The sequence below is a fragment of the Raphanus sativus genome, chromosome 1 (genome assembly GCF_000801105.2).
Source record: "Raphanus sativus cultivar WK10039 chromosome 1, ASM80110v3, whole genome shotgun sequence".
In the NCBI taxonomy this organism is placed as follows: domain Eukaryota; kingdom Viridiplantae; phylum Streptophyta; class Magnoliopsida; order Brassicales; family Brassicaceae; genus Raphanus; species Raphanus sativus.
Genome location: NC_079511.1, coordinates 8,904,626 through 9,020,852, shown reverse-complemented (window position 1 = coordinate 9,020,852; position 116,227 = coordinate 8,904,626). Strand labels below are relative to the sequence as shown.

General features: G+C 35.6%; 19 protein-coding genes, 2 long non-coding RNA genes, 1 other non-coding gene and 1 pseudogene across 28 annotated transcripts; 14 read left to right on the top strand and 9 right to left on the bottom strand.

Annotated features, from left to right (window-relative positions):
• Window positions 1-5,082: 5,082 nt before the first annotated feature.
• Window positions 5,083-7,382, bottom strand: LOC130511857 (catalase-1-like). Its single transcript, XM_057009621.1, has 5 exons — window positions 7,300-7,382; window positions 7,054-7,150; window positions 5,742-6,796; window positions 5,534-5,623; window positions 5,083-5,451 (listed from the first exon to the last, which is right to left on the bottom strand). The coding sequence occupies exons 1-5, from the start codon at window positions 7,312-7,314 to the stop codon at window positions 5,230-5,232; spliced, it is 1,479 nt and encodes a 492-aa protein (XP_056865601.1). The 5' UTR covers window positions 7,315-7,382; the 3' UTR covers window positions 5,083-5,229.
• Window positions 7,383-7,581: 199 nt separating this feature from the next.
• On the bottom strand, window positions 7,582-9,158 carry LOC130511861 (catalase-3-like; annotated as a pseudogene).
• Window positions 9,159-10,207: 1,049 nt separating this feature from the next.
• On the bottom strand, window positions 10,208-12,811 carry LOC108806920 (catalase-1). Of its 2 annotated transcripts, none has more exons than XM_018579137.2 (6): window positions 12,673-12,811; window positions 12,459-12,573; window positions 12,213-12,309; window positions 10,867-11,921; window positions 10,659-10,748; window positions 10,208-10,576 (listed from the first exon to the last, which is right to left on the bottom strand). In XM_018579137.2, the coding sequence occupies exons 2-6, from the start codon at window positions 12,471-12,473 to the stop codon at window positions 10,355-10,357; spliced, it is 1,479 nt and encodes a 492-aa protein (XP_018434639.1). In that variant the 5' UTR covers window positions 12,474-12,573; window positions 12,673-12,811; the 3' UTR covers window positions 10,208-10,354. The 2 variants fall into 2 exon arrangements, with proteins under 2 accessions (XP_018434639.1, XP_056865595.1); XM_057009615.1 differs by having other exon boundaries at window positions 12,666-12,803.
• An 18-nt stretch (window positions 12,812-12,829) lies between these two features.
• Window positions 12,830-16,462, bottom strand: LOC108806911 (catalase-3). Its single transcript, XM_018579126.2, is given in 9 exon segments — window positions 12,830-13,103; window positions 13,195-13,288; window positions 13,430-13,497; window positions 13,602-13,691; window positions 13,787-14,563; window positions 14,682-14,959; window positions 15,092-15,188; window positions 16,281-16,372; window positions 16,375-16,462. Coding segments are annotated over 9 exon segments (1,629 nt in total). The 5' UTR covers window positions 16,448-16,462; the 3' UTR covers window positions 12,830-13,043.
• Window positions 16,463-23,772: 7,310 nt separating this feature from the next.
• On the top strand, window positions 23,773-24,425 carry LOC130511851 (uncharacterized). Its single transcript, XR_008945364.1, has 3 exons — window positions 23,773-23,958; window positions 24,122-24,203; window positions 24,316-24,425. It is a non-coding gene; the product is annotated as an uncharacterized LOC130511851 (long non-coding RNA).
• A 911-nt stretch (window positions 24,426-25,336) lies between these two features.
• LOC108863124 (cyclin-B2-3) lies at window positions 25,337-27,807 on the top strand. Of its 3 annotated transcripts, XM_018637454.2 has the most exons (9): window positions 25,342-25,743; window positions 25,854-25,907; window positions 26,013-26,094; window positions 26,183-26,317; window positions 26,407-26,496; window positions 26,580-26,801; window positions 26,889-26,987; window positions 27,065-27,243; window positions 27,345-27,807. In XM_018637454.2, the coding sequence occupies exons 1-9, from the start codon at window positions 25,580-25,582 to the stop codon at window positions 27,475-27,477; spliced, it is 1,158 nt and encodes a 385-aa protein (XP_018492956.1). In that variant the 5' UTR covers window positions 25,342-25,579; the 3' UTR covers window positions 27,478-27,807. The 3 variants fall into 3 exon arrangements, with proteins under 3 accessions (XP_018492948.1, XP_018492956.1, XP_056865566.1); XM_018637446.2 differs by having other exon boundaries at window positions 25,337-25,743; window positions 26,580-26,987; XM_057009586.1 differs by having other exon boundaries at window positions 25,608-25,743; window positions 25,816-25,907; window positions 26,580-26,987.
• Window positions 27,808-27,898: 91 nt separating this feature from the next.
• Window positions 27,899-29,546, bottom strand: LOC108863147 (small nuclear ribonucleoprotein SmD3b). Its single transcript, XM_018637476.2, has 5 exons — window positions 29,286-29,546; window positions 28,626-28,678; window positions 28,446-28,512; window positions 28,297-28,350; window positions 27,899-28,165 (listed from the first exon to the last, which is right to left on the bottom strand). The coding sequence occupies exons 1-5, from the start codon at window positions 29,442-29,444 to the stop codon at window positions 28,106-28,108; spliced, it is 393 nt and encodes a 130-aa protein (XP_018492978.1). The 5' UTR covers window positions 29,445-29,546; the 3' UTR covers window positions 27,899-28,105.
• Window positions 29,547-29,676: 130 nt separating this feature from the next.
• Window positions 29,677-31,524, top strand: LOC108863138 (dolichol-phosphate mannosyltransferase subunit 1). Its single transcript, XM_018637464.2, has 8 exons — window positions 29,677-29,881; window positions 30,132-30,231; window positions 30,341-30,374; window positions 30,473-30,549; window positions 30,628-30,653; window positions 30,740-30,904; window positions 30,999-31,113; window positions 31,207-31,524. Exons 1-8 carry the CDS (start codon window positions 29,778-29,780, stop codon window positions 31,309-31,311), a joined length of 726 nt encoding a protein of 241 aa, XP_018492966.1. The 5' UTR covers window positions 29,677-29,777; the 3' UTR covers window positions 31,312-31,524.
• Window positions 31,525-31,666: 142 nt separating this feature from the next.
• LOC108863115 (butanoate--CoA ligase AAE1) lies at window positions 31,667-33,867 on the top strand. The gene is given in 3 exon segments (XM_018637433.2): window positions 31,667-31,936; window positions 31,939-32,096; window positions 32,210-33,867. Coding segments are annotated over 3 exon segments (1,665 nt in total). The 5' UTR covers window positions 31,667-31,899; the 3' UTR covers window positions 33,680-33,867.
• Window positions 33,868-34,022: 155 nt separating this feature from the next.
• On the top strand, window positions 34,023-38,149 carry LOC108812608 (O-fucosyltransferase 6). The gene is made up of 9 exons (XM_018584909.2): window positions 34,023-35,659; window positions 35,745-35,807; window positions 35,938-36,028; window positions 36,159-36,235; window positions 36,311-36,399; window positions 36,479-36,662; window positions 36,779-37,063; window positions 37,145-37,476; window positions 37,568-38,149. Exons 1-9 carry the CDS (start codon window positions 35,510-35,512, stop codon window positions 38,001-38,003), a joined length of 1,707 nt encoding a protein of 568 aa, XP_018440411.1. The 5' UTR covers window positions 34,023-35,509; the 3' UTR covers window positions 38,004-38,149.
• Window positions 38,150-38,200: 51 nt separating this feature from the next.
• Window positions 38,201-40,836, bottom strand: LOC108812615 (WD repeat-containing protein DWA2). Of its 2 annotated transcripts, XM_018584922.2 has the most exons (12): window positions 40,685-40,835; window positions 40,511-40,594; window positions 40,301-40,433; window positions 40,105-40,216; window positions 39,755-39,982; window positions 39,457-39,526; window positions 39,265-39,353; window positions 39,141-39,186; window positions 38,836-38,909; window positions 38,663-38,736; window positions 38,514-38,572; window positions 38,201-38,383 (listed from the first exon to the last, which is right to left on the bottom strand). In XM_018584922.2, exons 1-12 carry the CDS (start codon window positions 40,727-40,729, stop codon window positions 38,342-38,344), a joined length of 1,056 nt encoding a protein of 351 aa, XP_018440424.1. In that variant the 5' UTR covers window positions 40,730-40,835; the 3' UTR covers window positions 38,201-38,341. The 2 variants fall into 2 exon arrangements, with proteins under 2 accessions (XP_018440424.1, XP_018440432.1); XM_018584930.2 differs by lacking the exons at window positions 38,201-38,383; window positions 38,514-38,572; window positions 38,663-38,736; window positions 38,836-38,909 and adding an exon at window positions 38,946-39,002 and having other exon boundaries at window positions 40,685-40,836.
• A 2,988-nt stretch (window positions 40,837-43,824) lies between these two features.
• LOC108840492 (protein ALTERED PHOSPHATE STARVATION RESPONSE 1) lies at window positions 43,825-46,111 on the top strand. Its single transcript, XM_018613321.2, has 4 exons — window positions 43,825-44,740; window positions 44,824-44,951; window positions 45,032-45,255; window positions 45,334-46,111. The coding sequence occupies exons 1-4, from the start codon at window positions 43,930-43,932 to the stop codon at window positions 45,974-45,976; spliced, it is 1,806 nt and encodes a 601-aa protein (XP_018468823.1). The 5' UTR covers window positions 43,825-43,929; the 3' UTR covers window positions 45,977-46,111.
• A 5,018-nt stretch (window positions 46,112-51,129) lies between these two features.
• LOC108844650 (uncharacterized) lies at window positions 51,130-51,440 on the top strand. Its single transcript, XR_008945355.1, has 3 exons — window positions 51,130-51,179; window positions 51,256-51,323; window positions 51,418-51,440. It is a non-coding gene; the product is annotated as an uncharacterized LOC108844650 (transcript).
• Window positions 51,441-57,064: 5,624 nt separating this feature from the next.
• LOC108834902 (4-coumarate--CoA ligase-like 2) lies at window positions 57,065-59,223 on the top strand. Its single transcript, XM_018608216.2, has 5 exons — window positions 57,065-58,304; window positions 58,378-58,523; window positions 58,612-58,679; window positions 58,777-58,879; window positions 58,958-59,223. Exons 1-5 carry the CDS (start codon window positions 57,101-57,103, stop codon window positions 59,069-59,071), a joined length of 1,635 nt encoding a protein of 544 aa, XP_018463718.2. The 5' UTR covers window positions 57,065-57,100; the 3' UTR covers window positions 59,072-59,223.
• On the bottom strand, window positions 59,158-59,904 carry LOC108834903 (auxin-responsive protein SAUR62). Its single transcript, XM_018608217.2, has one exon. The coding sequence runs from the start codon at window positions 59,723-59,725 to the stop codon at window positions 59,285-59,287; it is 441 nt and encodes a 146-aa protein (XP_018463719.1). The 5' UTR covers window positions 59,726-59,904; the 3' UTR covers window positions 59,158-59,284.
• Window positions 59,905-60,904: 1,000 nt separating this feature from the next.
• LOC108854016 (uncharacterized) lies at window positions 60,905-62,292 on the bottom strand. Of its 2 annotated transcripts, XM_057009558.1 has the most exons (3): window positions 62,195-62,292; window positions 62,010-62,162; window positions 60,905-61,447 (listed from the first exon to the last, which is right to left on the bottom strand). In XM_057009558.1, exons 2-3 carry the CDS (start codon window positions 62,120-62,122, stop codon window positions 61,240-61,242), a joined length of 321 nt encoding a protein of 106 aa, XP_056865538.1. In that variant the 5' UTR covers window positions 62,123-62,162; window positions 62,195-62,292; the 3' UTR covers window positions 60,905-61,239. The 2 variants fall into 2 exon arrangements, with proteins under 2 accessions (XP_056865538.1, XP_018483004.1); XM_018627502.2 differs by having other exon boundaries at window positions 62,010-62,278.
• A 1,209-nt stretch (window positions 62,293-63,501) lies between these two features.
• Window positions 63,502-64,962, top strand: LOC130501932 (uncharacterized). Of its 2 annotated transcripts, XR_008939971.1 has the most exons (6): window positions 63,502-63,736; window positions 63,860-63,909; window positions 64,031-64,165; window positions 64,245-64,309; window positions 64,398-64,717; window positions 64,797-64,962. It is a non-coding gene; the product is annotated as an uncharacterized LOC130501932 (long non-coding RNA). The 2 variants fall into 2 exon arrangements; XR_008939956.1 differs by having other exon boundaries at window positions 64,398-64,962.
• A 1,911-nt stretch (window positions 64,963-66,873) lies between these two features.
• Window positions 66,874-68,057, top strand: LOC108839669 (dehydrin ERD10). The gene is made up of 2 exons (XM_018612430.2): window positions 66,874-67,354; window positions 67,433-68,057. The coding sequence occupies exons 1-2, from the start codon at window positions 66,983-66,985 to the stop codon at window positions 67,871-67,873; spliced, it is 813 nt and encodes a 270-aa protein (XP_018467932.2). The 5' UTR covers window positions 66,874-66,982; the 3' UTR covers window positions 67,874-68,057.
• A 3,966-nt stretch (window positions 68,058-72,023) lies between these two features.
• LOC108852724 (uncharacterized) lies at window positions 72,024-72,626 on the top strand. The gene has a single exon (XM_057002751.1). It carries the CDS (start codon window positions 72,060-72,062, stop codon window positions 72,411-72,413), a length of 354 nt encoding a protein of 117 aa, XP_056858731.1. The 5' UTR covers window positions 72,024-72,059; the 3' UTR covers window positions 72,414-72,626.
• A 2,309-nt stretch (window positions 72,627-74,935) lies between these two features.
• LOC108834901 (L-ascorbate oxidase homolog) lies at window positions 74,936-78,181 on the top strand. Its single transcript, XM_018608215.2, has 8 exons — window positions 74,936-75,099; window positions 75,182-75,291; window positions 75,582-75,852; window positions 76,419-76,518; window positions 76,617-76,959; window positions 77,126-77,491; window positions 77,647-77,725; window positions 77,825-78,181. Exons 1-8 carry the CDS (start codon window positions 74,944-74,946, stop codon window positions 78,044-78,046), a joined length of 1,647 nt encoding a protein of 548 aa, XP_018463717.2. The 5' UTR covers window positions 74,936-74,943; the 3' UTR covers window positions 78,047-78,181.
• A 1,000-nt stretch (window positions 78,182-79,181) lies between these two features.
• Window positions 79,182-82,869, top strand: LOC108808475 (uncharacterized). The gene is made up of 15 exons (XM_018580613.2): window positions 79,182-79,409; window positions 79,505-79,842; window positions 79,960-80,068; window positions 80,240-80,351; window positions 80,825-80,871; window positions 80,979-81,050; window positions 81,216-81,284; window positions 81,375-81,455; window positions 81,536-81,655; window positions 81,742-81,816; window positions 81,936-82,016; window positions 82,165-82,238; window positions 82,335-82,395; window positions 82,481-82,536; window positions 82,634-82,869. Exons 1-15 carry the CDS (start codon window positions 79,272-79,274, stop codon window positions 82,707-82,709), a joined length of 1,509 nt encoding a protein of 502 aa, XP_018436115.2. The 5' UTR covers window positions 79,182-79,271; the 3' UTR covers window positions 82,710-82,869.
• On the bottom strand, window positions 82,850-91,368 carry LOC108808468 (uncharacterized). The gene is made up of 11 exons (XM_018580608.2): window positions 91,020-91,368; window positions 90,419-90,638; window positions 85,343-85,543; window positions 85,202-85,272; window positions 84,953-85,115; window positions 84,285-84,878; window positions 83,826-84,206; window positions 83,606-83,745; window positions 83,379-83,514; window positions 83,190-83,303; window positions 82,850-83,104 (listed from the first exon to the last, which is right to left on the bottom strand). Exons 1-11 carry the CDS (start codon window positions 91,127-91,129, stop codon window positions 83,039-83,041), a joined length of 2,196 nt encoding a protein of 731 aa, XP_018436110.1. The 5' UTR covers window positions 91,130-91,368; the 3' UTR covers window positions 82,850-83,038.
• A 16,495-nt stretch (window positions 91,369-107,863) lies between these two features.
• LOC108813000 (uncharacterized) lies at window positions 107,864-109,712 on the top strand. The gene is made up of 2 exons (XM_018585420.2): window positions 107,864-109,015; window positions 109,099-109,712. The coding sequence occupies exons 1-2, from the start codon at window positions 107,931-107,933 to the stop codon at window positions 109,535-109,537; spliced, it is 1,524 nt and encodes a 507-aa protein (XP_018440922.2). The 5' UTR covers window positions 107,864-107,930; the 3' UTR covers window positions 109,538-109,712.
• The last annotated feature ends 6,515 nt before the right edge of the window (window positions 109,713-116,227 follow it).

Sequence of the window (116,227 nt, the reverse complement as noted above, 5' to 3'; positions counted from 1 at the left end):
TAAGATTCTACAATTTTTTATTTTTGAAATTTTCAATATAATGGCTGCACGTATCTTTAAAATATACCATATATGATCTCGCCAATTTTTTCAAAAGGTTATATATGTGGAGAATGATTCCTGTTCAACATTTATGGTTGATGACCAAAGCGCATTAATTCCCATTTTTAGACCCTTGTTGCTAAATGAAGACATGTTAACAATTGTTATTGTTTGTGTCGGTCCATCGAAATAGATCATTTTGTTACATGTTGCTATAACTTATTTGTTTTATAACTATCAGAAAATAAAAGAATTTAAAAGGCCACTATTATACATTTTTAGCAGTGTTTTATAACTCGAACTAGTAAATCTGATGATCTGGTATGTAATAAGTTTAAGTTTTAGAAAAAAATATTATTCTAAAATCTAGTAAGTAAAATCTAAAATCCGGCTACCGACTGAAACATTGGATAAACCAAGATATAATTTTTAATTGTTATTTTCGGATTTTTTCAATTATATTATTAGAATCTGTTTTATATTCTAATTAATGAATTAGTTTTTTTTTAAATAAAAGATTATATTATCATGTGGATTATGAATCTATTAATAAAACTAGTTGATGTGAATTGATATTAGTTTATTATTTTTGTTATTGATAATCTATTGTAATTTTATGATTTATTTTTTGTTTATTTTGGATTTAAAGTTTAATTTTATTATTCACATTAAATATTTAAATACTTAAAATTTTAAGTCTGGAATTTTATAATATGTCATTACTCTTAACTTGTTACAAAAATGGTTAAATAGTTTAAATTATTTTTTGATATTTTTGTAGGAGAAATGAAAATAAAAAGATAAAATAAAAATTAAAGTTACATATTTTTCCAAATGTTATTTAATAGATAATATATTATTATATAACAAAATTAATTAATTTATTAATATGTGACTTGTCTACGATCGGTCTAATAATCTAGTGATCCGATAAATTGTCCATTGTTTGGTTTGGGTTCACAACACTGTTTTTAGGCGTCTAAGCAGAAATATAATAAATCAAGTAAATTAAGAAAAACAAGTGAGGGAGTAGGTTCTTCCTTCCACTTGGTTATATGATATTATTTTCTTATCAAATTGACGATATAAAATAGTTTAGTAAAACAAAAGTTTCTCATATAGTGCAGAGTATTATTGTGTAACCAACACCGTTTTCGCCTCGTGAATCTATAGATTCCACGCTGAAATATATTAGAAAAACTACTTAACTTTTTTGTTAGGCAACATTACTCTTGACTAATAATACTAAAGATCTTTTGATTGGTTGAGCCAAATCTATGCCTCTATTCATTAATCCTTATCACCGTCTTTTGTATAATGTTGGTGTTACGTTATGTGGAAGTATAGTTCTTTTTTTTAGAAGTAAAGTATAGTTTTCTCGGAAAAGAAAGTGTAGTTTCTGCTATTCGATATATACAATACTTGTTATAGAAGTAATACGCATACGCACACAATTATATAGAATTTTCTTTTGAGCAAAATTATATAGAATTATATACGTATATATACACGTAAGAATCTGTACTTTCTAAATAGCACAAAGAGATAGCGTAAGCTAAAAAGGCGAAACAAGTGGTGCATGACTTAGCTTTCCTCCACTTGGGGGGCTTTGCTCACGTACTCCCAATTAGGTGCACTCCACACATATTACCTAGCTCTTGTAATTTCTATCAAATTATTTTCTCCCTTCTTTGTCAATATATATTACATATTACCAAGTGTTTCACACTGCACATACTTTTTTTTGCTGGATTATCAAAAGTAATTTGGCGACACTATTTAACTTTTGTATATTTAATCTATTATTTTATTTTTTATGTCAGATACCTTTCACTAAAAAAATAAAATTCTTACTTGATCTAATGGTAAAGCTAATGAGTCATGGCCAACATTTCATATATTTCGAAGCCTATTCTCGAAAAATAAAACATTTTGCATATTTCGAATTATGAAAAAATTCAAGTAGGGCATGTGGCTTTAAGATATAAATATCATCTTCTCTCTTTTTCTCTATGGAGTAATGCTCTTTTATTTTATATCTTATATATCATATTACTTTGTGATGTCTAAATTTAAATATGGTAAAATATATGTATATATGAACTGTTTTGGAAGAAGTAAAACAGATACCATAATGACTAATTTTTAATAATGACCACATTGGCTGAAACAAATTATGACTACATCCACAATTCCACATGATTCTTTGATTAATTCCTTTAAGCTGTTGAGATTCGGTTTCCAACTATCAAATTGGAATCTGGCATTACTTAATAGTTTAAATTGTATACAATGCATAAAACAGCCAATAACCAGTCTCTAACAAAGACAGTCAAATGAACCAGGAATAAAATAATAGTACATAAATAACTAGCGGATTTTCAAGGAAATAAACATGATTGGGGATAATCAAAAGGAAATAAAACTTAGCAAATACAAAATAAAGATTCTGATAACGGAGATTAAAATTATTATCCGGGCGAATAGAATCTCCTCTCATATAGTAGTGAAACGTATAAAAAATATTAAAACTTTTGACATTGATTAGTACAAAAGAAAAGAGTCCATCAAGTGCAAGGAAAAATGTAGACAGGAATGATTATAAGTGCCGAATCATTCACTCACACCTCAAATAATTGTGATAATTTGTTGCACGTTAGATAGGTATAAAAACCTTTATACTTCTTTTCTGGTACGGAGAACGATTTTATATTGGCTAGTACATTGGTTGGTACTTAGACCTAGTAGACCAAGGCCCACGAAATTATACTCTGCATTATACACCTCGAGACTTATTAGATATTTTACAGCAGTTCCGTCACATGCAATCAAAGTAATGTCTCCTTGATTTCGTCATCAAGATATTGACTTTTTCTAAAATGGATCCGAGATCTTGTTAACGACAAACCAAAACACGTTAGTTTATTCTGGTTTCTTCCCTTTGAACTGTTCTAAGTTTTAAACACATACAAGTTTTGGACCACTCGCTAACACAATTCACAATACCAACTCATTGGACGATTGTATTAACAATTACTTAAGATGCGTAACTTCGATCTATAATTTGGTACACTACGTCTACAACTTAATAAGTTGTTTTTTTTCTTTTGTGAAATTGAAAACTGTATTTTAGAACACCAATGGTATAGACCTAAATAAAGATGGATATACACTCTAACCGGCTAACTAGTACTCCTAGCATGATTATTTGGTATTGTCAGGCCATGTTGTACTAGTTGGTTATCCAAAGAAACGTTATTCACCTGCCACAGCAGAGAAGGTACTAATGTAACCTGGTATCAAACATAAAGATATTATCGATTCAGATATTACAAAAAAAAAAATCCTTACAACTTAAAACCATAAGAAAAATGGATGATTCAAATTCATAATTAAAATTTAAAACTAAAATCTGTAGCTAGTTTATTTTAATCCGCAAAATGGTAGTGTCTAACCTCTACGCATATGTTCATACGTATGGAGGATATATATTCTTAAAAAAAAAAACTGAGACACTGCAGTTATAATTAATTCTCAATACTTAAAGGCATACATGAAAATGATAATAATTGGTGATTAAGTTTTTCTATACAGGTTTTCTGTGGAACCATGTGCTGATACCTGATTTGAGCTGAGCTTCTTTTTAAGACAAAAAGTAGTGGCCGAGACATCAGATTAGTCAGACTGTATTAGCTAATTAAAGTTTGGACCAAGTTGTTAAAGAATATAAAATACAATTAAAATGGGCTGATGTCATTTTTCTTTTTCATTCCCACTACCAGCGGAATCATTTTAAACCCCACCTCCCACTTACATAAAAATTATAATATGGACAGACTTGAGAAAAAAATTATTTTTAATCTTGATCGTGCGTCTGACTTTAGACCACAATAAAATTCCAATTACAAGCTCACGTCATAGATGCAAATCTGTAATAATTAATAAGCACACTAAATCTAGAGCAAAATATAAAACAAATAAATCCATTTAGGTCCGATGGGTTTAAACGCAGGAGTTGCGAATGCGGAAATTTGCGGATGCAGGTAGTAGAGGTTTCAAGCGTTATTAAACATTTTATATGACTGGCACAATATTTTAAAAATTGTTGCGTTTACGGGATATTTGTGACTGGTTGATTATAAGATATTGCAGTGATTTAATAATTAACTATCAATATTAACATACTATAATATTATAAAAATATAAAAACATACTATTGTAATAAAATATAATAATTATTAATATAATATGATCAATAAAAATATTGTGTTTATTTATTTATTTTTAATTAGTTGAAATTTTTAATTTTAATAAAATTTATTTTGAAGATTTATATTAAAACTTTTAAAAGAATATTTTATTTCCTTTTATATATGTGTATATCTTTATATATGTATCTATATTAATTTTTTAAATTTCAATGAATAGTTAGTTATTTTAAAGTTTCTATAGAAAAAATTATGATACTGTTTTTTAATTTAAGTTAATATTTGTATATTTTTATTTATAACATTTCTATTTTTAATTCTTAATTTTACGTCCGCAACCGCAAATGCTAGCTAAAACCAATTTTTGATTTTAAGAAGTTCAGAATAGTTTGAAACGATTTGTAGTGGTTTGCATGATTGTTTTGAAATGCTATCAACCATTATCAACCGCAAAAACTGCGTTTACAGGTGGTGCAGGAAAACCAGTCAGCCACTTAAAATAGCCCAAAGGATTAACCCAACAACTTCTTGTTATCTGCCATACAAAATACTCACTGATATTGTGAAAAGATGATTACAAAATAGAATTTCTTTACCAAAAAAAAAAGATTACAAAATAGAAACTAGAGCCTCTTCAAAATAGAAGTTCTCGTGAATTCATAATAACAAAAAAAAAATTAAAATGATGAGTTGGAAAACTAAAAATGTCACAAACCATTTGTCAGCTTACAAATGGCTTTAATTATTTAATAAAACATATCAAAATAATAATAAAAATAATAATAATATTTTATCGGTGCGAAACTCATTTTGAATATCTCAGCGTTGGAAGTGATCTTACCCTACTATAAGAGTTTAATTGTCACTGTTTTATTTTAATGTATATCTATTACCAAAGAGATTACTTGGAGACCAAAGCGTAAGAGGAGCATGTTTAGGGTTTACTGGGGCTTTACTTAGTCTTTAGCCATGATACAAATCAGAAGTTTGGGCTCACTTTAAGACGAGTGGCTAGTTTCTGTCCAAGAGATTCGTCTGCCTTAGTCCAGTTAGAGATCCAAATGCTGCGGATTTCGTGGGTCACACGAGGCTCAGCAAGTGCATCAACAAAACGCTTCAGGAACCGCTCTTGCCTGTCTGCATCCCAGGATCTGTATCTTTCCCCTGGCTGCTTGAAGTTATTCTCCTTCTCAATCATGCACTGTCATATAAATAAAAACATTTGAGTTTCACAATGTTGAAGATTTGTTATACAACTTCCTTATCATGGAGATGAATATGACCTTCTCACGGTTCCCAGCGCATGCAATAGGATTCTGAGGATATTTTTCAGCATGGCGAACCGGGTTCAACCTTGAAGGGAAGTAATTGACCTAGAAAGCAACTCAAACAGTTAATATCAAACTGAAAGTTTATACAAAATCATTTAAGAAAATAAAAACAAACTGAAAAAATGATTTGTGAAATAAGCATTTGAAAGAAGGGATTCACCTCCTCATCTCTGTGCATGAAGTTCATGAGACCCTCATGGTGATTGTTGTGGTGAGCACATTTTGGAGCATTGACAGGTAGTTGCAGATAGTTTGGTCCTAGACGGTGTCTCTGACTATCAGCATAGGAGAAGATCCTGCTCTGGAGTAACTTGTCATCTGAATAATGGAAACCAGGGACCACAATAGCAGGGCAGAAAGCAAGCTGCTCATTCTCATTAAAGAAGTTGTCTATGTTTTTGTTCAAAACCAAGCGGCCAACAGGCTGCAAGGGCAATATATCTTCAGGCCAGATCTTTGTAACATCAAGCGGATCAAAATCAAATTTGTCTTCATGGGCAGGATCTATGACTTGAATGAACATATGCCACTCTGGAAAGCTCCCGGCTGCAATGGAGTCATAGAGATCCTTAGTTGCATGGCTGTGATTGGTTCCTCCAACTCTGATAGCTTCCTCATCTGACAGGCACTTAACCGGACAAGTAGGTTTCCAGTGAAACTTCACGTAGTGAACTTTTCCGGCTTTGTTGATTAGGACATAAGTATTGACACCAAAGCCCTCCATGTGCCTGTAGTCCTGTGGGATACCGACATCGTCAAAGAGGAATGAAAACATGTGGAGACTCTCAGGGTGGTGTGAGAAGAAGTCCAGTATCCTCCAGTTCTCCTGAATGTGAGTCTTGGGGTTTGGTTTCAGCGCATGGACCATGTCAGGGAACTTCATTCCATCACGGACAAAGAAGACAGGGAAGTTGTTTCCAACAAGATCCAAGTTCCCTTCTCTGGTGTAAAACTTGACGGCGAAACCACGAGGGTCTCTGAGAGTCTCGGGGCTGCCACGCTCATGGATGACAGTCGAGAAACGAGCAATGACAGGAGTCTGAACACCGGTGCCTCGAAGGAAATCAGCGCAAGAAAGGTTTGAAATGTCATGAGTGACTTCAAAGAAACCTTTAGCACTGGCACCTCTGGCATGAACAACCCTCTCAGGAATCCTTTCCCTGTCAAAGTTGGCCAGTTTCTCGATCAGATGATAGTCTTCCAGAAGGACTGGACCTGATCACAAGATATAAAAACCATAGCTTCACATATCTAACCAAACGAGCTAGGAGAATAAACATTTAAGAGTAACATAAAAACTTTGCATATTATAGTTTCTATATAGATATATATATATACTAGTTGGTTTCTTGTTCAGAAATAAATCTTTCAAAATAATTATATATAAATATAATTTCATTTTATTAATTTGAAATATAACATAAAATTTGGCACAGAAACCATAGTTTCTATAAATAAGCTAAAATAGGCACCTCTGGGTCCAACAGTCAAAGAGGCGTTGTTGTTCCAGACTGGAGCACCAGAGTTTGTAGTGAAGAAGGGAGAATCATGAGCGCTTGAAGGACGTACCTGCACCCAACAATTAATCCTCCATCATTAGAAGACAAATGTAATTGGAGAAACATCTAAATGATGATGCTTCTTGATACATGAAAATACTACCACAAAGTATATGATAAATCAACAGGCAAGAGTATATTTATTCAGCATGAACATACCCTTTCAGGATCCATGATGCAATATAAGACTGATTTGATCCGAACTTAGCTTCCTTGTGGTGTAATGTATTGTTGTATCTACGTTATCGGCGTGTTTCCCTCCTTCACTGTTTCCTACAAGTTTTTATAGCGATCAAAGGCTATTTTAGGAGACAATTCAACTAAAATGAGATAGGGTTTTGAAAGATTTAATTGAGACATGGCGTGGTATCACAAACCTTTGTTCGGATTCCAGTGTAAGACTTGTTAGGGATAGGAACTTTCTCTGCGCAGCGGACAGGATCAAACTTTGAGGGGTAGTAGTTGATCTGCAAAAAAAAGAAAATAACTAATAAATATTTCGATTTCAAGTAAAAAAAGACCAACAAGTTACGGTCAAGTGTTGGTACTAACTACTAAGACTTACCTCCTCATCTCTATGCATGAAATTCATAAAACCTTCATGGTGATTGTTATGGTGAGCACATTTAGGAGCATTAACCGGTAACTGCAAATAATTAGGTCCAAGACGATGTCTCTGAGTGTCACCATAAGCAAAGATCCTACACTGGAGAAGCTTATCATCAGAGTAGTAGATCCAGGAACCACAAGACCAGGGTTGAAAGCAAGCTGCTCAGTTTCATTGAAGAAGTTATCAATGGTCCTGTTCAAAACCAAGCGACCAACTGGCTGCAAAGGCAAGATATCCTCAGGCCAGATCTTGGTCACATCAAGCGGGTCGAAATCAAACTTATCCTCATCCGCAGGATCCATTGTCTGGATGAAAAGCTTCCACTCAGGATAGTTACCAGATGCAATAGCATCATGGAGATCCTTAGTTGCGTGGCTGTGATTGGCTCCTCCAACCACTTTGGCCTCTTCATCAGTTAGATTCTTGATCCCACAAGTAGGTTTCCAGTGGAACTTCACAAAGAGAACTTTTCCAGATTTGGAAACTAGAGTGTATGTGTGGACACCGAAACCTTCCATGTGCCTGTAGTCTTGTGGGATACCAACATCATCAAACATCCAGCACCATGTGAGCAAGCTCTCTGGTAAGTGGGACATGTAGTCCAGTATCCTCCAGTACTCTTGGATGTTTGTCTTGGGGTTCGGTTTCAGCGCGTGGACAACATCCGGGAACTGAATCCCGTCTCTGATGAAGAACACCGGAGTGTTGTTCCCACAAGATCAAAGTTTCCCTGAATAGAAGTAACATGATAAGAGAAGTCAGTTTTTTATTTGTCGTTTTCATATTAATTTTTATAAAGGTCAAATACTTAGATACATTTAATAAAAAGGTAAAACAAGAATCTGTACCTCTCTGGTGTAAAACTTGACGGCGAACCCGCGAATATCCCTCATGGTCTCAGGGCTGGCACGTTCGTGAACCACTGTGGAGAAACGGACAATGACCGGAGTTTGAACACCGGGGGCTCTGAGGAAGTCAGCACAAGTGAGGTTTGAAATGTCATGCGTGACCTCAAAGAAACCCTTAGCACTGATTCCTCTAGCATGAACCACTCTCTCAGGAATCCTCTCCCTGGTGAAGTTGGCAACCTTCTCGATCAGATGGTAGTCCTCGAGAAGAACCGGACCTGCCCACAACAAAAGTAAGAAAATTTTAGAAAACCCATTGAAAAGATCCTAGCTTTAAACTCTCTTTCGATCAGTTTTTAAATATCTTTCGTAGCTCGTAAAGTGTATAGGGCTATACAGTTTCGATATACCTCTTTCTCCGATGGTGAGGGAAGAAATGTTGTTCGAGACTGGAGCACCACCGTTTGTGGTGTAGAAGGGAGAGTTGTACGCGCTCGATGGACGATACTGCAAGCACCATAATTCGAATGTTTATCAGAAAAATAGAATAGATTACAACAACAACAACACTCACATACGGAAATTTGCGGATGCAGGAAATTTGCGGATGCAGGTAGTAGAGGTTTCAAGCGTTATTAAACATTTTATATGACTGGCACAATATTTAAAAATTGTTGCGTTTACGGGATATTTGTGACTGGTTGATTATAAGATATTGCAGTGATTTAATAATTAACTATCAATATTAACATACTATAATATTATAAAAATATAAAAACATACTATTGTAATAAAATATAATAATTATTAATATAATATGATCAATAAAAATATTGTGTTTATTTATTTATTTTTAATTAGTTGAAATTTTTAATTTTAATAAAATTTATTTTGAAGATTTATATTAAAACTTTTAAAAGAATATTTTATTTCCTTTTATATATGTGTATATCTTTATATATGTATCTATATTAATTTTTTAAATTTCAATGAATAGTTAGTTATTTTAAAGTTTCTATAGAAAAAATTATGATACTGTTTTTTAATTTAAGTTAATATTTGTATATTTTTATTTATAACATTTCTATTTTTAATTCTTAATTTTACGTCCGCAACCGCAAATGCTAGCTAAAACCAATTTTTGATTTTAAGAAGTTCAGAATAATTTGAAACGATTTGTAGTGGTTTGCATGATTGTTTTGAAATGCTATCAACCATTATCAACCGCAAAAACTGTGTTTACAGGTGGTGCAGGAAAACCAGTCAGCCACTTAAAATAGCCCAAAGGATTAACCCAACAACTTCTTGTTATCTGCCATACAAAATACTCACTGATATTGTGAAAAGAAGATTACAAAATAGAATTTCTTTACCAAAAAAAAAAGATTACAAAATAGAAACTAGAGCCTCTTCAAAATAGAAGTTCTCGTGAATTCATAATAACAAAAAAAAAATTAAAATGATGAGTTGGAAAACTAAAAATGTCACAAACCATTTGTCAGCTTACAAATGGCTTTAATTATTTAATAAAACATATCAAAATAATAATAAAAATAATAATAATATTTTATCGGTGCGAAACTCATTTTGAATATCTCAGCGTTGGAAGTGATCTTACCCTACTATAAGAGTTTAATTGTCACTGTTTTATTTTAATGTATATCTATTACCAAAGAGATTACTTGGAGACCAAAGCGTAAGAGGAGCATGTTTAGGGTTTACTGGGGCTTTACTTAGTCTTTAGCCATGATACAAATCAGAAGTTTGGGCTCACTTTAAGACGAGTGGCTAGTTTCTGTCCAAGAGATTCGTCTGCCTTAGTCCAGTTAGAGATCCAAATGCTGCGGATTTCGTGGGTCACACGAGGCTCAGCAAGTGCATCAACAAAACGCTTCAGGAACCGCTCTTGCCTGTCTGCATCCCAGGATCTGTATCTTTCCCCTGGCTGCTTGAAGTTATTCTCCTTCTCAATCATGCACTGTCATATAAATAAAAACATTTGAGTTTCACAATGTTGAAGATTTGTTATACAACTTCCTTATCATGGAGATGAATATGACCTTCTCACGGTTCCCAGCGCATGCAATAGGATTCTGAGGATATTTTTCAGCATGGCGAACCGGGTTCAACCTTGAAGGGAAGTAATTGACCTAGAAAGCAACTCAAACAGTTAATATCAAACTGAAAGTTTATACAAAATCATTTAAGAAAATAAAAACAAACTGAAAAAATGATTTGTGAAATAAGCATTTGAAAGAAGGGATTCACCTCCTCATCTCTGTGCATGAAGTTCATGAGACCCTCATGGTGATTGTTGTGGTGAGCACATTTTGGAGCATTGACAGGTAGTTGCAGATAGTTTGGTCCTAGACGGTGTCTCTGACTATCAGCATAGGAGAAGATCCTGCTCTGGAGTAACTTGTCATCTGAATAATGGAAACCAGGGACCACAATAGCAGGGCAGAAAGCAAGCTGCTCATTCTCATTAAAGAAGTTGTCTATGTTTTTGTTCAAAACCAAGCGGCCAACAGGCTGCAAGGGCAATATATCTTCAGGCCAGATCTTTGTAACATCAAGCGGATCAAAATCAAATTTGTCTTCATGGGCAGGATCTATGACTTGAATGAACATATGCCACTCTGGAAAGCTCCCAGCTGCGATGGAGTCATAGAGATCCTTAGTTGCATGGCTGTGATTGGTTCCTCCAACTCTGATAGCTTCCTCATCCGACAGGCACTTAACCGGACAAGTAGGTTTCCAGTGAAACTTCACGTAGTGAGCTTTTCCGGCTTTGTTGATTAGGACATAAGTATTGACACCAAAGCCCTCCATGTGCCTGTAGTCTTGTGGGATACCGACATCGTCAAAGAGGAATGAAAACATGTGGAGACTCTCAGGGTGGTGTGAGAAGAAGTCCAGTATCCTCCAGTTCTCTTGAATGTGAGTCTTGGGGTTTGGTTTCAGCGCATGGACCATGTCAGGGAACTTCATTCCATCACGGACAAAGAAGACAGGGAAGTTGTTTCCAACAAGATCCAAGTTCCCTTCTCTGGTGTAAAACTTGACGGCGAAACCACGAGGATCTCTGAGAGTCTCGGGGCTGCCACGCTCATGGATGACGGTCGAGAAACGAGCAATGACAGGAGTCTGAACGCCAGTGCCTCGAAGGAAATCAGCGCAAGAAAGGTTTGAAATGTCATGAGTGACTTCAAAGAAACCTTTAGCACTGGCACCTCTGGCATGAACAACCCTCTCAGGAATCCTTTCCCTGTCAAAGTTGGCCAGTTTCTCGATCAGATGATAGTCTTCCAGAAGGACTGGACCTGATCACAAGATATAAAAACCATAGCTTCACATATCTAACCAAACGAGCTAGGAGAATAAACATTTAAGAGTAACATAAAAACTTTTAGTTACAAAAAAAAAAAACATAAAAACTTTGCATATTATAGTTTCTATATAGATATATATATATATATACTAGTTGGTTTCTTGTTCAGAAATAAATCTTTCAAAATAATTATATATAAATATAATTTCATTTTATTAATTAAATTTAACATAAAAATTTGGCATAGAAACCATAATTTCTATATATAAGTTAAAAGAGGCACCTCTGGGTCCAACAGTCAAAGAGGCGTTGTTGTTCCAGACTGGAGCACCAGAGTTTGTAGTGAAGAAGGGAGAATCATGAGCGCTTGAAGGACGTACCTGCACCCAACAATTGATCCTCCATCATTAGAAGACAAATGTAATTGGAGAAACATCTAAATGATGATGCTTCTTGATGGATGAAAATACTACCACAAAGTATATGATAAATCAACCAGGCAAAAGTATATTATTCAGCATGAACATACCCTTTCAGGATCCATGATGCAATATAAGACTGATTTGATCCGAACTTAGCTTCCTTGTGGTGTAATGTATTGTTGTATCCACGTTATCGGCGTGTATTCCCTCCTTCACTGTTTCCTACAAGTTTTTATAGCGATCAAACATATCTTATTTTTAGCCCACCGCGAGAAAAAATGAGACAATATCTCTAGAAATGGTCGTGTGGGTACCACGTACAATGACTGTTTTCTCGAATTAGTAGCCCAGCCTCTAAAGACGTGTGGATTATATAGTCTTTGCTTTTAGCTATAATTAGACAAAAGCCTTTGCTTTAGTTATAATATGTCAAACTAAAATGAACATGTTTATATACTCCACTTTAATAAGCTATATATACTGCTTCAAGAAACATTGATTTATTCTTAAGAAATCACAAAGAGAGTGACAGTAAAACATGAAGGAAACATCGTTTTAGAGGATTACATGCATCACTATTATACATAGACGATATAAACAACCCAAGAAAATCATATTTTTGAGGAATATAACGACCAACAGATGATAAGAGATCACGATTGTACTTTCCGGGCAATAAGCAAATATGAAGATTACATGCTTGGCCTAACGTTGAGACGGCTTGCAAGCTTCTGTCCCAAAGATCGATCAGCCTGAGATAGTAAAGAGATTAAAAATGTTAGTTTAGCTAAAATTCAACAAAAATATATATAACCGGAGATTTAATGTTTCTCTTGTCCTGACCTGAGACCAGTAAGAGATCCAGATGCTACGGATCTCATGCGTGAGACGTGGCTCTGACAGAATCTCTACCCATCTCTTAACAAACCGGTCTTGCCTGTGGCCATAAATATAACATTTGAAGTTTAATTAGTAAGTTAAGCTTTGTCAAGTGAATTTACGTGAGAGTTAAGTAAGAGAGTTTTTTTTTTTGTTTAATGTTTAGAGGTATGTTAGAGAGTTGAGACTTCTTCTTTACCTGTCTGGTGCCCATGATCTGTATCTATCTCCAGGTTGCTTGAAGTTGTTCTCCTTCTTGATGATGCACTACAAACACATAAGCAATGCAAAGGCTATTTTAGGAGACAAATCAACTAAAATGAGATAAGGTTTTGAAAGATTTAAAGGAGACATGGAGTGGTATCACAAACCTTTGTTCGGATTCCAGTGTAAGACTTGGTAGGGATAGGAACTTTCTCAGCACAGCGGACAGGATCAAACTTTGAGGGGTAGTAGTTGATCTACAAAAAGCAAACAACCAATAAGTAATTCGATTTCAAGTAAAAAAAGACCAACAAGTTACCGTCAAGCGTTGGTACTAACTACTAAGACTAACCTCCTCATCTCTATGCATGAAGTTCATAAAACCTTCATGGTGATTGTTGTGGTGAGCACATTTTGGAGCATTAACCGGTAGCTGCAGATAATTAGGCCCAAGACGATGCCTCTGAGTGTCACCATAAGCAAAGATCCTACACTGGAGAAGCTTATCATCAGAGTAGTAGATCCCAGGAACCACAAGACCAGGGTTGAAAGCAAGCTGCTCAGTTTCATTGAAGAAGTTATCAATGGTCCTGTTCAAAACCAAGCGACCAACTGGTTGCAAAGGCAAGATATCCTCAGGCCAGATCTTGGTCACATCAAGCGGGTCGAAATCAAACTTATCCTCATCCGCAGGATCCATTGTCTGGATGAAAAGCTTCCACTCAGGATAGTTACCAGATGCAATAGCATCATGGAGATCCTTAGTTGCGTGGCTGTGATTGGCTCCTCCAACCACTTTGGCCTCTTCATCAGTTAGATTCTTGATCCCACAAGTAGGTTTCCAGTGGAACTTCACAAAGAGAACTTTTCCAGATTTGGAAACTAGAGTGTATGTGTGGACACCGAAACCTTCCATGTGCCTGTAGTCTTGTGGGATACCAACATCATCAAACATCCAGCACCATGTGAGCAAGCTCTCTGGTAAGTGGGACATGTAGTCCAGTATCCTCCAGTACTCTTGGATGTTTGTCTTGGGGTTCGGTTTCAGCGCGTGGACAACATCCGGGAACTGAATCCCGTCTCTGATGAAGAACACCGGAGTGTTGTTCCCAACAAGATCAAAGTTTCCCTGAATAGAAGTAACATGATAAGAGAAGTCAGTTTTTTATTTGTCGTTTTCATATTAATTTTTATAAAGGTCAAATACTTAGATACATTTAATAAAAAGGTAAAACAAGAATCTGTACCTCTCTGGTGTAAAACTTGACGGCGAACCCGCGAATATCCCTCATGGTCTCAGGGCTGGCACGTTCGTGAACCACTGTGGAGAAACGGACAATGACCGGAGTTTGAACACCGGGGGCTCTGAGGAAGTCAGCACAAGTGAGGTTTGAAATGTCATGCGTGACCTCAAAGAAACCCTTAGCACTGATTCCTCTAGCATGAACCACTCTCTCAGGAATCCTCTCCCTGGTGAAGTTGGCAACCTTCTCGATCAGATGGTAGTCCTCGAGAAGAACCGGACCTGCCCACAACAAAAGTAAGAAAATTTTAGAAAACCCATTGAAAAGATCCTAGCTTTAAACTCTCTTTCGATCAGTTTTTAAATATCTTTCGTAGCTCGTAAAGTGTATAGGGCTATACAGTTTCGATATACCTCTTTCTCCGATGGTGAGGGAAGAAATGTTGTTCGAGACTGGAGCACCACCGTTTGTGGTGTAGAAGGGAGAGTTGTACGCGCTCGATGGACGATACTGCAAGCACCATAATTCGATTGTTCATCCAAAAAATAGAATAGATTACAACAACACTCACATACGGTGAAACCCTAACTTCAGTTGGAAGATATCACTTTCTATTAACCGCGTCTTTTTCTATTCACAATCCCAAATTATATTTATGACGCAACCCGAACAAAAACAGAACCCGGTTCACCGGGTGGATCCGGACCGTCAGTTGACAAAGAAGCTTTTAATTTTGGGTGGTAAAAACATTAACATGTCGAAGATAATAGGCTTTTTTTTGTAACACGAAGATAATAGGGTTACTAAATCAAAATTTTCTTTAAACTAAAAAAGTATTCCATTATTGCTTTGCTTTGCTTATAAAGACTTCCGTATATTCAAGTCTTTGTTTGATGGATATATCAACAATTTTTATTGTATGAATAACTACGACAATCCTCATATACATGTATCATATATGTATGTTGTGGCAAAAAGAAAAGAAGTATTATGTATGTTTATATCATATACATGCTGATCGGATGATCAGAGGTATGCTTTTTTTCTTTAAGACTAAAGATACATATGTTTACAATCATTCATCATATGAATAGATCTAACTTTTAGTCAGATTTATTAATAATTTTATTAAACTATCGTCGTCTAGACTTGATTACTCAGGTGTGTAGATCTGATTAATCAGATAAATAGTATACGGTCGGACGTATAAACAATCGATTAAACACCCCTTTTCGAACACATGCAATTTCTAAAAACAAACAACAAAATAACTTCTAATATAAAGAAAGAAAAAGCCAAACCACATGTGGCATTTCTTTCGCAAGCAGTGGTTTGTTTATAGATCAAACATTTTAAAGATAGCCAGACAAGAAAATCAACGTCACCACCTTATAGCTGCTCAAGCAACCATAGTAGCTAACCAACTTTTTTTTGGTTCCAATAGCTTAGCAACTTTTGGGAAAAAGCATGTTAAGGGTAAGATCTAATGCAGATTAACTTTCATTTTTATCATTAAAACCAGTGAAAAACAACCATAATGAAACATGATTCATTTAATACACACACACACACACAGAAGTAAGAAGAACATGAAGAAGATACCTTGTAAGGATCCATGGTGATGAAGAAGCTTTGATGATTCCCAAAGCTAGCTTTTGAGGTTTTGGTAGTGAGAGTGATGAGATCCTGTGTCGATATATATAGTGGATAGCGTGTACCACGCTCGGTAATGGCGGTCCCGAGTGGAGGGCTACAATTGTCCTTCCCATATCAATTTATCGATACAGTAAAAATGGGCCACTGTGTTCCAACCCGTGAAAAGAAAATCGGTGATGACTAATAGTCTATGATCCTGACAAGTCAGTATTGCTCGAGAGGAAAAGTAGTATTTCGATAACAATTATTGTGACAAAACAAAGCACCAATTAACACAATAACTAACTTGAATAAAAATAGTTGTATTATCTGAATCAAAATTTACCTTTATATATGACCTGGTACATAACCTTTCTTTAAAGAGAAGGCAACGATAATCACTCATTATAGTATAAAATATACATATACCTGCGTTATTTATATAGAGTGAAGTATCATGTAAATATTTTTATTTTGGATCGTACCATCTCAGTTTATCTAAATAGAGTGAAGTATCATGATACATTTCATCACATATGTTTGGTACCCATATTATAAAAGAGGAAGCTCGTGTAAGAGACATGTTCGATAATGTAGACTGCGAGGTTTCTACGTGATAATTTGCACTTTTCCATTTTTAGACAAAATCTAAATGATTTTATCTTCAATTATATTGAAGGATCATGAATGTACAAAAAAATGGTTTATACAAATATGATAGCCATTCCAATATTTATGATATTTTGATTGGTCGAAGAAAGGTAATATTTTCAAATTTAGCAACATTATCCTCCAACAGTGTTTAATGAAATTTAGATGTTCATTCGTAAAAGGTTAGTTTAGCATTATCCCATTGATACGGGTTTCGTACTTGAATAAATAATTGGTATTTATAACTCTATAGTATGCATTACTATTGTTGATCGTGATTCTAATAATCGAGGAGTTGGAAATTAAAAAAATTCGTATATATAAAAACAAAAGAAAAAAGCTAAACTAATGGCAGTGTTAGTGGGTATGGTGGGGAGTCTATGTTTGGGAGCATGTGGCGATTATTAACACAACAACACGTTACTTTGATGCTGAATCGATCAATGTTTTGATTGGCCAGCTTTCGCTTGGGTCCTTTTAGAGTGAACAAGTTGCTCTTTGTCATTTCTTTTGATATTATTAGAACTAGGTGAAACATTGAAACTACTTCAACATACTTTTTTCTCTCAGAAATTGCAATCATTGGAAGACAATCAACATATATGCAGTCTAACCAATTAAATTCACAGGATTGTTTTTCTGAAACAAGAATGTACTCATAGCCTGATATAGTTTGCCCGGTATAAATATTAAAGTTGTAACTGGAAGACAATGTTAGACTATGTTAGAGGAGAAAAGAGCAGATTATTTTTATAATTCTAAGAATTTTAATGTATATGCCGGCTTGTGTTCAAAAATAAAATAGAATAAAATGTATATGCCGGCTTCTGTATTTTTCATCATGTATTTCATTTTTAGTATGAATATTATCATTAGACCAGATGACAAAAAGACAATTAGTATGCTTATATGATATAGTGCTATACTTTGATTAGTTCCCACAATTTTGGATTTTCACTTTGATCAAAAAAGAAATTAGGATTTTCACTGATTGTTTAAACATATTGTTTCATCGTTGTTGGATTCAGATTCAATATTAATTGGTTGTGTTTGATTAGATACAAATTATATTATGAACATAATTAGTAGACATATTGATCTAAAGTTACAAATCCAGAATACATACTTTTACCAAATTTTAATCTTAATCATAAGCCTAAAAGATCATGAACCCCTACAACCTAAACGTTTATAATATATAGCAAAAACAGTTACAATTTACAAAATGAACGCTTGTCGCTACCTAATAAAATAATATCATAGTCCCTCCCTTATCAGATAAAGTTGTAGTAAAGAAAAAAAAAGATGTAACGCTCGTGTTATTAAGAAAAGGGGACCATGAGAAGCCGTTGTAGGACAAGGGGACTTCAGGAAGCTCGTGTTATTAAGAAAAGGGGACCAAACCCGCGACCCGCCCCCTTAGAGTTTGAAACGCCGCCAGCACGAACGGATGTAACGCTCTGCAACTCGGATGCTGCTTGGTCTTCGGTGACCCACCGAGCGGGCTTAGGATGGTGCTTCACTGATCGGCAAGGCTCTACTATCCAGGAACACTCCCGCGCACTGGCACACGTCTCCTCCCCCCTCGTAGCTGAAGCGCTGGCTATGAGGGATGCAATGCTTGAAGCTAAGCGCCTATCTCTTTCTAAAGTCTGGTTCCGAACCGACTCACGGGAGCTCGCTAGAGCTACATTCTCGAAGTCATATCCGGTGGAGCTTTTTGGAGTTCTCATGGATATCGAGATCCTATCTTCTTCTTTCATCTTTTGTTTTATTTCCTTTGTTGGGCGAGAGAATAATGTTGCAGCTGATTCCCTAGCGAAAGCGGCGCTTCTCTGTTCTTCTCCCGATTTGTATTGAACTCTTTCGGTTTAGATTTATGAAGCATTTACGTTGACAAAAAAAAAAAAAAAAAAAAAAGAAAAAAAAGATAAAGTTGTAGAAATCAATCTTACCAAAGAAAAGTCTTCGTTTGGTGCGACACAAAAAAAAATCACGAACATAGAATAAGTAGTTGCCTAGCTAAAACTGAACTTTACATACGAAATCTTTTACTTGTCAATTATTTGTAGCGAAGAATTTCCAAGTTTCTCAGCCTTATTATATAACAAAATCTATAACAATAATTATTAAATATTCGAATGTTGATCTACGTAAGTTCTTGACTGTATACACGAAGAGACTTTAATAACAACTCTGACGAATTCACAACACTAAACTCCACAGAAGATAAATGAAATGAAACGGAAGAACATATTTCTTAGTTCATATGATCACTATCACACAGATGGATCTATTCAAAGCAAATAAAAGTCATTTTTTCAAAATACATGAAGCATATTTTTTGGAAACTAAACAAGGAAGCATGAAGCATATTATTTTTATCGATGCCCTTTTAAAAAAAAAAAGCATATTGTTTTAATCAAAATAATAGAAACGAAAGAAACTTGGTTACTTTTATTACAACAGAACATATATTAATATATCCAGTTCAAAAACATATTAATATATATATATATATATATATTGAAAATATAAATCTTATTTTTATCAAAGTATATATAGAACACAACATTCTAAATTATATTTATTCTGGTAGCCTATTGGTATATGATCATAATAAAACAGTCCAAAAGTAAATTTCATTTGTAAACTTGAAAAGTAAATAGAAAATGTAGGCAATTGAGGCTAATACAAATGCTTCGATCCACTTGTAAATCGCCACGTAGCAATCTTACCTTATCAAATTGTTGGTACCAACGAATGAAAATGCGTTTTCGAGGATCAACACGACGAAAAACAGGATTACACCTTATCCTTTCTTTCTTTTGTTTTTGTTTTCTTAATTTCTTGATTTTTTCATATTTGTCAATGGAGTTGAAAAATCAATAACAAAGCGTACGAATTTGGGCATTTCGAATCTTTTGATACCCCCGTTTCTATTCAGGTGGGGACAAGCTTTCAACTTTTCGTTCTTGTTTTTTTTTTTGAACTTAGTTTAACTTTTCTTTCTTTTTTTGCTAAATTGTAAATATCAAGGTTTGGTTACAACATGGTTGAACCAGAATCTGCTTATAAAGCTAGTCTGTTCTTAAGTGCCGCAAAAAAATTAAAAAACCCATAAGAACACAAGATTAAGCTAAGGTCAAACCAATAATGGTGAGCTATAACTTAATAGAATACAAGACCAAATGACAACTGATTACTCCCAATACAAACCCCTTTTTGATCACCAAGGGAGATCAAAAGAAAAGCTGAAGAGGGTCGTTCGGACGAACACTCACCAGAAGGTGGCTCAAGTGCTTCAACGGAGGCGGCTGGCAACGGCTTCGGAGCACCACAGGAGGAGGACGCCGAACAAACATACCCACAGCTTACGCGGTAGAGAAGCTCATGAGTAAATCCGGTGGACCACCGCTGGAGATGAAGAACAAACACCGGTCAAGCGCAGGCGGTACAAATTGGCTCCTCAACCGGCCACGCGACCATAAAATACAGCAGAGTCACATCAGAAAATTCAGAGCTTTCACCAGAGGGATGCAGAAGGGAAATGAAGTACATAGAGAGTTGGAATACTCTACAGCAGCAGGCGTGAGAAATGGAGAATCGATGGTTCAACCTTCGTGCAAGGACACCGTCGCAGCGGGTCGTCCTCAAGACCCTAGGTTCCATCAACAAACGAGAAGGGAAAGACGCACCGAACCGCCGTACACACCATGACAGTTATCAAACAGACTAAGAACAGAGGTCCACAGTAGCGAGCCTCAACACCACTTTTCACTCAGAACAAACTGAGAGGAGAAGCTCTAAATTACCTTGAAACAAGCAGAGGAGGAGAGCAGCCGGAGCGAAACAAGAAGCAGGGACAGCAACGGCAGCGACGCGTCACACGATCCCCTGCTAGTTTCGAATCTCAGATCTGACCAGATCCAAACGCAGTCGACGCCTCCCAGGCCGATTTCAAAGCCCTAGAGAGACCCTCGTTCCGTCTCACCTCGCCAGAGCTCCAGAGAAGCCATAGACCCCATGGTTTCCGTTAGATCTTGAAAAGAAATCCAGAGCAATTGAGCAAAGAAGAGAGACAGGACGAAGACCGCAAAGGGTTGAGACGAATCACGAACTCGAACTTGATGTCCCACGGTGACCGGAGACAGAGGCTCCACGGCCACCGCAAGAAAGAGAAAATCACTGGCGGCAGTTTTAGGTTAAGTGATGTCGAGGGGGAGAGACTCTAGAGAGAATATTTTCTCTCTCTCTCTTGTTTCTTTAGTCACCAGTAACTTTTCTTTCTTGTTTTGGTGTACAAATCTTTCAGTTTACTTGTAACCTAGTATATTATTTATCAGTATTTTATTCATAAAATGTATGATATTAATTAATCATCGATTTTGATAGATAAAAATTAGCCATCGCTTGATATAGATAACATGGAAAGTAAGACGAATAATGGGGTTTTCTTTGATTCATCCCTATAACGAACTTGTAAATTCAGTAACCAATAGTATAATAGTATGTAACCAATAGCATTTTGTTATTTTATATTCCATATTTTTAAAAAGAAATAAAATAATAAAAATTTATTGAGTTATATTATGTTTTTAAAATAAAAAATAGAAATAAACTAAAAATAGTAATAGTCGCCAAAAAAAAATTTGTAAAAAGAATTTTTTAACAGCGTCGACCAAACACTAAATCATAAAATTATTAGGTAAACCCTAAACCATTGGAAAAATTTTAAACTTTAGATCATAAACTCTAAACACTAAATCTTTATCAAAGGATTTAGAGTTTATCTAAGGATTTATGTTTAGTGTTTAGGATTTACAGCTTAATGTTTTGCTCACGGTGTTAAAAATATTAATTTTTTGTCAACTATTTTTTTTTTTTTGGAAAACATAATATAACTTTGGCAAATTCTTACTATTTTGTTTCTTTATTTTAAATATATTGTATATAAAATAACAAAATATTATTGATTTTTGAACATATATGTTCAATCTATGGATGAACCCAAGAAAAACTCAGAAATAAATAAGAGTTATTCTTGAGTTCATTCGCTCATTAGGTTGAAAATATAGGTTCACCAACCAATTATATTTTTATATTTTATATTCAGTATTTAAAAAGAAAAAAAACAAAATAATAAGAATTTTCCAAGTTATATAATATTTATACAATAAAAAAATAAAAGTCAATAAAATATAGTAGTAGTTGCCAGAAATAGATTTTTTAAAAAAATATTTTTAACCCCGTCAGTAAAACACTAAACCAAATACTAAACCGTAAACCATAAACCCTAAATTTTAAATATTAAACTCTAAATTCTTGAGTAAACCATAAACCACATGTTTTAGAATTTATACAATGGTTTAGGATTTAAGATAAATGGTTTAATTTTTTAAATATGTAGTGTTTAATATTTATAATTTAAATTTTAGGATTTATCCAAGGTTTAGATTTAATATTTAGGATTTAATTTTTAATGCTTTGATGACAATGAAATTAAAAATATTTTTAATTTTTTTTTGACAACTACTACTATTCTTCTGTTTATTTATTATTCATTTATTTATTTAAAAATATAATATAAGTTGACAAAATTTTATTAATTTATTTATCTTTTTAAAAGACATTAAATATGAAATAACAAAATATTATTGATTGTTGACGACATACCGGATGAATTCAAGAAAAACTCAATAAATAAATATAGAAATCAAGATCTGAAAGTTTAGCAAGTCCCAACTGGCTAAACAAATGACTTCGCTCGGTGGTAAGCAAATAGAGCCTTGTGGTGCATAAAAAAAGTTCTGAATCTTTATGCACACATACCTCGACTCGGTAGTCGGTTACATTTGTAAATATAACCGACTACTGAGTCGATATACAAATGAATCTTTATGCTTATCAATATTAAGTTCCATATCGATATACAAATGTCTCGATTCGGTTATAAGGGTTAATAAATGAGAAAATACTTGTTTGTGGTTGCATGATTCTAGCCCAAAATACAATACAAATGCCAGACTGGATTTGGTTATATAAATCGTTTAGATATGGTGTTCGGTGCATGACTGAGTTTTGAATTACCATAAAAAAAACTATTGGCTTGGTTATAAGGTTAGAAATAGATAAGAGAGGTTCTGGTGGTGCATGATACTAGTCTTAGAACACTATACAAATGTCACAGGCTCGCAGCTCTATAAAGGTTTACAATGGGAAAATAATGGCTGGTGGTTGGTGCCTGATACTAGTCTCGAATCACTATACAAAGACACTGGCTACTTGGTTGTAAGCTGGATGGGAAAAGAGTGTCCGGTTGTGCATGATGTCTAGTCTAGAAAGAAAAAAAGTAGTCTAAGCTGATTAGAAATTTTATATTGTGAGATAAGGGTGAATGGTAATTATAAATAGTCAGTTAAGTTCCTTGACATATAATGGATGAGAAAGGGGTGAATGGTTTGTGCATGACATGTGGAGAAAGATGTTGTCTAAGTAGTGATCTATACAAATGGCTTAGATTCTTATTAGGCTCTTCGGATGTTACTTTGGAAAATATGTCCAATGCTGTCAGAGCACTATTATCGGCGTCCTTAAGAACATATCTTAGAGTTAAATTGATTTAATTTAAATCAAAACTAGGCAAAATAAGCTGGGACGTCCTTAGTTAAGAACTTTTCGGTGTCGTCCTAAGGAGACACGTGTTGTGTTGTGAATGGCCGAAAAATTTGTCCTGTGTGCAAAATCGATTGGAACGAAGAAGAGAGATCGGTTGAGGTTGGTGATGGAGATAAGGAGATAGTGGTGAGCAATAGAAGCTGATCATTGCTTCTCGCCGATTTGATTCTCCCGTTGTGTCTTATTTTCGGAATCAATCGAAGCAATCTTCAATTTCCCTTTCGATTTTGTAGGAGGAAGAGCTCGGCCATGGGAGATCACGAGGCGAAAAGTTTTTCTCCCTCCTCCGTTCAACGACGCGACTCAGCCGTGAACTGTAAGCTTTCTGATAATGTGACTGTGTTGGTTGTTTGATTGCATTGAGTTCTTCTATTAACAGTACTTTTTGGCAGTTAATCCAAACTATTTAGGATATCTTGATTCTGTGAAGCTTGTTGCTGGATTCTTATGCTGACGTTTGTTTGTGTTTGACCTGTCAGGTTTGTCTGGGTGGACGAGCAGTTGAAAGAACAGTTGTTAAAAAACAGTGATCAGACATACTGGGTACCTGATCATGTGAAGGTCAGTGGAAGAATGATCAATACTCTATATAATATACATTACAAGTGTAGTAGCAGTTTTTGAGTTAATGACATTATTCTAATACCTTCTTCTTGATTGACCTGCAACTCAGTGATGATGGTGAGGAAGTTGTTGTCATGGATTCTGTCGACAAGCTTGAAAAGCTCTCTGGTGTCAAGGTTTGTTTGTCTATCTTTCTGCTGCAACTATTTGTCAAGAAGGAAGAACTAACTAGTTGTGCAATAGAAAACATTGATGAACAACTCTTTTCTACTCATTATATTGAGTAACTATCTGGTTTGCTAACGTCCAAAGTAAATGAATAGGTTAAGGACGTTTGATTTCAAATTCTGAGTTTCCATATACAAGATAGAATTTTTGCTCTGTAGATCAAAGACTAGTTATTGCCTGTAACGTCATGTCATCTTCTCTTTCTAGATTTTTAACAGAAGATCCTCACCTGAGACTTGGAGCTAGAGGGGCTGCTGAGGTTAAAATGGATCTCTTTTTTTTTCTGTGTTGATTTTGTTCCAGTTTGCTGTAAACTTTTATTGAAAATATTTTCATTGACGCACAAGCAGCACATCTTCTTTAAAGACATCAATTGGGGTACACTAGCGAGGTAAAAGGTGCTTTTTCTTTTGAAGATATATGTTCTGCAGAAGCAAATCCTCATTTTGTATACAATGAATGTCTAACGCTATTTTTCTTTTAGGCTGCATTTGTTCCAGCTTCAGAGAGTGCAATCGACACTAGTTACTTCAGAAGTCGCTACTCGTGGAACACATCGGATGAGCAATTTTTCCCATCAGGTGAGGTTCAAGATTATAGTGATGCTGATAGCTTGAGTGGGTACCTGATCATGTGGTTGTTTTAAGCCAAGGTACAAAATGTTTCTATGAATTGAATTTGTAAAATATGCTAAGGACTTTTTTTGTCCTACCAATAATCTACAACATTAGAAAAATCTTTAAACTTTGTCCCTAACTTAAAAATATTACTAAAATATGCTAAGGACATTTTATTTGTCCCACTGATAATGTTGCTCTCAATACAATAGATGCCTCGACTCAGCTAAAACTCTATATATGATACATGCTATATTTACATGGCAATAAAAAAAAAGTTACAGCACTATTTCAAGAGTAGCATGTTATTTTTCTTTCTTGGGTTTCGTGTCATATGGGGTATTTGGGATTAGGGGCTTGTTCTTGACCGGGTGTTTCTCAGATTAGTAAAACCGGGGTTTGATGGTCAAACTCAAAAGTCAAGCTTTTTCCATTTTCTGAATTTTTTCTTTTTTTTTTCAAAAAAACTCTGCTTTTTTTTTACGTTAGGTATGCTTTGATACTGAGTTTGATTTTAATAATTCTCCAATGAAAAGCCTCCCCGCAGATAACGAAGGAAATGGTACATCAGATAATGCAGGAGGAGGAGGAGGAGGAAAGATGATGTGGACACGGAGAGCACTCAGCGCCATTAACAAGAACATCACTGAACCACCTCCTTATGCTGTCAACAACAAGAGATCACTTTCTGAGTAAGTATGAATCATCTTCAGATTCAAAGATTAGTTTTTTTTTTTTAATTCTCTCTCTCTTCCTTTGATTAGATTATTAAAAATCCAAATATTTGATCTGATTCCTACAGAAGGTATGTTATCTGTAACAAACCACCACTGCGTCGACCAGCTACAACAACAAGGTACATTAAAGATCTTTCACTCTTGTCTGTTTTTTCAGTGTGTCTCACATTGTCTCGTTAATTAACCAGTTCTTACTAGTTACTACTACTCTCTGTTTGTTTTAGGAAGTTTGCTGCTCAATTATCTGATAATAAGCCAATGTTTGTACAACACACTGAAGCAATGATGGAGGAGATTCACCAGATGGTAACCTTAAGTTTCTTCTAAACTCTTTTGTTTTATAGAAAGCAAGTTAGTAGTAGTTGTTACTCACATTATCTTTTTCTTCCAAAAGGAGGAGGTGACTGAAATGGAAGATCCAGATAAAGAAGAAGAGCTAGTGATTGATATCGACTCTTGTGACGAGAAGAATTCTCTAGCTGTAGTTGAATACATCGATGATATATACCACTTTCACAAGAAATCTGAGGTGAGTTTGATTCTTTTTACTACAAAAAAAACTGTGCTATTCTTTGACATCAATGGGCTTATGATTGATTTGTTCTTATGATTCTGCAGGAACTTTGTTGTGTTCCTTCTAACTACATGGACAATCAGCAAGATCTTAATGAGATGATGAGAGGAATCCTCATTGACTGGTTGATTGAGGTTTAGATAGATCCAGACAATAAAAGCATTGTTATTATTCAATGTGCATGATAATTAATTTACTTGAATTTTTTTCTGTGCAGGTGCATTACAAGTTTGAACTGATGCAGGAAACCCTTTATCTCACAATCAATATCATCGATAGATTCCTTGCGGTTCATCAAATAGTGAGGCAAAATCTTCAGCTTGTTGGTGTAACCGCTTTGTTGCTAGCTTGTAAATACGAGGAAGTCTCAGTTCCACTAGTAGATGATCTCATCTTGATCTCTGATAATGCTTACACTAGAAGACAAGTACTAGATATGGTGCATATCATTCTCCTCTTGATCATTAATCTAACTACGGTGAACTTTCAGTTTCGGTTTACCTTTTTTTCTGCCTTCTATTTGCAGGAGAAGCTAATAGCCAACACCTTGCAGTTCAATTTCTCATTGCCTACTCCATATGTGTTCATGAAAAGGTTTCTCAAAGCTTCCCAATCTGACAAAAAGGTTTGAATCTTTTCACAGAAAAGCTTGAATTGTGGCATTTATAGCTAAAGCTGTTTGATATGAAACTGTGGTTTCAGCTTGAGGTTTTATCGTTTTTTATCATCGAGCTTTGTCTCGTGGAGTACGAGATGCTCAAGTATACACCATCTAAGCTAGCAGCCTCGGCAATCTACACTGCTAGGTGTACACTTGATGGATTTGAGAAATGGAGCAAAACATGTGAGTTTCACACAGGATACAAGGAAGAACAGCTTCTGTAAGGGTTTACAAGTCACGAACATTCATTTGGAATGTCGTTTCAAAACCGATAAGAGATCATTGTGATTATGAAAATCTGCTTTTTGGTTTCTTTTCCAGGGCATGTGCAAGAAAGATGGTTGATTTTCATCACAAGGCAGGGACAGGGAAGCTAGCAGGAGTTCACAGAAAGTACAACACATCAAAGTTCTGTTATGCTGCAAGAACCAAACCAGCTGGATTTCTACTTTAATGGAGGAAAAAACTATAGCAATAAGATCGAATGACTAATGACTTAAACTTTTTTTTGGAAAAAAAGAGTTCAAAAGAGCAGCGATCTTTCTTTACTCAAGAGAGAATATGTTCTTTTTATATGATGCTTTATAGACATTCTACTTGTGAAGCAATCACCTTTAAACTTACGTGTGCATAATTGTTGTAAAACTCATTGGTGTGGTAGATGACACTCATCAGACGTTCAGTAACTCATTGTTTGGGAGTCATATGTTACTTGATAGCCATCTAATGTAAAATGGTGTAGTCCTCCTATTTTAAATGCATATTTCACAGATTATGTTCGTTATCTTGTTTGATGTCTTTTACAAGCTACAGCCAATTGGGTACGTTGTTTATTTCATCTACTGCCAGAAAGTGGAGAATGCAAAAACACAGCATAAGGAAAACTTGTCAATGTTTTAACGTCTTCGCATCTCAAAATACCGAACTAATAGTGCATCTAGACTTCTTTCTTTCTCTCTTGTTTGCCTCCTTAGAGAAGTGACATTTGGTTTTACAAGTGAAATTTAAAGCAATACACAACAAACGTAAGAGAAGCTGGCGTTGTTTGCAGATAGAAGCTTACATGTTAAGCATAGATTAAATCATCTCCTAACAGGTGGTGGTGCTCCCCTTCCTCCAGTTCCACGCCCAGTAGCCGGAGCCTTTACAACAAGATCACAGAGATCAAAGAACCAACAATTAGTAGTGACAAAGAAGAAGCAAACAAGAACTTCATCAAATTTCCTAATAGTGAGAGCTAAAGGATGAGCTAAGTAGCTTGGAGAGAGCTTACTTTTCCTCGCATTGCAGCTCTACCTCTGCCAACACCAAGTGATCCGCTCTTTCCCTGCATCAGTTGAGCAAGGAAGGTATTATGTATATTCAATATCTAGATAGAGACTCAGAACATCATTCTTCATCAAGAATTCAGAAAGAACATACCTTGATTCTTGCATCTAAGCGCTTGAACATTGGAGCATGCTTAAGAATGTCCGGTATGACCATAAACCTGTCAAGATTTTTCCGAAAGTTAAATACCAACCATCTACTAAGAGAGTACGATCCAATGAATTACATGAAATAGGAAACAAGCACAAGTCAAAAGATATGTGATTACGGCACCTGACTTTGCTGCCTCTAATGAAAACATGCTCAAGCTGCGATACCTTACCATCCTGTGACACAACATTCAAAAACCCACAACAGAAGTTCAGTCAGTGCCCATTATACATATGTCGAAAGATTATAATTCTAAGAAACAACAGTTTAAATGTGAGTATATGATTCAAAAAAATTCATAACTGGGAAACTCCAAGGACTTGCTTTTATTTTCCAAAGAAGCACAAACAAGTTTTAATCAAAGGGAACATGAAAGCCCTCAGTTCTGCATACTTTAGACAATTCACCACTGACCACTATGATCCAAGATAGCAACTTAGACACTACGAATGTAACAACATTACAGGTTTAAAAAAAAGGGTTGAAAACTATGTTTAGACATGCCAAATACACCAACACTGTCTGTTTAGCCAATCCCATTACTTCCTTAATCTTTACAAGAAGTCGCTACTGTGATCACTCTCCTAGGGTTTCTATACAGCCAAAGTTGTCTCAATTCCACAAGGGAGGAGGAAAGTAACAAACTTTAAGAAACCCTAGATAGCAAATAGCACTCCAAACTTGCCAAATCTAGGGTTTTTTTTTCACATCAATTAACAAACGAAAGCAATATAAAATTCGATGAAACGTTTTAAGGTAAAAAGAAGAGGTGAGAATTGAGACCTGAGCGGTAAAGGTAATGTCCTCGAGCTGGCAGTTCCAGTTATCCTCACACTCGATCATGCTTCCTCTGTAGAGCTCTCCGCTCTTTAGCTCCACCGTCACTATATGACCCGACGCCTCGTGGAGAAGCTTCACCGGTATTCCCAGACTTCGGCTCATCTCTGCTAAACCCTAACTAACTACGACCCTTCCGATCTATAAACCCCAAATAATGGCGGAAGGAAGGAGAGAGAGCGATTCAGATGTTAACGGAGAGAGACATTAGCTTTAGAAATTTTTCTAAAGCTCTATTATGATAATTGGGCCTTAGATTAAGCCCATCAATCATTTTAGGCCCAATGTTAATAATTTGCTTTTGGCTCCCTATATTTTAATATTAATTTGCTTTCTAGTCCTTTGTTCGAGTTACAGACGACGGTGGATTTTTCACAGGCGGATAAAGGAAGCTCTCTCCGTTTGTAAAAGTTAGGTTTTTTTTGGGGATCGGGTGATATGGCGGAGGAGAAGGAGAAGAACAAGTATAGCATAATCATTCCCACGTACAACGAGCGCCTCAATATCGCTCTTATTGTCTACCTCATTTTCAAGCATCTCCGGTAAAACAAAAATTATTATTTGTTTTTTTTCACTGAATCCGAATCCGATCGCCTATAAGTGAATTCAGTATTTAAGGATCATGGTTTTACATTAAAGATCCAAACTTTATGATTGTTGTCTGTGCAAATTGGTTTCGTATTGTTCATAGAAACTCTGGTTTAGTGACTCGGAGATTGATCCTGTTTGTGGTTGAGAATCTATTATACTAATACTAAGGAAAAGTTGGCACTTGTTGAATGATGTGTTTAGGGATGTTGATTTTGAGATAATTGTTGTGGATGATGGGAGTCCTGACGGCACTCAAGAAATTGTCAAGCAACTGCAGGACTTGTATGGTGAAGACCGCATTGTGAGTAACAATAACAAGAGTTAGTTAATCTGAATTTATTGTACGTTTATTCCAGTTTGTATTCTTCGGTTTTGGTGAACTCGTGTTTTTTGTTGTTGTTGTGATGCAGCTTTTAAGAGCTAGAGCCAAGAAGCTTGGTTTGGGTATGTATCTGTCACTTGATCATCATCTTCTAACTTTGCTTGCTTTACAAGAAGAAAGTGGATTAGTTATTTAGTCTTCTTGTCATGATCCATCGCAGGAACTGCATATATCCATGGTTTGAAGCATGCTACAGGTGATTTCGTTGTTATCATGGATGCTGATCTTTCACATCATGTAATAGTCTCCACCTACTTTTTTTTTTTTTTTAATCGAGTTGTTTTGTTGAGCTAACTCGCTTTTTCTCTTGTGCAGCCAAAGTATTTGCCAAGTTTCATCAAGTAAGTAGAGTTTCTTGATCTACAAATTTCAGAAGCTTATAATGACATTTTAATTTGACTCTATTTCTGTTGTATATATCATGAAGGAAACAACTAGAGACGAATGCAAGCATAGTGACAGGTACACGATATGTAAAAGGAGGTGGTGTACACGGGTGGAACCTTATGCGGAAACTCACAAGCAGAGGAGCAAATGTGCTAGCTCACACACTTTTATGGCCTGGTGTATCTGATTTAACCGGATCATTTAGGTATAAGAAAAAATTTAACTAAGTTAGTTAAACTAACTTGTGTTCTGCTGAATCATTCGATAGTTTTCAAGACTGACCTCCTTTTATTTGAAAGGCTATACAAGAAATCGGTGCTTGAAGACGTGATATGCTCATGCGTGAGCAAAGGTTATGTCTTTCAGATGGAAATGATCGTCCGTGCTACCAGAAAAGGATACCATATTGAAGAGGTCTCTCCTGTCTCTTCATATACCATATATACATATATAAATCATTATTTCATGATTCATATGATGATACTCCTCTGTCTTCTTCATCTGCAGGTACCGATCACATTTGTGGATAGAGTCTTTGGAACTTCGAAGCTGGGAGGATCTGAAATAGTGGAATATCTAAAAGGACTCGTCTATCTTCTTCTCACGACTTAAGACCAAGCACAGCTCAACAACACATGAATCTCTCTTTATACTCTCGTTCGTCTCTTAAACACTTGAACTCTGATCATTTCCTGTTAGAAACTTCACTTTACCTTTTGACTAGAGAAAGAGACAGAGTTGTGCATCCTTCAAAGACTCAAAAAAAGTTCATACCATCATAAACGTTGTTTTTTTTTTTAAAGATGTTGAGTTTGAGATGTCTTACATTTGAGTGTTGAGCTTGAGAACGTTGGTAGTATCTCATATGAAGGACAAGTGCACAAAGCTATCAAGCAAAGCCCAAGAGAATAGTTGGGCTTGCTTTCACTAAAGGACAAATTACACAAAAGCAACGATGGAACCAAGTGGCTGATTATGTGGCCGGCCATAGATGCTGCTCTCTCATGTCTCTCCACACTTTTGATATCTCCAATCATTTACCAATTTTATGTCAAATTGGATACAGCTGCTCCTGTTCCTGTAGGATAGCTGATAAGAACCCTTTACCTCATTGATGATAGATAACCACCACTGCTCACTAGACTCCACTTTCCGGCATACAAAAATAGATAACAACAGAAGAAAAAGAAAAAACAGAAAATGGAGGGAACAATCAAGTCTCCGGCCAACTACGTTCCCTCACTCCCATCAGCTTCCTCGATCGATCCGCCGTCGTCTACGCCGACAGAACATCCATAGTCTACGGTCCTGTCACCTACACGTGGCGCCAGACCCGTGACCGCTGCGTCAGAATCGCCTCCGCTCTCTCCCAGCTCGGCATCTCCTCCGGCGATGTGGTCAGAAACCTTTGTTATTTTAAAAAGATCTCAACTTTCCTCAAGCTTTGAAAATAAAGTTTTCGACTTTCTAATAATAATCAAACTTTTGTCGTTAATTTTGATTGAATCAGGTTTCGGTGTTGGCTCCAAACGTCCCAGCTATGGTGGAGTTGCACTTCGCTGTTCCCATGGCCGGAGCTCTCCTCTGCACACTCAACATCCGCCACGACTCCTCCCTCGTCGCCGTTCTGCTCAGACACTCGGAGACCAAAGTCCTTTTCGCTGATCATCAGTTCCTCCCAATAGCTCAAGGAGCTTGCGAGATTCTCTCCAAGAAAGGCGACAAGGTCCCGCTTCTCGTCTTGATCCAAGAGCCTAGCGTCCGACCAGCTGTTCTCTCGGGGAGGAACACGAGATCGATCATGGAGTACGAAGACGTTGTGTCCATGGGGAGATCCGATTTCCAAGTCATAAGACCAAAGGACGAGTGTGATGCGATCTCTCTGAACTACACTTCGGGAACCACTTCGAGTCCCAAGGGCGTTGTCTACAGTCACAGAGGCGCTTATTTGAACTCTCTAGCGACAGTTATACTCAACGAGATGCAATCCTCGCCTACTTACCTCTGGACTAATCCCATGTTTCATTGCAACGGGTGGTGTTTAATCTGGGGCGTTACCTCGATTGGTGGGAGTCATATATGTCTGAGGAACGTAACCGCAAAGGGTGTGTTTGATAGTATTTGTAAGCATAATGTGACTCACACGGGAGGTGCACCGACCATACTGAACATGATCATCAACGCTAGCGACTCCGAGAAAAGGCCGCTTCCAGGGAAGGTGTCTTTTATAACCGGCGCTGCACCACCGCCTCCTCACGTGATTTACAAGATGGAGGAGTTAGGGTTCTCTGTGTTTCACTCGTATGGGTTGACGGAGACTTACGGACCGGGAACGGTATGCACGTGGAAGCCTGAGTGGGACTCTCTGCCTAGGGAAGAGCAGGCGAAAATGAAGGCGAGGCAAGGAGTGAATCATGTAGGGATCGAGGAAGTCGCTGTGAAAGATCCTGTGACCATGAGGACTCTCCCGGCTGATGGGGTGAGTATGGGTGAGGTTGTCTTCAGGGGGAACACGGTGATGAATGGTTACTTGAAGAACCCTGAAGCGACCAAGGAGTGTTTTAAAGGAGGTTGGTTTTGGAGCGGGGACTTGGGTGTGAAGCATCCTGATGGGTACGTAGAGCTGAAAGATAGGTCCAAAGACATTATAATCTCGGGAGGAGAGAACATAAGCTCGATCGAAGTCGAGTCTGTTCTGTTTACTCATCCTTGTGTTCTCGAAGCGGCTGTTGTTGCGAGGCCTGATGAGTATTGGGGTGAGACTGCTTGTGCGTTTGTGAAGCTTAAAGACGGGTATAAGGCCACGGCCGAGGAGATTATAAGCTACTGCAGGGGGAAGCTCCCGCATTACATGGCTCCGAGGAGTATTGTGTTCGAGGATCTTCCGAAAACATCGACTGGGAAAGTTCAAAAGTTTGTCCTGAGGAGTAAGGCTCAGGCTATGGGAAGCTTATCGAAGAAAGGAACAAGCAAGCTATGAACCGGTAAGTTTTTTTTTTGTGTGTGTGTCGTGTTGGTTAAGGTAAATCGGAAACATTGTACTACCACGGACAAGCCAAGTTGTGTCGTTATGAAATAAAGCATCATGTTGATTAAGCTTAAACAGGAATGATTATTGTTTTAATATAAACCAAGTTGAAATAAATAAAAACAGGTATGAGGGTTGTATGGTTGTGGAAGGTTAGATAGGTACGAAGTTGTATGGTTGTGGAAGATTAGATCTCTAGCATTTTCTGACTAGGACTTGAATCTAATGGCAAGTGGTTATATATATATATATATATATATATATATATTATCTTAGTTACCTTACTAAATTTGTAATGGTTACGTTAAAACGTCCTCCATGTGGACCATGTCCCTAAGTTTCACAAGAAGTGTAATTTCAAGTAAATTAAAAATCATTTAAATTTTATATTTATATACTATTTACACACTATTTTTCTCCTCTAATAATACTTTAAAATATTAGGATTAAAATTAGATTTTTATTTAATTTTTTGCATTGGAAAATTTAAAACACACTTTGTGAAACAAATAAAATCTTAAGAAAATGACACATTTTATGTAAAGGAGAAAGTAAAAGATAAACCGGCTCACACCAATTTTGTTCATAGATGATCTCAAACCGTTGGTTTATTTTCCGGTTTTGGTTAACTATATGGATCGAAGAACTACTAAACCGGCTCACACCAATTTAGTTCAAAGATGGTGACAACACCAAGGAAACAGAAAGACAGACAAAAAGAGCAATGATACTTTCATTGGCGGTTCACGCAATTGTCCACTTACACTCTTTAGCAAAAGTTAAAAATCTGAAACAGTGATTCCAAATATTCTTCTTTCTACAAATAGATACGAAAAGGGAAAAACAAGGAAGATAATAAATGTAAAGCAAAAGAGTGATACTTACACTAAAACTACATTTCAGAGACAGTAATGTTTTTTTTTAAGAAAAAGATGTAAAGTGATTTAAAGAGACAAAAGCTTGTTTAAGAAAACAAAACATGGAAAAGAACACAAAGCTTGTGTCTGGCTCTACTATCAAAAAGATGGTCATATTAGTTTCCAATTGGTAAAACTTATCTCCTAATTATTGGACAATTTAAATCAATTGTGAATGATTAGTAACCAAATAATTTACTTATGATTATGCAAAAAAAAAAACACAAGAAGATTAATGGTCAAAACAAACTATAAAACAACAAAGAGAATAACTTGCAAGAGCCAATAAATCCAGCTCATGATAATAAATTATCAAAATTAATCAGATAAGGCCATAAGGGTGAGCTTAAGTTTACTCTCTGCCTCTTTGATTGATAGGCGGGCGGTTCTGGCCGGGCTTTCCTGAGGTAATCAATTGATTAAAATAAAATACTTATATAAAAAAAAAAGCTGTTAGAACGAAGTGCAGGAGGCGGTGCCTTTCAGAGCTCAGAAATCTATAAGAACTGTCCCCAAAACAAAAGGATTAAAAAAAAACATATTTAATCTGTTCTTCTCTCTCACTGATATATTAAAAAAAAATCGGAACGAGAGAGAGAGAGAGAGAGAGAGAGAGAGAGAGAGAGAATCTCTAATGATCGTTGCGGTGGTGATGGAGATGATGTGATTACAATTTTTTTAAAAAAATCACACAACAAAACATGTTGTCATTTTGATTTCGATCTTATTAGAAATAAATCTCCAAACCAGAGTTCTAATCTCATCAAAAGGAGAGAAGACTTTTGTTTTGTTTTTTTTTTTGCAAATCTCCTCTCTGGCGAAAGAAGTAAACAGCGCCGCACGCACGTAAAATAGAGCCATTCCAATGGCATTCCAGCGGCGGCGAAACAGTTACTACAACCGTCTCCGTCGACTCCTCCCTCTGATATGCGCCTTCTCCGGAGCTCTTCTGATCCTCTTCGCTCTCCTCTCCGTTTTCTCCCCTCCTCCTGATGTCTCTGATCGCCGCATTTCCGTACTCTCTCTGTCTCTCCCTCTCTCTGTTAATGATTGTTTATTACACTCACTGTTTTAAACGTCATTGGTTTTTGAAACCGCAGAAGCAGATTAACTATGGAGGCAATGATCAGAAGAAGAGCATACCAGTTGTTTTTAGAGTTCCGGTTAGGTTTTTTTTTTTAATTCATCTTTCTGATGTTAAAAGTTTTGATTTTAATTTTTTTTTGTTTTTGTTGTTGCGTGTCGTACTTAATGGGCTGCTCTGTTTGGGTTTTTGTGTGTGACCGAAAACAGACAAGTGGAGGGAGATCAGATCGTGATATCTGGCGTTCATGGAATGCTGACCTCTTTTACGGTTGCTGTAATGCTAGCACCAAGTTCCCAAGTGCGTTTAAAGCTTTTCTTTTTTTTTTTTTTACTTTTTGTCACATTTCTGCAATTAGGACGAGTTTAGCTTAGAATCAGTAGTTTCTGTATTCATGAGGTTAAAATAGTCAGTTACACTCTCACTGCAGATGCTAAATCAATTACTAGAAGTGATCGATACTTGGCAATCGCCACTAGTGGTGGTTTAAACCAACAACGAACTGGTGTAAGTCTTCCTTTTCTTTTTTGTCTTTTAATTTCTATGGTAATCTTGTTTTTGAGTGCAATTTGCTTCTTTCAGATCGTAGATGCTGTTGTTGCTGCTCGAATACTAAACGCTACCCTTGTTATTCCTAAGTTAGACCAGAAATCCTACTGGAAAGATGCCAGGTTCTTGCTCCTCACATTCTCTTTCGGTTTCTTAAAAATCAAAACATTATCTTATTTTTTTGTGCTTTTATATACACAGTGACTTCTCCCACATCTTCCAAGTTGATTGGTTTATATCATTTCTCTCAAAAGACGTCAAAATCATTGAGCAGCTTCCACCTAAAGGAGGACAAACCTGGACTCCCAGCAGAATGCGTGTGCCTAGAAAATGCAACGAGAAATGTTACATCAATCGAGTACTACCTGTTCTTCAGAAAAGGCATGTAAGTTGCCCTGCTTCTCTCCCTTACCATTTGAATGTTTGCATCTTTTTTTTTTTCTTTTTGGGATGATGCTTAAGTATATGATTTTGATCTTGTGAAAATGTTTTTTGTTTCAGGCGGTTCAGCTGAATAAATTTGACTACAGACTTTCAAACAAGCTGAGAGATGATTTGCAGAAGCTGAGGTGTAGAGTAAACTACCACGCGCTCAAGTTCACCGACCCCATCCTCAAAATGGGCAACGAACTGGTCAGAAGAATGCGGTTAAGGAGCAAACACTACATTGCTTTGCACCTTAGGTTTGAGCCAGACATGCTCGCCTTCTCCGGATGTTACTACGGTGGTGGTGACAAGGAGAAGAAAGAGTTGGGATCAATCAGAAGGAGATGGAAAACTTTACATGTATGTAGTAGTTGTTGGTGTCTTAACACTTTTCTATTTTCTTTTGTTTGGTTTTTAACGAGTACTTATCTCTATCTCAAGGTGAATAACCCGGAAAAGCAGAGGAGACAAGGAAGGTGTCCGTTGACACCAGAAGAAGTCGGTTTAATGCTCAGAGCTTTGGGGTATGGAAGTGATGTTCATATATATGTTGCGTCAGGTGAAGTCTACGGAGGAGAAGAGTCGTTAGCTCCGTTGAAAGCGCTCTTCCCACATTTCTATTCTAAAGACACTATAGCTACCAAAGAGGAGTTAGAACCGTTTGCTTCCTACTCTTCACGGATGGCTGCGTTGGACTTCCTCGTGTGCGATGAAAGCGATGTTTTCGTTACAAACAATAACGGAAACATGGCGAGAATATTAGCTGGTCGAAGGTAAGGTAGTTAGTTTAAAACCAAAAAGCAGCTTTTCTTTCTTTCTTGATTGATTGATGAAAGTGTTGTTTGGTTTTTTGTGAGATTACAGGAGATATTTTGGACATAAACCGACGATAAGACCGAATGCGAAGAAGCTGTACAAGTTGTTTCTAAGCAAAGAGAACACAACTTGGGAGGAGTTTGGTTCGAGAGTCAGAACGTTTCAGAAAGGATTCATGGGAGAGCCCAAGGAAGTAAGAGCCGGTAGAGGCGAGTTTCATGAGAATCCTTCCACTTGTATATGCGAAGATACCATTACCGATGGTAAGTCAAAAGAGGGAGGAGGTATGGATTCAAGAAAACTCGGTAAGAAAAACAAAGTGAGTAATGGTGAGCAGAAGGAAGATGAAGATGCAGAGTGGTCGTCTGATTATGAGGAAGACCAAACTGATTTGCATGACAGAGGGTTGTTTAATGGTACGAGGTTAGATTATGAGGATATCTCTTCTGATGACCCTGAGCTCGAAGAAATGCTGTCAGATTGATTCTTTTTTTCAAAAGACTTCCAATTTTACAACCTTTTTGTTGTGGTCATATTTGCTTCTTCATCAATTTCTTTATGTACATAGGAATCCAATCCGAGGAAGAATGACCTTTTCTTTTTTTGTTTTCATTTCTTTTCTTTTACTTTTTCCGACAAGAATCAGTAGTTGAGTCTGTTTTAGTTCAGAACAACAGAATATTGGGTACTGAAAGGAATCTGTGTGAATGATAGATAGATACATAAAGATTCAAAACAAATTGTGTCAAAAGTACATTGTTGCAAGTGCCAACTTTTCTTCCGACAAAGATTTCGATGGGTCGTGTGTGGGTCAGATTTTTATTACAGTCTTGGAAGGAAAGGCTTCACTGATTCGATGACGACCTAACATATACAGTTTACATACAAAGCAAGAAAAATTAATCAGATGAGTCTCCAAAGCTTTTTTTAGATAAGAATCTTTTTTTTTTTTTCTGATCTTGTGATTCTTCAGGTTAGATAGCAATTTACTTACCCTTCCGTCATATGATAATGATGCAAAAACCCAAGGCTCACGTGAGCTCCAAGCAAGGCCTGTTTTGTGATTAAAACACTAATGTCAGAGTTTGGTTTTGTTTCACAAGATGATGGTACCATTATATAACGTTGTAAAAGAGAACTTACCATAGACGCTGTCTTCATAATCAGTGTATGAGTTTAGCAACAGGTTTACACGCTGACGTGTTGATTCCACAGGGCTGAGATAGATGGAAACAACAATACGACTCTCTCAAAACAATGCAAAATCATAATCATAGTGACTGAGAGCGAGCGAGAATAAGAGATTTGTAACAAACCTTTCTGGAGCTTTGTCATTAGTGGATGATGCTGAAGCATACCACAAGTTAACAGCTGAGTCTGTTCCTGCACTCTGTTTAACTTCAGTTGATAAATAACCACGCTTTTAAAACTATATCGCGAGTTAAATCATACGCTCTGCTTTCCAAGCTAAAACGTAGCATGTCTCCAGGAAAAAAAAAACATCATTTATCACCTTGCTCAACCTATCTCAGCTAAAAAAAACGAGACAGCAACATGCATAGCTACTATGTCGGATGATCTAATTCTGTTTAAGAAACATGAAGAAGATGAAAGAGTGTACCAGAATCAGCCCATCATACTCGGGGTTACACTTGACAGCCCATGTCCTACAAACAGAAACATACAACACAAATTCAGGTCTCACGCTATTGGTTTCTGAGAGAAGAAATGCAAACAAAACCTACCAATGTGTATGACCAGGAAGCTCTTGGACGGGAGTCTTGGCCTTCCGGAGATCCCAGACGTGTATACCAGATTCATCCTCTGCTGTTATCTACATAACCGAATGTTTAATTCATCATACTGAACCCAAAGAGAGAGTATTTTTCAGTTCAGAGCTACGGTAGTACTATAGAACACGAGAAAGAACTTCTCACAAGTATATGCTCTCTCTTGGGATTGTAATCAACACCTCGTACATGAGCACGTTCAATTGAATTAACCTTCCTGTGTTATGCAAACAACAAGTCCCTCAATATATAAAGATAGATAGGTTCATGCGAAGAGGAACAAACAAAGCAATTAACAGTGATCTAACATCGAAATCCCCTGAGTGTCAGAGTATTGTATTCATGAGTGTGAATACAATCGACATGCAAAACCTTCTAAGTGCATGCAGGAAAAACCTTATGTTAATGTTCATGATAACAGAGAAGATCAACAGTGATACCATACTTCATGGTACGCAGGTCCCAGAACTGGACAGATGATTCACCAGTTGCAGCAACAGCATTTACATCATGTGGATCCCACGCACCACCAGATAAAGAATGCAACATCCCGGCCGAATCCTTAGATATTACCTCAGCAGACTTGTTGGAAGAGTCCAAGCTCCACAAGAAAATGTTTTGTTCATCCATGCTGATTAACTTGTCACATCTTCCAGAAGGCCACCAAAGAACACTTTTTTTATTAAAACCACAAGAGAGAGAAAGAAACAAAAGAGTCAGCCTCCCTTAAGAATGTGCATAAGAAGAAGTGAAACAAAGTTGTAAAACCTTTTCTGCCATCATCAATCAACTCACCAATTAATCTTACCAACATGTGCATCAAGAGAAGCAACACGCTCAAGCTGTGGAGAATTCAGTTGACCATACAACTCAGGAATCTGCCAAATCGCTGCTCCAAATGATTCACCTTAAACCGGATAAAAAAAAAAGCATTTCAAGCTTTCAACTTATGATTTAACCAAAGACTAAACCGAAACTGATAAAAACGTACCGGTGGAAAAGACAGTGGAGAAAATGCGTTGATCGAAAGGGCAAGAAGAAAGGTCCCAAATCTCATTAGGATGAGAGAACAAGCCCTCGCATATCAGCTCTGATCCACCAGATGTCAGACGTAGCAGATGAACCTTAGCTCACAAAAAAATGTTAGAAATTAACAAACTCTCACTCAGTATCAAATAGAAGAAGCCATGGTGGGATTCACCTCGTTTTCTTCTTTCAAACTTAGGGTTCCAGTGAGGAAGCTGGTGTAATCCGTATCTGCTTTCACATCCGATATACATCTCGCCTGCAAACCAAAACAAAAAAAGATTCGTCTTCGTAATGAAATTCACGAAGAAGATCGGGGAACATGAAGAAGAAGATGATGGAGAGTGACCTGATACTTCAAGCCGTATCCAATTCCCGACGATCCTCCTTGCATTGTTGTCGCCTGAGCACTGATTCAGTAGATGCCGATCAATTTTGATCGCTGGTTTCGTTCTGATGATGATTCTAATGAGCCATAATTTCATACCTTAAGGCCCAATTTATAAATATGATAATATAGAAGCCCAATTTTTCGTCCTTCCAGTTTTACAACTACCGTAACAGTGTGTCTCACCCTGGCATACACAACACAAGCCAATCAAAACAAGACAACAACTTAGTTTGTGAATGGGAGAAAAACATTAAAGAACCCATAAGAGAGTTCTCAAACAAAAATATATTGGTATTTTACTCCAAATTAGTAAATAATTAAGGTTTTTGTTAAATAAATATGTTCCATTTAATTTTTAGGTGTCCCATAAATTTTTCATGAATATCTAAGAAATTCTGATTTGAGAACCTATCTCCTTTTTTCTCTTCACTTTCGTTATGATCTTTGTCTAGGTTGAATAGTATGAAAATTTTCCAATTGAGGTGTCCTTATATAAAGACAAAGTATTAGAATAATTAAATTGTTCATAAGCATTCCTTGAAATAAAATGAGGAAAAAATATCACAAGTGTGGTCACTTAGAGCATGATTATTACAAAGTTTCTTAACAAAAGTCCTTAATATACATATATGTATATATATGTATATGTATATAATTATATATACGTCTGTAATTGTTTGCTAAGGACTTTACGGAAATCGAAACCAAAAGTTTCTTTATTAAGGAACTTTCAGTTTCGATTTCCGTAAAATCCTTAGCAAATAATTATATACGCATATATAATATATATGACTTTTATTAAGAAACTTTGCAATAATCATGATTGTAACGTTGTATGATCACCGAAAAGAACATCAAATCATGAATGTTATCATTACGTTGTTTTTGTGTTTTTTTTTTTTGTAAATGGTAAAATTATGAAGTATCATTACGTTTGTTACAACGTCTTCGCAAAGTCACGGAGACAAGGCACGTGATGCTTTCATGATCTTATGAACGTTAATTAATTTGTTTGCCTCATAAAGAGAAAAATGATGTTTGTTTTTATGTGATATCTTTAGATTAAAAAAAATTAACTGCATAATTTAGATTGCTAAATGTATGTAAAAGAAGAACAGTAAGATGAGCAAGAATATTTGCAACCAAAAGAAAAGAATGGATTATATAAGTTGATAAAAATATTATCAGGTGTTTTTTTTGTATTCAGTTGTTGAGTATAATACGCATGCGAATTTCGTAATAAAAAGTAGTGAGAAGATGACAAAATTCGAGGAGGTGGAACTCCACCATCATCCCCAAAAAAGAAACATTCCTTTGCTTCACTATAAAGATGTATAAAGAAAACTTTCTTATTTCATGATTATGGGCTCGTTTAGGAAGAAGATCCTCTCTCGTGCAATCTATATTTTAGTTTCAGCTTTCTTATTTCGTCTTTATCATCTCAAAAGCTTCAAAACCACTACATCTAAGTTGAAGACTTTCAAGCTAAGACGTGTCACGTGCGTAGACGCTCGTTCGTGCATTTCTTTTATACATAACTTTAGTGGAATTGATTAGGTTAGTGTATTTGAAAATAATTTCATGGTATAAGGGCTCAGTTCTATTTAGATGCACAGTATATTTTGGACTATATATTATATCGTTTAGTTTGATTCCAGTCATCTATATATATTATAGAAGAAGAAACTTCCGAACAACAACATTGTCAAACAAATTGTTTTTTTTTATCAAAAAAAAAAACAATTTGTTTGACAATATTGTAATGCTGGTCAGTAAATTGCGACAACAGCTAGATATATACACGATATACATTTAACGGAGAAAAATAGACACATAAAACGAACTAAAAAGGAAAAGATGTCAGTCCCTCTACTTTCAGTCGAGGTCCACCATGTTCTAACTTATGGAGGAAGAGTAATCACAGCATATGGTAAACACTTTTTGTGTATTTTTTGGTTAAAAATACAACACTTTTAAAGATTTTTCTCCAATAATTTGTATATCAGTATTGTGGGTGTAGTATGTAAGTGCATGTGATTAAACTATAATTTTTTTTTACTTTTGCAAGAAAACTATAAGTTTTGTATGTTCTCTTTCTCGCAATCTAAATTGTTAGAATAGTACAAAAGAAAATACAGTGTCATACAAATGACTTAAAAAGATGTAGATATTTCATCATATTTATGTTAATGAGAGGTGTGGAGTGTAAAAGACATGATATAAATTTGTATTAGTTAGGAAGATATGGGAGATTATATTGGAGATGATCAGTAAGGTAATGTAGGGTTAGTATGTTAACAAAAACAAAAACTTCAATTTCGTTTTTTGAAGCTAAAGTCGTGGGTTTTGAGTCCAGGAGAATTAAATGGACTAAACATTAAAATATGTGCATGTTATTGTGAGCATGTACTTTTCAAGCATGATATCATTTTGAAATATAATTCTAATACTTTGCGTTACTTTGAATCTCAAACCTTTTTAGTTTTAACTTTTAACTTTGTTACCTTTAACTTTCCAAACCGTCTTTTTCCACTTTCTATGCTTCAATGATTCCCATAGTTGAATACTGCACGGTTCTTAATCAATAGCTTCATGTCTTTCTTCTACGAGGAAAACGGCTCTTATTTTTAAATCGTAATCATTTACTCTTTTTTATAGCATCAATCATAACCATTAGCTTATGAAAATGTTACTGCGGTGATATAAATGTCCTTTTGAAATGTATTAATGCGTTATATACTCGCCGTAGCTGCTAGGATGGGAGGCATGAACGTAGCTAGGAAAGACAACATCTAATATAGCCAACTCAGAGTGATCTAGTAGTTAAAGGATTTAGTTACGGTTTCAGTCACTGTTGGTTTACTGTAACGTATAAGACCGCAAGAATATAAACAAAAATATTCAGAGGTCTACAGAGAATAGCTTGAAAATTCAGTTCAGATTTTTAACAATTATATTAACAGAAAAAGAAAACTGAAGGATAGTTTTTTTTTCTTGTTTTGTCAATTTCTTAAGTTGAATATCTATTTAAAATTTTAAAAATTAAAAATTAAAAATCAGAAAATAGATGTTATTTATGGGATCCCGCCACAGCATTGTCTTAAAACTCAATTCACTCTCTGTCTCTAATTCACCAACGGATAAATCACATATCTATGTTCCATCCAAGTTTTTGAAGCACACAGCTTCTCCGACCGACCGTTATGGGCTGCTCACCCTCGAAGCTCGACGGTTTACCAGCCGTAGCTCTATGCCGCGACCGCTGCAACTCACTGGAGGAGACCCTCCGCCGTAGCTACGCACTAGCCGACGCTCACTCCGCTTATCTCCTCTCTCTAAACACGGTCGGTCCATCTCTCCACAGATTCTTCGATCAAGCCGTCGTGGAGTCTCCCCCGGATATTAACTCCGAAACTTCTTCGCCGGAATCATCTTCCCCGGCTCACTCCGTGAGCACCGGCTCAGATTCCGATTTGCCTCCAAAATTCGATTCCGACTGCGAGGAAGATGGAAACAAATGTCATCTCTTTAGATATCCGAATAATCATGAACCGTTCCACTCCCGGAGTTACGAATCCGGCATTAACACGCCGCCTCCTCCTCCTCCGAGTAACAACGCTTGGGATTTTATCAACTTCTTCGAGAGCTATGAGTTACCGTACAATACTACGAATCTCAAGGATTTGAAGGATAAAGAGACCGCTCGTTGTCTTGACGAAGACAAGTCGAAGAAGAATAACAAGGCTCCCATTCGCAAAAACGGTGAGAAGATTAGAACAGAGGAAGACAAGTGTGTCCTAAAAACCTCAGAGAAGAAGAAGAAGAAGAAGAAGAAACTTAAACCGGAGAAAACCAGAAAACCAAAGGATCGAAACGTTTCTTCGGATTTCTCGGAAGTCACGAAGCTGTGGCAGGAGATGTTCAAGAAAGCTTCAGAAGCAGGGAGTGAGGTTTCTAAGATGTTCGACACTTCCAGATTCAGATATTTTAACCAGAAAACATCAGCCTTTCAAGGTAAATGCTCTGTTTCTTGTTAACGCCACGTCACTCTCTAACTACTTCTGATTCTGTCTTTTTTTTTTAATATATATTATCAGCTTCTTCGAATGTTGTCTACGCAAAGAAGATGACTCCAGCGGAAGATTTTGGATCTAGCTTCAGTAATCTTTCATCTACTCTGAAGAAACTTTTCATGTGGGAGAAGAAACTGTACCAAGAAGTAAAGGTAAAACTCAAAAAATGCTGAATTATTTAACATATAGTTTTTTTTTTATGTTCCTTAGTATTTTTTTTTGATTTTGTTAGGCTGAGGAGAAACTCCGCACGTCTCACATGAAGAGATGCAAAGAACTGAGGAGATTGGAAGGGAAAAGTACAGATGTAAACAAACTGGAATCAATTCGTTCTTCGATTCAGTGTTTGTCTACAAGAATAACAGTCTCTATCCAAATGATAGACAACATATGTCTTATGATAAACAAGTTACGCGACGAAGAACTCTGGTCACAAGTGAAAGAATTGATCCACAGGTTTAACTGAACTACTTTTTTTTTTTACCATAAGTTTGGTTTTGAGTAAAACTCAGTTCTTTCATTGTCTCAAATTAGGTTGTCTGAGATGTGGAGGTCTATGCTAGAATGTCACAGTAGGCAATCCAGAGTAATAGCAGAGGCTAAGAAGCTTGATAAGATGTCATTGAAGGGTGATCTAGACATATCTCAGCTTGAGCTTGCCATGGAGTTGAAGCTGGAGTTGAGAAACTGGAGCCAAAGCTTATCGAACTGGATAGATGCTCAGGCTCAGTATGTTAAGGCGTTAAACAGCTGGCTGATGCGGTGTCTGAAGCAAGAGCCTCAAGAACCAACACCAGATCTCTCAGAAGAGCCACCGTTGTTTGGAGCTGTGAACAGCTGGTCACAGTCCCTAGGGAGATCAGATGGTGAAAAGGAATTTACGGAAGCGGTTTACAAGCTCTTGATGCAGGTAAGCCGTCAGGTGGAGAAACGAAGGATTGAACTGGAGGAGGAGCGGAGGAATGTTAATGGAGGGGATAAGGATGTGGAGAGGAAACTTGTGATGCTAGAGAAGAAAGAGCAGAAGATGCAGAGGAAGATGAAGACGGTGCCATCTGTTGAATTTGTGGGGAGTTCGAATCTGAAGTCTACCATGGAGGAGATTTTCAAATGTGTGGAGAAGTTATCTACAAACTTAAAGCAGAGTTATGAGGAACTTGACTTGATGTGCACGTAATGCTTCGTTTTTTTGGCTTCCGTTCTTCTACATTCTTGTCTATTTTTCTCTTTTGTTCTTGTAGATTTTAAAGTTTGCTTATTAATTTATTTTGGACAATCATATGTGTATGCTTTTAGTGATTTTTGAAAATTAGATATATTCTTACCATGAAATGCTCTTATGCCTGTGACTATGATTTAAGAAAACTTATTGCGAATATAATACATTAGTTTGCCCTTTGAATGAATCAGAATCAGAACCAGAGATGAAACTCAGACGAACGATGATATTACACAGAACAAAGTATAAAAAGAGGGACACATCGAACATGTTACGTGGGCCAAAGGAAAGAGATATATGATTAGATATATCTGCATCTAGATCTTAAACTTTCTGTCTATAGCTTTCTTGTTCTCTCTTATTATATACTCGAACAACAACCTCACGCACACATTAACCTAGCTCGCGAATTTCAATAGTATCTGTCTTATTATATAACGTGAAAGAAGCCCATGCGCGCAACTCTCCTCTCTTTGTTACCACGTACGTTCTTATTTTCCATTGTGTTTGCACTTGCAAGAGTCTTCCACTTTTACGTTGTAGATGAAACCCTCTCTTCGACTAGTCACGTTTTTCTGCACTTAGTAAGAGAATACAAAATTCGAGTTATCAAATCATTATGCTTTCGTTGGGCCATCTCAATCATCTCATGGAGAACGTTGGTTGGTAGTCTACATGTCACTTACCTCTTTCCATTAAACTTATATTATCATAACCGCACAGCTAATGCATTATTAGAAAGCAAAAAAATAACAAAAGTATTCTTCAACATTTAGTTTTAATATCACCAGCCACACACTCAAAACATCTTCACCGGAGTCGTTTCTGTTCAAAGAGAAAAAATGGCGAATATTGAAAGATCATCAGCTCTTATTATAGATCCAAGAACTGGTTTCTGCAAGACAAACTCAACATTCTACAGTAAGCGCAACCCGTTGAGCCTCCCGGCTAACCCTAACCTAGACGTCACGACCTTCATCTCCTCTCAACCGCACCGCGGCACCACCGCCTTCATAGACGCCGCCACTGGCCTACGTTTAAGCTACACCGATCTCTGGAGAGCCGTCGACCGCGTCGCTGAGTGTCTCCACCGTGAAGTCGGGTTACGTAGAGGCGACGTCATCCTCATCCTCTCCCCAAACTCGTTCTACATCCCCATCGTCTGCCTCGCCGTCATGTCCCTCGGCGCCGTCGTCACCACCGCCAACACACTCAACACCGCCGGTGAGATATCCAAGCAGATCGCAGATAGCAAACCGATGTGGATTTCTTTTTTTTAAACAGATTCGATATAAGTAGAATTCGGTGTTGCCTGTGGATTGGATTTGGTGTGCCTAATTGGGTATTGTAGGTATCGTATATTAATTCCAAATGTTAGGTAGTATCTGATTTTCAGTATATTATTGTAGTGCAAAATAGATGATTTGTAGAGAAATTGGTAACAATGATTGTTAGCTGGAGAAAGACAAAATAATCTAAACTATTAAAATTGAAGTACACTTAACTATGTCCCCTTAAAGTTGCTCAAATATTACAAAGGACTGCCACTGCATTTAAAACAAATAATTAATCTAAATTACTATTATTATCTAACCGTATTTGGCCAGATTTGGCTGGATGATTTACTTACCAAACTTTTTTTTTCTGACATCACTTACCAAAAACTTAAAATGTACATTTAATATCCTGTGCATTGTAGTTTTATATCTTATATATTATACACATGACATTGAAAAAACCTGTCAAATGTTACTGAGTCACCGCATTTGTATTTTTAATTTTAATAATAGCATTTACATTACAGAATATTTTATATATACAATGTAATACTTGCACAAATAGATTAACATTTGGGTTGATATATAGATTCAAAATTGTCATCAATAACGATCCAATTAATCATTTATAAAACACAGTAATTACCAATGGTTTAGAAATTTATAATGATTTTATAAAATTAAAAACAATCAAAACAATCAATAACCATTATTAAAAAATGTTTTCAATATATATAAAAAATACAACAAAAAGATTAATTTCATATACTAACTTAAATTATAGTTTTTATATTTGACATTAAACTTGAAGAATATAATATATATGATTATTTATAAGATGATACATATAAAATACTATTAATTATATGATTATTTATATGATGGACCAATACAATTAATTATATGATGACATATATAGGATACATAATAGTGACTAGGGCTGGGCGTTCAGGTATCCATTCCGTTCGTTTCAAATCTGTTTGAGTTTCGGATTTCCGGGGTCAAAGATTTCAACCCCGTTCATATATTTCTAAATTTCAGTTCGAATTATCACTAGGGCTGGGCGTTCAGATATCCATTCGGATTCGTTTCAGATCTGTTTGGGTTTTGGATTTCTGGGATCAAAAATTTCAGTCCCATTCATCTAAACTATTAAAAGTGAAGTACAAATAATACTTAACCCTTAATTTTTCACAATAATTACAAAAGATTGCCATTAACCTTTAATTTAGAGATTTTAGAATATTAATTAATCAGCTACATTTAATTATAGACTAAACGAATATCTTTAACATATATACTGTTACCTAAAAATTGGGTTCCTCTTAACAATAAAAGGAATGTATAAAAAAGTTATTAGAAAATGTATTTAGTTTTCTTCACGTTGAAATCACAACGAAAACATATGTTGACATGTTGTTAATATTTTTTATTAAACCTATCCCACTCAGATCAAAAAATATATATCACATGCCTTTTTTTTGAACCACATCATTATTCACAAAACAACCTAAATATGTCTAATTTTGAGTCTATTAGATAAGCACACTAATTTACTTATAAATATTTTAACCATTTAATCTGGAAACTTATGTTAATTGGCTATTTCTAATTTATACTTTATTTCATTAATGGTTTATTTATTCACTTACAAAATTGATCTTTTAATATTTTAATGCCTAAAACAACATTATAATCTAAATCGAAACGGAGGGAATATATATGTATTTTATTTGTTTTTTTATTATTTATATTCATGTTTATATATATATATATATATATATATTTGTTGTTTTGATTTATATTAATGTTTCTATATATATATATATATAATAAAATAACACTTACCTATTTTAAGTGATTTTTACAGATTTTCATTATTTTAATCAATTATAATTCCTTTATTATCTTTACTAAAAAATTGACATCATTTACTACAGAAGTACAAAACAAAATTTGTTTGTTTTCAATTTTTTTTTTTAATTTTTACATTCATTTCTCACCTATTTAACTATTTCATTAATTATATTTACTATAATATATTGGCAGTATTTATTTTACATATTAACTATAATAATCAACATATTTAAAAGAAATTACTTTATTTGTGACAAGAATTTAAAATGGCTAACAAACTATCTTTTATTTGCGTTATGCTTACATAACCAGTTAGACATAACATTCTGTATCTATTCAACTATAAGTTATTTCTTTTGGGTATCAGTTTTTTTGAGTTTGGATTCATTCGGGCATTGCAAATTTTATGTGGGTTTTGAATCGGGTTTTCCTGAATCCAGATGAATTCGGTTATGATATATAGAAACCTACAAATATCCAAAAACTAATGTATTTGAAACCGGTTCGAAAATTTGTACCAAAAATAACAATATTAACCGATTCATTTTGGGTATTTTAAATTCAAACTAAACTTAACCTAAAAATAACAAAATAACTAAAAGTAACCATATTACCTATTTGATTCAGGTTTGATTATGATGTATAGAATTCTAAAACTATTTAAATACTTATACAATTAACTATATTATAATACGTATAAATATATAATAATAATTATGAAAAACAATTATCAATTTATAAAAATGTGAAAATTAACACCCGCACGGGTGTGCGGGTTAAGTATCTAGTAATATTTAAGAAGTGAGGTGGAGAACGATCTATAAAAAGATGAACAATGATAATCTTTCACCACATTTCTCTAAATAGTGATAATAAAATATTATATGTAAAAGTTTCTTGTCACTGGATGTTAATTAGTACATTTTGAGAGTAGTTGGGTGACAATGTATTATAATCATTACAAATTCTTATAGTATGCAGTATTATTTGAAAGAACAGAAATATAAATAAAATCTAAAATTTCTCGTGAAACAACACAAAACATCTTCTTGCAAGGTTATTTCAAAAACCAAGAAGCTATAAGTGAAACTTTCAATTTAGAAGGATGGCTAAAAACTGGAGATCTTTGCTACATAGACGACGATGGGTTTCTTTATGAACAATACTTAGGTTCACTCCTGAGGTGAACTTATGAGTTTACCTTTTTCCTTATTTCAATTATATTGCCATAAATATTAATGTCACATAAATAAATAAATTATAAAAGAATAAACTTTAAATCATAAATTCTAAATTCGAACCATAAATCCAAATCTTAGATCTTAAATTTTAAACCAAACCCTTAACCCTAAACCCAAACCTATACCCTAAACCCAAACTATATACCATAAATCTTAAATCTAAATTTAAATTCTAGATCTAAACTCAAACCATAAACCCTAAATCCAAACTCTAAACCCTAAACCCAAACCCTAAACCCAAACTCTAAACCCTAAATCTTAAACCTTAAACCCAAACTGTAAACTATAAACCCAAAATTTTCAAATACCTTTGGGTTAATGATCATCAAATGTATTTTCAAATACATTTTAGGGTATAGAGTTCGGGTTTATGGTTTACAGTTTGGGTTGAAGATTTAGGATTTAGGGTTTAGAGTTTGGGTTTAGGGTTTAGAGTTTGGAGTTTAGGTTTAGAGTTTATGATTTGAGTTTAAGGTCTAGGATTTAAATTTAGATTTAGGATTTAGGGTATATAGTTTGGGTTTAGGGTATAGGTTTGGTTTTAGGGTTTAAAATTTAAGATCTAAGATTTGGTTTTAGGGTTCGAATTTAGAGTTTATGATTTAAAGTTTATTTTATTTGTAATTTATAATTTATTTATTTATGTGACATTAATATTTATGGTAATATGATTGAAATAAGGAAAGAGGTGAATTCATAAGTTCACCTCAGGGGTGAACCTAAGTATTGTTCTTTTTTAATGTTGTGGATCGATTGAAAGAACTAATCAAATACAAAGGCTATCAGGTATAAAGACTATATGTGTAGTATTTGACTAATGGTGTAAATTTTTAAAAGCTTGCGGTTTTTATTGGATAAACAGGTGGCTCCGGCTGAACTAGAAGCTCTCCTCATCCCTCATCCAGACATTCTTGATGCGGCGGTTATTCCGTACGTGAACTTTTACAATTACCATGTTTTTCACTCGAAATCGATAAGTTTTGTCTTTTAGAACATCCAAAGAACATAACTTTTCTTCTGTAAGGTTTCCTGATAAGGAAGCAGGACTGTAACATCCCGAGTTGTGATATGTGAAAAGGCTTAAGAGAATTGATTTGGCTACTATGTCACCAAAGTTGACTTACCTTTTCCGTCACACCTCCGTTTAGAACTCCAGAGTTAAGCGTGCTTGGGCTGGAGTAGTGAAAGGATGGGTGACCTATCGGGAAGTGATTCGCGATACCGTGTAAGTGAGGCCAAAACATGGGAAAAGGTCGGGTGGGTGATTGCAGGGTCAGTAAACAATGATTTCGAGCCTTAGAAAAATTAACGACCGACCGTCGGATGGGATGGGGCCCACGGGCCGAGAGAGCGGGCGTGGGTGGCCCATTAGCCGTTGGCGGATCGGGGCGTTACAAGTGGTATCAGAGCTGGTTAGCCGTCTCAGTTCTGACCTGAGAGGCGTCTTAAGACATGTCGTGGGGCGCAACGAGGACGTTGCGTTCTTTGAGAGGGGATGAATTATAACATCCCGAGTTGTGATATGTGAAAAGGCTTAAGAGAATTGATTTGGCTACCTATGTCACCAAAGTTGACTTACCTTTTCCGTCACACCTCCGTTTAGAACTCCAGAGTTAAGCGTGCTTGGGCTGGAGCCGAGTAGTGAAAGGATGGATGACCTATCGGGAAGTGATTCGCGATACCGTGTAAGTGAGGCCAAAACATGGGAAAAGGTCGGGTGGTGATTGCAGGGTCAGTAAACAATGATTTCGAGCCTTAGAAAAATTAACGACCGACCGTCGGATGGGATGGGACCCACGGACCGAGAGAGCGGGGGTGGGTGGCCCATTAGCCGTTGGCGGATCGGGGCGTTACAAGGACAATATCCAATGGCTTACGTGACACGAAAACCTGAGAGCAATCTCTCTGAGAAACAAGTTATTGACTTCATCTCTAAACAGGTATATTATATAAATGATCACAAATGACAAAACAATACCGCATATTCTCTCTTCAAATTTTAAAGAGTTGGTGAGAAAATGATAAACATGATTTTTATGAGCAGGTGGCACCTTACAAAAAGATAAGAAAAGTCGCATTCATAAACTCCATACCAAAGACTCCATCCGGCAAAATACTTCGCAAAGATCTAATCAAGCTACCTACTTCTAAGCTTTGAAGTTATCTATTTGCAAGATTCTCACTTTTTACTGTCCTCAGAAGAAAGAAATCCACACAGTAATGAAGCAAGTTTCTCTCCTGGTGTTGACACATCAGACTTTAAAATAAATATGAGAATGACATGTCAATAAATGAAAAAATTGTAAGAACCACTCACAACATTTTGTCTCTCCACGTCACATTTCTACGCTCTCTTCCTTTCTCGATAAAATAGCTCTCAACAATCAGAAAGGTTTCTTTGATCTCCCCCTCTCTTCCTCTTTCAACCTGATCGAGAAATCAGATGTGGTCTTCGCTCTCTCTCTCTCTTCCTCTTTCGCATCGATGAGAACAACTTCGGAACCATTGATCGTAACTTTTTGATTCATAGGCAAAGGGAAGACGAACTGCGACGGGACTTATAGGATTTTTTTGGCGAGGCCCGCGGTTGTGTGAGAGCAGAAGACGATTCCTCTGGACCAAGAAAAGGAGAGGCTGGATTAGTGGTCGGAGTGGAAGTGTGAGAGGAAGAAAGCGACAGAGGAGAGATCGGCGGAGGAGAGGAACGAATCGACGATGAAGTTAGTTTTGGAGATTCGGTTTGGTTGCAGGATTAGGAGAGGTGAGAACAGTGGTTTCAGGGAGGGTGTAGAAACGGAGGTGAAAAGTGGTGATGAGTAGAGTTCTATAGAATTGAGGTTTAGGGTTTCTGTGTTACCGTCGTTTAGGGAAGAAGACAATGAAGGAGACAAAGGCTGAAGAATTTTAGACCCAATCAGGGATCTTCATCACTCTCTTCTACGGTTATGTGGCTGAGGCCGACGAAAGTTCCGGCTTTTCAAGTCTCTTCTCCGATAACAACCTTTTCCGGCGGCCTATGCCAGAAACCAACAAACCTAATATTGTTTAAATGCTTGGTGTTGACAAACCTAATATTGGTGTTATCGGAATATTGTCCCTGGAGAAAGTCTGGTGGCGGCAGTACCAGAGAGTCACAAGAAGTCTTGGCCAATATGGTTTGGGTTCGCGAAGAGGTAAATACCTTACTTCTTTTTGTTGTTATCACCTTGTTTGATTGCTGGAATGGTTACTTGTTTAGTAGCTTTAGTAGTTAGAAAATCATTAAAATATTTGAACTTTGGACTTATTGATCAATTCTAGAGAACTTTGTCTTCTTTGGGAGGAAATATGTGTAGTACAAGATCAGTTTCTCATATTTGCTTCAGACACTTGAGTAAGCACCGTCTATAACAGAGCATGAGCTCTAACCACAAGATCAGTTTCTCATATTTGCTGCAGACGGACTATGGGAACATCTAAGCTACCACTGATTCTCTCTACCTATGTATGATGTATCACAAACAACGTTGATGTATCAAACAAGTAATCCATCCTCTCAGTTGCAGGAAAACTGTGGTTAGACATCCACAACATCAAATGATAGCTCCTTGCGGTAAGAAGATGCATCGTATTGTCCACATAAACTTTAAAACCATATGCATGCCTTTCAACAATCTCATTTGTGTGTTATTTTATTAAACTGTTCAGGATTGGACCATAATTACGGTAATGTGACGTGAAGACACAGCAGCTTATCTCTGTGGTACACTCCTCTACATGGAGACTAATGTTCTTTAATTTGTGAAATAGATTTTTATTCACTCGTAATAACTGTTATTGCAGGTTTTCTTGGATCAGCATCGTACAGGTCTTGTATTTGACTCAGGCTTTAGTGGAGAAGGTTAATTTTCTTTTTGCTGTTTACATATCACATATATTTCTGTATTCCTAAGTTAGTATATGATTGGTTTATGGTCGAAGTAGAGTAGTTGTAGTAAACACAATGGGTTGAAGCTGAAACAAAGAAGAAGATGGCGATCCTAGAAGATGATGAGGAAGAGGATGAAGGTGAAACAGAGGAGGCTCATGTGAAGAAAAAAAAGCCAAAGAAAGAGACGCAGTAGAGTTTTTTTGGTTAAATTTAGAGACGCAGTAGAGTACCTTTTTGAAATGATGCAACTAATCGGAAACAAGACTTGTTTGAATCTTCAATCTTGCATTGGAAACTTTTTGAATGATCCATATTTGTTCTCAAACGAAAAGCATAAAACATGGGAAAGAAGAAAAGCAACAACTCAAGGAAGTTATTGAACGCTACTGTTATTTTGGTTAGTTAAAAATCTTTGAGTTTGCTTGATATATTAATCTAAGTCTAGATCTTAGATTGTCAAGTACTTATTTTGTGGCTTAAAAGTATGGACAAGGTATGGAGAAAACAAAGATTACTAATCTGATTTTCTTATATAAATATGTAGCATAAGATGTTGTGTAAGATATGAAATATTCGGTTTATCCATCTCATCTTTGCTATCTACTTGAGTACATTTCATTCTCTCTTTTTACAGCAAACCTTTCTACTTATTACTTATGGATTTTACCAAAAGAAACAGAAGAATATATACATATTAACGATATATTATGAGTATGTAGGAGATTCTCAACAGATTCTCGAGTACTCGTTCGGAATCGTTCTATCCAAGGAAATTTTGTTTTAGTTTTTTTCAGTGTTTTTAAAAGGGGAAATTCTTGGGTTCACCCCACCAATAGAATTTCGTTATTTTATATTCAGTATTTTTAAGAAAGGAAACAAAATATTGCCAAGTTATATTATATTTTTAAACTAGAAAAATAAAAATAAATAAAAATAATATTAACCGCAAACAAAAACACGTTTAAAAAAATATATTTTTAATACTATCAGCAAACACTAAATCCTAAACCCTAAATACTAAACCCTAAACCCTTGGATAAATCCTAAACTTTTGGGTAAATCATAAACTCTTGGTAAATTCAAAACATTTGGATAAATTCTAAATCCTAGAATTTAGGATTTATCCAAGGGTTTATGGTTTACCCAAATGTTTAGGGTTTAGTATTTAGGATTTAATATTTTGCTGACTGTGTTAAAAATATATTTCTTTTAAATCCAAAGATTTAGTATTTATCCAAGGGTTTACCATGGATTTAAGGTTTAAGGTTTAGTGTTTTGTTGACGGTATTTTAAATATATTTTTTTGCGACTACTATTATTTTCTATTTATTTTTTATTTTAAAAACATAATAAAACTTGGCAATATTTTGTTTCCTTTTTTAAAAGATACTGAATATAAAATAACGAATTTCTATTGGTCGGGTGAACCTAAAAGTTCACTCTAGGGGTGAACCCAAGAATTTCTCTTTTAAAACCGGATCGGCTAACGAATCAGAAATATTTTGGTTTATCGATTATTGTGATTCGATCAGTTCGAATCGAGTTTGATGTGATTAAACTATTAATGATATTACTACTCATGAACTCCTACACAATTTCAGAATCCAAAATTAGAATCAGGTTGATGAGATTATATCGATCTGATCAAATATTAATGTACATCACGGTTTTGCGGATATGAAGAAACTTTTTATTATTATGTAGATTTTTAATTTGCGTATCTGTTTGTCCATATACGTATATAAATATTAATTTCTCAAAATATTTAAATGTAAGAGAACAGAACAGCAGAAATTTTCTCAGAGACTTTTGTGAATATGTAATATTTTTGAAGTTTGTTTGTTTAAATTGATAATGCAAGAAGAAGAACATTTAAATTGCTATATATAATACATGACAAACACATAAAATAATTTCCACACGTAGAGCAAGTGAACCAAAATATCACTTTCACTTCGAAAACCGTTTTTCAAAAAAGAAGATAACTGTCTAACTTTTTAGTATTTAATCACAAATTAGGACAAGAAAACAAATATGTAAGAAAATATGATAATTGTTTAGATTATAAATATCTTAGTACAAAACTTAGGATTAGTATCAAAAGTGTATTTATTTATATATTAAATTTATGAAGAAATCCCGCAGCGTAGCGCGGGTAATTACCTAGTTGTAATAATGTTGTATGATTCTAGCATGAGCTTACTCGAGTCTCTGTTGCATTTAATATTAATTTAAAACAGAATTCATACCAATTAAACATGACAATGGTTGAAAAAGCTCTCAACATTGTTTTTGGAGCTCTCTTCCGAAAGTTGCTGTGGTTCACTTGTCAAGTAGAGTCGGATCAGTCGAATAATAATACTGAAAATATGATATTATGATTACTTTATTTGGTAATTTGGGGCCAGCTATGTATTAGTTCAGGGATAATTGACTCAGATCTGTACCAACAACGATCGAGCACTTCATGTTTAGTCACACAATACACGTTGCTAAATTTGATTAAACAAAAGAATTCAAGTAAATGATTAGCACTTTAGAAAAAAATAATCAATCTAAACTATATTATAAAGGAAGTCAATTAGAAAATAATTAATGGTCTGTGACAAACAGAAGACAAACAATGAAGTTTTAGTTTTGGTGTACGACAAGGCCCACGACTTATTGGGCCAAGGAATCAAAACTATAGTTAAGTGGGCTTTTACGGTTACCTAACATAACTTCCAATCCTCTAACGACCAATCACTGAGAGGCTTACGATACAACCAAGGTGACGGTTAGGCACGGCGGCGAAACGATGACGATAGATCGGAAAAGTGGTTTCTGCGACTCAACCTCCGTTTTCCACAGCAAACGCGAACCAATGTCACTCCCGCCAAACCAACACCTCGACGTCACGACTTTCATTTCATCACAGCCTCACCGCGGCGAAACCGCATTCGTCGACGCCGTCACCGGTCGCCGTCTCGGCTTCTCCGAGCTCTGGCTCGGCGTGGAGAGAGTCGCTTCTCGCCTTCACGCATTAGGCGTTCGCAAAGGCGACGTCGTCATTATACTCTCCCCGAACTCGATCCTCTTCCCCGTCGTCTCCCTCTCCGTGATGTCGCTCGGCGCCGTCATCACCACCGCGAATCCGATCAACACCCCCGGAGAAATCTCGAACCAGATCGAGGACTCTCGCCCCGTCCTCGCATTCACCACGCGCAATCTCGTCTCCAAGCTGCCGAGCTCGAACGATCTCCCGGTGGTTCTCATGGACGATTCCCGCGCGGCGTCTTCATTTTCCCGCGCCAAGATAGTCGGGAGCTTGGAGGCAATGATGGAGACGGAACTGAGCGAGTCGTCACGTGCCAAGCAGCGTGTCAGCCAAGACGACACTGCCGCTTTACTATACTCATCAGGCACTACCGGGACGAGCAAAGGAGTAATGCTGACTCACCGTAATTTAATCGCGCTGGTACAAGCGTACCGAGCCCGGTTCGGTTTAGAGAAGCGAACCGTCTGCACGATCCCGATGTGCCACGTATTCAGCTTCGCCGGTTTCGCGACGAGCCTGATCGCATTAGGGTGGACGATCGTGGTTCTCCCTAAATTCGAGATGAATCAGCTTCTCTCCGCCGTGGAGATTCACCGGCCATCGCATCTCTCCCTCGTCCCGCCGATGCTGGTGGCCATGGTCAACGGCGCGAGGGAGATCAATTCGAAGTACGATCTCAGCTCGCTGCGCACCGTCGTCGTCGGAGGAGCTCCTCTGAGCAGAGAGGTGACGGAGAAGTTCGTGGAGAGGTACAGTGGTGTTAGGGTTCTGCAGGGCTATGGTTTGACCGAGACGACGGCTGTAGTTGCTTCTATGTTTAGTGAGGAGGAGACGGAGAGGTACGGTTCCTCTGGTTTGCTTGCTCCGGATGTGGAGGCTAAGATTGTGGATCCGGATACGGGTCGGGTATTTGGGGTGGATCAAACCGGGGAGTTCTGGGTCCGGAGTCCTACCGTTATGAAAGGTGTTTGATTCATTTGTTTTTTGTTTTGGTGTTGGTATGAAACTGTTTTTGATTTGTTTTTTTTTTTTGAAAGGTTATTACAATAACGAAGAAGCTACTGCTTCTACTATTGATTCAGAAGGATGGTTGATGACTGGAGATTTGTGTTACATTGACAGTGAAGGTTTTGTCTTTGTTGTTGATAGATTAAAGGAGCTTATCAAATGCAATGGTTATCAGGTAACTATTTAAAAAAGAAAAAATACATATAATAATCAACTTGTGTTTGATCCTTCTTAATGTTTTGAAACTTAAAAATTTTGGTTAGGTTGCTCCAGCTGAATTAGAAGCATTGTTGCTTGCTCATCGAGAGATTGCTGATGCAGCAGTAATACCGTGAGGACTTTGCTTTTTTTAACATCACCCATCACTAAATTCTTAATGACCTTTTTTTTGGCTTTAGCTCTTACTTTTCATCTTATCGTTTTTGAAGCATCCCTGACATGAAAGCTGGGCAATATCCAATGGCATATATCGTAAGAACAGCTGGAAGTAACTTATCCGAAAGTGAGATCATGAGCTTCGTCGCAAAACAGGTTATATTTTTTAACAATGCAGACCATGTTTTATCACTAATCCAACAATGGTTCCTAAGATTTGTCCGGCTTACTTAGGTATCTCCATACAAGAGGATACGTAAGGTTACGTTTCTGGCTTCAATCCCCAAAAATCCCTCTGGCAAGATTTTAAGAAGAGAACTTATAAAGCTCACAACCTCAAAGCTGTAGCAGGAAGCTGTGTTCACCAATCACCACCCTTATTTCACCCTTCACCATTAGTTAACTCATTTATTTGGTTAATTCTTCTATAGAAATCTCTGACAAAACTGAATATGATATACAAACTTGCAAGGCTTATACAGAATATCTGTTTCTCTATATTATATACAAAACAGAAATAACTTTTGTTTGTAAAAGCGCTCTCCACAACGCATAAAAGTGTTAAAAAACTAGAGACTGAAGCTTGGTCTGATCATGGGCTGCGTTGCAGCGAAAGAGAGGGAAGAAATATGAAACCGATGAAGCTTCTTTGCAGGACACATCATGGTTCTTCTTCTTCACATCATCATCATCATCATCATCATGGCAAGACAAACTTCTCTTTCTCAGCAACATGAGGATGTGGTCCATCAAACCTCCATCGCAAGGAACCTTCAAAGGGCCACAAATTGTGGAACCAAACTCTTCCTCTGCCATCTCCAGTAACACCTGAAAGATTGGATGTTTCAGATAATCCAACGGCAAAACGAACCTCCGGCCTTCTCTGGTGTACACAGAGAAGTGTCCTTTCTTACACTTTCTCCACTTCTCCATCATCTTGCAAGATCCTTTCTTCATATGTTTCGACTCTGATCTCTCTGCTCTTTGATCTGTTACCAACATAATACCGTTGTGTGTACTGTTTGTTAGTCTGTTACTGTCTGAAACTATACCTTCCTCTCTCTCTCTCCATGTATATATACTACAAAACGTGATTAGCGTTTGTGGTAGCTTGTGATGTGGCCAAAAAGAAGGATTAAGAATGTGTGGAAGGTGTAAGGTAGCCGTGGGATTCTGTCATTATTTAGGTTAAAATATTTTGATGAGGTTAAAAAGATTAAAATGTATCTTGTCACAATTTTTCTTAATGTATTTATGGTCTTGCATCTCTAAGCATAAACAATAACTTTGTTGGCAGAAATGAGAGACAAGTCTTAAAATATGGAAAAAAACAATTTATATAGTTAAATAATAGATATAAGTTATAACAAATTAAAAGAAAAATCGTCCTCTAAAGTAGTAAAGTTAATAATAATATATGGAGAGTGCTATTTGATAAGCTATTTTATCAACTGATTACTCACAATAATAATAGTAAAAAACTTTTCTGTGTTGAGAAATTTGTTTTCATTTTAGAACTTGGTGATAACAAAAAGTTGGATACCGTATTAATAATTTTAATTGCGAGTGGCGAAACCACATTTACATATAATTGAGACCACAAAGTATGAGTTTGTGAGAAGGTAAAAGGAGATGTGGTGGCGAAAACAGAGCATGTGAGATGTGACCGGTTAGAGCAAATTGCTGCTGCTTTTCCCCTATATTCACGTCCTCAACTTCTCTATTTTTCACTTTCTTGTGTATCTATCTCCCTTGTTTTAATTTCCTCTTGTCTTTTTCCCCGCCAAGTCACATGAAATCCTACGAGCCATCACTTTTCAACTATGAAGTTACACCGTTATAACTTCTATTTGGTGCATCTTAATCTTTTGTGGTCCTTATTGATGAAAAATTTCATGACGAAGGTACATGGACAGAGAATCACATGACGCTTGGCCCATTAATACGAAAATCATATGGCGCTTGGCCCAGTTATTTACTCTATACTCCATCCATAACGCCGAATGATTCGAGAGAACTCGGAGGATGAGAGGAGCCCTCTCGAGCCCACTAGACTTGTCTCCCTCTTCTACAAATAAGAACGATTTTGTATTGTTTGATAATCAGTAAACGGAGTCAAAACAACAAACCAAACAAACTGAAACAAACAAAACTAATCTCCATGGTCCAGTGGAAATCAAATAATGAAAGCTTCGATATTATTTTTCTCATTTGTCTGAATTTCACAACCACAATTACACATGAAACATAATAACTCTTTAATTTTCAACACATTATTTCCCCTGAACAAAGCCAAAATGCTAATCAGAAAAAAAATGATAAGTCAGACTCTAAAAACCCTAAAGCCTAAGATTGCCGGGCTGAGTCACCCTGACATGACTCAATCCTCCTGCCGTAAGCATAACTGTCATCTTCATCCGTTATAATTGTGAACCAGGAGGTGAGTTTTTGTGAAGAAGAAAAAAAAGAGAGTTGCAACTTCTCTCATGATCGATGGGGGTTTGTTTGGTGTTTCTTTACATAGAAAGTGGAAGAAGCATCCTTCGCTTCTTCTTCCTGGCTGATCTCACCTGCTTGGTGACCTTCATGCAAACAAGAAGTAGCAAAGTGACGCATACCAAGATGAAGGCGAGCTGCAATCGTTTGAAGTACAAGGAAACGGCAGAGAAGACTAAGAAGGCTAAGATGACTAGCTCCCAGATGACAAAGACTACAACATCCACCCTGCCATCAAACCCGAAATTAGCAGCTTATCAATAATAATATGTTAAGTAAAGTAAACATCCTCAGATAGTTTCGACCAATTTTAGCATCATTGATAATGGATTAGAAACGTGATCTACTTATAAAAAAAAGCTTTTGATGCAAATAATGTTAACAGTCTTTCTTGTATTCTATGATAGACAAGAACATGGCACACATTAGTTAGAGGAAGGAATCAATTAAACATATGGATTACATTTCTCTGCATATCTACGCTATCTACGTCAGAACTCTACACTTATTGACTGCTACAGTGTAACCTATTAACACAGGCATATGTTGAACTGAATGTAGCTAACACGGTGTTCTGAGCACAATTTTCACGAGTTTTTGTTTTATATTCCCCAGATTATAAATAACATCAACATTCAGATCCTCAGTAATGTAAAATTCACGTAATCGAATCGAAACTCTCTAAACATTTACGCAACACGCGAACTTGAAGCTAAATTTAGGGAGACTTGAAAACGAAAACAAAATTGCTCAGATCTCGGATCTTAATCATAATCATCAATCATCTCACCTAGACGAAGAAAAGCTCGAGGTTGACGAGAAGAAGGAGACGGACGCCCAATCGTGCTTCGATCGAATCTGGTATTCCCTCAGCTGCTCCGCCAGATTCGATCTTGTTATCATCGCTTCCCTTACAATCCTTCTCTTCTCTCACTCGATTGATACTCGAGATGGAAGATCGAATCCGAAATAGATGAATCCAACAAACCCAACTCTCTGTGGATTCAAAAAAATTCAGAGATGGATGGGAAACAATGTTGGTTTTCTTTTCGTCTATGTTCGTTAGTGTCTAATTCGCGGGTCGGGTTATAACTTTCCGGTTTACTATTTTGACCCGACCGGGATAATAAGCCCATGTTAGCGTAATGAGTAAAATGATGTGTTGTTACGCCAGACATTACATTGGGCCTTTCGAGATCATGAAACTATAAAGAAAAAAATATAGAAACTTGTTGTTGATGGAAACGTTGCCGTTACGTGTACGCAAGCGACCGAGGAGTTAGATCATTTGTGTGTTTACTCTATGTAGTTGTTTTATCTTTGGGATACATTTCTCTCTTTCTACTCAAAATTATGAATTTGAAGGGATACTTGTTTGTTTTCATGTTGATTATTGTTAATGCATTGATCTTCAGATCAAAATATACACTAAGAAAAGGTTAATATGGTAATAATGGTCAATGGTGTTTCAAGGATTTCACCAGGACTATGGTTGCTAACGCGGATCGATCCGTTCATCTAAAATAAGAAAACATTTTGTTTTGTTGGTTTACTTTTCATGTAAAGTGAAAAAGTAAAGAAACTTATGTTGGATTTGTACAATTTTGATTCAACCCAAATATAACTCTGATCCTTTTACATAGGTTGGTTATTCTTTGTTCTATTGGGTTCTAGCTTTTTTTTTTTGAACAACCTATTGGGTTCTTCTAGCTCAGCTTTGTGATTACATGTGATCTGATGTTTTATCTTGATTCAACATTTTGATTTAGTGCACTGAATTTTGTTTGTGTTGCGATCAACTTAACTAATTAATTACGTATTTCCCCAAATTAGCAACGAAAACGATTGCTTCGTTTGGTATGTGTCGGTATTTTGACCTCCCTAATGACGCCTAAAATACAAAATTCGGTAATGTTACGGGTCGCGTGTACATGAAACGTCTCGATTTATTTATGTGGCACGTCGATTTGAATCTTTCAGCCGAACACGATTCACTATTTAATTATTTTTAGCAGATTCCAGAATGGTGCGTTCTCAATGCCCACATCTATTATTATTATTTTTTGTAAACTTACTAAATTTTATTTATGTATCAAATATAAAACGATAAAGTTTTGTCCGTAATCTATAATATAATGGGACAGTGTCTTCACTCCTGGTGCGCCACGTCAGCAGATATGTGGGGCCCACACCTATTTTTTTTTTATTGATGTGTTTGCTATGGGTTTTTCTGAAACCGGCCTGTTACCGTCTTCCTGGGCTTTTCTGAAATCTTCGTCCCAGGGCGCTTTCTCTTCCGGCGTTTCTCCATCTTTCACATCCTCTGACGACGAAACGCCTCCTAATATTTCTTCTCTCTTCTTCTTCGAGATCCTTCATCGACTGAACGTCGCCGTACACGATCGTCTTTATTACTTGATCTCTTCGACTTCTCCAGACACGTTCTGTCGACGAAACGATATATCTCCCTAAAACGCTTTCTCCAGGCTCCTTTATATAGCAGTCGTCGAAGTACAGGTACTAGGTGCCTCTTACTTTTTCTCCTCCATTATTCTCTTCGTGTGACTCTTTAACATCTGTTCCGAAAATGTCTTCTTCTGCTCCAATTTCGACTCTCTTCGCTTCGGACAAACTGGTCAGTACGTTGTTGGGCGCTTCATCGCTTTTGGGATTCGTGGAATGAATCTGATGTAAGCCAATCTATCAACAATCACTATTAAATCAATTATTGATCTCTGGTTAGTTAATTACCTAATTTTCTTTTAGGGTTTCTAATCACCTAATTTTTCTTATGGGTTTTTTGTTGTACAGATGAAGTTTTTTGTTGTACAGATGAAGAGAGAAATTGAAACGATGAAGATGATGCAGTTCTTTCAGACCTCTAAATCCAATCTCTTGTCTGTGTTATAAAGGAAAGAGATCGTTCTTTTTGCAATTTTAAATTAGGTAGAGTTGGCTCCTTTATTCACCAAGAGTGAAGACACTGTCCCATTATATTATAGATTTCTTTTCATGGAAATTGCAGAAGAGATAGTGGACGCCTTAAAAGACTTCAAGGCTTGGTTTGATATCCTCACTATGAATACAAGTGTAAGTTCTAAGTTTCAAACTTTATAAGCTCTTGTGTGTTGTTTTTTTTTGGTTTTGGAAACTCATACAAATGTGTATATGCATAAAGAAAATGGCGACTCGGAAGCTGCTGAATTGTTGGAAGCTAAAATCAGGAAATTGAAGCTTGAGTATGAGAAGCTTGCCCCTGAGAAGAAATGCGAGGTATCTGATCTCTTACGAGCGAACGGGTTCGCTAGGAGTCAGTTCAAGTGTATCAAAAGCGGGTTTACTGATAAGTTAAAGAGGAGAGACAATGAGATTGCTCAAGCGAACATGAAGATTTCGAGTCTTGCGTCTGATCAAGAGCAGCTTTCGGTTAGCTAATCTTGAGAAGGATCTTGAGAATGATGAGATTATCTCGAGCTTGAAGCCTCTGACGAATCTGATGTAAGCCAATCTCTCAACAATGACGCTTAAATCAATTATTGTTTTCAATCTCCTGAACTCAAAAGCTTAGTACCAACAGGAGACGGAGAAAATTGCGTCGACTTTTACGACAGCGAACAAAAAAAAAACAGACGCCGACCTCACCATTTACTCAGAATCAGACAAGATTTAGATTCGAAGTCCAACTATTTTTAAGCCCAAAAATTTCAGACCCAGTTTTTGCTTTCTCTTTATATTGACATAAAAAATATAGCAAATTCTTTTTGGGTCGACATCTACAGATGTTTTTTTGGGTCACTTACAAATAAATACTAACAAAGTCCATTATAAAACTATAAAACTTTTGATCAAAAAGAAAAACTATAAAACTAAATAATTTTGATATTGCATTCTTCTTAAAAGATCACAATTTATTAGTTTAAAAACCAGTAAATTACAAAAAAAAAGATTGACAAACAGTAAATAACGATTCTACATTCTTGAAACTAATAATGGGTTAAATAAATCAAAAAACAAACTTTTTTGGTTCGAATAAGTTGTTAATTTTTTTAAACAGATTTTTCTTTTATCTTTTTCCTTTTACTTTATTTATAAATACACTAACTACTATCTACGTCAGCAATAAACAACCACATTAACCTCAGCTTTTGCAATAGATATCCCTTTTAGACCTAATGGTCGATTAAAAATTTAAAATAGTACAGATATAAAAACATAAAAATATCAACACATATACAGATCATATTCTAATGCACGCAAACTACTTTAAATAACAGTGGACACAAAGAAACAAAATGCATTTTGATTTCTCCGTGTGCAGGCATCCTGATGTTTAAAAGATAAATCAAACCTTCCAAAACAAAAGAACGTTAGGTGCACGTCTTTTACATTTCCGCGACTTATTCAACGCCCAAAATACACCTCCCTCCTAAGCCCCCGCTCAAGTTTATTCATAACATTACTAACATGGCTTCGACTTTCACAAATTCTGAAACGTCTATCAAAATCCTTACAAACACTACCAAACACATCAACAACGTACCCGGCTCCGTGCTTGCGCGGGGGCTATGCCCCTAGTGGATATAACCAGAGAAGCTGAAAGTGACCCCGCAAACCTACAAGTTCATACATTTAGCTGTTTTTTTTTTTTGAGAATTAAGTTCATACATTTAGTTATTTCACCAAGAAGTTTTTAAATTTAAATCTTAGATCATTTTACTTCAAACCTTAGTCAAAATGTTTTTTTCTATGTTAAAATTTAAAGTGGTATAATACTTAATATTTTAGTATTTTAATTTTTTTTTATATTTACTGCTGCTGCATGTTTTTTATCCTTTTTCCATGTAACGTCTTATAAAGTGATTTACTAATTTCTGCCCGACGTGACCTAATATGTTCAGTGGCCCCATATGACCGACATCCATGCAACCAGCCTATCAAAACCGACCCAAGTCTCAAATGTGGGCCCTTTTAACGCTCTCCCAACACGCGTCAACTATGCGTTGGCTCAAACCATTTCTTTCCGCATTATTCTTATTTAGTTTTACGTCTGTCTGTTCCCATTAGTCATCCATTCACTGACCGTGACCGTTAGTTTTTCTCTCATCAATTACTCGTTGCCACGGGTTCATGGTCAAGGCTAGTAAAATACGATGTTAAAAGCTTGGTTATGCAACCCCAAAAATTTCGACAAAAGTTTTAAACTACAAAGTACAACAGAGAAAAAAAAGAAAAGATTAATGATGCTTTTAAAACAAAACGTAAGGAGTTCTAATCAAACTCTCTAGTTATGTGTCTCTCATCTAATTAGTTTAATGTCTTGCAATAAAAATAAATTAAAAGGATGTACTTCGACCACGTAACCATACTTCGATACACCGAATATATAAAGTACATGGTTATGTGATATTTATATTTTGTTTAACTCCTCCTCACCAATATATTAAGAACATAACCTTTAAATCAATAAACAATGGATGATCTCATGATTCTCTCATCTACCGACTTAAAGAAAAGAGGGTTGATATTCTGCATTTAAGAAAATAATCACCATCCTTTTTGCTTTATTAAAAAAATCAATTAAATGTTTACAGCGTGACCTCCGCGTTGGCCTGGACCCTCTCGCTCACACTATAAAACCCCACTCTCACCTCTCATCACATCCACAATACTCATCACAGCTCTACATAATCAATCACCTTTAAAGCTCTCATATTTTTCTGTTTATCACATCTCGTTTTAACTGTTCAGGCGACAACTATCACTATGGCGGAAGAGTACAAGAACGCTTCGGAGGAGTTCAAGAACGAGACCCCAAAGGTTGCCACCACCGAGGAATCATCTGCGACGACGACGACGACGGGAGAGGTTAAGGATCGTGGATTGTTTGACTTCCTCAAGAAAAAAGAGGAAGTGAAGCCTCAAGAAACGTCGACGACGCTGGAGTCAGAGTTCGAGCACAAGGCTCAGGTCTCGGAACAGCCGCCGGCGTTTGTGGCGAAGCACGAAGAAGAGGAAGAGAAGGAACACAAGCCTACTCTCCTCGAGAAGCTCCACCAGAAGCACGAGGAAGAAGAAGAAGAGAACAAACCTAGTCTCCTCCAAAAGCTTCACCGATCCAACAGCTCTTCTTCCTCTGTAAGTAATCCCGCACGTAACAGATATTTATTAAAACTTAGATTTAGTTTTATAATATGTTTAAGTAATTTTATTCAGTCAAGCGAGGAAGAAGGTGAAGACGGCGAGAAGAGGAAGAAGGAAAAGAAGAAGAAGATGGCCGAAGAAGATGAGAAAATAAAGGAAGATAGAAAGGATGTAATGGAGCAGATAAGGGAGAAGTTTCCACACGGAACAAAGACAGAGGATGATACTCCAGTCATCGCCAACCTGCCGGTGAAGGAGGAAACGGTAGAGCATCCGGAGGAGAAGAAAGGACTGATGGAGAAGATCAAGGAGAAGCTTCCAGGTCACAGCGAGAAACCAGAGGATTCTCAAGTGGTCGACACGGGGGCTGCGGTACCAGTGACTGAGGAAACGGCTGAGCATCCGGAAGAGAAGAAAGGGCTTCTTGAGAAGATCAAAGAGAAGCTTCCAGGTTATCACGCCAAGGGTACTGAAGAGGAGGAGAAGAAGAAAGAAAAGGAGTCCGATGATTAAGAAGAAAATATGAAAAAAAATAATGATGTGGGAGTGGGACATTTGCTGTGTTTCTTTGATGGTTTTCTCTTTTTATCTTTATGATGTTCTTGTAAGATTTGTGTCTTTCGTTGATTTGCATTTGCCCATTTGTATTGTAATTTCATTATCTTTTTTATAAAGTTTGTATTATGTTTCTAAGTAACGTTTATGTGTGTATACATTATCTCCACAAACCCCCTCGTCTGCATTTGGTTGCTACTGTAATTAGCTACATGATCACCTAGTATCGACAAAAGTTTCAAATGATGACATATATAATAGAAAAAAGACTATAAACAAATACTACATTCTTGTGTTCAAAAAAAAAAGTACTACATTCTAACACCATTCAACAGAACAAAATAAATACTATAATACGAATATAAAACTAGTTCAAATATGTCCCCATCTGGCTTCTAAGAGCAGCCTTATCGCAAATACTCTCCTCCGTTTCTTTTTTTTTTACTTTTTCATTTTGTTTTTAATTTTATGAAACTAAAAAAAAAAAAAAAAAAAGAGGACCAATTGCGGGCCACCACGTATTAGTGGGTCCCGCAAACTGTTGGAAAAACCCACAGCATCGATTTCTTCTCTCGCAACGTTTTGTCTTGGTTCTTGCAAAAAGTGTTCTCTCTCTCCTCTAGAAACTCTTTAAAGACCTGCGATATGACTGCTCTAAAGATCTTGGACATGTAACCCCACACAAAAAAAATAAATCTAATTATTTCTCAAGAAGTCAAGATGAATCATTGTCAAATTTGATTAGGAACAAAGAGTAACATGACACAAAAGTGGAAATAACAGAAAAAAACATACACGACAAAGAGTATAGCGATCAAACTTTAATTTTCTCATAATCAATATTTCATAAAAGATTCTTTTTGTGGATTGAAATATCTATACTATTAAAGCAAAATACCTAATAGGTTTTTGCCACTGCTTTTTCTAAATAATTACAACCAAATGCCATTATTTTTTTCCTTTTCTAAAAAATAATTGTCGACCCCAATTATTCGACCAATCAAAATGAAGCGTTTACATGACCTATCTATAGGCCCATTTCAAAACAAGGCCATGCGTTTTTAAATCCATGCGTTCATCCCATCAAAATTTTGATAATCAAACCATATACCCTGAAATAAAAAAGATTCAGGGTTAAAACTCTGAACAATAATTCCAAACTATTAAAACGCCATCCACTAAATATAATGTATATTTCACAGAAGTCAATGCTCAAATTACTTTTGAGTTCATTTCACCTCTTATTTCAAATTGTCGTTTAATGAAAATGTAATATATACTCTGAACCGTGTTGACACTTTAATCAACCAACAAAATATGAAAATCGGATTGAACCAAAGGTATTACAGTGTGATCACAATTTATCAATTAAAGTAAATATGAATAAAGTTCTGTAAAATATTTTTAAATATATATATTTATCTTTTAAACAACAACTAATTTACATATCGTTTGGATACCAAATATGTTCTAAGTATATTTTTTAACTCATTCCGTAATCTCCGTATTCAATTTAAAAATCTGTACTATGGCAACTATTCATAATTTTAACAACATAATATTCCCTATTCGATACCTATAATAAATGTAAAAAAATATTGAGAAGGAAGATCTATACGATTAAGCTACAATCACGGTCAAAGAATTCAATCTAATCATATTGCGAGTAAAAAAAATTGCGAGTGCAGCTCCCACAGAATATTTTGGGATTTCAAATTGGTAACTGAATTTTCCTAATATTAGAAATTAATGATATCGATAATATAATGCACAAAATCTCGTGAGATACAATCTATAGATCCTCCTACAAGTTTCTCCAAAAAACCTAAACAAATTCCCTATAACCTCTTCCTATTATAAATAGCAACGCCTCTACCTAATCAAGCCCACACAGTCAAACAAACCAATGCCTTCTAAAATTAAACTCCTAACATTGAGTGCTTCTAACAAAAAAGTCACCGGCATTAACGACCTGAGGACATGGAGATACACTTGGTTTGTTCATGTGACGGTTCTATCAGGGGAAACCATGGAATTCAAAGCGTGTGATACAAAATACATGCCTCATGAAAGAAATCATACCTGGAAGTAAGGGACGACCTTTTTTGCCGCCATTAGTGTATTATTTCCAGAGGTGGAGTTCGTCGTCATCGGTTCAACGAACTTAGTAAAAATATGTAAGTGCCATTGCTTCCTCTCCATCGTTTTGACTTTTTGAGTTTTCTCATGTTCTTCTCAGATCGGCCGAATCACTAACAAGAAGAAAAGGCTACAAATAAACGAGGATTTATAACGAGTATCTCGAGCATGTTTATATAAGAAAAGACCAAATTAATATGTAATGAGATTTTGTATATCATTGTTTTTAACTTTGACTGACTACAGTATATATAAGAAAATATTAAATAAACGAGAAGGAATATATACCTGACAAGGTATACTTCAATAGGTGCCATTGTACTTCTAAGAATGATCATGTATCTCGCTTGCGGGTGGTCCAACTCCTAGCATCAGAAACATATTGTTCTCGATTGATTAATAGTTCTGAACATAAACATATGCTGATTTATCTGACAAATAAAAGTCAGGTTCCAAATATAGAACTTCTTATGTTACAAAGTTAAACAAAAAAACATTCGTAATAGCATAACGTTATTGTTTAAAGAAGCATTCTTAAAACAGTGACCAATGTTTTGCTGGATCTGAGTGTCTATGATAATTCATGAATACCTTGATATTCAGTTTCCTTTGTTTTGCCCCCACCGCTTCATCTTCACTTGATTTTGGTGTCAAATTCATCTGATTAAACACCAACATCTGTTCTGAACATCAGATTTTGGGATGCATGTCAAAAATATTACAACATCTATTTATTAGATAAACAAAAAAAATCAGAAATAACGCCAAAACAAACCTATACATTTCATGTTATGCGTTTTGTCATTCGATACCCTTGGATTCTTCGGGGATCTAAAGAGCTTATAATCTACAAAGCCGTTTCTCGGATCTCTTTTCTGATTATAAAAATAAGCTATTCATCTTCTGCATGTTTGAATCTGTCCAATAAAAACTCAATTAGGACACAAAATAAATGGAACAAGAAAATTTATTACAAGCTTTGTGATTCAGTACCTGCGATTCGAAAGTCTCAAAAACAGATTGTTGTTCTTGAACCAGGTGCTTGCTATTCACATTGAACGTAAGAAAAGAGGTCACCGAGCATCTCGGTTTCTCCTGGGAATGAATCGTCGCACATCTCAAAGAAACTTCGAGAGAGACAATTGTTTTTTTTTTGTTCAACAAGAGACAATTGGTTTTACTTTCCTTTTCTGTATTGGTTTTTAATGTCAACGGTCTTATATGTCGACGCCAATTAATTATCTAATTTTGACGACAAAACAAAAAAAATCTAATTTTGGGCTGGGTTAACTTCAAACAGGTCACCATATGATTATCGAAGCCCATTTTTATAAGTGTATCTTTTTTTTTTGTCAAGCAAATGTATCTTTTCTATTTGCCTAAATATTGACATGCATCCATTTTATGTAATCCACAATATTATTTGTTTATTAATTAAAATTTAAACATAAATATTAGATTCACAATTTCTTTTGTCTTTTTAGTTTCATCAGATTTTAAAATATGCCCTCAATTGTATAAACATAAAGGATGAGTAGTGATTTAAACTTACGCTTATTAATAAAATATAATGTCAGATTACATATATTAACTTAGTGTTATATGAAACATACAAATAATACAAATAATTATTAAAAATTGGAAAACTAAAGTGGTATATTATTTTATCATCCTAAACATACATATAAAACAACAACTACACATATACCAAACACACATTATATAATTTTTTAAAAATATACATGTTATAAATATAATTTAAAAAGAGACGATCCCGCGCTTTGAAAGCGCGGGTCAAAATCTAGTAACTTGATTATATTTAGTGTTGCCTTGAGGGGTTAAAATGTTGATCCTAATTATGCAACAATCTGTGGGCTTGTTGTAAAAGCCTTTTCCCAGTCAAAACATATAACTTACTGGGCCTCAAAAGCCCTAATATTTAGAAAACCCTTTCTGTCTCCGATTAGTTTCTCCTTCCTCTCGCGTTGGTTCATTCGACACTCAAATGGCTTCTTCGTCTACGCCACAGGGATCCGTTGACCCTCTCACAGGGAAAGATCCAGCGAAGGCGTTAACAGCTGTAGCGTCTGGATTCTTCGATAACGTGAAGAAGAACAAGCAGAGCTTCTTTCAGTTCTTCGCGATGACTGGGATTTTGCTTCTGAGCTTCCGATCGGTAAGTCAGAAGTATCGAATCCACGATCTGGAGGAAGACACGGCTGTTCTCAAGAAGGAGAGTGATAGTTTGACGGATCGTATGAGTAAAATCAAGAGCGATCTTCTGCATCAAGCGTCGATTGACTCTACCGGTGTATTTGCTTCTCGACTCCGTCTGCTTTTCGGTGATGATAAAAAGTAGACGGGAGATTGGTTGGTTTTGAAGTCAACGAGGTTATATTAGTTCTCTACAGATGTATCTGTCTGTAAAGTCTCTGTCTTTGTCTGGAATCTTTTTTTTTTCTTCGGTAGATTGTGTAAGGTTTTGGCGAATGAATGAGTAGGGTTTTAAGTTGATGTGATTCTGACAAAATGGTGTAACGTTTTGGATTATCGAAACGCTGGTTTATGTTCATGTTTTTGAAAGAGTAAGAATTGTAGGTTCATTTGACACATTTTAACGAACACTTTACTTGCGTCTAGAACACTTTAGTAGGCCTGGGCATAAAATCCGGAACCCGAAATCCGAACCGAACCCGAACCGAAAAACCCGACCCGTTATCCGACCCGAAATGTAAAAATACCCGAACGGGTTTTGTAGGGTGGTATAAAAAATATCCGAACCCGAAGTGTTATTAACCAAACCCGAACGGGTAACCCGAAAAACCCGAAACTAATAGTTAATATAAATATTTTGAAATATATATATAAGTATTTTATTAAATTTAATATTCGTGGTAATATGATATATAATAATAAATATTAACAATGTTAACAATATTAAAAATATTTTAAGTACACAATTAGTTATAAATAAGTAATTTATAATTTGATCATTGGAATAACAAGTATACTCTCTATAATATAATGTATATTGTTTACAAATAATGTTTGTTTTCATGCTTGATTTAACATTTTATTGTTATTTTAGCAATTTTATGTATGATAGATTAATTTTTATTAATTTAGTTGTTTTTCTTTATGTTTTTTTTTAAGTTTTTGTTTTTTTACTTTGGTTATATCCGAACCGAACCGATATAACCCGAACCCGAAAGATATATGGTTACTTTATGGGTTTTAGGATGCAATATAATTTTTAACCGAACCCGAAGTGTTATTATCCGAACCCGACCCGTACTAATAAAATTTTACTATGGGACCTAGGAGCGTAAACCCGAAAACCCGAAAATCCGAAAAACCCGACCCGAACGCCAACGGGTACCCGAACGCCCAAGCCTACACTTTAGTGTGATTGGTAACCTTGGAGAATGGCGGAATCGATTGGATAATTAACATTGGATTGTCACCTTTTGCATCAAATGTTCCAGCATTATAAGCGCAATTATTTTACCAATCACAGAAGTCAATTATTTTTGATTGATGACTATTGACTATATTCCTTTCGTTCCAACTTCCAAGTCAGTATTGCGATGATTGCCAAGCAAGCACCGTGAGCAGTCTTGATAACCACGGTGGAGGTAGTGATAGCAAAGAAACACACTTGTGTTGATCTGAGATGTAAAAAATATTTGTTTCCAAACTGTAAAAGATCTGAATGGAACAGTATTTCAGATTTAGATGTTATCCAAAATTTTAATTAAAACTACAAAATGGAAAATCAAAAATATCAGATCCAATTTTGATTGGTTTCCAAACACTGCCTAATTTAGCCACATGTATATTTGTAGGCAACTTCAACACGCAACCTAAGTTAACTACTTGTTAAAATATTAGATCATTTCTAATATATTTTGTTAATAGTTTGATTATGGCTGTAAAAATTCAGACGCATTTAAATTGGTTGTAGTAGTGAAGTAGTGTAGTAGTGAAGTAGCTACTATAGGTTCTTTTTGTCGAGACATATAAAGTAGCATTTAATATGTGATATGTAAATTTTATTTAAAATATTTACATAATTTCAAAAACAATCAAAATTAAGTTAAAATATTTATAGATGTTTTCTATTATGACTATCTAATTTATTTGATACTATAGCTAGTTTTTTTTTATTTTACATATTCTATAGTCTAGAAAAGAAATATGTAAGTTTTTACCTAAAATACATAATAAAATTAAGTTAATTTATTTTTCATTGTAGCTTTAAAAATAAAAGAAAACGATGATTGATAAAAAAATAATAAAAAATTTGATGTGAATTTTAATTTTAAAAAATAAAGCTACAACATGATTAGTAAATATTGGTGATTTAAAAATAAATAAATCTAAAGTAAAGATATAAAGTCCAGCTAATCATCCCCACTATCTTTGTTTTCTATTAGTTGGTAAGGATTTTCACAATTGTTAGAAAAATTATTGATTTCGTAATTGAAACAAAAAAAATTTAAAACACCAATTAAAATGAAACATAAGGAATAATGATTTTACGATAGATCTGAAAGCTTATAAAATAGCATTTTTTATTTTTCTCTGTTTATATATATTTAAATATATATATATTTTCTTAAAATAGAAATGAATCTGAATAAATCTATTTTAAATATAACTATAGAAAGAAATATAGTCAATAGTCATCAATCAAAAAATGCTCTTAGCGGCTATATCTTGACATTTTTGTCCTCTCTCACCGTATTAATTTGGTGATAATCTTTAGAATATAGAGACCAACAAATAATTTTGGACTATTTCAAAAGCAGCACACTAATCCTTACTCAAGCATGTGTGTATATATATATATTTCATTTCCTATCCTATCTACATCTCAGGGTCCGAAAATGAAGAACACTAAATTGGCTGCAAACTTCAAAATCGCATATGCCTTTGTTATCGGTTTGTCGCTTCTAATTGCCACAGCGGCCGAAGATCCATACATATTCTACGAGTGGCACGTAACCTATGGTACTATCTCTCCTATGGGGGTTCAACAACAGGTACTTGCTTTGCTTGCCTCATCGATCATACATTAGTTTTGTTAACCGGATGATTATGATTTATTTCCTCTCCTTCCGCTAGGGTATATTGATTAACAAGATGTTTCCGGGACCTGAAATACGCTCTGTCACCAATGATAATATCATCATCAACGTGTTCAACGAACTTGATGAGCCTTTTCTTCTTTCATGGTACGTATCTATTTGTTTTCCTTGTCAGTTCATAGTTCTTTTCTGTACATCACAATTCCATAATTCGTGTATGTGAAACATATTTTTCCTATGTCAATCACAAGGTAATCGATTATCGCTCTGACGTGTAATATACTGCATGCGTTTCTAAATTATCTACGCCCGTGTCTGCACGATGATTGTTCATTTCATATACGTGACCTACATGCCTACGTGGTCAACTTTTGTTATTGTTTAAAATTTTGATTTAAAAATTGACTGACGATGTTTTGTATGATTCCGACACAAAGGACCGGGATACAAAACAGAAAGAACTCGTTCCAAGACGGAGTGTACGGAACGACCTGCCCAATCCCGCCGGGGAAGAACTACACTTACGCTCTCCAGGTTAAGGATCAGATCGGAAGCTTCTATTACTTCCCATCGCTTGGCTTTCACAAAGCAGCCGGCGGTTTCGGAGGTATTCGTATCTCTAGCCGTCCAATGATCCCCGTTCCTTTCCCTCCTCCCGCTGATGACTACACCGTTCTCATCGGTGACTGGTACAAGACCGATCATAAGGTAATCGATTCTTGCTCCAACGTTGACGTATAATAAGATGGTAGATTGTCATAACCTTGAATGGCCATCATAATATTGTTGTCTAATATATGTGATTTAGAGGGAGATAAACATTAAGTTAACACAAGAATAGCAATAAATTACTAACGGTGAGTTTGGCTAATAGTTTTGCGGTTTTACACTGCTAGTTCGATTCTTTTTGGGCATAGTGGCCCAGACACCTTCTGGTTATAAAACACACACTAAATTTTTATAATTTGCGACTATATGACATAATATGATATTTTTTCCGAACTTGGGAACCAAGGTGATTGTTTCATCCGGTTGTGTTTGTTAATTGTTATAGAATTCTACGTTGTGATAGATGATCAAAAAATGCGCATGCATTTAGATTGGGACAACGAATGTAGAAGATAAATCATTGATGAAATAAACAAAAAAAAGAATGGACTATTTTGATCTGCCGTTAAAGAAACAACAAGGATCGTATATATATTTTTGGTTTATTCATAGTTAGAGATAGGAACAAATTGTTTTTCCTTAAATGGCAATGCTGCTTGATGTAGGCCTTGAGAGCGCAGCTCGATAGTGGCGGAAAGCTTCCTCCGCCAGATGGAATTCTCATTAATGGTCATAGTAGTGGTGCTGCACTCAACATTCAACCAGGTTTATTATTCCTTTCTCCTCTCTTAACTCACTTGTTTGTTAATGCTAAAAGCATTTGCTCAACGTTTTGACCGGTTCTGATGTGAATATATCCACAGGTAATACATATAGGCTGAGAATATCAAATGTAGGACTGCAAAACTCTCTCAACTTCCGCATCCAGAACCATGAGATGAAGTTGGTTGAAGTCGAAGGGACACACACTCTTCAGAATGTGTACTCATCGCTTGATGTTCACGTTGGTCAGTCTTACTCGGTCCTTATAACGGCTAACCAGCCTGCAAAAGATTACTACATTGTGGTCTCTAGTAGGTTTACCTCAAATGTCCTCACCACCACCGGCGTTCTCCACTATAGTAATTCTGCTGGACCTGTTTCTGGACCTATCCCTGCTGCACCAGCTCAATGGAGCTGGTCTTTTAGCCAAGCTCGAACCATCAGGTACGTTTTTTTTGTTCTTCAACAGTTATTTGCTTGTCAACAATTTTGAAGAAAAATCTTTCAGCATCCCTTAAATTATAAAGCTCATATTGTTTTGCTAGCGTAGAGGATATTCATGAAATTTTGGCCTTATAGCTTGGTGGTTAATTTTCTTCGTGCGTTGTAGGAAAAACCTTACAGCGAGTGGACCAAGACCAAACCCACAAGGTACATACCACTATGGAGCGATAAATGTCACAAGAACCATCAAACTTGTTAACTCTGCTGGACAACTCCAAGGCAAACAACGATACGCCGTGAACAGCGCATCATTTTTTCCATCAGACACCCCTTTGAAACTAGCGGATTACTTCAAGATCAATGGCGTCTATAAGCCTGGAAGCATATCTGACCAGCCCACAAATGCACCAATATTCCCTGTCACATCTGTCTTGCAAGCTGATCACAGAGCCTTTGTGGAGATTGTCTTTGAGAACTGGGAAAATATTGTCCAAAGCTGGCACTTCAACGGTTACTCTTTCTATGTTGTTGGGTACGTATTTCCACATTGGTCTCTAATCACTTTTCTAATATAGGTTAAACTGTCGAAGTTTCTCTAACAAAGAAAGAACCCTAAACAGATAAATATATATATTATATATATGTGCATTTTATAATCAACTACTGTGGACTTGGTCTAACTACCAGAATGGAGGTGGGAAAGTGGAGACCTAGCAGTAGAAAAGTCTATAATCTAAACGATGCAGTCTCACGCTGCACTATTCAGGTGAAACTTTTACACTTTTAGTTTGCATAAAAAAGGTTAAGTTGGGGGTTTGTTTCACACTAACAAGTGAAATATTGTTGGATGATAATATGTGTATAGGTGTATCCAAGATCATGGACTGCAATATACGTGGCACTAGACAACGTAGGAATGTGGAACCTGAGATCGGAGTTGTGGGAAAGACAATACTTGGGACAACAGTTATACGTGCGTGTCTACACAAACTCGACTTCTCTCAGAGATGAATATCAGATCCCGAAGAACGCTCTTCTATGCGGTAGGGCCCACCAAGGACAGCTTTTGAGTAGCTTTGAAAACTGATGAGAGCGATAGAGAATCGGTTTAAACCATTTTCATGATGAATTTCTGACCTTTCCATGTTCTCTCCCGTTTCTTTCATCTCTCTGTTGTTTTCTTTTACTCTCTTGATAATTTGATAAATCTATTTACATAATATATGAATGCTGAAAAGATATTTTCATCAAATCTTTGGTACATGTTAGGATTATGCACTGATGTACATTCCAAAATCAATCACTCACGCATGCTCTTAGCCACTTCATTAGTATTTTTTTTTTGTCGCTGAATTGTATTATTAAGCTTTCAAGGCAGAAAATTCTAAACAATGAGAACCAACAAAACAATATAGAAAAGGATACACCAGTAGAGATCCAAAATAAACTAACACATCTATTTTGCGTACGGATGACTAAAGATTTTTCATATAAAAGTTTCATATTTGCTTCTGGAATAGATGAATCTCAAAGGAGATAGTCTTCGTATGAATCCAAAAGCACCACGCTTCAGAGTGAGTTGAAAACGATTGTCATTCTCTTTTTATTACTCCAGTAGGAGCCATCGAGATAAGACAACTCTCTATATTGCTCTATTAGCAGAGTCAAAGAGATTACCGTTCCATAGAACTTCATGCTGCCTTTCGAAATAACCATAGTTTGCAGCAAAAACTCCATCACCATCGAATGAAAAGCCATCAACGATTGAAGCCGGTAAGACCCGTCGCCACCATCCGCAGTAGATATGTCAATTACCTTTTCTAAACAGTTCAACTGAACCAAAAGTTTTGTTTTTCCAAACCAATTAGAAGAATCATACAAAAGAACAATAAAAATCCTTGTCAGATTCAAAATAAAACAGTGACGGAAAATAAAATAAATCCAAGAAAAAGATGCAAAACGAATTAAACAAGCCGATGTCGGAGCTGGAGAAACCTCCGATCATCGGCTTGAAACTATGAAAAATCTATCTTTTTCTCTTTTGACGGCTAGGATTTTCTCCCAGCCACTTCATTAGTATATAAACGGTTTTTAAAATAAAAGTTTGAGAGATAATTGCACAGCGTAATATTGATGGCGGGAAATTAATTGGGTCTAATAACAGAAAAAAAGAAAAAACATAAAAAATTAGGGGCGTTCCGAAAATCGAACTCGGGACCTCTGGTAACCCTTCTTAGAAGGGCCTTCTTCCACAATATTGGCTGCTAATTGCTGCTACAAGCCGCCTCGGCCGATTTTTTCAAAAGAACAAAATGTCCGACGAAACAAAACCCTCGGCCGGCGACTCATCCGGTCTTTCCAACGGCCTCGTAAGCGACAGTGACCGACGCGTGTACCAAGCAGCTCAATCACTACACTCTAGTTCTGTCAAAGATCTGCTATCTCTCGGGGTCTGTTATCCTCTATAATCTTCCTCTCATTGCTTCTTAGGGTTTCTCTTCCGAATTAGGTTAAATTAATTCATTTTGCTGTGATCTGTGTTTAGGTATGCGAGAGATGTGTATTCCGATTGGTATCCGTGGAGCCTTTCGATTCCGATCTGTCATCAGTCTCGGCGTCGACTCTACGGAGCTGGCTAGAGGAAGCTTCTGCTGCTGCTGCTGCTTCGTCGGAGTCTAGCTGCTCCAGAGTCTGCATTGTCTGTTTAGGTGTATTGCAGTTCGTTTTCTCCGATGCGAAACAAACGCTGGCGAGATCGGAGTGTGGTAGTGACTACGCTGCAAGGGTAACGGAGTTGGTGAAGCGGGAAGGTCATGAGTTCGATAGCTTTGGTTTAGAAGTCTCTGTGCCATCAACCGTCGTGGAGAATGAGCGTGCTGTCTTGTAAGCTTTTGGTTTTATTTGCGTATTGGGTCTTGGAAAGTATATCTCTTTTTGCAATTTTCTCTGTTTTTTTTTTGGTTTGTGATCATGTGTTGATGTTTTTTTTTAACTTTGTAGGTTATACCTTAAAGGAAAGTATGAGACTGAAGGTTGGGTGCAGAGTGAAAAGATTTCTGTTAAGGATGCCTTGAAAGTTCTAGTCTTGGATCCACTTAAAGCATCGTTGGTGAGTCTGTTGTTCTGTTTTCTAAAATTGTTAGACTTGCTTAGGTTTTCACCCATGTTTCTACTGCTTAGTACTTTATGCAACATGATGTGAACTACCAAATCTGTGGTAGTATAGAAAACTTTCAGGGATTGAAGTCTTTGCTTGTCGTCCTTGTTTTGAGTTTTGCAGGGCGCTAAATCAGACTCGAGCTCTTTCCACATCCGTTTGACTTACTCTATGACATCAGATGAGGTTCAAGATGCGTCTGAAACAACTCATGAAAGAAAGAAGAGGAAAACAGGTATGCCGAGACTCTACGGTCATCTATTTTTCTTGGTTGACGCTTTTGTTTGAACTCCTCATAAATCATCTATGAAAATGGACTGATGGTGCGTACATTATTACTTCAAATTTTGAACCATACTTGTGATGTTTAAGGAGTTTAAAAAATAGTTGAACTTCATGTATCAAATTGTTCTGTCTTTTAATGTATGTCAGAAGACATCTATGAGTTTTCTTTTAATTTCCAGGGAGGTGTTTTGCATTTTATGCCTACCTCTTTATCTGCGCTTCAAAAATGCATGTATACTTTATTTCTTGAATCCTGTCTAGCATTGCCTATCCCCATGTCTTCTTATGACGGTTTCTACACTTTTTGGACCTCGTGGTCACCTACATCAGTCCGTACAGTTTATATACAGAATGTCCCAATCAATTTCAAAATTGTAACTGCTATTGTATTGTGTATTTCATGTATTGATCTTGTTTATGCAGACGAAGAGAATGGATCAACCTCTATGTCTGAGAATTCATTTGAAAAGGTAATTGCTTGCATGTTTGACCCTAGATTTATATTAAATTAGAACTTTTTTTGGGTTCGTATTGTCATTATTTGGCTTTCAAGAACTCATCTTTTTTATATGACCAGGTTTATGAACCATGCATCTTGTCAGTTAATTGCAACAAGATGCCTATCTTTTTTAGTGGGAGATACTTTAAAGTAAGTCAATATTTTCATGCTCTTTAAACATAGTGTGTTGTGACCTAGCCATTCATTTGTGTGCAAATTGTAGTTTGGTAACAAATGGATTCACAGATGACCAAGCAGATCTTTTTACCTCTTATTGGAGGTCTATTTCATTGACGGTTAAACTTATCTTTGCAGTACTCTAGAAATGTAAGTCAAACACGATGGATAATTGATGATGAAAGAATGGGTGAAGCGTCTGTTGAGGTAGTACACTCTGTAGCTATCTGGATATATCTATATACTATTCTTAAAAGATAATAGGTGGTTGAGAGATTGTTATATTCCTTTTTTCAGGAGTTAATTGGTGGAAACATTCTTCCGGCATGCCTTGGGGATTCCTACAAGTTCCATGCTGCTGGCAGAGAAGATATTGATGTTAGCATATTTCCCTTCTCCGAATTTCATGTTTAAATTCAAACAGTTTTAGGATGATAATATGAAAGAGCTCTATTCAGGTACGGATGTTGGGTTCAGGTAGACCTTTCTTAATCGAGGTTCAGAACTCCCGCAAATGCCCATCTCAGCAATCATTGATGGAAATTGAAGAGAAGATAAACAACTCAGAGAAAAAACTAGTAAGTCCTAATCAATTGAACACATATATTGTATCAGTTGATTATGTGCTTTGTTTGCGAGCTTACAAGCAGTTTTCTTGATGTAGGTCGGAGTTAAAGATCTTAAATTCATAGGAAGTCAGTGTTGGGCAATGATGCGTGAAGGAGAAGCAGAGAAACAGGTCAGTTTTGCTTAAATGCTATCGTTATATTGTTACCTTAACTCAATCAATAGTTTAGTAAGAAGTGTAATAAAACTATTGAACCAACTACTCCGGATATTTTTGATATAATATTGCAGAAGCAATATGCTGCACTTGTATGGATTGCTCGTCCACTTGAAGAGAAAGATATCAACTCAATTTCTTCACTGATAGAATTGGTGAGTCGCTTGGTTTTTCTTTTTGCTAATCTTTTTGGTGAAATATAATTCTTCGGATTATATTTAAAGTGACATATGCATGTCCAAACACCGTTTTTAGTTCCCAATGCAAACTAATTGTCTTCTTCCGTATTATATGTCACTGTAGAAAATCTTGCAGAAGACACCGGTAAGAGTGCTTCACCGCCGAAGTCCGCTGGAACGTGAAAGGACTATACACTGGTTAGTGACGATCTATCAAGTTTTTTGTGTGTTTTACTTACCTTTAAGCTTATTCTTGTTCGGTAAGAGTCGGTCGTTGTTGGTTCCAATCCTCAGGATGAAAGTGGAAAAGATAAAAGGAAGCTCTCACTACTTTCTACTGCATCTATGCACACAGGTTGCAACATCTTCCAACTCACCTCATTGTAGTTTTTATCATAACTTATAAAAGATGGGCAAATTTTAAAATTCATTAAGTGCAGGCTGGAACATACATCAAAGAGTTTGTTCATGGAGATCTTGGTCGTACCAGTCCAAGGTACAGTAAAAATAATGACATCCCTTCTTTATATTAGAAAAAAGAAGAATGGTAACAAGAAGCATTGAACCTTATTAACCTCATTTTTTGGTTACAGCATGGGATCAATTTTAGGATGCAGGGCGGAGATAATACAACTTGATGTCACTGATGTCAAAATGGGCGATTCTTGAATGCCAAGTACCAACAATCCAAACAAACTCTCATTTTTGTAGTCTTGATTCACATTTCCCCCATAACTTATTACTGTATTTTAAATTTTAAAATATAGTATTACTTAAAATTGTAATGTGGATTCATTCAGTGATTCAGCTAGATTTGAAACTGCTTCCACTCAAACACTATCTTAGTATATCATTATGACAGTATAAGCTGAACGCAGCACATGGAGTTTATTATTGTAAAGATCTCTGTCGGTTAACAAAATTATATAGTAAGCAGTAGTTCTCTCACTTTCCTCTCTCTTAGGATATAACAAGAAACTGATATCTTCATGTCATGTTTAGTCAAGCCAAGTAGCATCCACCATCTTTGCCATAAACCCATACCGATCAGCCGCCTCGTCAATCTGTTGCAACTCGCAAACATCACTCTGCCACTTCACTTTCTCAAGTATATATAATGAACAAAAAAATATTAAACTGATTACTCACAATCTTTTGTGTTGGACGCCCTGCTCCATGCCCGGCTTTAACTTCAATACGAGCAATAATAGGGTTCGTCTGTGGACTATTCTCTAAACTCAAACCTAATTCATATTGCATCGTCTGCCAAAGCAAAACAGGTTTCAACGGAAGAAGAAGAAGAAGATGCAAAAGGCAAACAAGAGACAAAAGACTAACCGCAAGCAACTTGAATGTATGAAGTGGGACGACTCTATCGTCATGATCAGCAGTTAACAACATCGTTGATGGGTACTGAACAAACGCATCCGTCTTCTGTTCCCATGGTCTCTTCACATTATGCAGAGGCGAATACCTTTTTAATTTATTAAAGATCAAAAACCATCAGCTATCTTATATCTTACCAAACAAGGAAGCTTTATGTTTTGACCTGATAAAACACTTACTTAATCAACCAATGAAACTCTTCTTCCTTGTCAGAACAACCAAACTCAGAAGTCCAAGCATGTCCTATAGTAAACTTATGAAACCGGAGCATGTCCATGACCCCAACATGAGCCAATGCACAGCCAAACAGATCCGGTCTCTGTGTCATACAATAAACAAAACTCTTCATCTAACTATATGATTACTATTTTCACAAACTAGAGCTTTAAAAATCTCTACCTGATTAATGCAAGCTCCTATTAGTATACCACCGTTACTACTACCTTCTATACAAAGCTTCTTCGGTTGTGTATAACCAGCAGAAACCAAATACTCAGCTCCAGCAATAAAATCATCGAGGCAATTCTGCTTGTTAGCAAGCGCGCCAGCTTTGTGCCATTCCTCACCATACTCACCACCACCACGTATGTTTGCAAAACAGAACACAGCACCTAGATGCATACTAAGCACGATACGAGTTGCACTGAAAAACGGCGTCATGCTTATGCTAAACCCACCATACGCATAGAGCAAACAAGGGTGTGATCCATCTAGCTCTATCTCTTTTCTAGCCACTATGAACATTGGTATCTTTGTTCCATCCTTACTCGGATAAAACACCTATAAAAAAGTTAAAAACATAGTAATCAAGATATGGATTAAAAAAAAAGTAAATAAAAAGCTTGTGATACACGTTACCTGAGTGACTTGAAATGATGTTCTATCGAATCCAGGTACATCGATTTCACGGAAGACTGTAACTAGGGGAGCTTCATCAGATAAGTCACATTTGTAAATCACACCGGGTGTAAGGAAGCTTGTAAACCTAAAGAAGAAGGTTGTGTCTTTACGCCTAGCAAAAACTCCACACACTGAGCCAATATCTACGGGTAACGTGTGCAGCAAGGAACCGGACTCCAAGTCTCTAACCTGCAATATGTGTTTTACATCGCTCATGTAGCTAACCACAAGCTGGTTTCCATTAACTACACAAGCTGTTGAGAGGACATCTTTCTCGTGTTCGGGTATAACATCGGTCCAAGTGCTCGGTTCCTTAAGATCAACTCGAACTAACTTGTACCTCGGAGCATCTTTGTTTGTAAAGAAAGTAAACAGTGTCTCGTCGTTTGCGATAGCAATGTATTGCGCCTCGAATGTGTCGATGAGCTTAACAAATGGAAGTAGAGATTTGCTTCCTCTAAAACCTTCTAGACCTTTAGGAAGTGATGAGAGATCACAGTGATAGACTTTGTTTACAGGGTCACACCCTTCTTCAACGGTCATGATTAAGTACTACATTAAGAAAAATAAATATATAGAGGTTACAACCAAACTTTGAAGTGAGGAGAAGTGGGGCTAGCTTTTACCTTTCCATCATCTGTGACTTTTGAACCAAACATGTGTTTAGGATTGTCTTGGTCTCTCCAACATAAAACATCTTCAGACTGATCAGTCCCTAGGAAATGGTAGTACAACTCATGGTAAAGGTTAGAATTAGTCTCTGTGCCAGCATCTATCTTCTCTCCCTCTCTACAAATAACAAACCACAATAAGCAACAGTCATTAAAATTCAACCATTTCTTCAAAAATATTTTATAGTAATGCACAAAACTCACTGTGGAGCTGGGTAACGACTGTAGAAAAACCCAAGACCATCATGTGTCCATGTAATTCCACTAAACTTAACCTGAAAATCAACAGATGCATGTCAATGACTAAGTGAGGAGTAGTAGAATTCAAACTTGAAGAAACCATACCCAAGATAAAGTATCAGGCTCCACTGTCTTGTCTTCAATCTTCATCAGTTTAATAGTTACCCAATCACTACCACTTGAGCAAAGCCCATAAGCCATATACTTACCATCCTCACTGATAGCTAAAGAGTTTAAAGAAACTGTTCCATCATCACTAAGGGTATTGGGGTCAAGCAAAACCTCTGCTTCAGAATCCAAATCATCCTAAAAAATAAAAAACATATAGGAGGATAATATTTATGTTATAGATATATACTAATGTGAAAGAGATAATGATGTAACTAGATTAGGAGTAATCTCTAAATCTCTGATATGTCGGTGAAACTCTTGTGTATATAAACTCTTGTGAACATAATAAGAACAACAACTTCGACATACTAAATTTACATGGTATCAGAGCTTAGATCTGCTTAACGTGTTTGTGAAGAAATCTATTTTGATACGTTTTCGAAGTCATCATGGGAGATACGGGTGATTCGAAACAGATAGTGGCGAGTAAAGGTGAGACGATTGTGACGTCGCCTTACACGTTGTTTTCTTCTGACAATCCAGGTGCTTTAATCACATCTGTTCAGTTGAAAGGAGATAACTATAATGAGTGGGCGTTGGAGATGATGAATGCTCTCCGAGCTAAGAAGAAATCAGGTTTCATAGATGGAACCCTAGTGAAACCAACCGATGATAGTCCTGAATTGGAGTCTTGGTTGAGTGTTAATTCTATGATTGTAGGTTGGATCCGTTCTTCAATAGAGCCACGGGTACGATCTACTGTAACTTTCATTACGGAAGCTTGCAAGTTGTGGGAGAATCTGAAAAAGAGGTTCGAGGTTGGCAACAAGGTTCGTATCTATCAGCTAATGGAGCAGTTGTCATCATGCAGACAGAATGGACAAGCAGTGATTGACTATTACGGTCGACTCGCAGTGATGTGGGAGGAGCTACAGACGTACAGACCACCTCCAGCGTGTAGTTGCTCTGCAGCTGTAGCATACGAGAAGGAGCGAGATGATGAGAGGGTGTTTCAGTTCATCATGGGACTGGATGAGTCGAAATTTGGGAATGTGGTTACTGCTATTGTTGAAGCAGATGAACTCCCAGATTTAGGGAAGGTTTATGCCAAAGTTATACGGGAGGAAGCTCGTTTGAACTCACTTAAATCACGTGAGGCTGTTTCTCAGGAAGCTGTTGGTTTTGTGTCACGAAAGGAAGGGAATACAGAAGATACTACAGCAACTCGCGATGGCAGAGACAGTCGTGAGTCAAGCACAAGAACTGATAATAACAGTTCTGGTTTTGGAAACAGAGCAAGAGATAGAATCTGTTCCAACTGTGGAAAGACAGGGCATGAGAAGAATAATTGCTGGCAAATTGTTGGTTATCCAGAATGGATGAATGAGAGACGAGGAAAAGGTGCAGGAAGAGGAAGTCGTGGTGGCTCTAGTGGAAGAGGAGGAGGTCGTGGATCAGCACACGCGACGAACTCGCATGGTTCTGGTGGATCAGATCTTACTCCTGAGCAGTGGAAGGCAATCACTTCGATCATAAACGATGGGAGGTCAAGCAATCAGTCTGACAGATTGTCTGGTAAGACCCTTGGTGATGTGATAATTGATTCAGGAGCTTCACACCACATGACGGGTGATGTTACACGACTTGTTAATGTGAAGAAAACACTTCCTTGTGTTGTTGGATTTGCTGATGGTGGAAGATCCACATCAAGTCAAATGGGAGACTTGATTCTCACGGATAAGATAGCACTTAAAGATGTGCTATTTGTACCGAAATTGGATTGTACCTTGATATCAGTTTCAAAGCTGTTAAAGTATAGCAACTGCTTTGCTTTGTTTACTGATACTATTTGTGTATTGCAGGACCGTTCTTCGATGACTCTGATTGGAGCCGGTGAGGAACGTGATGGAGTGTATTACTTTAAGGATGTGAGACCTGCGAGAGCTAACAGAGTGGATTGCTGTAAGGATCAACTTCTGTGGCATCGGAGGCTTGGGCATCCTGCTTTTGGTGTTTTGTCTTCATTATCTGAGTTTTCTGGTGTTAGTAATAAAGCTTTCTCTAGTCCGTGTGACGTATGTTATAGAGCTAAGCAAACAAGGGATGTTTTTAATGACAGTATTAATAAAACGAGCAAGTGTTTTGAGCTTATTCACGTTGATGTGTGGGGACCTTACCGTGTTCCAGCTTCGTGTGGTGCTAGTTATTTTCTCACAATTGTGGATGATTTTTCTCGCGCTGTATGGACCTATTTGTTGCTGACCAAGTCGGAGGTTAAGCAAGTGTTGCAAAGATTTTGTGTTTATTCGGAGAAACAGTTTGGACTATCAGTTCAAATGGTTAGAAGTGACAATGGTACTGAGTTTATGTGCTTGGGAAAGTACTTTCAAGACAGTGGAATTGTTCATCAGACAAGTTGCGTGGACACTCCACAACAAAACGGACGTGTCGAGAGAAAACACAGACATATTCTCAATGTCGCAAGAGCATTGCTGTTTCAAGCTAACTTGCCTGTGAAGTTCTGGGGAGAGGCTATTACTACAGCTACACATGTCATTAATTTGACACCGTCTAAAGTGCTAAAAGGATGTTCTCCACATGAGATACTGTTTGGTACTAAACCAACGTATGAGTTGCTACGAGTTTTCGGCTCACTCTGTTATGTACATCATCGTGATAGGGGAAAAGACAAATTTAGTGAGAGGAGTAGGCATTGCATCTTTGTGGGCTATCCTTTCGGGAAAAAAAGCTGGCGAGCCTATGATTTGGATACTAATGAGTTTGTAGTATCAAGGGATGTAAGTTTCTTTGAAGAAAAATTTCCCTATCCAGAAGAAAATGCTGTCGTTGTGGAGCAATTAGGATACTCGAATACACCAGATGGTGACTGGATGTTGAACACTTCTGGAGAAAACAGGGGGAGTGAAGCTGCTGTATCACCTGTAGCTGAGACTGAGGTTACCGAAACCAAGACTGTTGATAGTGAAAAACAGAGTACCGAAGTTGAAACAGAGGACACGACTGCAGCAGTGACAGAGGTTGTTGAGGAATTGGGGAGAGGTCACAGAGCTAAGGAACCGTCAGTTAAGCTCCGCGACTATGTGAGTTACAATGCTCAATACTTAAAAACACCCCATCACGATCTCGCTGCATCATCACTCAAATCAGAGTCCTCGACGACAGTCCAAGGTAACACTCCATATCCTTTAGAGAATTATATTTCTGATGAACGTTTCTCTCCAGCTCATAAGGCGTTCTTGGCGGCTATTACTCTTGAGAAGGAACCACGAAATTACAAAGAGGCAATGCAGCAAAAGATATGGCGTGATTCTATGAAAAAGGAGATTGTTGCCTTTGAAGATAACAAGACCTTTAGTGTGGTTGATCTACCGCCTGGCTAGAAGGCTATAGGCAACATGTGGATATACAAATACAAGTACAATGCAGACGGTACGATGGAGAGACCTAAATCGAGGTTAGTAGCTTTGGGAAATAGGCAGGTGAAAGGGAGAGATTTCAAAGAAACCTTTGCACCTGTAGCAAAGATGACTACAGTGAGAAGCTTGTTACGTGTGGTGGCTGGTAAAGGATGGATGATTCACCAGATGGATGTGCACAATGCATTTTTGCATGGAGACCTTAAGGAGGAGGTATATATGAAATTGCCTCAAGGGTTTGAACACGCGGGTCCGAACAAGGTTTTACGTCTGCACAAGGCTGTTTATGGGCTCAAGCAGGCGCCTAGATGTTGGTACTCCAAGCTCACCGATGCATTGAAGAAGTACGGCTTCAAACACTCGTATGCCGACTACTCTCTGTTTGTTTACTCAAAGAAAGGAAAGGAGCTTCGAGTACTTATCTATGTTGATGATCTGTTAGTGTGTGGGAATGACATGAACTTGTTGACTAGGTTCAAAGATTATCTGAGCAAGTGTTTTCATATGAAGGATTTGGGAAAGTTAAAATACTTTCTTGGTATTGAAGTTGGCCGTGGTGATGAAGGTTTCATGCTTACTCAGCGTAAGTATGCATTGGACTTGATCTCGGATGTTGGACTGTTGGGAGCAAAACCGGTAGCTACTCCCATGGAGCAACATCACAAGCTTGGGTTGGATAAGAGTCCTTTTCTTCGAGATGCTGAGCAATATCGAAGACTGGTAGGGCGTTTAATATACTTGTCGATTACTAGACCAGACATTTCATATCCTGTCCACATCTTATCACAATTTATGAAAGCGCCTAGAAAGAGGCAATGGGAGGCAGCTATGCGTGTAGTACGGTATCTTAAAGGAACTCCGGGACAGGGGATTTTGTTAAGCTCACGGTCTGATCTCAGTTTATCTGTTTACTGTGATGCTGATTGGTCAGCATGTCCAGTTACCAGGCGGTCTTTGAGTGCTTATGTGACTCTTGTTGGAAACTCGCCTGTGTCGTGGAAAACGAAGAAGCAGAAAGTGGTGTCACATTCGTCAGCTGAAGCTGAATATTGATCTATGGCACAAGCTACTCGTGAAATTAAATGGTTGAGGAGACTACTGTACGACTTGGGAGCAGGACAGCAGAGAGCGTCTGAACTGTATTGTGACAGTAAATCGGCAATGTATATTGCAGCTAATCCGGTTTTCCACGAGAGAACCAAACATATAGAATCAGATTGTCATCAGGTGAGAGATGCAATACAGGATGGCATTTTGAAGACAGTACATGTGAGAACAACAGAGCAGGTGGCTGATGTGTTGACAAAAGCACTTGGAAGAGCTCAGTTTGAAAACTTGTTGTTCAAGTTGGGTATAAGAAATTTTCATATTCCCAATTTGAGGGGGAGTATAGGAGGATAATATTTATGTTATAGATATATACTAATGTGAAAGAGATAATGATGTAACTAGATTAGGAGTTATATCTAAATCTTCGATATGTCGGTGAAACTCTTGTGTATATAAACTCTTGTGAACATAATAAGAACAACAACTTCTACATACTAAATTTACAAAACAAATTTTAAAATAAAAAAAACTTAAGTCAACTAAACTGAAGATTGGGAAGATTATTCTAATACTTTGAAGTTACCTGGATATAAAGCACACTCTGAGCTTGAAGACCCGTGTTATGGAAGTAAAAGTAACTGTTTCCTCGCTTGAAGGGAGTATCATAGCGAGGATGATCAACGAGCTTTGTAATTTTCTCATGAAGCTTTTCCTTTGTTTCGCAAGTTTTCAAAACTGAATCAGACAAGTTCACTTGCTTCTCCACAAACTCTTTCACTTCCTCTGCTTCAGGATCTTCCAACCTAACAGAAAAAAAAAACGACCCTTAACCGAAATAATTTTACAATTGGGCCAAACCGGTACCCGGTCTATATCAAATCACAAAGAAACAAACATAAAAGTGGTCCAGAAATGGGCCAAGTTTTCAAAATAACTGGTCTAGTAACTATCTAAAATAGGCCGAATTTTAATATAGATGGTCCAGAAAAAGCTCGAAACACGATTGGTCAAAAATTTTAAAATCAAAATCATTTTATTACAAGAACTCAATCAACTTCCGACAAAACAGCAGGAAATTTAAAATCTCCGGTAAGAAGAATCTCCAACCATGATTAATAGTCAACTCAATAAAGTGATCATTAAAAAAAAAGTGAAGTCACAGCTGAAAACGTAAACGTTTTTACCAACGGTAAGGATCGGCGACTGTAACGCCGTGATAATCTTCAACGATGGACTCGTCCCGCCTTGCCCTCGGATACTGCAGCCGCTCCTCAAACGCCGAGAGGGATCCCATTATATGATTAGAACTTTAAATAAATCTCTGCGACAGAAACGAAAACTAAAAAAAAAGACTTATTTGATTTAGCGGTGAGTTTCGTTGAGTGGAAGGGAAATCAAGAATTAGCGTTGATCGATTATATATAGGGAAGCGGCGCGTGCGGTTGAGATCACATGTTTGTTAGGAGACATTTTAAAAAGAATAAGGAAACGTGAGAACATGGAAAGAGCTCGCGTGGTAGATGATGCTGCCATTTTTTGATGAATCTGTCGACATTTTTTGGGTTATGTCGCCATTTTTTTTTAAAAAAAAATTGTATTTTAATCTCTATTTTTGTAAAGATTAAATCTTATGTTTAATAAGAATTAAAGATGTTACTATAATAGTAATGTTTTAGTGATATTACCAAAAATCCAATTGTAAAGATTGTACTATTAACATTTTTATTAATTAGATAAAAACATAAACTAGATTAATATATGCATATTAATTATTTTCCTCTGACTCTTGGTTTCTGCTACACTCTGACCAACTACAACATCTGTAGATGTAGACTAGTCAATGATGTATGTAAGCAACTACACTAACCATTGATTGTATTTTAGTTTCTGGTAGAAACTAATCCATCATCGTAGACGTAGACTATAGACTATAGTTTATTTTGTTACAAAAAAAAGAAAAGAAAAAAAAGACTAGTTTATTTTTCATGCTAACGAGTCGTACAAATATATGTATAGTACGATAGTACACTATCCATAAATTCCTAAATCCTAATACTTTGGCATTTTGCTATGTTCAGCCACCTCAATTCCATTACTATTAACTTTTCCATTGGGTATTCTACTTTATAGATTTGTGTGTGATTGATATTCATGTAAGCTACTTTTATTTATCTATTTTTATGATTTTCAACCTTTTCTTAAGAGTTTCACTAAAATATATCAGAAGAGACAAATTTAGTGGCACGTAGATTCGCATATCCTCTTAAATCTGCTTTATGTGTTCATTCTTCTCATATACGAAATTCGAATCCAAGTGTAAATGCATATAGAATCATGTTGTTAGACACGGCATCCATTACATATTCAGACTGGGACAATTTTTCAAATATATATTAAAAGTTAGCACATCTAATTCTCAAACACACTGATTCTTAGAACTAAACCTATTTTTTAACCGTAACGTTATGATAAACAGATTTATAGAACAATGTGTCGAAACAAAAGAGTGTGTAAGACTGTAAGTCATGCTTGAGGCCCCCATTTGCTATACTTGATTTGGAACCATTTTATGTAAACTTGATCCCTCCCGCAACGCTGGTTAGTTGATTGTTCAAAAATAAACTATGCGTAGCCTGTGATTTTCTCAACATAACGTCGTTGCTAAATATCAACAGTAAACTCATTTTTAGACCAAAAAACAATAACTCATTTTAAACTAAAAAATGAATCTCTAGCTCTCACATGTAGAGATCAACACTGTGGTCTCGAACTTTTATTTATTTTACGTTTGTGGTTACATATCAAACAAGTAACAACTAAGAAGTTAAATCGAGTTAAAAGATGATATTTGTATGCTTGAATGACCACATTGAAGGTGAACCTTATGATAACGGTTCACGTGTAAGGCCCGTTTTTAGCTCATATGGATTATAATAGGCTGTAAAGTCCTATAAGCCCACTAAACTAAATGTTTGGGATAGAATCGTTTAGCAAAAAATTCAATTGATGAAATCCTGGGTTAACCCCTGGCTGCAGAACCTATACATAGTAGGATTGTAGGTTTATATTTATATCAATGATAATGTCGATGGTTTATTCAGTCTCACTAAACTATTTTTTTGAGTCGCGTTATCGGATTCACGCTTGACGGTATTCTTTGCACCATACTACAAATCTCTTATAAAATTTATTTCATTAATTCAAATTATTTTGTTTACACTAAGACTCGATATCAAGACTTTTTAATATAGAAGCATTAATAAACTCTTGATCAAACCACTAGATCAAAGAGATTTCTACTCTGTCTCACTAAACTTTATATCATATCATTAAAACATAATCAATTTTTATTTAATTACAAAAAGTCTAGACTAGACCATTATATTTATTTAGTTTTTATTTTATTTTTTACTTATCTTATTATTATTAATTGTAAATAATGCCTAAAATTAAGGAAGTAAATAACGTATATATTATTCTTTAAAACTAATAAATTTAATTTATATTTATACTAAATTTAATTAACTAATCAATTATATTATATTATTTATATATTAAATAGTGATATATGCATAATAATTTGTATATATACAATAGCACATTAATACAAATAGAAGAAATAAATTATTCAAAGCCTTCACCAAATACATAAAATATAATTTTTACAGTTAGAGTATTAAAATTACATATACCTAAATATAATACATGAAAATATGAAAAATAAATATTAATATTTAGCTGCTATTAAATATTTAATATATGATGGAACATGTTATTATTAATATTTTATGAATATATTTTTTTACTGGTTATTCGAATAGACATGTAATATATTTGTCAATCTCTTTTGCTTTAAATGGAAATATTTATTTGATAGTGACTTTATTTTTTCTAAATCATAGCCAAAATATAGTTATAAGAGATTATGTAATACAATTTCCTTTTCTAAGACCCTAAAAACTGTAAAAGAATATTTGATAATTGTTTTATTTAGAAAAAAACAAAGCCAAAACAAAAGAGATTTATATATATATATTTTTAAGTCCTAACCAAAAGAAAATTGTAGAAATTTATTTGATAATATTTTAAGAGAGAATTTGATGATACTAAAACTTAATTAATTAAAAAGTTTTAAAATAGTATTAAAGTTGTAAAGGTTATATGACAGTAATTTTTCCTTTCTAAAATCCTAAAAATGTAAAAGAGTACTAATAGTATTTTTTATTTTTAAATTGTAAATAAAAATGATATTTATAAAATAGAATGTGTTTCTTTTTTAAAAAAAAAAATCCTTTCAAAAATAAAATTTTCAAAACTTATCTAATAAAACATCAATTTAGTACATAAGAAAGTGCATAATGTTGGCATTAACTCGATTGTTGTTATTTAACTTTCAAAATTTTGTTTCATTCTAATTCTTATTTCCGGTTGGATTCAACTTAAACTTTTAAATATGATATTTTCTCTATTTTTAGGTACAAAGTTGATAACAATTCATCTATGCACCATAATTATAAAATGCAAATATTAATTTGAATTTACGTGTGAAAACAAGTTTTTAATTATTAAATAAATTTTACACAATATATATAAAAACAATCATAAATTATAATAAATTTATTTATTATTTTATATTCTTTATTAGATTAAAACATCAAAAAAAAACCCACTGTAACGCACATGCTCATATCTAGTTACATAATGAAAATTACATTAACAGAAATTGATGCAAGAGAGTATAGGTTAATAGTTTAATTTGTTTTAAAATATAACTATATATAAATTAGGAATTATATGCATGATAAAAATATATTTAAAAAACAAAAATTAATAAATATTTATGTTTAATGTGAATAGTAAAATTAACTTTTAAATTTAAAATAAACCAAAAACAAAACATCAAAACGAATAACATGTGAACAACTAAACTAAACTTACTAAATAAATAAACAATTATATTTTCTTACAAACGTAAATCACCAAATCGTAATAGACGTATATGAATTGTTGATGGTCAAATCTTATTTGTTTTTATTGATTCATATATTACACTTACAACGAGATAAAAAAATTAGTTTGATTAAAAATTTATATAGTTAACTTTTGTAAAATTAGAGAATCATATCACCATTTTCTAAATATTCATGAATATGTATTAGAATACCCTAAAATACCAATTTAAACCAAATCAAATTACTATCAAGTCACCTATCGATCCACAGGTAGTCAGGAACCGGTTTTAACGGGTTTTATAAGATTTTTAAATAACAAGTTTTTTTTTGAAAACTAAATTAGGTTATATAACGGATTACCAGATTTGTCAGTTTAACCATTTGTTTGAGTCAGATTTCAAAACACTGAATATAACATTCATTTATAATATTTAAATATAGACACGATAAAAATTTAAATTTATATCAAATAAATCTGATTTGTTATGAAAATAATCTCGTGATTTAAAAAGTTAGATCAAAATCTAGTGTCTATAGTAAAACAATAACATTTCATGAAATTATAGAACAGTTTGATACTAGCTGTTTTATTAAGAAAATTTCTTGTCTAGATTTTGTTACGTATTTTTACGTCTTATTCGATTCCAGATAAAATTGACAACGAGAGTGGTCAAGTAATAGAAAGAACCACCAAGAGTTTTGAGTTTTTAGTTACTGACCTTGGTTTCGTAACTTTTACAAGACTTTGAGAAATATCGAGTAAAGTAGGTTACTAAAAAATCTTTACATGAACCCTGAAGTTCCCTATGTATCTAAGCCCGCATCCTGGTTCTCCCTCACAAATCTAGAGATTGTTGAATGCGATAATACCCATTTACAACTTTTTCTAGTCTTGAGACAACAGTCAATGATTTGGGATTTTAAGGTTTGATAAGTGAGCTACTATTTTATGAGATCACCACCACTTCGCCTATTCCTTTATCAAGTATCGTTCTGGGATTATGTACAATAATCGATAAGGTTGATTCGAGAGATTCATCATCAAGGCCGCAATATTATATTTTTAATTGTTGATCAATAGAGCTCCATGCAAATTTGCCAAACTCATTGTCCCACATTGGCATTGGCCTAGATAGAAATAACCACGTTTAGATATGAGCTAATTTTGAGAACACTTCCCACAGTGGCATCTTTCTTTTAAATGCAAAATCTAGTTACTTCGAACATGTTTGTCATGTTAGGCAGCTCATTACTCAGAACTCTTAAACCCAGGTCGTGTGGAGATTTATGCTCTGTTATAATATATCCTCACGCAAACCCCAAAATACCAAACTATCTAGATCTCTTTAAACTTGGTCTATTGGACCAATCGATCATTTATGGCTTAAGCAAGACTGCACAAAAATACTTAAAAGTATAAATAAGTGTACTACTTGCGTGTTTTTCTCTAGAGATGATGATAAATAGGTATGATCAAGCAACAAAGCTTGGAGGAACAAGAAAATTATGAACTATTTTCAACTCACGATAAAAAAAAAGCAAGCTATGATTTATGAACCTGTATATATAGGTCAGAAATGATACCAATGAAGGAATGCTCAAAATCTCTATTACTGGACTGTTTCTTCAACTTCAAATAGAATAAGGGAACATCATAATAACATTGTGGACTCCAAAACAAGATGCTTTTCCTTTCTCCCTATTACTACGTTGTCAAAGTAAATAAAAAAACGTGCAACTTTTTTGGAAATCTGGGTCCTTCTCTTTTTCTTTGTGTTTAACCTTTTCTAGAAGACGAACATCAAGACCTTGCACTAGTCAACCTTATCACGATAGAGTCCAAATTGGTTCTACACGCGAAAGGAGGAAAACCAAAGGTTATAAAAGGTTTTACAAAAAAAAAACGTAAGATCTAGATCAACATAGATGCAAGGATCAATATGAAAAACAAACTTATGTATGACTCAGATAAAAATAAAGAGAAACATAATCAAAGATATAGGAATCAAGAGAAGGCTTGTTGATCATCGCCAAGTAACAGATCAAGCTGACCAGATTCAAAACACTAATAAATATGTATATCAAGAGGGTTTTACTAAGAAACCCTAACAGATGTCTACTGGCAATATGGCCACCTCCTTCTTTCGCACACAACACATATACATACATTTATGTACATAAAAGGAGGTGGACAGAATGCCAAAGAAATCTGTAAGAAACTCTTTGTCAAACCCTCGTGAAAGGAAACGAATAGAAACTTAAGATCCAATTTTGTTTTCCACTCTCCTATTAAAGAGACCCTATTAAAATTTGTATTCACCACATCCACATGGATGGAGAAAAACACAGAGGTCTTGTATTAGATTGTTTAGTAATGTGAGAGAGGGAAGATGGTAGCATATTTATTGAGGGAAGAGAGAGAGGCAGATGGATTCTCTTTAGGATTGTTAGCTTTGCTTTTACAAAAAACCCTAGTTGGGTTGCAGTGAAATCATTTCGGAGAAGACGATAAGAGATTAAGAATTAAAAAGACCACAGTAAATAGGTAATCGAGGAAGAGAGAGATTAGAACCAAAAGGAACAAAGCAGAATGAGGAAAGAAGTATATCTGTGAGACTTTCTCGGAAAAATAAACTCATTTTTCGTTGTAAGAAAAGACTGGATGGTTTTGTTTCTCGAGCTCTTTATTTCTTTTTGTTTCTCCTCACCAAAAATAGTTAGCAACTTTTCAACGGGGTTCACCTCTGCGCCTACCGTTTCCGTTTTCTTTTATTTACTGATAAAGAGATGTTGACGTAATGACGTTGGCAATTCCGCAATATGCAGTGTGAGTTTAGCAAAAAAAAAATATGCAGTGTGACCCCAATATATCAAGAGTCAATTAAAATATAACAAAAGCTAAAAGAAATAAAATAATTTACCACTACCTGATGTCAAAAAAAAAAATATTTACCACTACCCGCTGCATATTTTTCTACCAGTTTTAATAAGTATTATCTTATAAACAATAGTGCTGGACGAGCAATTAGTTTAGCTCGCACTTCATTTTTGGCTTACAACCAAGTTGTTAATCGTACTCGTTTTTTTAACATGCTCATTCTCAAGACTCAAGAGCATAAAACAAGCAAAATAATATATATAATTTAAATCTAAACTATATTGAATTTGGAAGTCGATAGTCACTACTTTTTATCTGAGATTAGAAATCAATTTTCACATATGCGTAACTAGAAATATATATATTGGTTAGCTATGTACAAACGTTAAATCTGACCCAAAAATATGCAAACTAAACATACATTGTGTGAAGTGTAATAAGTTTTATTTTTAGTTGGAAGAAAATATTACTATATATCATCATTCCATCAAATCTTATTTTTCAATAAAATATCATCAAATCTTGCGTGAGTACCATGCATGTGATGTGGTCACGTTGATTAGTGATAACTTTTTTTTGTAACAGATCATTGATCACTACAACCGTTACTTAACAAGAAAACTATTAAAAATTATCAATTGTAACGGTAATAAATCCGAAGTTACGGAACACATTTGATGAAATGGAGAAGACGTAATAATATTGGTTAGTGTAATGTGGCGAATCATTTAACGGAATTTTAACAATTTTCTCCCTTTTGGTTCATGCGACGGACGGTACAAGACAACTTTCAGTTGATGGGTCCATTTACTAGTACGCTAGAGGGTAATGGATTACAGAATCCAAAGCACAGCGTAAAACGAATAGTAAGAGTAAGACGTCGAAATTAACTCTCTAGGGCTCAATAAAAGAAAGAAAAATCTTTAGGGTTTAATAATGGTCAACAAATTAATTCGAGAGCATTACAGCTTAATAGGAGTTAAAACATATTTTCCTATGTCGCACTCATCACTTCCAGGACCTTCTTCAAATCATCCTTTATTCTTCTTGGCAATTTTGCTTTGACAAATTCTTTACTTTCGTTTATAAAGGAACTTTAACGTAAATTATTTCCTTTTAGTTTCGAGAAAAAAAGAAACAAAATCCCACAAAATGGACTTAGAGTTGCTATTAACCCATGTGAATTGATGTCCACTTCAAGGAATGAAATGCACCAATTCATAATGAAAACCTCCTCACTATTTATTGCCCCAAAATCTACCCCTCCACTATCTTTTTCATCAGCCTCTTACCCTAAAGTTTTGGTGTTTCCTATACTATCAAAATACACCACACACTTAGCTAAATCATTGTTTTTTTATCTGACACTTAAAACCAGTATTTTAAAAAGTGGTTTAGACGACACCATTTAGACACTGTTGTAGGTCATATAAATCTGATTATCTTCTAAACTATTTAAATTTATAATAATATTACAAATAATATCTATTTTATTTTTTATAATTTATAATAATTAATATATTAGAATATAAATTTATTGTCAGTAAATTATAATATATTACTACAGTTTATAAATGCCTAATCTTTCTAACTAATAAATAATTTAGGTATCTGATTAAAAGCTTCAGATGTCAAGCATTGAATGACCGTCCGTTTAGTATCTAGAGTTTTCTTTAACAACTAGATTTTGATCCGCGCTTTCAAAGCGCATGTTTATTTTTGTTGAAAACTTTATATAATCACATTTATATAATCCGTCTTGTATATGCATTTATATAACCCGTTTCATATATGTATTTTATATCCGAGTTTATTTTTGGTTAAAACTATATTATAAATGTATTTTTAGGTTTTTAATTTTGAATTAGATATTTTAAATATAAATCAATATAACAGTTTTATAGTTTTGATCGGTGTTTTGAAACCCAACTCGGATCTGCCGTTGAACGATTGTGATTTTTTTAATGATAAGACAAATTTGGTGATCATAAGTTGGAAATTTGTTTAAAATATATTTATATTTTTCAAAATTGTTTTAAATGATAATGATTGTTGTCAAAATTAATAATTTTAGAATTAACTAAAATCTTAAAGAATAATCGGCATGCTATTATTGAATTTAAATAACTTACCAGACTAACCAAACTCATAACGGAACCAATCGACTTCACCGAAAACTTTAGTTCTTTTCGGCAATATTCAACTATATTATCATTTCGAATCAGAAATTAATCAATAGTAGATGATATTAGATTTAAGAAAAAAGCGATTTAAAACCAAACCATTAAATAGTTTAAAAAACGACGCAGTTTCAAACATGACCGGTTAGAAAAATACTAAAACAATGTAGTATCAAACATGGAAATAATCACAGACCAAAATTAAATTAGGAAACCGGTACAAAATGTCCACAATATCCTAAATGAATACAAAGGAAAGACTTCTTAGTAAGGGTAAAAAGAGTAAAAATACTAATATGCTTCTACTTTAATAGTATAGATGCGCAAAACTATATACAAATCTTCAAAGCATGAAAAACCAGCTATATCAAATCATACTTTGTAATAGTTAGGTAGAAATGTTTTAACAATATTTTCTATTAATTCCTCTCACTGTTGCATAGTCTTGTATTTGGTTAATCATATTATTGTAATAGGGTTTAAATACGTGAATAACCAGGTTTTGTGATGATGAGAAAATCTCATATTGGAAATATACATGGGATTCGAGTAATATATAAACGATTTTAGTCATTTTATTTGCGGTCAATTAGTTTGAAGTCAGAAGTATAGGAAATTTATCACGGTATCAAAACGAATCCACACCCTGACCTATAAATCCGCTTTGGACAATAATCCGTTCAATCTAAGAAGAAAATGATGGATTCTGTGAGATTAATGATTACAAGTTTCACTATTTCGAGGGAAGGTATTAAAAAAAAGATCATACATTAGAAATATGTGTATGAGCTAGATTCAAATCAACACAATAATGAAGCAAGTGTGTTTCTTGGTGTTGACACATCAGATTTTTAAAAGCATTAGAAATAGACATGTCAATAACTGAAAAAAACATACAAACCAATCAAAACATTTTGTTTCTCCATGTCATTGCCTTGATGCTTTACGTTTTCTTCTTCGTTGATTTCTCTATCACGAACTGAAGAGATAAACTAGAGACTGTTAGAGAGAGAGAGATAGATCAGTTCCGAAGATGAAGCATCCTTTCTAAACTCTACATCGGAGGAAGTAGTGGCGTCGGTGGCGGATTCCGAGACCATCAGTCCATCACAGGTTAGACGACTAGACCAATGATCGATCTCGTCCCTATTCGTAGCTCTAGCTAGAGCCCAGATTTTGGTAACACGGACGTGATCTAGCGGTGACTGTGGATGGTGTTGGTTTCAATTTGACGATGGAGGAGAAGTATCAAGCCATGTTAGCTATGGCGATCAACCTGTCTAATCCTAAACAGACAGAAGATGCAGATACGGCTCAGCTTGGTGCCGCTAAGAGAGAGGATCAGCGTTTCAAGATTATATCAATAAATGTTTCTAACTTTGGTCTTAGACGAGTTAATCAATACCTGTTTCTAACTTTGGTCTCAGACGAGTTAGTTTTTAAGATTTGAAAAAATATGATGTGATCTAATGGATTGGTTATAACATGTGTGTTTAGTGTTCGTAATCGTATAGGCCATTACCACTCTTGCGTTTTTGGCTCCTGAAGAGACTGAATCTAAATACAGCTTTGACTTAGTTTCTCGCTTCTTTAAACTTGCTGTGGATGAAGTCATTTGCTTTTCCATTTGAAATCAATGGTTAAAATACTGTTTATTTTTAGCATTTTGTTTTTGAATACTTGTTGCATCTTTGCAGAAACCAGAAAATGAAACCTACCATAAATCACTTGAAGTGACAGCAAAGGTCTTGTAGATTAGAACAATCGAACAACTTAGTTCATGGTTTGGCCTGGTTTCAGGATTATCATCCTTGCATAAAGAATGAAATATTGCTGCTGAACAGTGGTTTAGTGAAAGATCATTCTCTCTGTTTTAAGCACAAGCTCTTAACTTGTAAAGATTCAATTTGTTGATCAATTCATAGGAAGGGTATGTTGCAGCTGATTGTGCATTGATATCACATTTCAATTGAGGAGAAATTATTGAAGTTTTGGGATACAGAAGATGGAAAAAAGTGTGCTGATGCAGGCTTCTTTTGAGAGAGAACTGCAGATCATTATTTAGTGCTGCAATTAGCGGGAAAGATAGAGCAAGTCACACAATGTGTGATTATGGGCATACCAATGAAACTTGGAACCGGCATACTCAGATTTTCATTCCTCTCTATTTTTTTTAAGGTTCAGGTTAAGACTACTGCTTGTTTTACGACTCTAATAGACTTAGGTGACATCTCATCTTGTTCATCAGCCCTTGGTTTATTCAGAATCCATTATCTTTCTAAAACCGTTTTGTGCTATACAGAAGAAAATAATAAGTGTTCTTTTTTATCAATCTTTGTCTTTTAAACTGTTATAAAATAATTTTATATAAATTAAACAGAACAATTTAAAATATAAGAATTATGTTATATAACACATAAAAAGTGAATTAGTTAAATATACAACATAGAGAACAAGTTTACAGCAGTTCTAAATTATTTCAAATTTGTTTATTTTATCTAAAATAGTCCTATTATCAAGTTTACAACTCCTAGAACTAGAAAAACACACAAAAAAACTCCTACAACTGGAAGTAAAAATTTCATTATCTATTTAGATAATGATTTCCTTAAATTAAAACTAATGATTGTATACATTATATCAGTAAAACAAAAATATATCTATAAAACAATTACCCGCAGTTAGGGGTGTCAAAATGGGTCAAATTGGTCAATCCAACCCATAACCCAAATGGATTGACTATTAATGGGTCATAGGTCAATCCAATCTATTTATTAAATAGGTTGGGTTGATCCATGACCCATTAAATTAAATGGGTCAGATGGATTAATGGTTGATCCATGAACCCAACATCTTTATAATGAACCATTTTTAAATTAAGACCAAGTTGATCGAATTGAGACATAAATTAAATTAAGACCAAGTTGATCGAATTGAAAATTTTATTTTTCTGGTTTTTGCGAAAAATTGCGTTTTTCGGTTTCGGTAGAAAATTACGTTTTTCCAATTTTGGCAAAAAATTAGGTTTTCGTTTTAACGGGAAATTGCATTTTTCCGGTTTGGCGGGAAATTGCGTTTTCCAATTTGGCGGGAAATTGCGTTTTTCCGGTTTTGGCGGGAAATTGCGTTTTTCCGGTTTTGGCGGGAAATTGCGTTTTTCCGATTTTGATGGGAAATTGCATTTTCCGGTTTTGGCGGGAAATTGCGTTTTTCCGGTTTTGCCGGGAAATTGCGTTTTCTGGTTTTGGCGGGAAATTTTTCCGGTTTTGGCGGAAATTGCGTTTTTCCAATTTTGGCGGGAAATTGCGTTTTCCGGTTTTGACGGGAAATTGCATTTTTCCGATTTTGACGGGAAATTGCGTTTTCCGGTTTTGGCGGGAAATTGTGTTTTCGGCGAAAATATTGTTTTCCATTTTTGCGGAAAATTACGTTTTCCGGTTTTGGCGGAAAATTGCGTTTTTCCGGTTTTGGCGGGAAATTACGTTTTACGAATTTGACGGAAAAATTACGTTTTTCCGGTTTTAGCGGGAAATTGTTTTTTTTTTTACGATTTTGGTGGGAAATTACATTTTCGGTTTTGGCGAGAAATTATGTTTTTCCGGTTTTTGTGGGAAAATGTGTTTTTGTGATTTTGACCATTTTTAATTAAAAAACTAAATGGGTTAGAGTTGACCCAACCCAATAGACCTATTTAACTTGTTAACCCATTAACTTGTTAACTCATTAACCTGTTAACCCGTTAACTCGTTAATCCATCAACCCATTGGATCAAAAATAAACAATTCATTTGGGTTAATGGGTCAGTTTGGGTTGGATCAACCCATGGGTCATGATCCATTTTGACATCCCTATCCGCAGCGTAGCGCGGGTATCTACCTAGTAATATATAAAGAACTTAAGTCACTCCACTTATTGTCAATTAATTTTAAATTAGTGGTTTGATAAATATTTGCATTCAATGATAACGGAAGTAAAAACTGAAACATCGGATTCGTCGGATTGTGAATCTCCGACAGACTCAGAGGACAAGATGATGGGGGCAATGAATCTCCGACGTAGCCTATCTCCTTTACACGCAGAATGTGAAGCGCTGATTTGGGCAATGGAGTGCATGAAGACCCTGCAGTTCTCAGATGTGGTTTTTGCGACGGATTGTTCTCAATTGGTGAAGATGGTGTCCTCACCCGAAGAATGGCCAGCATTTACTACGCATATGGAGGAATTTCGCAGAAGTAAGACTTTCTTCCCTAATTTCAAGATCCGACATATCCCAAGGGCGCAAAACATAATGGCGGACAAGCTTGCTCATGGGGCAAAGATTTCACCATCAGCTATGTTATATGTCGACTCGATCCCTCCGGTTTGGCTTTCTGAACCGGTGGAATCACGATAGAGTAGTTTATTGTTGTCAAAAAAAAAAAAAAAGATTCGTCGGATTGTGAAGGTTTCAGTCTGTGTATGTTTGAATCATTAAATAAATGTTTCAGACTTCTGCTTGATTTCCAAAACATTACAGGCTACTGGATTCGAATCTGCATTATATAGACTTTTAACATTCACAATAAATTCAAAATGATCTATGTTTTAGAAAAAAACTGTTTCTAAAAAATATATATTTTACATTTTCAATGCATGCAATAATAATAATTAAATTGTAAATTTCGAGGATATTAATTGTGTCTAGTAAATTTTAATTAGCTAAAAATTATGGAAAATAGTTAATAGTGGGAAATAATGTATTTATAATCAAAAAATTATGTGTGTGCTTAATACGTATGAAAATTCTAGAACATACATTATTTTAAAACGGAGAAAATATTACAGTTTTCTTATATATATTGCGCAAGTAAGAAATCAAAGGTGGACATGTACGCAGATACTACCGTAAGCAGAAAAAACCTATGAGCACCTCTTTAAATTTCCCAACATTTTTCACTCTTTTTACAAAATTCTGCGTTATATATATTCAATAGCTAGGTAGCACTGTGAATGAGTTTACTACTGATATCTATTTAGATCAATGTGGTAAAATTGTGATAGACTAGGTGAGTTCTACTAAATGGTACTAGTAAACAACAAAAATAAGACTCAATTCTTTCGATTCAATAAATATTGGGTTAAAAAGGGTGGTGAAAGTTGATTTAGTGGGTTAGATATTAAAAGAAGAAAACAATTACAAGTCGGCAGCGCAAAGAATTATTATGTTTTGGTGATTTATTCCTACTTTTTCGCCTTTTCTATCATGCAGGCGTAGACACTCTCTCATGCATACCATCATTATCGTCATTTACTCGAATTATCATCAGGTGTAATTCATTCAAACCCCACCAATCAATTTTTTTTTTCACATCTTAAGTTAATCAAAGATTTTATGAGAGTTTTGTATTTTTACCAAGTCTACATTAATATTCATTACGACCTTACTATATAGGTCATAAGTTGCTTTGCTCAGAAGTTTATGTTATTTGTAATCATCCAATATATTACTAGTGAACATGAAACTATATAAATAATTAATTTGGTAGGTTACGATCACAAGCTTCTCACTTACAAAAAGTAAATGATAATTAAAAATATAGCTAATAAATATTTTTACTCAGATGGCATACTTCTTTAAAAAACGGAACATTTACCGAGATTATATATGTGTTTTTGTATGGTTAGCGTGGATGTGGTTAATCATATCTTAAAAAGAAGAATAAGTTGATTTTTTCAGCTCGAAAAAAGAGTTGATTTTAAAAAGAAATTGGGAAGATCTACGTGAGACTCCATGATTAAAAATCTTTTACGGCAGGCTGGGCAGCACTTTCACGTGATGCAGAAGGTACCTAATGAATAATTTGTTCTTTACGCCGTTTGTTGAGTATTTATTGACATTTTAAATCCAAATAATACAAAAAATATAGTATATTTTTAATATATATGAACTTGGCTAGTGAAGAAAGAAACAAGAGAACGAAGAAGATAAAGAATGGAAAAGACAGTGTTGGGTTGGGTCGAACGTCAAGTGATAAGATGCCACAGAAGATCGGCTTTTTGTTATTTAATTTCAAAACATGAATCATGAAGTACCATGACTACATAAAATTCACATCACTTGCTTTTGGGTATCCTTCACCTCTGCTTATGTTTTCATCTTTTTAAAGATTTAAATTGCTCATGGGTTAACAACGAGTCTGTGTACTATAGAGTAGATAATCACTGAAAACCATTCGAAGTTTAGACATCATGTCTTATTTACCTCTTAATCTAAAATTATTTTCTGCTAGTTAAGTGAAAGATTTTAAACAAAACTTCCAACAAATTGAAAGTGGTTATCAGGACTGACCCATGTGATACATATACATATACAGCTACAGATGTTGTATTTACCATGCGATGCCATTTATAGAGCAAGTACGTAAAGGCTTTAAGTTACAAAAAAGTACGTAAAGGCTTTTCGACTTTCAGGGATTTCTCGTTACTTAGAGCATCTCCAATCCATTGCTATTTTCACCTCTATAATAGCATTTAGAGGTAAAATTGTTCAAACCCACCTCCATTTCTTCCTTTATAATAGAAATCTCAATTTTTTGGGACTTTGGCTGATGCAACGAACTCTGCGTGATCTAAGTCCGGTTGGGAGTTGGGACTCGTGGTCTTGGGTGAAAGATGAACATGCTCAAAGATGCTACGCATATTCGAAAGGATGATTAACATTCTCCTAAGGTCGCATATTAACATCTTAACATTTTCTTTTTCAATTTGAATATTACAAGAGCTTCGATATACCATTGAGACAATGGATCGGTGGATGTTACATTGTCACAAATGAAACATCTTCGAGGAGTTATAGGCGACTCGACACCTAAAGGAGATCTTATAAAATTTGGAATATGTACTGATTAAAATAATTTATCATGCCACCTCAAAAACTGTTTGGATAGAGCTTTTATTCTGAAAAACATGGACTGGTAGGTAACAGAAAGAACAAAACTTAGCTTCACCCCATAAGGTGAACCTCTATATTCACCCACCAATAAGAATTAGTTTATTAAGATTTGATATCTCTTAAAAAAGGAAACCAAGTAATAAGAATTTAATGAAATAAAATTATGTTTTTAGATAAATAAAAATAGTAGCAAGTATCAAAAAAAAATATATTCTTTTTAATATTAATAAATCCGTCAGAAAATACTAAACCCTAAACCCTAAATTCTAAACCCTAAACCTTAAATTTTAAATACTAAACCCTAAACCCTTGGGAAAAGCCTGAACCCTTGGGCAAATCCTATACCCTAAATCTTTAAATTTAAACCAAACTTTAAATCATAAACTAAATTCTAATCCCTAAACCCTAAATCATAACCTCTAATACTAAACCCTAAATCATTAATTTCAAAATGGTTTATAGTTTAGTATTAAGAATTTATGATTTAATATTTGTCAAAGAGTTTAGGGTTTAGGGTTTCGTGTTTAGAATTTAGGGTTTAATATTATGGTTTATGATTAAGGGTTTAGGGTTTAAGATTAACGATTTAGGGTATAGGATTTGCCCAAGGGTTCAGGCTTTCCCCAAAGGTTTAGGGTTTAGTATTTAGAATTTAGGGTTTAGGGTTTAATATTTTCTGACGGATTTATTAATACTAAAAAAAATATTTTTTTATAATTGCTACTATTTTTTATTTATCTAAAAACATAATTTTATTTCATTAAATTCTTATTACTTGGTTTTCTTTTTTAAAAGATATCAAATCTCAATTAACTCATTTTTATTGGTGGGTGAATGTAGAGGTTCAACTTAGGGGGTGAAGCCAAGTTTTGTTCTAACAGAAATATCAGCAAACTTTTTTTTTATGGTTATGTTGTGTGACCAACTGCTACCAATCAGACACAACAACATCTGGGCTCAAAAGCCCAAGCTCCATTGTTTAAAGGCCTATATCAATCACAATGCAGAGTTTTCAAGGCCCAAATTAGCATCAGTCTAAACCTGAATACGTCGTCGTTGAGATATGACTACCGTCTTCTAAATCTAGGGTTCTACGACAGAACATCACTAAACTTTAGTCTGTAAGCAAAGAAGAAAATCTCTTCGTACTGAAAATGGACAATCAGGAGCCCGAGATCGAGAAAGCCCCCCAAGAGGAGGAGGCTCCTGATCGCGAACCAGAGCAGAAGAAGCTCAAGATCTCCCCCGCAGGCGACGAAGAACCAGCTTCGTCAGCCGCCGTATCCGCCGCAAACGGCGGCGCCGAGCGAAGACCGCCGAAATACAAACGCCGTAAAGTCGCCATCGCGTTCGCGTTCTGCGGGGTAGGGTACCAGGGGATGCAAAAGAACCCCGGCGCGAAAACCATCGAAGGCGAGCTCGAGGAGGCTCTGTTCCACGCCGGCGCCGTACCCGAAGCCGATCGGAACAAGCCGAGACAGTACGAGTGGGCTCGGTCGGCTCGAACCGATAAAGGAGTGAGCGCGGTGGGGCAGGTCGTCTCGGGACGATTCTACGTCGACCCGCCCGGGTTCGTGGAGCGGCTGAACTCGAATCTCCCCGATCAGATTCGCGTGTTCGGGTTCAAGCGCGTGGCGCCGTCGTTTAGCGCGAAGAAGTTCTGCGATCGGAGGAGGTATGTGTATCTGATCCCTGTTTTCGCGCTTGATCCGTGCTCGCATAGCGAGGCTGAGATGGCTAGGTCGGATTCAGGGTACGAGTATGTGAAGTGTGTTGAGTGTTGCGAGAAAGGGTATAAGATCCCACTTGGTGTCTTGGGGAAAGAAAGTGTCGATGTTGATGATGCAAAATCATCAGAGGTTCAGTCAGACATTTCGTCGAACACCTGTGGTGCATTAAAGGTTGAGACTTTGAACCCAGAGTCTAAGAGTGAAAGCAAGTTTTTTTGTTATGGAGAGGAGGAGAAGGAGAGGTTGAACAGAATCCTAAGCTGTTACGTTGGTTCACATAACTTCCACAACTTTACCACCAGAACCAAAGCAGCAGACCCGGCTGCGAACCGCTACATTCTCTCCTTCAATGCGAACACTGTGATTACACTCGACGGGAAGGACTTTGTGAAGTGTGAGGTTGTGGGACAGAGCTTCATGCTTCATCAGATAAGGAAAATGATTGGACTTGCTGTTGCTGTCATGAGGAACTATGCGCCTGAATCGGTGATCCAAACCGCTTTCAAGAAGTAAGTTTTTAGATTTTTATATAGAATTGTTTTGAGGTGCAAAACTGATTTTTTTTATTTATAATTGGTGACTCTTTAATCAGGGATGTGAGGATAGTTGTACCGATGGCGCCAGAAGTTGGACTATACCTTGATGAATGCTTCTTCACGTCTTATAACAAAAGGTTTAAAGTCACTCATGAGGAAGTGTCAATGGAAGAATACAAGGAAGTAGCTGAAGAATTCAAGTGGAAGCATGTTTACTCTCATATTGGCTCATCGGAAGAAAAAGATGGGATTGTGGCGATTTGGTTGCATTCACTGAACGAAAGAAACTATCCAGACCTACGTGTTGCTGAACACAAACCAGATGAAGTCATCGTCTATAAGAAGATCGATGCAGCCTCTGAAGAAAAGATCAGTGAAGAGGATGTTGCTGTGAAAGAGAACACAAATGGTGCGGGAGAGCTACTCGTCGACAGTAAGGTAAATGATGAAACCTCTGAAGAAAAGAATATGGGAGAAGAGAAGGCAACCCAGTGAAGCTGCTTTTGTCTACTGCGGGTCGCTGGATTCAGGTGGAAGCTTCAGCAGGTCCATACCGGTCTACTGAGTATGCCTCATTTGTTTTAGATCTTGACATTGTTTCTGTGACCTTTGAGTCTATGTTTCTCATATGACTAACTTTGGTGGAAACATGCTTGGCCTTTTTTTTGTCCTCGTTAGCAAAGCCATTCAGACCAATTGTTTTAACACACAACTAAGCACCGCTAAAAACAAGAGTAAAAGTCAAATCTCTGGGTGAATTCTATATTAGAAGACGCTAGTTTGATCATCAGTTCGCTAAACGGAAAATTTCGCCGAGACGAGGATGAAACAATATTTTGCAGAACGTGACAAAAGTAAAATCATCAACACAACTCAAATGGGCAAATTATGACAGTGTTATAACTTACATTGTGTGGAAACTCGGTTTTGGAAATGTTTGAGAATCTGAATCTTTTAGAAATGTTTCTTTTGTTGACTGATTATATTAAAATTTTGAGAGAACACAAAACTTCCAAAAAAATACACACACCTCAAAACAGAGGATTGGGAGGGAGGAAAACAGAGTACGACTACAAGTCGAAAACAGGGAGGAAAACAGAGTGAGACAGAAGTAGAAAACGGCTACTAGAAATGTAGCGGAGTGGAAACACCATAGTCTATATTGATTAAGGTTTAAAAGTTTATACATTTAGATCTGGTGCAATGAAAATCTGTCCATCAAGAATGTTATACATGCAGAACTGTACATCGATCTAATACATTTAGATCTGGTGCAATGAAAATCTGTCCATCAAAAATGTTATACATGCAGAACTGTACATCGATCTAATTTTTCGGAGAGAACTTCACAGTAGAATCCTTATCAGTGGAGATGTTCATCAAATTGCATATGTTACAACTTTTTAAAACTTATGATTTTGTTTAGCACATGCGATTTTTTTTTTTCTGTTTTAAATCAAAATATGTAAATAACTAATAAAATATATTAGTATTTTTTTTTGATAAATTTTATTGCATAACAACATGTTTTATTTTCTATTATTTGAGAAATAAGATGACTTCAATTAGTTACAAAACATGTTTTTGTTTTCAAACTAACTTACAAAGGTTAACATAATCCCAATAAATTTCATTATAGGCTTAAACGAATTTTAAATCCTTTCTTACATATATAAAATAAAAAAATTAAATAACTGGTTTTCATAAAGAAATTTAAATAGAAAATTTTCAAAAAAAACTTCTTTCTCAATTCTATTATCAATTATTTTCCGAATTTCTTTTCAATTTTTTTTTCATTTTAAAAAACATTTTTCTTTAAAAAAATTAGTAAGACCTTCTAAAAATATGTATGTTATCTTATTAAATTCAAGATATATACATATTTAAGAAAATATTGTTGAATAAGTATAATATCTTCTTAAAATTTAGAAAGATATTGATAAAAATGTATATATCTTGAATTTAATAGGATATCATACATATATTTAGAAGTTCTTACTAATTAGGAGGCTGAATGGTTAAAGTTTCAATCTTTTGTGACTTTTGCATGTTATTTCTTTCTCTTATCACCCTTTCGCGCAGAAAAGAAGATGACAAACTGGTGAAGACGATGTTAGACTCGTCGGATCGAACTCTTTGAGTATATGTGCAAAAGTTTGTCAAAAATTACGTTGTTGCTTTTAGAAATCTCTTGTTCATCTTGTTGTTTGCGGAGAGAATGAAAAAACTGTGATTTCTCTGTTGTTGTTGCTTTTATGAAATCTCTTGTTCATCATGTTGTTTGCGTGGAAAAGGAAAATACTTTGATTACTCTGTTCACTCACCTTGTTATTGCTTTTATGAGATCTCTTGTTGTTTGTGCAGAGAAGTAAAAGACTTTGATTACTCTGTTTACTCACCTTGTTAACATCTTCATAAACTTTCATAAATGTGCACAAATAATATATTCTTATATGTATATTTAGAAGCCTTAATGAATATATATATATATATATAAACATCTTACTAAATTTAAATTATATGTATATTTAGTAAGATATTTTTAAATATGTATAATGAATTCCGTAAGTTTTTAAAAAATCTTTCTGAATTCAATATCTAATTTTATAAAGATCTACTAAATATATATTATATTTTAAAATTTGTAGATAAGTCATATTCAGAAACATGTTATATATATTTTAGAAGACCTTTTCTAAATATGCATATAAGTTACATTCAAGAAATCTAGTTACAAAGCATTCTTGAATTTATAGTTTTTTCTATAACTTCAGAAATATATCATACATATTTATGAAGGTTTTCCTAAACTATTTTTTAGAAAAAAGAATTTAAGAACAAATTTGAAAAAAAAATATTGAGAAAATAATTCAAAAATTGAATATTTTAAAAAATAATTCAAAAAATAAATTTTACTTCTATTTTCCGATTTTAATATTCATATAATTTAGTAAATAATTAAGTAAATTATAAATGAATATAATTTTTATTTACCTCTCAAATGAAATCTATTTTGATTATTTTGATCTTTATGGGCTATTTAGAGAACAAACATTAAAATGCTATATAGGAGATTTGTCTTTGGTGTATATAAAACTATGAAAATTATTTTTATTATTTAATTTTGTCTATTATATAAACTAAATAGATAAACAAATGAATTCACGGATTGATCAGTCGTGTATATATGTATATCAATGCATGTTTTTAAAACGTGTTTATTTCTAGAATTTTTGAAAAATTATGTTTCTACTTTTCGTAACGTATTCCGTATATCCGTTTCTGATTCCAAGCAGCATAGATAATAACTCCACTCCACGTGTATACATGACTTATTGACTAAAACCATTTTAGTTAAGGATTACTTCTCTAGTATTGTTAAACTTGTGTGCCAGTAGAAACCACTTATCAGCATAGCAGAAACTATAAATATCAGAGTTCAGAAGAGAGCCCCAAAAGCAAAAAAAAATAACATTCCTTCAAAAAAAAAATGGGGATAGCCGCATTCGAATGGGGAGAAAGGCAACTAACGCTGCTGTATAACAGAGACAACTTTGATACATGGCAAGTTTAATATTATTCAGAACTTTTTAGAGTTTAATTTATGTATTGCACGCTGAACAAAAAATAATTATGTATATTGTCTGGTTGATGATATTCGTGTGGTTAAAAAGGATGATAAACGAGCCGGTCTGGAATGGCGAGGTATTGAGTAGACGGGCTCAACCGAACGGAGGGACATGGTGTGGTATCTCTAGAAATGGCCGAGTTGCCTTTCTTGTGGATGCAATGATCTTTGAAGGTTTAAACAGTTGCGTCTCTCTTCCTGCCGAGTTCTTGGAGGTTTGGTTAAACATTTGTTCTTTTCCTTTTTTTTTTGTTTAAGCTATTGAAAAATCTCAAGAAGAACTGCTTTTATACAGGGCCACATGAGTCCACAGAACTTCGCAAATGAAATAGCTAGAGACCCTTTGAGATACACCGGGATGACCTTTAAGCTAATTGTGGCAGACATAACTTCAAACTCTATGTATCATGTCAACAAATTATCTGCAACTGTGCCACATGTTCGTATAGAACAAGTTGCTTTTGGTGTGCATATCCTTTCTTATTCCGGACTCAATGGCCATCTTCCCAACGTAAATGAGTACAAGAATCAACTTGTTTAGCATTTTCGATGCGCAAGATTTATTTTAATAGTGTGACGTTTTGGTAATAATATATGCAGGATTTACGTCTGAAGGACTTTTTCAGTGAGATAGTTGATCAATATATACAGCGAGAACAGACGGCACAAAATAATTCCAAGAACAATTATCTCTTTATTAAGAATCACTGAAACAATCTTTTACAAAGACTTGTCAAATCCGAATTACTCAACGCCACACACGGCTTGACACGGATCAATTCTTAATCTATCCTTATGAGGAACCAACCCCTGTTGATCACCTCTACAAATCACTCACTGTCTGAAACCTCAAAGCTGCTGCTATGTTTCTGTGAGAATTACAACGTCAAAAGCACTAACCCTAATTCTAGGAAAAAGCCACAATATATATTAAATAATATTTTCCTATTATCTAATATAATATTTCCTATATTTTAGTATCACCAAATCTTCAAATTTGTGATCTAATCACGCTCCTTTAATGCATATTTAATCAACCAAGTATATAGAAATATTCCACATCATCGCATCTTGATGTTTCCTTTTTATTCTCTGAAGCATGTGTCACACACCATCCTCCGTGTGTAACACATGTACACGAACCAAAGCTCCACCACTGCAGCAACACATCAAGCTCCAAGTTCTTGAGCTTACATTCTCCCCCTTTTTCACTGAGTTTTACAACTCAAGCCAACTCACTTCTAAGACCAATATGCATCATACATAGCACCGAAGTACTAACTTAAGCTCCCCCTGAATCAAGTATCATCTCCCCATGCTTGAGTGAAAAACTCAGTGAAAAACTCTCAGTACCTTCTAAGCCATCGAACTGGTTCTTCAAGCTCAGTATATTGATCCCCAATTTGATTGTATGACACACTAGTATGTTCGTGTGACACACCTTTCGTAAACTTAGGATACAGATTCTTCTTAGCTATCCAAACATGTCCATACCTTCTGGGTTCAACATAACAAAGGTTCATCCTCCAAGCTCGCTCAATCTGGTTTCTCCAAGAATAACAGAAAGTAATTATATGTCCAGTCTTACCACAAAAGTGACAACCATTCATTCTCTTAGCAACAACTCTTCTGTCTTGTATCTTTGGAACCAAAATCTTAGCTTGAGTTTCATCCTTTCGTTCAGCTGAAACAACTGGGATTGAGGGTTTTACAAACTTGATTACTTCATTCTTGTCAACCTTCGGTGAAGTCGTCCCTTGATAACCCAAACCCCAATAGATTTTTGGAGACTGCCCAACTGACAAGATATGATCCAAACTTGTTGATCCACTGTTCAACATTCTCACTTTCTTGTAGTTCTCAGCAAGTTGTTTTTCTAGAAGCTGACTCTTCTGAAATTCTTGATTCAGCAGCTGTTTCATCTGATGAAACTTTATTTCAGACTCCTGTTGAACTTGGTTATGCTCTGCAATAACTCTCTGAAGTGACTGAAGCTCATCTTCATTATCATTCTCTCTCACCCTACACTCTGATTCACCCATCGTATCAGTGCGTTCCATCTCTAGGGTGTTGATTTGATCTTTTAAGACAGTGTTATCCTTGATGAGCTGTAGGTTTTCGTGACTGAGTTCTTCAAATTTACCAAAGAGAACCTTATACTCGGCTAGAAGATCTGCATCTATATCACTTTCTGTATCACTGTGTGACGCATCTGAATTAGTGTGTGACACACCTGACATACGAATTTCATCATTGGTGATGTCTTTTTCAGACCCTATAACTCCATGAAGAGCCACGAAATTGAGAGCATCTTCTTTTCTCTGTGGCACTTTATCACTGTAACATCTCTTCATCTTCATCTTCTTGGTGTTCACACAATCTGATTTTATGTGCCCATAACCATTACATCCATTACACTTGATTTCTTTTCTCTTGAATGATGGACAATCTGTTTTGACATGCCCAATACCATGACAATTAAAACACACACTACAAGAAAACGCATGCCTAACGACCAAAGGTTACGACTACCATAGGGTGGTCGTAAATTACGGACTGCTTTACGACTACGTTACGACGAAGTCTTCATTAGTCGTAATCTCGACGTAAAATTACAACTAAAATCTCGAGTCGTACTTTAGTCGTAAAGTTACATCTAATTTACGACTAAACTTTTGCGTAGTCGTACATTAGATGGAACTTTACGACTAACTTACATCTAAATATTTTACATCTACTTAACGACTAAAGGAGTCATAAATTAGTTGTAATATTACGACTTAGTTACATCAAAATTTGTTTACATCTAATTTACAACTGATTTACGAGAACAAAGTTGCACTTTGGTAGTTAAGTTATAATTTAAACGTAAATTAGTTGTAACATTGTACGTACCAAAATCGAAATTTCTCTATAAATATGATCTTCTCTCTCATTCTTAAGATGCACAAAAAAAAAACAAAAAGAGCAAAAAAAAAAACGGGAAGTAGTTAAAAAAATGTCCGAAAATATTTATGCGCTTCGGAGTTGGATGTATGCGCATAAAGATTCAACAGGAAAAGTAACAGACGAATTTCTGAACGGAGCAGAGATATTCATGTACCAGGCCGGACAGACGCCTCTCACAAAGGAAACGGGTAAAATGTTCTGTCCATGTCGTAAATGCAAAAATACGAAGTTTGCTGCTAGTGATACCGTTTGGAAACATATAGTAAATAGAGGATTTACTCCACATTACTATATTTGGTTTAACCATGGAGAGGGTGATAATAGGAATGAAGCTAGTGGTAGTAATCATGTTGAAAATGTTCGTAACAGAGATGAACCACATTTGCCTTCTGAAAGTGTTATTCAAGAAAATCATATGTTAGATCATGATAGAATGCATGATATGGTTACTGATGCATTTCGTGAAACAACATCAGTAATAGAGGAGGTTGAAAATGTAGAGGGGCCTAATTTGGATGCAAAAAGATTTTATGAAATGCTAGCAGCAGCAAATGAGCCAATCTATGAAGGTTGTAGAGAAGGTCTTTCTAAATTATCTTTGGCAGCTA

Coding starts and splice junctions, on each gene's coding strand:
- LOC130511857 (XM_057009621.1), bottom strand. Junction 6,797..7,053: donor TTTGACTGTTGGACCCAGAG/GTGCCTATTTTA, acceptor TCTTGTGATCAG/GTCCAGTCCTTCTGGAAGAC. Junction 5,624..5,741: donor TCATGCACAGAGATGAGGAG/GTGAATCCCTTC, acceptor GTTGCTTTCTAG/GTCAATTACTTCCCTTCAAG.
- LOC108806920 (XM_018579137.2), bottom strand. Junction 11,922..12,212: donor TTTGACTGTTGGACCCAGAG/GTGCCTCTTTTA, acceptor TCTTGTGATCAG/GTCCAGTCCTTCTGGAAGAC. Junction 10,577..10,658: donor GCGCTGGGAACCGTGAGAAG/GTCATATTCATC, acceptor TTTATATGACAG/TGCATGATTGAGAAGGAGAA.
- LOC108863124 (XM_018637446.2), top strand. CDS start 25,580: ATGAAAAGCCTCCCCGCAGATAACGAAGGAAATGGTACATCAGATAAT. Junction 26,095..26,182: donor TGGAGGAGATTCACCAGATG/GTAACCTTAAGT, acceptor TTCTTCCAAAAG/GAGGAGGTGACTGAAATGGA. Junction 26,318..26,406: donor ACTTTCACAAGAAATCTGAG/GTGAGTTTGATT, acceptor ATGATTCTGCAG/GAACTTTGTTGTGTTCCTTC.
- LOC108863147 (XM_018637476.2), bottom strand. CDS start 29,444: ATGAGCCGAAGTCTGGGAATACCGGTGAAGCTTCTCCACGAGGCGTCG. Junction 28,679..29,285: donor ACATTACCTTTACCGCTCAG/GTCTCAATTCTC, acceptor GTTGTGTCACAG/GATGGTAAGGTATCGCAGCT. Junction 28,513..28,625: donor ATTAGAGGCAGCAAAGTCAG/GTGCCGTAATCA, acceptor AAATCTTGACAG/GTTTATGGTCATACCGGACA.
- LOC108863138 (XM_018637464.2), top strand. CDS start 29,778: ATGGCGGAGGAGAAGGAGAAGAACAAGTATAGCATAATCATTCCCACG. Junction 30,232..30,340: donor TGTATGGTGAAGACCGCATT/GTGAGTAACAAT, acceptor GTTGTGATGCAG/CTTTTAAGAGCTAGAGCCAA. Junction 31,114..31,206: donor AAGGATACCATATTGAAGAG/GTCTCTCCTGTC, acceptor CTTCATCTGCAG/GTACCGATCACATTTGTGGA.
- LOC108812608 (XM_018584909.2), top strand. CDS start 35,510: ATGGCATTCCAGCGGCGGCGAAACAGTTACTACAACCGTCTCCGTCGA. Junction 35,660..35,744: donor TCTCTGATCGCCGCATTTCC/GTACTCTCTCTG, acceptor TTGAAACCGCAG/AAGCAGATTAACTATGGAGG. Junction 36,663..36,778: donor CTGTTCTTCAGAAAAGGCAT/GTAAGTTGCCCT, acceptor TTTTTGTTTCAG/GCGGTTCAGCTGAATAAATT.
- LOC108812615 (XM_018584922.2), bottom strand. CDS start 40,729: ATGCAAGGAGGATCGTCGGGAATTGGATACGGCTTGAAGTATCAG. Junction 39,527..39,754: donor TGGGACCTGCGTACCATGAA/GTATGGTATCAC, acceptor TGCATAACACAG/GAAGGTTAATTCAATTGAAC. Junction 38,910..39,140: donor AGTATGATGGGCTGATTCTG/GTACACTCTTTC, acceptor GAAGTTAAACAG/AGTGCAGGAACAGACTCAGC.
- LOC108840492 (XM_018613321.2), top strand. CDS start 43,930: ATGGGCTGCTCACCCTCGAAGCTCGACGGTTTACCAGCCGTAGCTCTA. Junction 44,741..44,823: donor GAAAACATCAGCCTTTCAAG/GTAAATGCTCTG, acceptor ATATATTATCAG/CTTCTTCGAATGTTGTCTAC. Junction 44,952..45,031: donor AACTGTACCAAGAAGTAAAG/GTAAAACTCAAA, acceptor TGATTTTGTTAG/GCTGAGGAGAAACTCCGCAC.
- LOC108834902 (XM_018608216.2), top strand. CDS start 57,101: ATGACGATAGATCGGAAAAGTGGTTTCTGCGACTCAACCTCCGTTTTC. Junction 58,680..58,776: donor GCTGATGCAGCAGTAATACC/GTGAGGACTTTG, acceptor TCGTTTTTGAAG/CATCCCTGACATGAAAGCTG. Junction 58,880..58,957: donor TGAGCTTCGTCGCAAAACAG/GTTATATTTTTT, acceptor CGGCTTACTTAG/GTATCTCCATACAAGAGGAT.
- LOC108834903 (XM_018608217.2), bottom strand. CDS start 59,725: ATGTTGGTAACAGATCAAAGAGCAGAGAGATCAGAGTCGAAACATATG.
- LOC108854016 (XM_057009558.1), bottom strand. CDS start 62,122: ATGATAACAAGATCGAATCTGGCGGAGCAGCTGAGGGAATACCAGATT. Junction 61,448..62,009: donor TCGAGCTTTTCTTCGTCTAG/GTGAGATGATTG, acceptor GTTTGATGGCAG/GGTGGATGTTGTAGTCTTTG.
- LOC108839669 (XM_018612430.2), top strand. CDS start 66,983: ATGGCGGAAGAGTACAAGAACGCTTCGGAGGAGTTCAAGAACGAGACC. Junction 67,355..67,432: donor CCAACAGCTCTTCTTCCTCT/GTAAGTAATCCC, acceptor AATTTTATTCAG/TCAAGCGAGGAAGAAGGTGA.
- LOC108852724 (XM_057002751.1), top strand. CDS start 72,060: ATGGCTTCTTCGTCTACGCCACAGGGATCCGTTGACCCTCTCACAGGG.
- LOC108834901 (XM_018608215.2), top strand. CDS start 74,944: ATGAAGAACACTAAATTGGCTGCAAACTTCAAAATCGCATATGCCTTT. Junction 75,100..75,181: donor CTATGGGGGTTCAACAACAG/GTACTTGCTTTG, acceptor TCCTTCCGCTAG/GGTATATTGATTAACAAGAT. Junction 76,519..76,616: donor TGCACTCAACATTCAACCAG/GTTTATTATTCC, acceptor ATATATCCACAG/GTAATACATATAGGCTGAGA.
- LOC108808475 (XM_018580613.2), top strand. CDS start 79,272: ATGTCCGACGAAACAAAACCCTCGGCCGGCGACTCATCCGGTCTTTCC. Junction 79,843..79,959: donor GAGAATGAGCGTGCTGTCTT/GTAAGCTTTTGG, acceptor TTAACTTTGTAG/GTTATACCTTAAAGGAAAGT. Junction 81,051..81,215: donor TTAGTGGGAGATACTTTAAA/GTAAGTCAATAT, acceptor TTATCTTTGCAG/TACTCTAGAAATGTAAGTCA.
- LOC108808468 (XM_018580608.2), bottom strand. CDS start 91,129: ATGGGATCCCTCTCGGCGTTTGAGGAGCGGCTGCAGTATCCGAGGGCA. Junction 85,544..90,418: donor AGAGTGTGCTTTATATCCAG/GTAACTTCAAAG, acceptor TTTATTTTTTAG/GATGATTTGGATTCTGAAGC. Junction 83,515..83,605: donor GAGTTTCATTGGTTGATTAA/GTAAGTGTTTTA, acceptor TAAATTAAAAAG/GTATTCGCCTCTGCATAATG.
- LOC108813000 (XM_018585420.2), top strand. CDS start 107,931: ATGGACAATCAGGAGCCCGAGATCGAGAAAGCCCCCCAAGAGGAGGAG. Junction 109,016..109,098: donor ATCCAAACCGCTTTCAAGAA/GTAAGTTTTTAG, acceptor CTCTTTAATCAG/GGATGTGAGGATAGTTGTAC.